This window comes from Trichoplusia ni, chromosome 8 (assembly GCF_003590095.1).
Source record: "Trichoplusia ni isolate ovarian cell line Hi5 chromosome 8, tn1, whole genome shotgun sequence".
NCBI classification, from domain to species: Eukaryota; Metazoa; Arthropoda; class Insecta; order Lepidoptera; family Noctuidae; genus Trichoplusia; species Trichoplusia ni.
Window position 1 is genome coordinate 15,020,822 of NC_039485.1, and position 122,189 is coordinate 15,143,010.

The 122,189-nt window shown below is 36.7% G+C and overlaps 10 protein-coding genes and 2 long non-coding RNA genes across 16 annotated transcripts; 5 read left to right on the forward strand and 7 right to left on the reverse strand.

Annotated features, from left to right (window-relative positions):
* Positions 1-751: 751 nt before the first annotated feature.
* On the forward strand, positions 752-9,399 carry LOC113496367 (protein naked cuticle homolog). Its single transcript, XM_026875553.1, has 5 exons — positions 752-1,865; positions 5,618-5,841; positions 6,938-7,048; positions 7,135-7,598; positions 8,010-9,399. Exons 1-5 carry the CDS (start codon positions 1,751-1,753, stop codon positions 8,380-8,382), a joined length of 1,287 nt encoding a protein of 428 aa, XP_026731354.1. The 5' UTR covers positions 752-1,750; the 3' UTR covers positions 8,383-9,399.
* LOC113496369 lies at positions 5,556-6,952 on the reverse strand. Its single transcript, XR_003400805.1, has 2 exons — positions 6,584-6,952; positions 5,556-5,824 (listed from the first exon to the last, which is right to left on the reverse strand). It is a non-coding gene; the product is annotated as an uncharacterized LOC113496369 (long non-coding RNA).
* On the reverse strand, positions 8,290-11,253 carry LOC113496368 (metallophosphoesterase 1-like). Of its 3 annotated transcripts, XM_026875554.1 has the most exons (8): positions 11,102-11,253; positions 10,804-10,993; positions 10,495-10,636; positions 10,204-10,370; positions 10,005-10,087; positions 9,628-9,921; positions 9,410-9,551; positions 8,290-8,353 (listed from the first exon to the last, which is right to left on the reverse strand). In XM_026875554.1, exons 1-7 carry the CDS (start codon positions 11,198-11,200, stop codon positions 9,417-9,419), a joined length of 1,110 nt encoding a protein of 369 aa, XP_026731355.1. In that variant the 5' UTR covers positions 11,201-11,253; the 3' UTR covers positions 8,290-8,353; positions 9,410-9,416. The 3 variants fall into 3 exon arrangements, with proteins under 3 accessions (XP_026731355.1, XP_026731356.1, XP_026731357.1); XM_026875555.1 differs by lacking the exon at positions 8,290-8,353 and having other exon boundaries at positions 9,349-9,551; XM_026875556.1 differs by lacking the exon at positions 8,290-8,353 and having other exon boundaries at positions 9,485-9,564.
* Positions 11,254-11,582: 329 nt separating this feature from the next.
* On the reverse strand, positions 11,583-19,456 carry LOC113496366 (ras GTPase-activating-like protein IQGAP1). Its single transcript, XM_026875552.1, has 14 exons — positions 19,262-19,456; positions 18,915-19,168; positions 18,375-18,452; positions 18,143-18,287; positions 16,973-18,055; positions 15,985-16,820; positions 15,037-15,899; positions 14,650-14,875; positions 14,360-14,524; positions 14,075-14,254; positions 13,728-13,868; positions 13,497-13,650; positions 13,029-13,422; positions 11,583-12,948 (listed from the first exon to the last, which is right to left on the reverse strand). The coding sequence occupies exons 1-14, from the start codon at positions 19,305-19,307 to the stop codon at positions 12,588-12,590; spliced, it is 4,926 nt and encodes a 1,641-aa protein (XP_026731353.1). The 5' UTR covers positions 19,308-19,456; the 3' UTR covers positions 11,583-12,587.
* A 1,375-nt stretch (positions 19,457-20,831) lies between these two features.
* On the forward strand, positions 20,832-21,731 carry LOC113496515. The gene is made up of 2 exons (XM_026875753.1): positions 20,832-21,110; positions 21,438-21,731. The coding sequence occupies exons 1-2, from the start codon at positions 20,848-20,850 to the stop codon at positions 21,682-21,684; spliced, it is 510 nt and encodes a 169-aa protein (XP_026731554.1). The 5' UTR covers positions 20,832-20,847; the 3' UTR covers positions 21,685-21,731.
* A 1,228-nt stretch (positions 21,732-22,959) lies between these two features.
* LOC113496512 (GPI ethanolamine phosphate transferase 1) lies at positions 22,960-29,985 on the forward strand. Its single transcript, XM_026875751.1, has 14 exons — positions 22,960-23,399; positions 23,670-23,884; positions 24,855-24,975; positions 25,056-25,511; positions 25,883-26,013; positions 26,220-26,419; positions 26,618-27,116; positions 27,193-27,356; positions 27,556-27,743; positions 27,956-28,182; positions 28,559-28,752; positions 28,838-28,942; positions 29,444-29,635; positions 29,736-29,985. The coding sequence occupies exons 1-14, from the start codon at positions 23,071-23,073 to the stop codon at positions 29,979-29,981; spliced, it is 3,267 nt and encodes a 1,088-aa protein (XP_026731552.1). The 5' UTR covers positions 22,960-23,070; the 3' UTR covers positions 29,982-29,985.
* LOC113496514 (CD2 antigen cytoplasmic tail-binding protein 2 homolog) lies at positions 29,973-31,502 on the reverse strand. Its single transcript, XM_026875752.1, has 3 exons — positions 31,192-31,502; positions 30,600-30,912; positions 29,973-30,518 (listed from the first exon to the last, which is right to left on the reverse strand). The coding sequence occupies exons 1-3, from the start codon at positions 31,372-31,374 to the stop codon at positions 30,025-30,027; spliced, it is 990 nt and encodes a 329-aa protein (XP_026731553.1). The 5' UTR covers positions 31,375-31,502; the 3' UTR covers positions 29,973-30,024.
* Positions 31,503-32,031: 529 nt separating this feature from the next.
* Positions 32,032-33,798, reverse strand: LOC113496628 (methyltransferase-like 26). 2 transcript variants are annotated; one of them, XM_026875905.1, is made up of 2 exons: positions 33,397-33,798; positions 32,032-32,750 (listed from the first exon to the last, which is right to left on the reverse strand). In XM_026875905.1, exons 1-2 carry the CDS (start codon positions 33,435-33,437, stop codon positions 32,108-32,110), a joined length of 684 nt encoding a protein of 227 aa, XP_026731706.1. In that variant the 5' UTR covers positions 33,438-33,798; the 3' UTR covers positions 32,032-32,107. The 2 variants fall into 2 exon arrangements, with proteins under 2 accessions (XP_026731706.1, XP_026731707.1); XM_026875906.1 differs by lacking the exon at positions 33,397-33,798 and adding an exon at positions 32,994-33,345.
* A 293-nt stretch (positions 33,799-34,091) lies between these two features.
* On the forward strand, positions 34,092-35,676 carry LOC113496627 (protein ALP1-like). The gene is made up of 2 exons (XM_026875904.1): positions 34,092-34,661; positions 34,785-35,676. The coding sequence occupies exons 1-2, from the start codon at positions 34,365-34,367 to the stop codon at positions 35,658-35,660; spliced, it is 1,173 nt and encodes a 390-aa protein (XP_026731705.1). The 5' UTR covers positions 34,092-34,364; the 3' UTR covers positions 35,661-35,676.
* Positions 35,677-41,798: 6,122 nt separating this feature from the next.
* On the reverse strand, positions 41,799-102,205 carry LOC113496405 (semaphorin-1A-like). 2 transcript variants are annotated; one of them, XM_026875599.1, is made up of 12 exons: positions 102,154-102,205; positions 77,643-77,684; positions 50,105-50,248; positions 49,248-49,344; positions 48,935-48,986; positions 46,490-46,742; positions 46,187-46,380; positions 45,937-46,078; positions 45,120-45,801; positions 44,550-44,875; positions 44,256-44,445; positions 41,799-43,824 (listed from the first exon to the last, which is right to left on the reverse strand). In XM_026875599.1, exons 3-12 carry the CDS (start codon positions 50,193-50,195, stop codon positions 43,611-43,613), a joined length of 2,241 nt encoding a protein of 746 aa, XP_026731400.1. In that variant the 5' UTR covers positions 50,196-50,248; positions 77,643-77,684; positions 102,154-102,205; the 3' UTR covers positions 41,799-43,610. The 2 variants fall into 2 exon arrangements, with proteins under 2 accessions (XP_026731400.1, XP_026731398.1); XM_026875597.1 differs by lacking the exons at positions 77,643-77,684; positions 102,154-102,205 and adding an exon at positions 56,890-57,191.
* LOC113496409 lies at positions 50,255-57,486 on the forward strand. The gene is made up of 2 exons (XR_003400810.1): positions 50,255-56,358; positions 57,131-57,486. It is a non-coding gene; the product is annotated as an uncharacterized LOC113496409 (long non-coding RNA).
* Positions 94,606-98,426, reverse strand: LOC113496404. Its single transcript, XM_026875596.1, has 2 exons — positions 97,434-98,426; positions 94,606-94,647 (listed from the first exon to the last, which is right to left on the reverse strand). The coding sequence occupies exons 1-2, from the start codon at positions 98,230-98,232 to the stop codon at positions 94,634-94,636; spliced, it is 813 nt and encodes a 270-aa protein (XP_026731397.1). The 5' UTR covers positions 98,233-98,426; the 3' UTR covers positions 94,606-94,633.
* Positions 102,206-122,189: the final 19,984 nt, after the last annotated feature.

Below are 122,189 nucleotides of genomic sequence, written 5' to 3' on the forward strand. Positions count from 1 at the left end.
GATAGATCATAACAAATGTTCGAAATAAAATAATAATTCATGATCAGAAGATAAATGGGCTATGAGAGAACTCACCGAACTCAATTAATAGATGATGAGAAAAGCGTGGTACTAACATTTATGTGTAGTTAATTAAAAAGTAGGTGTAATACCTACCTAGTGTTACTAATATTATAATCTTGAAAGTTTGTATGTATGGAAAGATGTATGGATGTTTGTTCTTCTTTCACGCAAAACCCATTGAACGGAATGAGACAAAACGTGGGACATACCTAGATGTTTATAACTAGGATTAACACATAGGATACTTAGGATAGTTTTTATGCCGATTTTATGTTCCCGTGGCATTATTTACAATTCGTTGCGGGCGGGCCTGCGGGCTACAACTAGTATCATACATAAGAAATGTAAACCCTGAAACTAGAATGTTCTTAAGTTGCTTTTGACTTAATTTAATATGAGCAGTAATCTAATATATAAAATTCCCGTGTCACGATGTTAGTTACCGTACTCCTCCGAAACCGTTCGAGCGATTTTTATGAAATTTTGTATACAAATTGGGTAGATCTGAGAATAGAACAACATCTATTTTTCATAACCCTAAGTGATAAGGGTTGCTCACACTAAAAAAAAATATTTTGTTTTTTGGACGAAATTGTGTTTTAATTTTTTTTATTATGTGGCATTAAAATACATACAACTAGAAAAAAAAAATATTCGGCAAAATAACGTTTGCTGGGTCAGCTAGTATACATATAATATTACGGTTACCATATTATTTAACTACTGTCTACGTCTACATCTACAATTCCACATCTCAATTCTCACCACTTAATTACTTTTGAGTCGACTTAAAAAAGGAGGAGGTTCTCAATTCTGCTGATATCTGTTCTTTTCTTATCGCTTAATGAAATTACAGTTCTTTTATACTTGGTTACTTTGCTAAGCACCAATAATATTCAAAAGCGAGTAGGTACTTAATGTTAAATACGGTAATTGTTAATTATGCTCCTTGCGTACTTAACTTTGATATTTTTAAGTTAAGCTTAGGTAAATAGAGACCTACCAAACCTTGCAAATGTCTGTTTCTATTTTTATTTTGCATTTTATTTCACACCTTTAGGAATAAATTGTACCAACTGCCGATAAAAAATACTACCAGTTTCTATGAAATCTTAGGTGATTTTTTTAAGTTATATGAACTTAATTCAGATTCATAGTAGATATACTTACTATAAACTGAGAGTAGGCAATGAATAGGTAACTTTCAAATGTGAAAACCAAAATTGTTACCTGGGTAGTACCAAGAACGAATCCTTTGCAAAAGCTTTTACGGTATACAAGCACACTAGAAACATGATTGGGCTGAGCCGCCGAACAACGTCTTGTCCGTCACGCATATGGTTGTATTTTGTACGCTAGCAGGCGGTATTTGTTTCGCGAGTGTGACACAGCAGCCGCCGCCGCCAGTGCCGCCACACAGCGTCGCACTATCCCGCGCCCTCCCTACTCCCTTCATCCATCAGTCAGTCACTCTACAGCACGCGCGGGGGACGGTCGCTCGTTTTCTCGCTTCGCCCAACATTCACGCGGACAACTGGGTCAAAGGCTTCGTGCTCAGATTGAATCCTTATACGTCCAGGATAGTGAACGATATCAGTGCAAGTGAAATAGAATTAAAGTTAGTGATATTATTAAATAAACTTGCGGCTCTTTTGAAGTGTACGGGATGCGTGCGTGAGCGCAGCGCATGACGTGCTACGAAACGTTGAGAGCTCCGGCACCCGCCGCGGACGCCCCCATGGCGCACCACTTCGTCAAGTGGTGGCGCAACAAGTTTAGAAATGGATACAAGAAATTTAGCAGTAAGTTGTCATAACTATGATGTTTCAGACTCCATACCTCACGTTCTAATACTTATGTAGCGTTTGCCAACTGATTATGTGTGCGTAGTTAGTTTATAGTGTACCTGCTAGTATTTTGTAAAGTAAAACAGACTTACAAGTCGATATTATAATGACATTTTAACTCGGGTTTTTGTTTAAGATCATGTAAGTGGGTTATAAGCGATCAAACCGTGTAAAAACAACACAAATAATGTGTGATACGAATAGCTAACTTCCTATTATGAAAACCGGTCAAGGGCGAGTTGAAATAGAGCAAGAAGGGTTCCATACTTTTTTGTTTACATTAACAATAACGTCGTCTATCGTTACATAATATGTTAAATAATGGATCTTTTGTAAAGAGTTGACTGAAGGTAATAGAAACAATGCACGAGTTATGTTTATGTGCAGTCACAGAGGTCATATACATGGAAATGTTGGGGTATTTGATGTCTCAAATTATATTCATTAACAATATAAGTTAACACTTAAATACAGGTTAGGTAGGTAAATACGTACCAGCGCTTTATTAGGAAATAAATACCTAGCAACGGGTCAGTAAGAACCGTCAAAGGTTGTCGGCAGTCAGCAAAAAATATGATCAGTAGGTAGTGTGAGTACGGCGGTGTTGGTAAAGCCGTGGAAGTTTTGTTCAGGTATTAGGTATTTATAGTTTAGGTACCTACTACTTAAATATATATTTTATTTCTAATAGACGTTTTTAAGTAGCAATAACTATAATGAATACCTACAGATAACTATCTATCAAACTTTCATACCTATTTAGACAAATGTTCGTCGTACATATTTACTAGACTAAAATAATAGTCACATTAAATAAATACTAAAATATTAAATAATACATCAATGAGTTATTTACGTCCATGTTGTATATATACCTAATGTAAAGGTTAAATACCTACCTATCGTACTTATGGATTTTACGATCTCGCACGATGTTATCGAAAGTCGGTGAGATCAAACGCGGCACGGCGCGCGGCGACGACCCGCCGACCGGGCGATTTGTTCGCGGCATGCATTAAATTAATATAAAAAAAAGGTAAATCAAATAATAGGACTCGTCTTCCGCTCTCTAGCACGGCCCACGTACTCACAGCCACGTTGCTAATAGTTTGTGTATAAAAACTAATATCGTATCATGTTGAAAGTATAGAAAATAGTGATTCTTGCACTGTTCACATCTACCTACCTCTCTGTATTTTCTACAAATATCACATAGTATTCTCACATTCTTACCTATCCTAATAACTCTGCTACAGCGATTTGTTTGATATTGAATATACAATAATAGTTTGTATTTGTTTGATACTAGCAGCGAATCTACCCGTGAACAAAATTAATAAATCCTTCATGATCTCGTAAACAAACAAAAAAAACTTTCAACTTCCACGATATATGCGCACCTTTTGAACTGATACTACATCAAAGCAAACAAATAAAAATAGCGCTTTGATCTTCTCCTGTTTAGTTACCAAATAGTGTGAGCTGAATACTTCATTTAGAAGACGTCTTTCATTTTAATAATCCCCCGCTGTATGTTCAAAGATCTAAACTAAAAGTTAATTTGTTAATAAAGAGTTGAGTGTAAACTGTAAACCATGTGTAAACTAGTTGGCTCATTTAAAAACTTCAAAGTGAATACAGCACAGCAGAGAGTAACTATTATTGTACTGCAACAGATATAATGGTACTGCTCGTACTAATTAAAACATTTAAATGTACTACTTATTATTCCTGTCACTCCTTTGATTTGTATTTATTTTAGACGAAAAAAAAATAACCATTCTCTTATGTAATTACTAGCGGAGCATCATTAATTGAGAGTAATGAAACAAATAATGAAAGTGTCAAAACGGTTATTGTAAATAAGCCTCATGGAAATGTAATAAGTTTGTAACTAAATTTATTAATCAGACATTTACAATTTATAAATTAGTTCCACTACCATTTTTTTAACAATGAATTCGAAATTATGCGATAGTATTAAGTTTTATTAAGTTCAGAAAGAGTAAAGCGCACGAAAAAAGTCTGCGATTTTCTATACGCCTGCTTGATATCCATGGATCTATGATAAAATAACACGGAGTTGAAAGTAAAAAAAAAAACAAATATACCGTTTCATAAGTTCTAAACAGTTCCGCTTTTAATTTTTGTCTTCATCTGATGACAGAATGATTTTGGGCAAAATGTACCTAATCATATTTTCTTCATATTTGGCCAGACACCAAAGTTTTAAAAATAGTGGGCTCTTCGAAATATAAACAACAAAAATGTATAATTTTGTCTTTATTACTTATACATTTTAGAATTGTCTTTCTTGCTATTATTAACCTCGTCTTTACGAAATTTTTCAAACGAAATCCTTTAAAAAAGGATGATAATTTAAATCTGTAAGAGATAATTTCATTGGCCCAAGGGCGAACATTGTAAGATAAATTTCCGCGGAATCGAAAGCTATTATTTAATTGGAGTAATGATGTTACCATCTGGATAATAACATACTGGAATACAATCCGGGACGCCAACAAATAATATCGACTATCTGCACTATCTTATGCTTTTATTTATATGGGCTAAAACTGAAACCGTTTTAGTGTACGAATAAGTATGTTCTTCTGTGAATTATATCCAACCCATAATTATTATCTATAAAAAATCTTGCAGTTAATAAATTTGCTAAATACATAGTTTATATTATGGCGTTTAAACCTCAAAGTTAGTCCGCTAATTGTACGCTTATGCAATTGGCAACAGGTTTAATAAAAAATAACTAAACTATCTTGATTATTATAAGTCAATAAATACCTTCAGTGCGGTTAGTATAAGAAAAAATCTTCAAGCTAACCAAAGGTTTGTTAGCTCGATAAAAGAAACGCCGCCTCTTTTGAGATAAATAACATTAGCGGCAGATGTGCGGTGCTACGGTGGATCCCAAACGATCTAAAGGCCGACCCACTCACAGGGCCTTCCAGGAAACGACTCAGCGCTCCCCGTAACCTTGTGTCGTTTGCTTCTCTCCGTAGTCGGTCCGCATCACACAAACTTTTTGAGTTCCGCCGACAAACTGTAGGATATTATTCTTTCTTTTTTTGGCATTGTATTACTCGCATTGTATTTCATTGCCAATGATTACAATGGTTAAAATAGCATGAAATGCGTGTTCGAAATAATACAAATTTTCAATTATTCTAAGGTTTCTACCTGTCGCTGGGTGGACCAAGCCACTGGCTATTGCACGTTGTTTATTATTCGTTACAAGTATTTTTATTTTGGAGTCGACGGACGTTGAGTGCCTTAATTTTTTTGTTTCTTTATTTGATCTATTAAATTGAGCACTGCGCAATTGTTTAGTTTACAACTGAGAAGTTGTATTTTTAGTTATTTGAGCGGGCAATTGTTAAGTAAAGCAGCTTCGGTCATCAGATAAATGTTAATCGTCATTATTAAATTATAATTAATGTTTTATTCGTTTCAAAAGGTAATATAAAACGAAATGAATGATATAACTATTCCTTTAATTTCCCCTCAATGTTATTTTTTTTATAATGATAACTTTACTCTACAAAGTTTTTTCGACTTGGGAAGAGGAGGTTGAGGTTTTCGGGTAGACGCTCACAATTGTCTAAGTCTCAAATAAGCAAACGCACGTTTAACACGGTCTTTGCCAGTGAAATAACCTTTTTATTTATTCACAAAATCTTGTTTTCCAGTTGGCACTGAGAGTGAGCGGACGGACACCGAGGAGTTGGTCGGACGAGCTGCCTCCCAGTGTTCAGCACCGCCCGACTTGTTACCAAGCGAGGCCCGAGCGTTACTGCGGCCGAGCACTCCACCAGCGCCACCACCGCGGACACATGAGCCCCCTCACAGACTACCATCACCACCCACCCCGGCGGCGGAAAACAATGATGATAAACCTAGATTAAGATTTGAGGTAATCAATCTTACAATACATTGAACACGTTATTAGTACACACAGCACGAATTGACGGAAGTCTATGTGTACAACACATCACTTTCCTAATATAGAATCTCTGCGACTGCTTTGTTGCCGTCTACTCATACATCTAAAAAATATACGCGTATTCAACTATTAGCATAATTTATTATAAAAAGTAGAAAAGTCTGAATATTACCAAAACTATAATGCCGAAATAATTTTACTCCAATTTTCATATGACTAAACGATAGTGGGAATTAGAAAGTGGCGATTAGTAGGTACCCAAGTCCTAACCAAGTCGTGACTAAAGATTTAATCAAATTCATGTCTCTATAATCTACATATCATGAATTCCTAGAGAATTCAAAATGCCGAGGCATTTTCTTTTTTGTTTTATTGTACTCAATATTACAAATGATTCTTTGAAGTTTAAACAAACTATGTACATAATTTACAATTTGATAAGTCATTACTATAACCTTATGTAACATCTATAAATAGGTAATTATTATTAACAATGCTGGACCTGTTTCTGACCTTGACAAACTTTTGCTTATTTTTATATGTAAGAAATTATCGGTTTATTCTAAACGCCAAAGAGTTAGCTTTTTAATTTAAAATATCCTGAAATTAATCAAGTCAAACCTTACTGTAAAACAAACAGCTCCTATTTAAAACATGATAACATGTTGTTTACAAATATAAAGGTATAAAGCGAGTGACTGGCTTTGCATACCTTAGGTATATATCTGGGTGATTTTAAAGGCATTGCTAGTTTCCTTTTAAAGCGTGAGATAAGGAGGACGCCCGCCTCTCCGTCCGCCACGCGCGTTATGTCCGGCGCCAATGGGTTATCTACTACAAAATAACCTTTCGACCGTAATCCAATAAGGAAACGGTATAAGGAACACTGATTACACTGAATACAAACTAGCTATCGCATAGATATCCTATTGTGAGCGGCCTGAAAGGGAGACGCCAATCACATCGAGCAATGACTTATTGAAAATGAAATCATTTACGTCTTCTGAGACAAACTATTTATGTTTTATGGACATGATTAGTAACTTATTGATGTTTTACTTTATAGGAACTAACGTGTGATGTCGAACTGCAGCACCCAGAGCCTTCTAAGCAACAACCGCTACAGTTCTCTTTTACACTTTACGATCTGGATGGACACGGTCGAATGACCAAGGACGTAAGTATTTGAATATTTTTAAATAAATTAAAATACTCTACACCTTCTTATATGAAGATTTTTTAACTATGCGCTATTCTTCACAGGATATAGCTGGCATCGTGTCAACAATATATGAATCTATAGGGAAATCTGTGACAGTGCCACACTATGGATCAAAAACAATTCAAGTAAGGTTAACAGTAGTACCAGAAGGCGGTAGTAGTAGAAACCACAGAGAAAGGCGAGAGGCACGAAGACGCCGGCGTAGAGAATGTTCATCAAATGCTAATACCGCCCCACCTAATTGTAATGATCTTAGTGAGGATGAGCAACGGGACAGACTGTCACCTGATGATGACGTGTCTTCAAAATCCTCGTGCTCGGGCGATAGAAGGCCAGCTCAAAGGCAAAATACCTTTGCTCAATCTCGAACACACCGCCAACCACGCAAAGAACATCGTGAACGTAAACATACCAAAAAGCGATCTGGAAGCCTACAGAGACGTGAATTACTAGAAATCATCCAAGCCAACATGGAGAAAAACCATCTGAGCTTTCAAGCTTCGAGGTATGTAAACTTTACTTGTACTTTACATAGTACTGTCATTATATTTGCCTCTCCCGCGGCTCTGCTCGTGTGTCATTCCAGCACCTTAGCTGTCGTTTTGCCAAAATTAATCAATTTAAGTATTATTTTGATACTTAAGTAATCTTAAAAAATACCGTTACCGAAATCGGTGTTGAAGATGATGAGATAATGATGAATCTTAAAAAGTAGTCATTCGTTCCGTACCTTTAACGAAAAACACGGAAGCCTGAAAACAAATAAACTCCTAAGATATTAAATGATGAAAAGCCAATTTAAGGCGTTAATGTCAAGGGCGTTGAGTATTGAAATTACTTGATCAAGGGGATAGGAACCCTATTTAAATCTGAGATTGATTTATATGATTCTTAATTATCATTTATCTTGTTACAGAAAGCCCTGCGAAACTGCTGGCAACGATGACGAAGTAATTAACAAATATCATAAACTCAGAAATAGATCTTACACGGTCAGTGATAAACCGATGAATGCATTCCAAAAAAAGAAATCTGAGAATTCGGGTAACGGATACTTGGATCTAGCAAGTGGCGGTGACTCGCACTTATGTAGGTACGACCGTTACCTGCACGCGGTGATATGTTCGTCAGCGCGGCATGCGAATACTGGGTACCATCAGAAGCAGTCGCAGGCGCCGCGGCCGCCGCGCGCGCCGCACGCCCACCACGGGCGCTCTCGGTCGCACGACTTACCCGCACAAGTCCACTCCACGCAACAACCTAGAGTATTACAAATTATATTCTTATAGAACTTAAGAAGGGGCATAGCCACTAACGGTTTTGTCCTTTTTTCTTGTTGACTGTTTGTGCGTGTCTTTGTGTTATGATTGTAATTAATTTGTTGAGTTACCAAGAATCATTCTGATAGCAACTTTATTGTTTAGCAAAGGGTGAAATTAAATTTTCAGAACAGTTGAAACACTATACCTTTATAACTTGTTCTATAGAATACAAAAGAATGTTCTAGCAATATCTCAGTGTTACAGATCTGCGATAAGAATGATTAATTTTATTTTTCAACTAGTGAACCTAATATGGTCACAGTCGCCAGGAAATTGACGATTATGGTGTTAGTACTTATGCGAGCAGTTTTGTTTCATATGTCACACTAATATTATTAGCTTGTTAAGTGACATGCACACGGCCTTAAAGTTCCATTTGTGAAAGTGCCTTTACTTGGTAACAATGATGTTAGTGAATCTGAGGTGGCAAGTTCAAGATGTAATGTATACTGATAGGTGATAATGCTCAGTAGACTATGTACCTTTAATTACAAGACTCAAATAAGAGTTTCATAGACTGATTTTAGTTTTAAGTGTTAGGTACTTCAGATATCATAGTTTATAAACGTTGTTATGTGGAACACTCATGTACATTAACAAAAAAAAAACAATACAAAAGGAAAAAATAAACTACAGCAATCATAAGATATTCCCAGTACCCTCTAACAAAGTTAAAATTCAACGAAGCCCCATCTCATTACCAATATCAGTATTTGTTATTTTAAGTTTATGAATGGAAGAATCTCTATGTTTTATCTACCTCTATTTTGCTTTCATAATATATTTATAACTTATTGTGGATGGCTTAATTGTAATGTTAATTTAAAATAAGCAGGTAGGTTTTGTGATAATTTTATAAGTAAAAAATTGTATGTAATGAATTCCAACTGAAAATTGATGATCAGTTGTCAATGTACAATGTGTACAAAGTGCTCTATCTTGTCAAAAATATTTATTGTCAAATATAATCATGAGAAATTACAATGTTTATTACTTGGTCCTCATCTTCCGAAGCGTTTTGGTCGAATACTGAACCAAAGCACCACAACAATCATTATCACAGCTGTTACTGCTATAGTCGTCTCCTTAGGCAGTCCACACTTGTTTACTGAATAACTACTGGGTGTTATTGTCACCTAAAATTATATTCTATATTTAGTGATGAAGTACAACACATATAACAATTTCGTCAGATTGGTGGTATTTACTTACCAACATATACTTCGGGTCGGGTCTATTTCTCCATGAGAAAGAAGGAACTGAATATTCATAAAAATTAAGTGGAAGACTTGAAGATTCTGAAGTCCGATATTCATGATGCTGTAAACAACCATGATGCGTATGACCACCAAATACTACTCTTGGCTTGAGCCTTGAAACAAGATAATCAGTGGCTTCTTTCGATAAGGCGTCTATTTTTAACCGAAACGGCTTATTTCGTATTGACAATGGAGGTGCATCTGGCTCAGTACATGTTTCATCAGATTTTCTGTACAATGGAAAATGCTGAAAAAATAAAATAGTTTGAAAAAGAATAATAAATTAATATTTTATTACAATTATACATATTGACAACTCGAATGACTTACCTGCATAAGTATGGGCCTGCTGTATCTAACTTTCTTGATACCTTCATAGCAAAAGTCAGGATTTTCCGAACATTTTAATACACCTGGAAAGAACATTTTAAACACATAATACTGTAAAATTCGTCACTCCCACTGGAAACCTCTTCCAGGGATGTATCTTCAACATATCTAGTAGTTCTAGAATAAAATATACAATTACCACCAACTTTAATAATTTCATTTCTAGCCTTGGTGCATAAACTGCAGGAGTCTCCTTCCATGGCCATAGAATTAATCATAACAAAATGGCTATCTTTCAATGTTATAAACTGGACAGCCGTTGAATTCAGTTGTTTAGTGAACCTTCTATCCGAACCCATCCTTATGCTAAAAAGGAAAATAATAATGTATTTTTTAGTATTCTGCAAACCAATACTAGATGTGTTCAGCTAAACTCAAATAGAAACAAATATGTTCATTTGTAAAAAAAATGTGTATAAAAAATACTTACTTATTATGAAACCCAATATCATGGTTTCCGGCTACAACGTACATCAGTGTTTCATCAGGTATGGGAAACAATCTGTGGAAGCGATCCACATAATCTTTGAATTGGATGTCATTACTCCACTCTCCTTCATCAAAGAGATCCCCTGAAACCGATAATAAATAATAAAACAAACTACATTCAGGTAAAGATCAAGGTAGGTCCCGAACAAATATTGTAACTTTCTCTCTGCACATTTCATTCACTTATTGATATTGACTTCCAAATTTAGTATCCACTTTATAAAACAACGAAATAATAAATTAAACTCACCTAATACAAATACAACATCAGGCTTGTGTATCATCATAATAGCTTCAAATGCTTGATGCATTTGCCACTCTCGTCTCCATTTGTCAAGCCAGTGACCTTTTCTTGGTCCAAGTAAATGGGTGTCAGCCAAGATAAATGCTTTGAGCACTTCACTATCATTGTGTGGTTGTTCAATAGTTGGCCAAGAACACTGTAAATATGCTGTTAGTAGAAATTGGTACAATAAAAAGGAACAAAAAAATCCAGAAACAACTTATGTGGATATAACCAAAAATTATACGAAAATATTAAAAATTACCTGTCCGGCCACAACATAATAGACGAGAAACTCACAATAAATAAATGTAAACAATAAACCCAAAACAAATATCAACAACTTCTTCGTAACTCTACGCATCGTGTTAACTGTTTACTATCATATTAATAATGAACTAGAAACATGAAAATATAGTCTACCTTAGTGCCATTTTATCTTATCAATAGCCGCAGTACGTAACTTATAGATTTGGCTGACCGTTACGTTACCTACTTCACCCACTGCACTAACTAAAGCAAGACGTAATCTGTCAAATCGAATAAAACCTACATTTTAATGAATGCACTCGAAACTATGATACGCTTCTTTTTTATCTGTACGCGGTGGTTGCCGTGTGAGGGTGAGCCATAGGGCACACCGCACAGGGTACTTTTATATGTCTACTGAACCACTGGACTCCACGCTCCAAGGCCAGGTACACAGAATGTAATGATTGTTTAACTTGAAATAAAAACAAAATTAATTTATGTTAGCCTCGTTTATTATAGAAAAATTTACAAATACTGGAATTGATTCATAATTATTTACAATTGTATGTCATAAGCAGAAAATAGAGAGCTAAAAGCTTAAAAACTTATAAAATGTTGCAATAATTAGTATGGTTCAATCATCAAATTATCACAGTTTACTGGTATAATACGACAGAGGTTAAAACACATTATGCTGTTATTAATTTCATTAAAATCACAATAAAAAAACCGTTGTTGTGACACTTTGCCCACCCCTGTAAAATGATTGTGATTATATAGGCGGCGTCTTTGTACTTTATGGGTAATCAAATAAATAATAGTAGAATATTTGGTATCATAATACTTCATCAATTTTTGAACTTTTGGTAGGTAGTTACTTAAAATAAATTGAATTCATAACGATTTAGGTGTTAACAGGTTATTCACGAACATTCATTCGGACTTGCATAACTAAGTAAGTAAGCATACTAGTCTAAGAAGCCCTTGTAGTGACCTGAGATGAGAGATGAGAAAAAATAATCGTAATAAATTGTTAACACATAAAAAACTTAAATTACAGTAAATACTAAAAGATTATATACATTAAGTAGAATTCTCAGCCCGCGAAAATTATTTATTCATACGTAGTTTTTCAATTTTGAGAGCTGAGCTCCAAATTGCAACAGAATTTAGAAGGTTTGCATTAGCTCACCCTAAAAGATTAATGAATTCGGAAAGTTAGTTCGATAAAGTTGAACTTACAGAACCACAGCAGTGATAACGAGAAAATGGTCATTTTCTTAATCTGTCCAATTTCGTAACAGTTTTTGTTATAACTTCATAAGGTATAGGTAAGTAGTAGTAATTTTAAGCTCGTAAATAATACAAACTAAATTAATTTTAAATGAAGCGTGTATAAGAACTAGGCAAAAAAATAATAATTCATAGACAAAAAAGACTATTCAGCACTTAACAGTAAGTATTATAATGCTAACATAAAATTAAACACAGTTTAGAACTTAAGACTTACCATAGAACTTACTATTCAATAAAAATATTAATAGGTTTACATTAATTTTAGCCTTTCCAAACATATCCATAACTGCACATCCTTCATATTGTTTTTGTAATAAGTCTTGGATGTCTACTTCAATAGTTTCCATCTCAACACCCATGAATTTACCTCTTATTGTAAAAACGCCATTGTGGTCTGTCGGTGTGATGTCAAATTGTACATTTTTGAATTGAGAATGTGACAATCCATCTATTTCGAGAAGAACTCCTCTCTCCATCAATTTAGCGCCAGAATACTTCACAGTCAGTTTAGACTTCAATTTCTGCATATCTTTTCCAGATCGTCTTAAGCATGCGTGAACACTTCTGCAAAAGAAATATCATTTCAATATTTGCAGAAAAAAATGCAATATGAGTGTTGTTATTTCTATTACTCAATTACTTACTTTTTTCCAGTGTGAAGATTAGCAAGACATGACTTTATGTATTGATCATAAGATTTACACTTCTCTTCATAGTACTTGGTTTTTTCTTGAAGACTTTGCTTCGTGCGCGTGAGTGTAGCCAAAGCTCGCCTTTGGGCTTGTCTGTATTTTCCCTTATTGCACAAATCTAGAGCTATTGAAGTCACTAATGCTTGGTAGCCGTCTTCTCGGGTCACATATCCCTCATCTTCAAGCATTTGTAGGTTTTTGCGCAACTTTGCTATATGCTCTCGTAATGTCATTACTTCGTCTTGCCGGGCCTGACCCGAATAAATACGTCTTTGTATTCTTTCAGCGTACTGCTCTTGTTGCGCTTTAGTTGTACCAATACATAGAGCCTCCAAAAGATGTTCACCTAAAAAATTACATGTTGACTTTAGAATTCGTTATGAAGAGGCATAATTTATTTCTTCAAGTAAAGGAACTAACCGTTTAAAAATGGTATAATAGAGACACATAACTCCTTAGTTTTAATAAACAATTTGTTTAAGTCTGTCATGTCGTCAGATGGCGCCTGGAACTTGTTTGTGAGCGCCAAGCACACCTCTAGCCTCGCATTCTCTTCAGTAGTGTCTCCTATTTGCTAAAAATAAAAGTACATTGAAATGCCAGAGGTCTTTGTTATAAATAAAAGACAGGTTTTTTTTGTTTTGAACTTACTGTATCAACATCTCTGGATGCAAGTTGTGCAACTGAAGGCACATCTCCTAGGTCGTCCAACAATTCGTTGAGTCTATCTCGAGGATCAGGGGCTATTATGTCTTGATATTCTATGAGCAGTGCATGAGTATCCACTATTTCCTATGAAATACCAATTTTATAACACACAGTACACACACATACTTTCAAATGTAAAAGCGCTCCTTTATTTGACGTCGGCATCGCGAGGTTCAGCTCGTATCCGACTTTTGCTCATTTGTGTGTATACACGGGCGCGGAACCTCACGATACCAACTTACTTTGTTAAGTATTTTTTCTATTATTTATACTTGTTTTATAATGAATACCTGAACAGTTATATAAATGTGTGGGTGGTGAAGCATCGTGGCCTCAGTGTACTCATCAACAGCGAAATACTCCTCGAGAGTAGGACCTCGACAACACCGCCGGAATAGTTCCTTCATTTTCTCGTGGCATTCGACAATAAATGGATTTAGGCAACGCAAATGACTAGATTCTTCACCAAACTAAAACAGATAAATCAATTGATAACAACAGCCATTTTGCAAAAGTCTATCAACAAATTTTAAAATTGTTTTAAACTGCTTTGTCCTGAAAATATATTGACTTACCCCTTTCTTAGCAGCAGAGAAATGAAGAATTTTCGCGACCGAAGCCAGGTTCTTGCGCTGATCCGTCGTGAGTCCAGTGCCATTCGGTAAATTGATAATGTGGAAAGCATCTGGAGCTACTATGGCAGCATTTAGAAACTGGTAGTATACAAGATTCCCTATAACCTGAAAAAAAAAACAAAATTCAGCTTTTTTATATGAACATAATGCAGGGTGGAGACAATTTTCAGTTTTATTGTAGATTCAGTCATTTCAGGTTCATGGTATTTGTAAAAAGCAAAATATCGTACTTTTAAAATATCCTTCTCAGGTGTGTAGGGGAATTTCGATGTAAGGGCTCTATGTAAAACCCGAGCCATGTAAGTAATACAGAATGGTAACAGTTCAGTTGAGCCTATAATTTGATCTAGGAACATGGTCACAATCGTCTTGAGCTGAGACAGAGCCTTTTCCAACCGTGTTTTTACTTCAGGATATGTTAGAGCTTCTTCTTGAGTTACTGTATAAGGCAGTTTCCTGAAACAATGCAAACATACATATGATGTCACCAGTTGTACTTAAAATTGCGTTTCTAGGATCTAAGTTTGCCATGATACAGATGTTACAGATGAACTACACAAGGGAAATTAGAAATAAAATAATTGTTAATTGACAATAATTACAAAGAGTTTACTTACGATATTTGTCCCGTTTTCATTTCAGTTTCGTTTCTCCATGCTTTATAAATTTCTACAGGACCTGTTTCTATGTTCAGATCCCTATCTTGCAACATTTTGTTAACAAGAGGGCCAATTATAGTTTGTAAGCTATTCAATCCTGACAATTGTCTAGAAAGGCTTACAGCCATTTTCAACACCAATGGCGTCGCTGCTATTATGTCAATGGGTTTCACAACTTTGCAACTTATTTCCTCTTCAAGAGTAAATCTAAATAATTTAAGCAGCAAATATTCGTCCCTCGCGTATGCACCAAAGTTGTATAAACTTAATACTACATTTTGTAGAAAGAAATTCGTTTTGTTTTGTGGTATACAAAACAAGAGCTTTGATAAGTAAGTTGGATTAGTTTGTAACTCGTAAAACAGGTGTTGGTACCCATCTAGTAGTCTTTTACTTTCTTTGGTGAGTGACTTTAACCCTTTGACCGCTGTTGAAACAGTCAGTAAGGACCCTTTACCATCAGACCGTTTTTCTAAAACAAGCTTAGTCATAGAGTTATGTTTGACCAAATTGTTTAACTTTAAACCATGAGCAGCTACTTCTTGCAAAGCGATACGATTTTGTACTAGGAGTCCAATTTTGAGATCCATATTGTCCAAGAGTTTAGACAACTCTTGATTTTTTCTTATTGACTGGACAACTTCTGACTTTAGTGATTGTAATTCTATTTCTCGGTCATAATCCTCGGTCGAAAAGTCTAACATGGGTATGAATTTCTTTACAACTTTCAGTGGTGGATTGGATGAGTAAAACAAAGCGGTAAACGCTTCCCGTGCTCGGCGCCCTCTCCAAAGAGCTTGAATTTTAATAATTTTCTGCTCCTGAAAATAAATCAAATAAAGATTATAACTGCCGTTTGCACTTAATTCATAAGCAAAATAACTATTACACAAATAAATTCCCTACCTGAACTTTATACCATAACATCGGATTTTCCTTCCTCTCCCTTTTTAATTTTGCCTCTATCGCCTTCATCTTAATTAAAGTGCCATACTTCTTTTCAATAGAAACTTTCCTCCACCATGCTTGTATCTTCACTATATATCTTTCATTGTCTTTATAAAGCTTAAGTCGGTCCCTAATTGTTTTCCTAACTAAGTATCCCCTACTGTAAGCTTGAATTTTCACGATAGTTTTTTCGAAAATCATCTGCATGTATTTATTGACATGGTGCTTATTAGTTTTGTCAATAAGAACATTAATGTCCTTTCTAGTCAAGTAACGGGCGTAAGGAACAAAATCTTTAGGCGTGGACCAAGAGTATGTATATGATTCTACATCAATGTAAACAGTATTGCCTGCATTTGTATGGCACACAATCCAAGGACAAATATGATGACCTCTCTTTTTTAATGCTTTAGAGAACATTTGAAAATAGATATCTTTGCAGGAGCTTTCGATCATTCCTGAAGCAGACAGAGCAGGTTGCATTAGAGCTTCCCAAAACTCGTCTACATTATTTTTCATCACTGCTAAGTTTAACTGAACTAATGATTCAGTGAGTTCCTTCACACTATGAGATTCAGAATTGACTTCATTGATAGTTTCAACAATATCATCAAACCAAAGATTTTGAGATTCCTTATGAACTAATACTTTTTTAAGCATACGTAAATAAAGATGACTTTCTTCCTTATGTAATGGTGCAGACAATTTTAAGGATGAGTGTTTTAACAAGATCATCAGAGTATCTGCATCTTCTTCGGTAACTGCCTTATTGATATGCTCTATTACTGTCACCACTGTAATTAAAAAGATAATTGTATGTTAATGTTTACCGATTCCTAAAATACAAAACTATCTATTTCGTTTAAAATCTCAATCAGTGAGACTTTTTTGATGAAACTTGCAACAAGAGCAACTAAGATATTAAAAGGAAGGGGAATATACTCACATTCATCATTATCATCATCTTTTATGTTGACCATGTCTATTGAGTCTCTAATGTCGTCAAGGGTTAGTAATGAGCAGGCACATTGCTCTCTTATTTTCACTTGTAAAGCAGTAGCCAAAGCAGACAAGTAACGGCGGCGACAATGAGGTCGTAATCCTTCGAGATGCAATTGTTTCGAGTTGAGACGGTTCCATACAGCGGCGTCATCACCACGGTCAACCGCTTCAGATATGGATGCAATAGCTAATAGATAGGAAACAGATGATGCAATCTCACTCTCATTTAAATTCTTCTCCAATTCATATTTTTCCAACTTCATCTCTTCGTACAGAAGTGGTACAGCATACTTCTCAACTTTGAAGTTCAATTCTAAATTTGGGTTATTTAAAGCCTCATATAAATCTTCTGGAGTTCCCTCATCTAAAGCTCTGTTCACATCATTTATTGCAGTCTTATGATCTGTATGTTCAAGTGACTTCCGATTACCTTCATTAATAATGTTTTGGAATATTTTATGCCAATTTGTGACACTCTCTACATCAACATCTTTATTGCAGTCAATAATTTCTTTGACAACATCACAGTAGAAGTCAAGATTTTTGGGATTATAATTTTTTGTTATCACCCAATCTTCATTGAAAATTTTATCCAAGGTGTTGATATCACCATTCTGTGAGGCGGAGCATATCTTTTTCCAAGAATATTTGTAATTTACTGCTGTAATGTGTCCCTGTATTTCTACAAGGGTAAGCAGTTCGTCATATTCATCCGGGACATAGCTATCATTAAGAGAGTGGTTCTGAGCAGTTTGCACCTTGTCATGCTTTGCAGCTTTCAATACTTTTCTGTACTCATCTATTAGCCTGTTCTGCACATGTTTTAGTTTTAAATGGGGGTTGAGTAAAGCTGAAGTTATTGATTTATCTTTGTCCAGTAAGTTGTTCAGCTCTACAATACATTTGTGTAAGGCCGCACTATCATCACTACTATTGTTTTTTGATAATAGGCCCCCAATCTTTTGAAACATTGGTAGTGGATGTTCACATTTTTGTAAATCTTTTGAAACTGAATCTAGTTCTTCATCTAATAAAAAGAGAGATAAATATTAATAGGGGATACATGATACAATTATCAATAAATGGGTAAAATAAAATTTAAAACAAATTTTACCTGTGAAAATAGCTTTCCCGAAAACATCATGTATAAGGGGAGCTTTTCCTAGTTTAAACAAATGTGAACTCAGTGCATGGATGCAGTATATGACTCTTGGCATATTTTTTTTATCATAAATATCAGTTGTTTCAGGTTGAAAAGTCTGAAAAATGTATAATAAGAAATTCATAACATAAGGAGAAGGAAGAAGGTCTTACTTCAAATATTAATAATATTAAAATAAACCTACCACTGGCAGCTCAGTCTGTTTAAGAACTTGTAAAAATTTATTGATGTTGTCAGTGTGTTTAAATTGCAGACCCATAAACTGAAACAAAAAGTTAATAAGGTCATTAAAATATATTATTTAACAACCGATAAAAAATCATTTCATATTCTTGAATCTATTCATGAAATTGGAAGAAAGTGGAAAACATAGATTGTATATCCTCAAAAATAGCATAGCAATAGCAAAAGCTGCATATACTACATAGTAGGTAATAACATTAGTAAATGATAAATTTGTCATATCTAATTACAACACAAAAAAAAAGATCTCATTATTTAATTAAGTATTTGTATGATTCAGATGTGGTTATTTGTTCTGCAAGAGCCGTTACACATGTTTTAATTATATGTCTTCAGTATAATTTCTTTAGACAATATTTTCAACTCATGCAGTAAATAAATGCCTTAAGTTTAGTTATGCATGCAATTCATTCTGGTGCCACAATCTAGTCTTTTAAATGTCTTTATTTAAAGTATGTGAATATTATTCAGCGAATTTTACCTTGTACCGTTTTTGATCTATGTCATAAATTTTATTGATAGGAAGTAAATCAGGGGAAATAAAATTCCCAAGTTTCGCCAAGTAGACGCCGTTACGCAAACATTCCTCAAACTCAGTTGCTGGGGGCAATTTTTCTCTTAAACATGCTTCCAGCCAAGTCTTAGCTTCTTCTAACCGACAAAGGTACTCATAAGCAATAGTTCTTTGTCTTATCGTGTCCATTTCCTGTCCAGTCTTGCGGATATCTGAATCACCTAGCAAAAGAAATAAACAGTTATTTTATAGTTTGGCTTATGAAACAATATTGAAAAACAAGTATTGGTTTGAACTTTTAAAGTTGCACTTACAGTCGTCGATTTTTCCAATTCGTATTTCATCTGTGTCTTTCCCCATGGTTGTAAATATTTCAGAGTTGGGAAAAAAATCATTTAAACAACTCAGCTAATCTAAATTTATAGCTGATATTATATTAACATAAGTTTTTTTAAATTTATTACCACAATATTACTGATAAGACACTTGTAAATACAACACAACTTTCGGTTAAATTTTTCTTTGATTTGAAGTGCGAGACGTTAAATCATAGACAACAAAAAAAAACCATAGCCATAATATGAGTGTGCCATGAAATAAAAAATGGTTTTAGTATTACGCTTCCGCAACTCAAGATACTTCAGAGCATTTCGTAATGAAAAAGTCGCGCTGGAGAACGTATGGAGAAGCCTATGTCCAGCAAAAGGCTGAGATGATGATAAATGAAAAAGAGTATGAGAATTACGAATGTCTTCATTAGGCGCCTTTCTATTTCGAAAGCAACTAACATTTTTATCCTAACCATAATCGCATAATCTGTCATGTTAATTGCGTAAATAAACTAATTGAAAGAAACTCAATAAACAAAATTGTTGCGGGTAGAATTTTCAGCCAATATGAAAATGCCTATAAATAAAGATTAAGATAAATAATTATTTTTATAAATATCGCGATAGTACTAAGCAGATATTTGTAATTATTCATAATAATTATTATTACCAGTCTGGGAATGTCTTCTTCCATTTGTATCTCTCATGAGTCTAGGGCCGCCTCGCAGGCGTTTTCTTTGTGTCAGAGTGGGATTTTTCCCATTTTGTTAGTTGGCAAACGAGTAACGTGCTTAGCCAAATTCTAATTCAACATAGCAGCTTTCCGAGTAAAGTCCAAAATTTTGGTTGTGAAACGCATCATTGTACATCTTATTCTGTCTCCGTACCTTTACTCTTTGGCAAACCTCGAGTGCCGGACCTATACTGACTAGTCAAAGTACATATCTGTTTGCCATACATACGTGAGGATTGGGAGAGACGAAGTTTTCATCGTGTAAGATCTATAATAGAAAAAAAAAAATCTCCAGGCATTTTCAGTGCGTCTGGCAATCTCCAGGCATTCCGCATTCATAATAAATTTGGCACTGTTCGTCTTCTCTTAAGCATTTTGTCAACACAGTCATGGGCAATTAATTTTATTGCCAGTAAGTATTCCACGTCGCGCTTACTGAATTTCCAAGTATTGTGTTGCAAAATGCTAAGGAAAATATGAATAGCGCTAATTTAATCCAATTTACATTACTTAAACGGCTATTGTAAATATCGGGATTGGGGCCCTGCATATCTTTCTGGCTTCTTGCGACACTAGCCGCCGCCGCGCCGGGAGCAAAACGTGGCAAACAATATACATAATTATACGAATCCCATTCGCTTACTTGAATGTCTCGAACAGAGTTTTTATTTTATTAAATCCTTCATAAAAAAAGGTTCATAAAAAGAACATTCCTATTTTGAATTAAGAATCAAGTCAAACTATACTTAGTTCTGTCTACTGACAGCTTACAGACGCATTAAACTCGGTTGACATAATTAATAAACTATAATAAAATCTTCCCCTTTATTATCGAAAAATGTCGAGAATTACAGGAGATGACGATAATGATCAAGCGGAATTAGAACCGAAACCTCGACCTGATCCAAAGGCATCTGAACTTCCAATCTTACCTGAAGTTGAAATAAAGCCGTCACCACCGCCTATCTCACTTTGTAAATGTTTATTGGGGAGTGAGTCGCAAGAAGAGGTTATTGTTTCAGAGCGAAAGAATCTAATTTTGTCAACTGTCTCCAGAACTGAGAACTATTTACGTGAGCGACGTATTCCTGAGCTTTTAAGGTTTTTGCTAACAAAAATATTAGCGTATAAAGGGAAGAACCCAGTTGCGTATTCTGAGCAACTCATAGATCATTGTATGTTATATCGTGCGGGTTTTGGAAAAGCACCAGTTTTGTATGAGGACAGGTGACTTTACTTATAATATAACATAATTATTTAATAATAAATCTGCATTGATCGTAAGAGGTATTAATGCATTAAGACGGAGCTTGTATCTTGTGTGGTTGAAGCTTCAATTTCATGTTTACATCGCTTCTAGTATGAATGATGAATGTAAAATGTTGCAGAGTTACAAAGGTATCGATTAAAAATAATTTCGTTGTTCAGGCATTTGGAAGCAGTGGTCAAAAGCTTTGATCCTGGACAGCGAGGGTGGCTTTCTGCGGGACAAGTCCGCAGAGCATTTATTACACTGGGTCTGACTCCAGTAGACGATTTAGACGACAGGATTCCCACTGATGTAGTTTTAGAAATGTTAAAATATACTCAAGAGAATGAACTATATGACTTATTGATTGCTGGAATGGCTTTTCAAAAGCGTATCCCAGGTTCATCTTCATTCACCGCTTTTTAGTTCAGTGAAATTTTTCTTTATTTATAATTTTTCTTAGCGTTTTAAAAGTATTCGTATTTTCAATTAAATTAGTTGATTTAATTTGTATGTTGTACTTATTAAAAAACCAAGATTTTATTGCACCGTGTTTTTATTGCACTTATTATCTCCCATAATAATAAATATTCCCAAGTTAGTTTCATCTCCACAAATTAACAATACTTTTGTAGCTACCTCGCGCCGTCGATGTCTGTTCTTTAATAGTACAGGGGTGGACATCCTCTGGTGGATACCCCGTCACATTTTAAGTTCTCTACAAGGTATTTGCATTTTGGACCTCTGTCCCCGTGTAGTCCTTTAAAAAAGGATCGGATCTTATCGTTAGATAACTTCATGGGAGGACCTGAGGACTACGGGTTTGAAATTTGGCTTAAATGTTATTTATAATGAAATTTAAGCACAGCGGTTTTTGTGGATTTGATTTTAAGGGTCAAGGCTATATTTTGTCCTTGGATTTCCATGGAAACTTGAATCACCGCGCACCGGTAACTGAAGTCCACACGGACTTAGTCGCGGGCAACAGCTAGTAGATTATATGGTTTTTTGCATGAAACAGCAAAAAACATCCAAACAAACTTTTACGTTTATAAATCTTAGGTACTAGCTGTTGCCCGCGACATCGTCCGCGTGGTTAGAAGATATTAGGAGTTTTTGACTCGGATTAGTTTTTAGAGTCCACGCAACTTCTGTCCATATTTGTAAAATTGTAAGATTTTCACCACTGCTCGGGTCCTATTAATTATGGTGTGATTATTGGGTTTATATCCTCCTCAATGAATAAACTATCTTACAATAAAATAGATAGTGAAATGAAAATGAATGAAATGGTACGGTCACCTGACGCTCTGCTGGTACCACCTTCATAATATATACTTTCATAGTACTTATCTACTGTAGATGCATCTACAGTAAAATACTGTATTGTATTTGAAAAAAATATGTAGAAAGTTCCCTCATTCATTTTCATCGATTTTCCCATGGCAATATGATTTTACCAGGAATTAAACGTGGCCTATGTTTTAATCCAGGGTGTCAGATAACTCCTGAAGTAACAAACATAAACACACACACACAAAACTTCTTCCTTTATAATATTAGTGGGATGGGATAGTGGGATTACGATAGAATCATATAAGGACGATAGAAGGAAGGTAGCAAGAATATATGAATTGAATACAAACTGCTTGTTAAATAAAAAACAATTTGAATGTTGCGCTTAAGCGATGACAGCTACAAAAGTCAAAATCATATTTCTTTTTATAAGAGGCGTTACTTTTATACAACTGACATTTTATTATAAATTTATTATTTTATATTCTTTACAAAAAAAACTAATACTACTTTGCAATGGATGACTTTGACAAAGTGTTTCTGTGCCAATCAAGTAACTCACAAGGTCCCACAGTAGAACCAATTTCAATTTGCAAATGCCTATTTCCGGAATCTGCAGAAGAATCTCTAATTAACTCGGAACGTAAAAATAAGCTTCTTTCTAGAGTCGCTAACACAGAAACTTACTTACGTGAGCGGCGTATCCCAGAGCTTATAAGATTTATTTTGACAAAGATATTAGCTAACAGATCAAAACATCCTCTAGATTTCGCCTGGAAATTGTTGGACGACTGCATGTTGTACCGTGCGGGCATTGGGCAGGCACCAGTGCTATATGAAGAAAGGTACATCATCTTTATATTTTATTGAAACTATCGCCTATCACTTTAATGAAAACTTAGATACTCACCTCTATATACCTACTGTAAAAGGGGTAAAGGGATTAGACTATTAATACAATCAGCTGAATGTTACTATTATGATAATTTATTTTACCTTATTTAGGATTATTCTTTCTCTAAACCGACTTAAAAAAATCCTAACTTGTTCGCACGTAAATAAACTAGTACTACTAATAAATGGACCATACAATTCCTTATCTATCTTTTTCGCAGACACTTGCAAGCAATTGTGAAAAGCTTTGATCCTGGTCATAGAGGTTGGCTAAGCGTTGGACAGGTCCGTAGAGTGTACTGTATGTTAGGTATCACTCCAGAAGAGGAGATACTTGAAAAGACGCCTACTGACCAGTTCCTCGATTCTTTACGAAGGGTGCAGGAGCAAGAACTGTTTGATTTATTGACAGCTGGAGGAAATGGAACGTACAATGGTGATGTTGCTAAATCGTCTCCTTCATAAACAAATTTTCATTTGTTGACCTACACAGCCTACACTTATTCAAAGGTTTAATTGTTCTAGAGAGGTTTTTTTTTAATTTAGACTATTTTATTTTTATTTTTGTTTATAGATAAAGAATATTTTAATATAATATATTTAATTTGATAATTGATTATTTTATTTCGTAAGTCTGAATACCCATCAGATGTAATTATGTTGTTGGCCACCCTCAATGTCCACCTGCCCATGTAAAGAATGGCGCTTGTGGTAAAACATTACAAAAGATAAAGGATTAAGGGTAAAAGCTCTTAGTTCTGTGGTGTCTTCTGCCTATTCGCCTGTGGTATTTTCACATTCTATGTCATGTTCACAAAGCTATAATTAAGTAGTTTAGGTAGTATCCGCAAAGGTTGTATCCTTATTTTTGAGTGAAAAGCAGAAATTTTTGCCTAGAGTACACAGTTTACACGTAGTTCAAAATCCTGTAAATAAAAAAGGTAGTTTAATTTGGCCATAGAGCGGTCTCATCGGTGGTTTTGTCTGCGGCCATGGCGGCCATGAACTCAAAGCCATAAAAAAGAAAATTGTAATGAGTTGACACTTTGACAGTTGACAGTGGAACTTGTTGTCTTTTTCTCGATTCTCGTTCCTACTTCACACAATATGACATTTTGCCGGCTGCTGGAATTTATAAATTCTGTTTTTTAGTATTTAACAGTGTGATTGAACTAAAAAGTGAGAGAAACTAATTTGGCTATGTAAATATATATCGATTTGTAATTGTTTGTGTAATTTAAGATTTTCTTGTATGTTAATGAACAAAATATTTAATTAATCTCTTATGATAAAGCGAATTATTTTAAACTTGCGTCTCTAATAATAAGGGATGTTCGTCTTCGGGATTTTAATTCATGTTACTTTTCTGTTTTCCATCTTTGATATATATTTTAAATCGCCGATAGTAAGGAATGTAGATCCTTATCAGCCACAACATGATCAATTGGCTGACCGCCTAGTCCTATTTGTAGTTGATGGACTACGTGCCGAGTCTTTTGTAAACTACACTACAATGCCTTATCTGAGGTTAGTATTTTTTTTTAATTTTTGAAAGTATAATGAAGTTATTTAATCATTTTTATTCTATCATAAATAAATGTTTCCAGGTCTGTAGCTAATTCTGTAGGCAGATGGGGAATAAGCCAAACCCAGGTGCCTACTGAATCACGACCTGGACATGTTGCTGTGATAGCAGGATTTTATGAAGATCCTTCTGCCATAGCTAAAGGCTGGAAAGAAAACCCTGTTGATTTTGATTCAGTTTTTAATCAAACATCCTATACTTGGTGCTGGGGTACCTACGACATTGTGAATATATTTACCAAGGCAAATGTTGATGATCACATTATTGTACATGATTTTGACCCATATGACCAAAGTTTTAGCACTGATAAAAATACTACATTCCTTGATGCATGGGTCTTTGACAATGTTAAACAGTTTTTTGATAAAGCCAATCATGATGACAATATTAAGAAGAAGCTATTTGGAAATAAAATTGTGTTCTTCTTACATCTATTGGGAACTGATACTGCAGGGCACACTCATAAACCAAGAACACTGTAAGTAACAAAGTAAAAATTATTATCATGTTAGCGTTTTCTTAACTCTGTTGACATTGATTTCCAGTCTAACTGGTTGCATTTACGTGTACCAGTGTTTTTCAAGGCTTGACTGCCAATCTGACCTGCTCAACCCAGTTTCCTGGACAACACCATATCACTTAGTATGACTGGTTATCAGACTTTCTTGCTTCTATCTGCCCATAACTACTGTTAAAGATGTATAAATAGGGATACAATAGGGACGCACAATTTCACTTGCCTTTCAAAATATGTTGGAAGTTATTATGACTTAGATGGTCCTTCTACCAGGGACCACCCATATGAAGCATATTAATCTGTGATCTATCAATTTGAAATGTCTTCCTCAGGAATTTCTTAACAACATTGAGTCATGTTGATCAAGGTATACAAGAAATGGAAAAGATTATAAGAGATTTCTATGGTGATGATGGCAGGACAACATTTCTTATGACATCAGACCATGGGATGACTGACTGGGGTAAGCTTAGTAGAAGATGGTTGCAATGGCCTTTACTAAGGCTGTAGACACAAAGTCACAGGCTGGTATTTGTAAGAAAGTAAATAAAAATACCAAGATATTAATAACCCACTACTGGTCTTTTTCCATTTGGTCACTTATCAGCAATTAGTTGACTAGATAAGTCAGAAAAATGCTTGTAAATAACTCACTTCCTTTATTCACAGGATCACATGGTGCAGGTGATGATCATGAAACAAAAACACCCTATGTTATCTGGGGCTCTGGTGTCAATAATCCGGGGGAATTCAAATTAGACCCTGAAACAAAAGGCATGTCCATGGAAAATAGACTTGATATCAATCAAGTAGATTTAGCACCACTTATGTCTACTGTACTTTCTATTCCTGTACCTGTTAATTCTAAAGTAAGTTTTAGTCGGCTTCAGAAATGGTTTTGGATTTAGTTTGTTTAAACATGAACTTGTTTCACATATAACTAGCTCATGGTAGCTGGTATGCATAGATGCAGTTGTAGAATAACAATTAAAATCTGCATGAAGTCCATAGATGTTAAAGAGAATTACCATATTATCATTATTAACAAAGACTTGCAACTATTTCAGGGAAAACTCACCAGTGAATTATTAAATATGACATTGTCTAACAAAGCTAAAGCTATATATAGCAACAGCCGACAATTAGCATCACAATACAATAAGAAAAGACTTGATGTGGAAGAAAATGCCATCAGCTATCTACATAAACCTTACACACCATTAAGCAAAGCTAAATACGAAGAATTTATCAAATTCACAGAGAAATTACTTTATGAAGAAGAGTATGAAAAGTTAATTATGATGAGTGAAGAAATTATAAATCTCAGTATTTCTGGACTGCAATACTATCACAATTATTATCAACAACAACTGCTTATTCTAGTCACTTTAGCATTTTTGGGATGGATAGCATGCCTATTCAAAGTATTATCAGAACAAAAACTATTCACGGCCCCTGGAACATCCTTGAAGAGTTTTGATCTACCAAAGTCTGCACTATTTAGATTTAATTTTATGAATATTATGTTCAGTTGTTTGTGCTTAATTGCAGTCTATTTAATACATGGTATGAATTTAAACTCACATTATAAAGTTGGTTGCATTGGTACTTAAGGATAATTAATTGTACAAATGTATTTCAGCACAACATTTACCAGTCCAATACCACTTATACTCTTTGATGCCTATATTTTTGTGGTGGTATGCCCTGTCATCCAGCAATGGATACAAACAATTTCAAAAGCACAGGAACATTTTTGTGTTGTTGCTACAGATCTTACTTTATACTTTGGGATCTTTAGCCTTAGTAAGTATATTATGAATTATTCACCTAAATAATAATGATAAGAAATTATGTTGGCAAAAACTGAAATAAGTAACCTGTCTGCTATTCAAAATAATATTAGAATACAATATAAAAAAATAGAATTAATTACTTTAAAAAAATAACAAGCAAACTTTGGTACTGATTTATGTTAATGTATGTCACATTCTATTTATTCCAGGGCCTATCATTTACATATAGATGGATGTTGAGTGTCCCACTTTTAGGCATGGGACTATGGCCATTCATGTCTTCAGCTAGACGCCAATTAACAAAGCCTGTACTTATTATGTGGCCTATTAGCTGTTTGTTACTGAGTATTTTTTCATTCATGCCTGTTGTTGGTAAAAGCGTGTATATTGAACAAGTGTAAGTATAATCCATATCGATCTTAACAATTATTTATTATAAAATCTGTTGCCATTGTTAGAAGTCCCTATGTAGTGTTTTACATCATCGCAATTTAACTTTGGCAACAGATCTGCTAGAAGAATTCATAGTTGATACTATACAAGTATAATTGTGTTTATAAATTGATTAATATTTTTCATTTCAATTCAAAAATATTTTATTCTTTCCAGTATTACTGCAGGAGTTATTTGGTTGCTGGCAATTATTTTCTACATCCAAAAAATAGTACTGCCATTGTTTCATAGCAAAAACGAAACTAAACGAGAAGTTGTATTAACGGCTATACAAGCAATTTTGCTTGTTTTATCGCTACAAAATATTTATGTGCAGTCTAAGAGGTTTGAAGAAGGGACTGCAGTATCACATTTCTATCAAACCTTATCATGGTTTACAGCAGGTGAATTAAACTTTATTTTCTTGTTAACCCTTTAGTGTTCGCGCAAGTGCTAGTGTCCTCCTCAGATATGTGCCCGATGAGATGGGGGAAAGGCGCCATTGCTAATTCACACACGACGTCGTAAATTGTCTTTTGTCTGTCTCCCCCGTCCTGCCGCTCCTATACCCCGCGCAATATACCTACTAACAATCTCTCATGGCTGCAATTAATAGTTAGAAGAAGAAGGGTTTCACCTTCTTGTACTATACATATGATAATTCAAAGTATCAATTAATTACGTACAAGATTATGTACCTGAAACATTTGCCGTGAGTCATTGTAACGCCATCTGGTGTTTACAATTGTCAACAATATTAAGTTCAAATTTTGTTTTCAGGAACTTCTTTGGTGCTACCTCTAACGTTCTCACAAAGACTTGTGTTACGCCTAATAGCAATACACACTTCTCTACTAAATATCTACCTTCTGTTATCTGTTTCCCATGAAGGACTCTTCATAGTTACCTTGATATTCAATTTATTGTGCTGGATATATATCGAATTTAGATTACTTCACGTCAGAACTTTCAAGGTGACTCTAATCTCTCTAATTTTTTTTTTTGATATCAGTAAGTTTCATTAGTTTATAGTATTGTATTCTTTTCCTATTTTTGCAGCTTATTGAAGCAAGCTTTGAAAAAGATGATAATCAAGGCAGAAAGTCGGTCATAACAACCGAAAGAGAATTAACCAGTCAAGATTTTAGAAGAGCCTTCTTTTTTGTATCCTTTTAGATTACCTCTAATTCATTTATAGTAACGATATTACTTTCATAGCACGTTCATACCAAATGACTGCACGGGTGGGGTACCCGTGCAGTCATTTGGTATGGGTATGTTCTTGGTATAGGTCACCACGCTAAACCCACTTTGCGCGTATCGTGGACTTGATCCTCCCCTAGAATAAGCATTTGTGTGATCCACGAGTGCTTGTTCTGAGTTTGGGTGTTGCTTTCTTGAATGTCTGTGAAACCCCGGGTTTTAGGATTAAATTACATTAGAAAAAAATGTAGATAGCCCCCCATTGTGAGCAAGTGTTACAGTAGAGCGTATTCATACGTTCATATTATTCACACCCTCACCTTACCACGCATAATGATAAAGTGTAGTGTCGTGCTCACAGTGAGCTGATTATACATCTATTACGAACGCAGCCTAAGAGTGCTGATTCTTAATGTTTATGTGTGTTCTACTTACAATATTAATCCCTAACTCCTATATCAGGTGCTGTATATAATTTTAGCCTTCTTTGGAACTGGTAACATAGCATCACTGAACTCATTTGAAGTGAGATGGGTGACGTGTTTCATCACATCATTCCAGCCATTTGTGATAACTGCACTTGTATTACTGAAAACTATAGCTCCGTTTTTGAGCGTTGCTTGTAGTTTTAGAGCAGTTCAATATTTGACTAAGGTAATTTGGTTATGTACTTGTAAAACATCTAAAGAGACTTTAATTTTCACACTAGAGTGGTTCTAATGCTGAATGAACTCAATATGTTTTATTGTTTCAGGCACCAACAGGTTACCTTATAATTATTGTCCTTATATATTCAAATATTATGGGGATACAGCTTTTATACAATGTGAAAAACATTGGTAGCTGGCTGGAAATTGGGACGTCCATATCACAATTTGTGATTGTTCAAGTCATTACATTATTTATCGTTATTATTAATCAAATAGCTAAGTTATTGACTGATATCAGTATTCATAATTTTGCAGATAAGTTATTTAAAAGTCGAAAAAAATATGTTTAAAACAGAACTTTGTTTTATTTCATATTCTATAACCCCTTAAAATCTACAAATATAATTCAAAGTCTATTCTATTAGATGTGTAGAACTGGCTGTCTTCACCATGCTTCCTGACCCAGACCCCAGTTTTGAAGTGGCCTTCTGATGACCATTTGTGCATTTGTTCAGTTGAGTGTGGTCCTGATATGTCCTCATCATTCTGATTCCACTTAAACTCCCATTTCACAACCGGTTGTTCTTCTTCTTTGTCTTCACTGGTTTCACCACCTTCAGGTTTAGTATTCTCCAGAACATTCTTCTCTTTCTGGTCAAAATCATCAGCATACATATCCAAGTCTGCATCTTCCTTTTTGTTTTCCTGTTTATTAACAAAAGCATTGATCTTTTCATATGTTTCTTGGTAAATATCCATGTTACCCAATTTGGTTAATATTTGGTTCGCAAGTTCTGTTACTCTGGTAACAATTTTACTGTTCTCATCAACAATGCCAGCTTTTTTCCGCTTCCAGCGCTCGGCACTTGATATTTTTGAGCTTGCACCTGCAAATAAAATTAAAAAGTTTAGACTTTGGGCATATTATGTTATTTGTTAGCATATAATTTTAGAAATTGCTAACTTACCAAGCCGTTGTAGGGTTTTAGCAATAGTTTCTCTTGGTTTCATATGTTGCAAGATTTCCTTGTAGTTGTCCAGCAATACAAACTTTTCTTCTGGCTCCTCATCTTCACTGCTAGACTCATCACCAAGACCTTTATTTTCATTATCTTTGTGGATTTTATATTTATCCTCAGGTCTCCCCTTAACTTTGACCCAGTCAATGTTATCAAGCCAACCGTCTTTGATTTCTTTTTCTTTCTTCCAATGATAATGGCCCTGATTATCGAAGTGGCCTTCTTCAAGTTCCTCTTTCATGTTGAATGGGGTAATCGTAATCTGTAAATTTAAATTTATTGTAATTTGAAATTTTCCTGTATCTGTGAAGAATATAAATAATTTGCAAATGAGCAGCAATTATTTGCCTCCATTCAAGCCTGAAAGACCTTGACCATATATATTCTTTTATAAAATCACCACTGCTCTTAGTTTTATGGAGACTTATTTACCACTTTCAATTAATTTAGGTGGTTTCACTGTTTAAATTAGTACAACTGGCGGTTATAAACTAAGTAGTAGCCTCGTGGTGCAAGAATAAAAAAAGTTATAAGTACTCACTTCACCTTCCATTCCACCCTCGCCGTCCTCTTCGCCTTCAATATCATCAGCATGAAGAACGTTAGTCTTCTCTTCCTCAGCACCACTGTCCTCTTCATCAGAATCCAATGAGTGTTTTTTACCTTCCGTCTTTCGCATTTGGGTTTCCATTTCAAAAGCTTCTGAAGCCGGACGTTTAGCCATCTTGTAAGTATTGAGTAACTCAATTATTTTTATTGGAATATAATGCAAGTACCGTGATTTGATTATTGATTTATTTTCCAAACTCAAACTGATACACAAAAATACAACCTGACATTTAATTTGATTTGACAGTGACAGCCAATAAAAAGCAACTGATGCTTGGCAATGGCTTTGGCTTAAGTGAATTACGGTTCATAATGTAAAAGTTATCTATAAAATACTGTCCCAGCAAACGTTGTTTTGTTATAAAAATAAGTACCAATACCATTTTATATTCCTAATAATATTATGAATGCGAAAGTAACCCTGTCTGTCTGTTACGCTTTCACGTCTAAACCACTGAACCGATTTTAATGAAATTTGGTACAGAGATAGCTGTTATCCCGGACTTTTGAAGAATTCTCTTAGAAACGCGACATAACCGCCTCGACGCGGGCGAAAAGCTAGTATTGAATATACATAATAAATATTCATAAGACTATTAGCTGACTGGACTTAACAAAATAAATCATCGTTTCCTAGATACAGGTATGGTAATAATATGTAAGATCAAAGAATATGTTAACACGCAAAGCCTTAGTAGGTACTACCCAGCAGATTGTGTAATACTTAATATCTGTTTGTATGTTGTGGTAAGAGTCATGAAAAAAAAACTACTTTTTTTACATTAATATTTTTTTACTTCATTTTGTATAATGAATACATTAAGGTAGTATCATGCAGATCTGAAAAATCAATTCTTTTTCCATATTAAAGTCTTGTTATTTGCAGGCATTTCTACAGTGTCCATAAGCATCAAGTTATTTTTTTCACCTAATTTAATAAGTTCTGTTATGTCTCTAATTCCCCATTCAGCATTTCTTGCTTTAAGCGAAGCATGAAACTGTACATTACTTTCAGGAGTTATTTGACCATCTTTACTATATGGGCCATATGTTATCATTAGAGCATCAGGCTTTAAATAATTTCCTGCATTTTCGAATAAACCAACAGTGCATGCATACGGACTAATATGAATCATATTGGCATTATACATGTAGTCAACACTATTTTCCTCAAACCCATAGGTAGACAAATTATTACATATGTCGATAAGCATTGGTGGCAGTATATTCTTTGTCTTGCAATGATTGGCATAATAGCTTATGCTTCCAATCAAACTATCATCCACTTCTGTTGGTTGAAACTTGACTCCTGGAAAATTAGGAGCAAAATGTGCTACATGCTGTCCAGAACCTGATGCTATTTCTAAAAACAATGGACTTTCTTCATCTTGAATACTATCAACATCACAGATAATGAACCTTTTTAAAACCTGCAAAATTGGATCTTGGTTTCTTGAAGCAGCAGGATATATTAGTTTTTCTCCTTTATAGCTGAAATAAAAAGATAATTTATAAACACAATGATAACATTAGTTAGTATTGGCAGTTTGAAAACTTTGCATGTTCCAATTTGTTTTACACTGTTCTTCTAACCAGGTTTTCAGGTTAGTTATAAATCTTTGTTATTAAAAGTTTTCAGCTTAATCTGGACTTTGGAATTATGATGTCACATTTTCAAAAAAACAACCTTTATATTATGCATACAACAATATAGTACTGTACATAAGTACCTACTATATTAGCATGAGTGAAAATATAGATAAGGAACAATAACGGATTCAGTTTTATCTTGAAATTTGGCACAGATACTTTAAATTGCATAGACATTTTGAAATAAAAGCATTAAAGATGTGATGTGAGATGTTTAAAATTATTTTATAACATCCCAAGGGGTAAACTAAGAAAAGTGGCAGTTGGCCATAACAATTAGATTACATAGTTATAGAAGGCCAGCCACCTGAGCTACCTGTGACAAAAGTTAACCACTTAAAGTTACTTGCACTTTACTTTGCTAAAAACACCAAAGAAATAAATGTTGAGTGAAATTAGTTCTACAAACTGGTATCATAAATTCTTAAACTTCATGTTTTTCTTTTAACATAAAATTGCAAGTTTCATAAAATTAAATATCACTTACCTTTCCTCCCCAGTAAAGAACATTGCGACATCATTAGCCATTGAAATTGGCTTAATTAGGTGTCTCTTACGAATTAATTGTTTAAGAAGAATTTTGATTGATTTGTATAAGTCGACTGATATATGTACTCTTTACACTGTTAAGGGCCTACTACCTAGTTATAAGCAGGCTTTTCAGTGTTAAATTTGCGACTATACTTTGCCGAATTGTGCTTTGGCTGTTACCAAATTAACTTATGATTTCAACTTTTTGCCTTTTTAAAATTAGCAGCTTCTTGACTTAAAGTATAAATTTATGCATTTTCGGTAATGGGTCTCCTGTTGTATAATTGTCTGTATAAAGACCAGGTTGCCGCAACAAACAAAATCGATTAAAATACGAATCAATGTACCGGCCGACTTCAAGGTGCAAGTCAGCTGTTCCTCTGTTCCTCAATGTCATTGACAGTGACTGTTTCATTTTACTGCTCATCTCCATTTCAGAAGATCAGAGATAGGTAACTAGTGGAACGGATAATCGAGCGAATTTTATTTATTTCCCTTATTTCCTGAAATATGAATCTTATGAAGACTATTCCAAATAGGCTTTGCTCAGAGGGAAAATAAAATGAGGTTTAAGAAACTTCATGATTTGTCTAAAAATATCGAAAGTACCTGATTCAATAATTATTGAGTCGCTTAAATATATATTTTTCAATTACTAGAATGTAACTCGTTGTTATCATAGCCATAATGCGTGTAAACTATAAAAACAAAGGGCTGGGCGCCACTATTAGCCTGGCACTGTCAAAATATTGTCAGTTTGACAAGGATACTCACAACTTTTATGTAAATAAAAACAAAATAGATTTTATGCTTTCTAATATTATTTTTCTACAAGATAATAAAAGAACTTGGGTAAATTAAGTCTTGTAACTGTTAACAAGCCCAGCTAAGTTAAGTTCAAAGGATTGCAATTGTGTATAAACAATGAATAACTTTCAAAAAGAATTCATGATGAGTATGTTCTTAGATAATGACAATGTCTGTACAATAAATCGATTAGTGGTTGCAGTAGCTAACATAGTTAACGAAAACAATGAGAATATTAATACGTTTTATAAGTCACTACCGAAAGAGTTTCATCAAACGTCTCAGACAGGAGACAATCGATGCTCTCTAACGCCTATTACTCGCCGAATTAAAGGATTCTATGAGAATACAGTTCGTAACTATACTGATGAAGATTACATAGTAAAGTTTAAAATGAGAAAAAGCACTGTTCAGGTAATATTTTTTTTATTACTTGCCATTAGTGTCTCATTGCATGACAAAGGCTGTTTTTTCGAAAAATAAATATTATAATATACTTGTAAGTTGTAATGCAATTTTTTATATGTTTACTTTCAGGCTCTGATAAAATTCTTGAAGAACTATGTGAAACCTGGTATCATATCCCTTGATAAGAAAGTTCATGTATTTCTTTGGCTACTGGTGAGTGACTGCTCCTATAATGACGTAGGTAACTTGTTTGGTATGCACAAATCCTCTGTAAGCTATATATTTCATGAAATTGCAACTCATCTCAAAGAACAGAGATATAATTTTGTAACATGGCCTTCAGTAGAGGAACAGCATATAACAAGAATAAAAGTAAACAGTAGATTTAAATTCCCCAACTGTGTAGGATTTATTGATGCTTGCCGTTTCAAAGTGGGTTCGAAAAGAAATAAAAAAGATAAACCAGACATTGTTCTGTTGCAAGCGGTCTGTGATGAGTCTCTTATGTTTATTGATATTCATGTTAGTGAAGTTGGAAAGACCAAGAAAAACAGAGTGTTTAAGGAAAGTCCTTTAGCACAAGAGTTAAAGAACTTTGTGGAGTTTGAGAATCATATTTTGGGTGATTCTGACTATAAGTTGAGAAAAAACCTTATCACCCCATTCACCAGTGAAGAATTACTGACAAGCGAGGAGATGAAGTTTAATGAAATTCATTGGAAGACTAGGAGCTACATCGGTCATGCCTTTGAAATAATGAAGGAAAGGTTTCGGAAGTTAAATCATATTGATATAGTGAAGCCTGAATCTGTCCAGTTAATTATATATAGTGCATGTATCCTGCACAATTTTATATTGATGCATGAAGGGTGTTCAGAAGTTAAGGAGGAGGCTGTAACTTGTGAAGATCCTGTGACAATCAATACTAGTATTGTTCAAAATGCCATTGAGAAAAGACAGTTTTTATGTAATTATATTAATTATATTGATAAAGAAGATCCATAATGAAGTTTGTGTAAGTCAGTTATAATAACGAATTTGCAATCTTGTTGCAAAAGTGTTTAAGAGTGAACAATTGCTTCCTTCCGGACCTCGGTGACGAGCACACGTGCTATAAATTTAAGTCTTTAAAAATATTTAACGAATTTTAATTCATAAAATTCCGCGCGAAAAATAGGAGTGCATAAACTCAAAGAAGCAACAACGAAGTCCCACGAGCGTCATCGCCTGCGCATAACCCTCTCGGCGTGAAGTGGTGCTATCTCACTCCCACATGTCTCCGCCCCCCGGCGAAAGACAAAAGGTACACACACCACCATCTTTTACCGGCGATAATTAGCCCCTCCCTGAACGTGACGTCGTCGCTTCATTGTAATCCTGCATGACATGCGCGCCTAGTACTTTAAAGGTGAGAGCATTGTATCAACCAAATAAAATTCTTCTACGGCAATCTACCCACACCTAACGGAACTCCAATAGTACTGACAGTATTCAACTAGTCAAGCCAAATTATTATACTAAAATTTGATAAAGTAATATTAGTAACATTCCTTTAACTGCATGCCTGGTATCCAAAGCCTAAAATGCCTTTAAGACGTACGCCTCCAGCATCGCCGGTACCGACCATATCCAGTGAAGTGCCTGATAATATAATGCGAGCAACCAGTGGCATAAGCGACCAAGATACTAATAATATCATCGCGGAGCTTCCCAACCTTGGCCCTGAGCGTAAAAAGAGGAAAGTGACGAATAAAGCTACCGATAAGAACAATGAGATGATCTCTATGTCTGCCTTTAATGTTTTTTCTAAAGAACAAGAGAAACGTTTCGACGATCTTGTCGAAAAAATAAATAATATTATTTTACAGAACTGCGAACTGAAAGAGAGTGTACAATTAATGTCGAACAAACACGACGAGTTATTAAACCGTATCTCTGAATTAGAATGCGAAAAGAAAGAAGACAAAAAGCGAATCCAATTACTGCAGGATAGAGTAGAAAATTTGGAGCGGAGATCTCGAGCATGTGGCATTGAATTAAGGAATGTACCCAGGTCAAGCGGGGAAACAAAGGAAACCCTTAGTAAGTTGGTCGTAGATGTTGGAAAAGCGCTGAACGTGAACATTGAAAGCTCAAATATAAGGGAAATTTTCAGGGTTAAGTCGAAAGATAACTCTAATCCCATCATAATAGAATTGGATACAGTACTTCGCAAGCATAATGTCATCAAGGGTGTCAAGGAGTTCAACAAAAATAGAAACAAAAATGATAAATTGAACACCACACATATTGGGTTGCAGACACCTGCTCAACCAATCTATATTTCAGAGTCATTAACGAGTAATGCCCAGAAACTTTACGCCCAAGCCAGAGATTTCTGTAAAAACTACGGTTATAAATTTTGTTGGACCTCACATGGTATTGTCTACCTTCGTCATAAAATAGACAGTCCGCAAATCCGCGTCAATTCTGAAACCGATTTAGACAAGTTAAGAAGTACCACAATCTGACTATTTGTATACAACATTGTGTTAAATCATCATTTAATAGTTTGCGAAAAATGTTATTATATTTATTATGATTTCCATAATTATTTAATGCATGATATTATTCGAAGTTCAATATTGATTCAAAAAAATGTTTACAATTATGTTTTTAAAACTAACCCTAAAGCCAAACACACAAAACAAACACACCGCACATACACACACACCATTCCTACCTTTAAACCGCCTTTCTTTGAACTAAAAAATACAAATTATAATATTATGAAGATGCCAATACACAACGCAGGACCTACTCACCCAAAGCAACACACCGTGGAGACCCCATTTAAGCGAGTGATAATAATCTGCAATAAAAATTCGATAGTATAAGCCAAAACGTTGCATCGATCGATGCTATCACTGTCGCGGAGTGCAGCAACTGTGACCTGGACGATTGTATCCCACCCGAATTGGTCATGAATAAGCAACTTAAATTAATAAACCAAAATATACGCAGTATTAATAAGAACATACATGAATTTGAAGTACTACTTGCTAGAACACGAGTTGAGTGGGACATTCTCGTCTTAACAGAATGCTGGCTTCGGGGAGTTCCCAATTTGCCTTCGCTACCGGGCTACGACAGTCACGCAACAAAGAATAACAGGTCACAGAACGAGGGTGTTGTGGTATATACCAATAAAAACCTGGTTGTATCTATAGAAGAACCTCTCATAACAGATTCAAATTGTCTGCTCATAAAATTAAACCAAGCCACAGTCATTTTGGCTATATATCGTTCTCCAGCTTCCAAAGATATAACTTCATTTTTAAGCTCTCTAAACGAAATCCTGTCAAAAATACAGCATGCGAGTAACATAATTATAACAGGAGATCTGAATATTAACATAACCGACGATTCTCAAGACCCTAACAAAAACAATTACTTAAACCTAATGGCGTCTTTCGGTCTATTACCCGCCTTTACTATACCTACCCGCGGAAATAACTGTCTGGATCACATTATATTAAAGTCTAAACTACCAGCTAAGGCACTAGTTGCGCACTCAGCCCTCACCGATCACGAAACTGTCATCTTATATCTTTCTAAATCTACCCCAAAAATCACAACTCCTAACTTTACCACCCGAGTAGATTACGAGAACATAGCGGTAGACCTCTCTAAATTAGACCTCTCACAAATATATTGGCTATCTGATCCTAATCTAGCCGCAGATTTCCTCGTAGGTTCCATTAAACGGGTAATAGACTCTAACACCAAAATAATTAAAATAGCCAAACGTAAAAAAATCCTAAAGCCGTGGATAACTCCTGGACTTCTTCGCTGTCTTAAGCATAGAGATAATATGCATAAAAAACTAAAGAAATCTCCCAATAATCATACTCTGGCAATAATATATTCGCGGTACAGAAATTTCTGCAGCAAAATTCTAAAAAAAATAAAATGCCAATATTACAAGAATGAACTGAATAGTGCTGGTAAGAATACAAAGACTCTGTGGCAGACAATAAATAAAATAACCTCTAGGACCACTGCCAGAACTAGTGCATCTAGTCTCCTTACATGTGCATCATCACCCAATGAGGCAGTTGATGCGATAAATAGTGTTTTTGTTAATACTGGTAGAATACTTGCGGAAAAAAATTTACCCACGCGTCATACGTTACAGAACATTACAGTAACCAACAGACATTCCTTGGTGCTCCTACCAACTGACGAAGAGGAGGTATCGAGAGTACTAATGTCCTTGCGTAGTAACTGCGCGGTTGGGTGGGACAATATATCTGCGGCTGTACTAAAACATAACAAAAACGTTATTGTACCTCCCCTAACACATGTCTGCAATCTGTCCCTGGCTTCTGGTATTTTCCCCAAATCTTTTAAAAAAGCTATTATACACCCTATCTTTAAGGCGGGGAATAGAGACCAAATTACAAATTACAGGCCCATTGCTGTTTTGCCTTCACTATCCAAAGTATTAGAGCGAATAATGAACTTTCGTCTAACAGACTACGTCGAAAAAAATAACATTCTTGCGACTTCTCAATATGGTTTTAGGGCAGGCAGGTCAACAGCTGACGCAGTTCATGACCTAACGGACCATATTATTAGAAGGATGGACAAGGGAGATAAAGTCATAGGTATCTTTCTAGACTTAGCGAAAGCCTTTGACACGGTCTCTATTCCCATCCTTATCGAGAAGATGGAACATATAGGGATAAGGGGAATTCAACTAAAATTGTTCTCTGACTATTTGAGTGATCGCGCACAGAGCGTTAAGGTAGATACTTACATAAGTAAAGAACTCTACACTACGTACGGAGTTCCACAAGGAAGCGTCATAGCTCCGACGTTATTCCTAATCTACATTAATGACCTGTGCGCGCTCAACCTCCTTAGGGGTAAAATCTTTACTTTTGCGGACGACACGGCTCTTGTGTTTCACTCTCCGTCATGGACAGAAGTGTTTGACTTCGCCCAGCGAGGATTTAATGAGGTATCCGAGTGGCTGCGTAGTAATTCACTGACATTAAATTCTGCAAAGACCAAATATATGCCATTTTCGTGCCGCAATGCTGGCCCTTCCACAACTCCCCTTTCCATTATAGCCCATGCGTGCCCTAACCCCCATGTCGCAAAATGCGAGTGTACTACTCTAGAGCAAACCCTATCAACCAAATATCTTGGAGTAACTCTGGACCCTTCCCTTAGTTTTAACCTGCACATCGAATCCCTTACTGCTAGAATCCGCAAACTGATTTTTGTCTTCAAGAACTTAAGAGAAGTGGCGGACGAAAGTCTCAGAAAAACGGTTTACTTCAGTCTCTGTCAATCCCTACTTACCTATTGCATTACTACCTGGGGCGGTACCTACAAAACCTCTTTAATGCAGTTGGAGCGTGCACAGCGAGTGATACTCAAGGTATCATCGTTTTTAGAAATCTGCTTTCCCACAGAGGAGCTCTATAAGAAGTATAAAGTTTTAACTGTTCGCCAACTTTTTATCCTACATACGGTTTTAAAGCAACACTCGCTCCTTACCTATACTCAGTCCTCTGGCGTACAGAAAAGACACTTCAATCCCGCGGACCGAGGAAACGCTCATTTTCGCAACCGTTTTGCCAATCGCTTTTTCTGCTTCATCGGAGCATACCTCTACAATAACATAAACAGAAACCTCAATATATTCCCGCTTACGAAACAAGCATGCAAAAAAACTGTCACTGAGTGGCTTCTGTCTCTGAACTACGAAAAAACCGAAAAGTTATTAAAAATAGTAGAATAAAAAATAAAAAAAGGAAAATAAATAGGCATGTATATAACACACACACACACATACACACACACACACACAAAATTCACTAGAAAGCTAAACACACTCACAATTTAACACTGACATCACTAACATGCCATAGAATAGAATATAATTAAATAGCACAACAATCTGCTCTTGATTATTGCTTAAACAATTGTTTAATTGGCAAGGAGGCCTGGTGGCCAGAAATACAGGCTAACGCCTAGTTCAGGCACCAGTCTCCCACAATAAACTAATGTAATATATTTACAAGGCTAATCGTGTAACTGATGTTGTGGTGGGAAAATAAATATGTTTATTATTATTTATTATTATTATTGTTTCTATTGAAATAATACTATTTTAATTATAAATATTATTCAAAAGTTTAAGAAGACAAAATAAAATGTTTTCATTTTTAATCTTGTTATGTTTATTTGAAACTAGCTGTTTCACGCGGTTTCACCCGTGAAGTCCCCGGTCCTCCGGTAATTTTTCGGTTTTCTCTTTAAGAAATATTATCATCATTTTTTTTTGTCTTCTCCCCACTTTTTTTCCAAATTTCTCACCGTTTAAACCTTCCCTGGACTTCTACGAATATTTCAAGACTAAAAAAAGCCTTTTAGTGAGACTAACGAACAGAATTTCATTTTTATATAATCTATAGATGTTTGTCAATGTAAAAGCGTCTTCTATTGCAGCAAAGATTCAATGATCTTGATTTTCGATTCAATACTACCGACGATAAATAAATAGATAACTTTACTTTTTCTTTAGATATTTAAATAGAGGTAAACAATCTAGGTTTCTTTAGTTAAAACTAAAACGCAAAATTAATATAAAACAACAAAAATAACATTATTAAATCGAAGATAGGACTCGTGGTGCTACACAGGTGCTGCACACGTGCCAGAAATCCTATTACTTACACATGTAAAGTTATCTATCCATCTGTCCGTCCGCTACCAGGTTGTATCTCATGAACAGTGATAGATAGTTTAAATTTTACATTCATACCGCGAGTACCTCAGTGCCGCGAGTCCGACTAGCACTTGATCAAGAACTCCTCCTCTGTAAATTTCTTCCTACTTTGACTAATTTTTAGCTATTAATATCTCAATTAATTTGGCTTTCAATATCTTTGTTTCTAACTGTTGTCTAAATCATGGATTCCATAAACTTCATCTACCTGATGGGGAAATATATTTGTTACGGGTCTTCATGGAAGGGTCTCAGGTCTTTGGAAGGGTTTGGGACATTATACGATGTGTTTCAAGTATGCACCTGCACGCCCCAATCCTAAAGATAAATAAAATTTTAACAACAATAAAACCACAGTGTAATGTTTTAATACTTATATTTTCTCCTCTAGTACTGAAATGTATATAATTGCCAGCATTATGATATAAAAAATATAAATAAAACATATTTTTTGAGTGAGTTCTATTGATAGTGAGTTGATGACAAAATAACATTTGACATAACAGTATTCAAAATGGTATAAATTATACCTTCACACAATAAACCATCTCGAAAAGAAACATTTCTATTATACTCACTTTATTTATACGTACATAGATAAATCACTTAGTATATTCATACTCTCTACTGCTTATTTAGTTGTATGTACAGAAATAGATATATAGTATTTTAATCTTCGCTTAAATTAAGAGACTTTGATAGTTTCACGGTGGGAATACTAGCTCATTGTTTAAATGTCTGGTGGTAATTTCAGCCTAATAGGTATTTCAAACCATATCAATAATGTCATATATAATTTTGAAGTAAAGTCAATAATTTCGCATAAAATAAATTCTGCGTCCTAATACATATTTATAACAAGTCAAGCATACTTGATCTGGCATTGGTTATGTAATTGAAGAGAACAAATACTTCAGAATTATCCTATAAGTAGTTACAAATAAATATTTTTCTCTGTCAAAGTGTATCCTACATAACATTAGGCACTAAATTGGCAACCTACAAGGCACTATGCACTTAGCACAGCAATATATGCTATAATAATTATATTATGGTTTATATTGTAACAAAATTTATAGTTTTACCTTACTACAGCTCATAATACTATTCTGCAGATTTTTTAATAACTGGCATAATTATATTAAAATTTAACTAAATACAAAAATTGTTCTTCCTTGGCTCAGTAGCTGTAGAGGAACATTTTTAATATAAAGAACTATATAATAGGTAAACTGCAATATATTATGTTATTGCAAAGCCTAACTATTTATTCGAAAATCGAAATTCGTATGTTCTTTTTTACATTTGTAACAATTACTTACTGCAAAAATAAACGTGCCTAACGAAATTAAAATACATTGATATTCAGTCAACTGATATTTTATATTCAATAATATACATTTTGAATAAATGTTACTCTCAATGTGCGGTATAAAGAAATCTATATTGATGATAATGAATAAGGGCAATACATGTATTGATTTATGTTGTGCCCATTTCATAAAATGATATCAGAGTTCTTTATTTTTTCACATGCTAGTAACACAATTCTCATTTCGCTAAAATCATGACTTGACCATGTCAAATCACTATACATTGAGCCCAATGGCTGCAGATAGTAACAATATAACGCTATATACACATTTAATTATATTTACATTAGCTGCACCTTTTTATAGTACTTAGGATTATGGAATGTGACAAAAACTGTTTCTAACTAATGCTAAAGCCGAATATTTACAATCGGTAATGAGTTCTATCAGTCTGATTTATTGTTGTCCTTAATTTATGTGCCAGATGTTTATGTTTACATATAATCAACATCATTTCATGATTTCACAGTAAAACAACAATTATAAATTCAGTGCTAATAGATATATTATACTCGATAACTACCTACACTCCGTAAATGTTTCCAGTCGTTTCCAGTTATTTAAATGCAATATTCACTGTTTGCTTGTAACAACAACGTTAATTATTATTAATGTCCATTAGACTGTACACAGGTAGGAGACCGAACATTTTATATACACTATTCTAAGTCAACACTGAGTCGATCACATATCAAACACTGTCTCTGTCGAAAGTTTTCAAGACTTGGCACACGCGATACTGTATAATCGTCTCAATCACTTCTCAATGGATCCATACATGGTTTGTTGAGGTAACTTTCAAATATAAGTCTTTTTGACCTTCTGTAATGTGCCGCACTTGAGATCCTTGTCTAACGATTCGGTAGAGTTTCGCAAGTCAAGCGTGCGCTCTTTACCAAGTTCCAGGTGCAAGTTGTCCTGCTTCGGACACACATTTGCCACCATGTTCACGTTTTTCGATCGAGGCATGTATGCCGTGTTAGCGTTTAAAGGGGTTTCCAATGGGCTTAATCTGAAAAGAAAGCTTAATTAGCCACTTTGTTAAGTTCATAAGCTAGTTGCATTCACCTACAGAAAGAACCGTTATTGTACAGTGTTGCTAATGTGATTGTACCATTAGCATGTTGTTCATTAAGATCGATTTGTATGTATAATTATTTTACATGTGTAGTGCAGAAACAAGTCATTGTGTCTAAGCATGTCAGATCTGTACAAGGTACGTAAAAATAATTATAAAACTAGTGCAAGGGCTTTGATGTGACAAATTTTCAGCGAGCATTTGATTACAACTATGACTCACTTCTGGAAATCATAAAAACTCGCCTGTAAAGGAAAACTCCATTGTCAATGCTTTCTGATTATAAATTATCGAAACCAACTCGAATTAATGAGTCATTCACTAAAATTGTATGCAAATCCAAAATGTATTTGAGAATACGTTACCTGTTTAAATGATTATGTTGTTCATTGAACGGCGAGGTGTCGGTAAAAAATGGGTGGCGAAATCGTCGTGAGAAAAGATATCCAATGACGAATCCCACCATGAGTGTGACGAGACAGGACGCTACCACGGCAGTGAGCAATGCCTGTGCACTGTATATGTTGCCGTCAGCAGCTTCTACCGTCAGCAAGTCTGAGGAAAAACAACATATTAATAACATATCAAGCGACACTTACGTTTAAAACGAGTTATTGTGATAAGACACTTTACATTTTATAGTCATGTGGTGTATTTACCTGTCTCATGTTTGTTATTGTTAGTGCTCTTCTCCTCAGATAAAACATTCGTTTCAACAACTTCTATTAGTATCTCGTTCTGGATGTCATCAGTTTTCTGTCGGATTTCAGATTCTGACTGCGTTGGCTTCTTTGTGCCCGGATTTCTATTGCTATGTCGGTCACCCGGCAAGAGAGCTGGCAACTTATTACATATATCAGTCTTTCCATATTCTACGTTCTGTAGAAATCTTTCAGGGTTAGGGAACTGTCTGTTTCCTACCCAAGAGCAAACTTGCTGCTTTGAATCCCATGCACAGTGGGGATCTTGCAAAATGACACATTCTCTGAAAAAAGAAGGAGAGTTTTTGTTAATAATTGTATTATAGACAGTGGAATTTGCAAGCTATATTTATCTGTCAATCTAGTCTTATTATAAAATATCTTATACATACTTATGTTGGCTAGTCAATACTACATTACTCAAATAACTTTAAACTGATATCATAATAGTGACGCAACGTTGTTCATTTGTTCCATGGGAGGAATCCCACGGCTTGTTTAAAAAATGAAAGAAAAATTTTATAATACCTGCACGATTGCACGCTTCCACAATGTGATAATGTGACTGCTCTTATAATATCTCCGGACGCGACTATTAATTTTTCCGTAGTAAGAGCGACATGCATCTGTTTGATGGGCACGCCTTGAGGTAATACTTGAACTTCCGATATGACAGCAGTCCTGACAGGGTTCCTGCTGTACTCGTCGACACTGGCATCAAAGTCGCCCTCGTTAGCGGCTACATTTACTGCTTTTATAACTCTTCCGTCGTCAGTACCGATGTACATGACGTCGTACTTGTTTCCGTTCATTGCTTGAACTTGAGGATGTACCGCGATAGCAGAGAATCTATACTGCAGACTAACTCTAATAAGGACTGGTCGCGCCAGGAAAGACGGGACAGCTTTGTCCATGAGAGGATGTGTTTTTATAAAGTTGACGGCTGAATCGGATAAAGTTCTACTATCTTCGACGCAAGATCCTGGCCTGTTTTCAGGCAGTTTTTCTTTCTCTAATGGCAGCCAGTTAGAATTCATGCTTTCTTGACCTTTGAATGATCCTTCAAAAGCGTCAATTATATCTCTCATGGCAAATGCACATACGGCAGAACCACCTATAGCATTTTGAGGAGTTGTAAATACTGCGTATATTATATCGTTTTTGCTGTTACTTTTTCCATACATTCCGTTTATTAGTTCAGTTGTAGCCTCTGAAATAAGTATAACAATAAGTGAAAATCAGCGAAAGAAATATAATATTGCTAGAATAGATTAAATTTTCAGGGACAAAGTGAAGCCGTAGCATCAGCCATAAATTGAAAACGGAATTGAATTATTTCACTTACGGATTTCGTCGAAATAAAATGGATATTCTCCAGGCATCGAACAGTTAAGGCGAGTTTTCAAAAATGAAGTCCATCGATCGCTAAATGTATGAGGGCCTCCTTTGTCATTTAAGCAAATCCTGGCAACTCTTGAATATACAGCCTGAAATTGTATTTGATATAAGTAAACGATATATTCGACAAAATAAAATTTGAACTGTGGTTTTTTAAAGTAGAACGAAGTTTTTAAATAAAATTAACAATAACTAACCTTTCCACAGTTCATAAACTCAACGGCGGTTTCTCGGTAGAAAAAGTAAACATGACTGGTAGAGGCCACAGCTCCCACGAAAGAAGGATCGTTTAACAAACGGAGATCCGAACGTTCTGTTCGGACTGGTTCTCGATAAATCAACGGATCAGTACCGGAAAAGTCCGCAGCTGTTGCTGTATATAATTGACCATCTGTAAATAAACCAGAACATATTAAAATCGATGTATTTCTCCTTAAATTGGTCTTCAGGGACCTTGTTTTAGGTTAAAGAATTAAAACGTAATTAGAGAATTAACATACCAACAAAAATCGCCGTGGAATTATGTTGAGGATCATAAGGACATCGGCCCGAGCCGTCGATTTCTTCCAAGTGATGGTTCGGTGGGTGCCTCGCGTACCGTCGGCATAACGGTTTAAATGCATTGGTGCCGCAAACTAGGAGCCGCCCGTGCGACCGCGCCGCCACTCTTGGGTAGTTCTGGCATTCGTCGGCAGACTTCCCCTTTAATTGACATAGTTCTCTGTGCGCGTCAGTAGACTGCCATTCTAACCTCTGTGGACAAATTAGAAATTGCATATTAGAGTGCATGGTCTTTTCTCTGTGATGAAACTACAGCCTACTTGAATGGAGTAATTCTTTTTGATATAAATGTTATTCAAATGACTCCACAAATCTCATCATAATTTGAAACGAATACTGATATGTGTTTTTGTTCGAGTTTCCTAGTATATTACGCACATGGTCATTTACTATTAGCCGATTCGTAAACAGAAATTAAAGTGCAACCTAGATTGCAAAAGTGGACGTCTTTATCATTTAAGCGTACAGTTATCACAACGTTATACTGTGATAGCTGTTCCGATATCGTTATTACTATAAAATCGTTTATGATTGCGTATTGAAATTACACGAGGATTATTTTTAGAACACAGGCAAAATAACACGTATTTCTTTTTTGGGTTATTTAAAAATACAAGACAAACAAATACCATTTTCAAGCGTTAAAGAAAAAAGTAACCGTATGTGATTAGTATTCCAGTAAGGTGGAGTGACCGGCCAGCGCCGTTGCGCCTCTAGTCTGAATAATTCAACGCATCACTGAGCCGGCCAACTCTAATATATTACGAGTAATTTAAAACACCAAGCTTGACATTGAATTTGAACCTTTGTATACAAGGGAATTATTATTAAACAATCGTATGAATACCTATAGCACTGAGGAGTTAAATTTAAATAGTCATACCGCTGGATGCCGTGTTGGGTTGTCTTTACGACTGTACCTATGTAAGGTAAATATTATTGGACGGGTTGTAAATCTCCCTAAGCTGTACATTAAACCTCTTTTCTATTGCTGCTTGTATAACCAATGGTTTTATGGATTCTGCCAAGTGTTACGTTGTTTACCGTTTAAACGTAACTGCTTGTTATATTTTTTGTTAAATAAGGTTTTTAATCAGTAATTTAAATTATAATGTCCTGATGTAAATCATTGTATGAGCGTTTAATGAACTTGATTTTGATTTATCTTAGTAAGGCCATTGAACGAATGTTTGACTTGCTGCCATAAAACATAAATTTATGTGTATAGGTAAACACAGAGCTGTTTTTCACGAGTGAAACGTGAGTAATTTTTGGCAGTGAGCCAGACAATCTCTTGCCCTACGTCCATACGTCCATTTTGCTTCGTATTTTTACGCGCCGTGTGGTGCCATCAATCCGAGCCTCAAATATATTACACACTTACGACTTTTGTATAAAGCGTAGCTATATAAAATCAAAATGTTGTTCAAAACTACACAAGCCTTACTTCAAACGAATATGTTGTATGATTCATGATTACGAGACATTTTTTTCTATAGTCTGTTTTTTTAAGAATTCTCAGTAAATGCGCCGTCTGAAGGGCTACGTGAACAAGTGTTTAATATTTGCTAAAAGCGATCCATAAATTGTACATTATTTTTATAAGTGCACATTATATGTAATGATAATAAAATAATGAGAACAAGTTAAATATGTAAAGATTATGAAATACAATTGATGAGCCGTGTAATTGTTGGCCCGACGTACTTTTACAAACATACTATGCAAGCAAGAATGTGTAGCGTGCAAGTAAAGTTACGTAATCTCATGATTCACTGTTATAGCAATTGACTCGGAAAGCATTTGCCTTTTAAAATGTTGGTGCGACGATGGTATACATATAACGGTAAATAAAATCTTATACGATTTAGAAAATAAACAGCCAGCGCGCGAAATGGGTCGTAACGTAACTAAGAATAAACAGTGAGTGCAGTAGAATACATACGTACGTAGGTACGTACTACAGTTGTTTGCGCAAGATTAGATACGAAAACCTGTAGTGGAGTGCGATACCTATTAAGGTTTTCTTTACTGGTTTGTTCGACGACAGGCGTCTGCTACTACATTCGGATCAACTCAGCCAAATTTATGGCGATATCAATCTGGACTATCTGGTTACTGTTCTGGCGATATCCCTTATCTGGAGTCCCATATTTTGGGCAAATACAAGATAGCAGTTCCATCGGAAAATCATTTTGGTTCAAAATCAGTTATTAGAGTTCTTTGTCATAATCAGCAGTATGAGGAAAAAATATAGTCTACATTGTCGCTAGCTAGCTGTCGATAATTATGTAAATCATTCTTAGATAAACCTATAATCACATAATAATTTCATAAGTAGTTTCCTGTGAAACCAGTTTAATAATAAATAGTGTAATAATTACCTGTTCCACATTTTCCGACAGATCGTAGAGGCTGAGATTGTAGACTGTGTTTCTGTAAATGTACAAAATCATATTATTTTTCGTATCGAAGTAAAATATTAGATTGGTATAACTAGGTACCTAATATTATGAATAATGGAACAGGTTTGCTCTGAGAATGGTAGCACCTGATTAAATAATACTTTGTATTTCGTAATATGCCTTCTTTGGAATTGGCTGATCGGAATGCATTTGCATAATTGGTACAATCAGGACGACGTGAATGGAGTTGTATTGTAGATAGTACTATTGTTCAATAGTAATATTAGCTTACCTGCCACCGACTATGATTGAGAAGTCATCTTTGTCTAATATACGGAAGTGGTCCGGCGCTGTTGAATTTCCAATGAACTGCTCTGAAGTCTCATCACCTGAAGCAAAGGAATACAAGTAAGTAAACTACATATATAAATAATGTATTTCTTATCTGCTTAAACGCGGTGATTTTTGGCTGATGAATTATCTTATTTTTGTTAGGTATTTGAATTACTAAAACCTACATATTTGGTTACATATTCTCAAGGCTTCCTAATCGAGGATATTATTTTTATAGATTTTATAATTATTCAACGAGTTTAGCAGAAACTTGCGTGGGTGGTTGTCTGTAGGCGAGTGCATTATTCAGACAGATACAGAGCTCAGCAGAGATTAAAAAGATACAAAACATTGCCATTGAATATTTAAACATTGATGCAAGGATGAGGTGCTTTAATTCCCGCTTAACACGCTTGCTATGCCCATAGATATGTACTCAACAAAGATATTAAATTCTAATGCAATTTATGTAGTAATAGATATTTTTTTAACGCTTTTGTTGTCGTTTCGTATGTGCATAGTAAAGATTTTTTGCAGAGATCAAACGAACAATGTTCCCATTGTACAGCGATTAAACAACAATTAACGTTTCCGATTTCATAACAATCTGTTGGGAAATTCTCACATATCTCTGTAATGCACCGAAATCCCAAGAAGTTTCTTGCACCTGCCATGTATCCCAAGAAATAAGGTATTTCATTTGCCGATTTTAAAAAAAGAACACCAGACTTATTTGAACTCGGTACCAGTACATTTAGAGGTTTTATATCTTTTAATTAATTATTAAACTTGTTAACGTGATAGTAGATAACTTACCATATTTGATATGTATGCGTGCGTTGGCATCCGGCATCCAGGCTTGAGCCGTGGACGCTAGAAGCACAAGGACCGCGCGCGCGACGGCCATCTTAGTTTAATATCTCCTTTCTATGCGCGCCATCTTCCATTACTTCTTACTCTCTGTAACAAAAAATATAACAACATTTAGAAAAGGACAGGAATACATTGACAACAATTTAGCATTCAAAGGTTTTCTCCACGTAACTTTTTTACCGCATTCGTTTAATTGGACTTCAAACAAGTTTTACCATTCGACCATAAAATTCTCAAAGATAATAACCCAAATGCATCAAACATTTAGGTTATTCGGATTCTAGTTCAATATTTAATAGTCTAACTAAATAGAAAATGAAAATTATTTTGATTTCCCGTTAGTTCACGTTGTTACGAATTTAGTTTCGCCTCTCAATCTTTAACAACTATGCTATTCCAACAGTAGAAACAACAGTTAAACAATGGACATGTTTAAATGTGACTCACGGGACAAAGAAAATGGGGTAACAACCCTGTGCCAAACTTTGGTACATATTCTAACATTTACGTAGTATTTTTGGGCCATTAGTTTGAGTACCTAAATGTGAAGCAAGATAGCCCCTTATGGTGTAATATTTCTGTAGAAAGTGCACCGAAATGACAAATGTTGTCAATATTTTCATTGTCATGACTGTAGTTAGACCGCAACGGGTTTTTAAAGTTACTCTCGTTTGTAGAAGTATTATTTTTCTCTCCAAAAAACATTGCTATTAGAGACTGAATATTTAAAATGATAAATGTTAATGAGAGCGTGTGATGTCGTTTAAGACATGCATGTCTAGTGGCTGGTCTGGTTCTCGGTCACACGGGACGGTCGTTTGACGCACGCAGCATGCATCCGCACACGCACTCATTGCTCAGGATTCGCATACATTTTTTTCATTATTTTTGTAACTATCCTTGCCGATCGTGAGAAACAGAACTCGATCGTCTCGTCCTGTTCGTGATCTTAGCAGCGTTTACTCGTTTCGATATCTTATTTTTAATCTGCTTTTTATACCTTGCTCGATACAGTTTATTGAAGACGGTTCATTTTTTTAATACACAGGCATTACAGTAAATTGTCGTCGTAAACCGGATACTTCTGATCTATCTGATAAATATTTAATTGGTTTTCTTGACAGTGTTTTTATCGTGGGCGACCAAATGCGGTTTATGTACATTGTAAAATATGTCTGACCGTATTTCTAACCTTTGCTGCGTTCGTTCAGTAAATTAGACACAGTTGTTGAAACGATAATGCGAGTGAAACTTCACATGTTGAAATGATTGCAGGTAAAATTCCTTTAAAGTTATTGAACTAAACCCGGTAGGTACCAATGTTTATGTTATGGGCTCACTACCGTCTAAACATAACTAACATAATGTAATATTTATATAAATATTATTTTCTGAAGTCGTGTGAGTAATGGAAGTTTAGTCTTGGTATAATAAGGCTGCGTCAAAAATTGATTAACGAAAATCATACTATAAGCGAATGTCATAAGGTTCGCGTTGTGTAACAAACAATACATTGTAATTGAAAAGGGTTGAGCATTGACGTAACATGTTGGCTGGCTGCACGCGCACTTGCACAGATGTGCCGTAATGGCACGGAGGACTGAGTGCGCGGAGGGCGACGCATACATTTGATATTTTCATGAGCCTGTTTTGCCACAACGTTGCTGTTTTGGGAGCAACTGTTCACTGATGTATGCTATTTAAACTGGTTTGCGTGAATTCTGCCCTAACGATATATTGCAGTTCGAAAATACAATTTATGGGTGCCGTGTGTACCGGAACAATTACTATGCAAACATTGAGCGATTACCAGCCGATAGGGAGGCCAAATGTAATTAAGTTTTGTATTAAACTGTAGAGTCACGAGTTACCATGTATTATCTAAACAAATAAATGATTTGCGCCAGCAGCTGGCATCGAAATATCAAAGAAATAAATAATGACATCGCACCGTCTAACTTCGAATACGAAATAAGAAAGATATAAAAATGTAAAGGAGGTGTTCGAATGAATATTTTATAGAACGTGTTAGCCACAGTAGTTGGTGCTTGTTGTCACATTGCAGGCAGCACACGTAGTCACGGTCAGTACAAGTCTAATGTCTTGTGTGTGTCAATGTTAGTAACAACATTACTTTTTTGTGTAAAATCTACGTCTATGTTGTACGGATACTTTTACTATAGATTTTATGAGTTATACTACAACAAGCATCATTGGATCTTTTACGTATTTAATAAATACTCTTTCAGCAGATGCAAGCTCAATATATTGTAAATAAGATAAGGCTGCAGTGGCGCAAACCCGTTTGACACTTGAGCCTTAATGTGGAGACAGATGCAGCGACGTGACGAAACCCCACACGATCTCACGCGGATCAGGAAGCTGCGGTTATTTTCCGTCAACCGCAATAAATAACAATCCAAAAGAACGCGGGGTTTAACGTACGCCTTGAAGGACTATGTTAAGACGATAAAAGACAGCTTCTCGCCATTTTTCCATATCAGCACGCAATTTATTGCCCCTTGTGGCGGTGTCACGCTTGTAATGTGTCTTTGAACAATGTAGGATATCAGTGCTACAATAAAGAGGTACGTGCCACGAATACAGACGACTTGCCTGATAAATATTACGTTTTAATTTGTATCCGTTCATAAGAAGTTTGATGCTATAATGAGCAGAAATTATAATTTCTAATTTACAACCATAAAAACGATATGCAGTGTTTAATTGACAGTGGTGTTAGATGTAATTTTACGCTTATTAGGCAAGCGGGTGGCTTAGAAAAGACTACAGTAGTCTAGACTGTATGTGCCGTTATTTTAATTAATAGCAATTAAAGAACTTTTTGTTGATGATGACTTATGAAGCTCCGTGTGGTCCACTCTCGTAAAATGATAGAGCTATTCCCCGTTTCGTGATATTTCCCGACTTGTTCTAATTCCTGTATATTTCTGTTATCCCGGGCTCAGCTCGTTACAGATAAGCCTGGGTGTTATGCAGTTTGCTCGGATATGTGTAGCTAACGTACGTGCACACTGCATAATGAGCACACTTAGCGTCACTGTAAACGTTAACCATTCATATACCTATATTTTGTAGGTCGCCTGTATTTACGTATGTCACGTTTAGTGGGACGACTAACGCGACTTGTGCGATACACAGGTGTTAATTGAGTCATTTCAACACAAAGTTGTATGCTGAAAATTAGTAGGTAGTCACATAATCTTGAGCCTTAAATAATTATTAAATTTACAATGAAGAGTCCACGTTTTTGTGTGATTTAGAGTAACATAAGAAGCTATCTATATTCATTCTGTACTGATATTAACTTTCTAAGGCAGTAATCTGTGAACGATCTTCAAGGTTCATGGGAATGAACTTAGCCGCAAACAATTGAAAATCTTGTAAATGCTGTAGAGCTTTTATTCACTAAATCAAATAGATTAATCATTATAAAGTACTATTCATTTGTGCTCTACTAAAAAAATATATGTTTTAGTTAATATCTAATAATTGTTTCTTCATAGATAAATACTTGTTTGCGAACTACACATATTTTGATAAATACAACTTGCTAGCGTAGCGATAAGGAAGCGATAAGACCCGACATAAAACGTAATTTTATTACTAATTACAATTTTGACACGAATCTATACAATATACTCACTTCATTTGACTGGTCATACAAGAAATGTAGAGACGAAACTAGTCCCGTCGCAAGGTATGCGACGCATCATTGTAGTGTATGTTCCTATTGTTCGCTTTTTCATATAGAATTAAGAGTCTACAATGTCTACATATCATAAAGAGTTGCATACCTTGCGTACGCAGGCTCAGTTTGTCGCTACTTTATTGTAATTCACCCGAGCGTATAACATAATAATGTTCAAGACATCACTGTTCAGCTGCAAAGAAACATTGCTATCTAAGTTATCCTTTACAAGTCAAAGGTTTTTAAATATCATAACACGAGGACTTCGGTCTTCGTTTTTATTGTAAACAACATTGATATTACCTACAATACAAATCACGGACAGGAAATAAGAACGTGAGGATATGACACATTGTATAATTAAATTAATCATTGTTAGTCACTTAGTACTTATATAACAATGTCCATCTTTTATTATTTGGTTTATCATGGATTATTATTAATGAAGTTGTAAATATAGCAGTACAATGCCGCATTATTTTGTGAATAATTAGGATTTAAGCAACACAGCTCGACGGCTAACGAACTATTCATGAATTTACTAATAGTACTTTTTTGAATACCTAATTCTAGTCTAATGTACGATTTTGACACAACATTCAGCTCTATATTTCCCTTGTATGTGCAGACGGGTAGAGTAGGTAAGCTGTTAGTTTATCGGACATTTATTTTTAGATAAGTTCACTGTCCCAGCCCGCGTCAGGTATAAGAACGAAATGGCTTCCTTAATGTCACCAGCAGACTACGATGGCCACTTGTTTCCATCCTACTTATAAGAAAATGGAATGAACTTCCCTCTGTTCATAACGAAAAACTATTTAATAGAATGTTTTTCTCAAAGAGGAAAGCACTCTAGTACTCTACATCATTATAAGTTTTGCGTTACTCACAGTTTTAAAATATTTTGCTTTGTTATGACCTGGTTATTCCCGTGGGTTTGTGAATTGATAAAGGTAGGCATGTAGGATATTTTCTGTAATGTGTTTATGTGAGTACCTACACTGAGTGTATCCACATATTTTAACCATGACTGTTTCACCGATGAGTATTCCTTCCCACAAGCATTTAATTGAGTACTTATAGTTATTATTAATGATTTCGCATTATATAAGTATTGTAATAGGATTGGAAAACATATTAAGAGTAAGTACGAGTGATTATTTCCTGTTTTACTATATTACTTATAAGTCATTACTAATTTGCTTTACTATCTCTATTGCAGGTTTTATTCCATTCTTACCAAAAATTAAACAAAATTAAATGTTGTTATTTTACTATTTTATTATTTTATTTTATTATTTGATGCAAATAACTGCTCCGTTTGTTTATTTGAAATTGGTTATATAATCTGGACAAAGCCTTAATAGGACTCTTTGAATTAAAGTTATTTGCTTTATTATTATTTATTAAACCTATTTGCGTAATTGGCGGTTAATAAATATTATTGCAAATGTAATTGGATAACTGAATTATTTATTATACAGTGTCAATACCAAAATTTGGCGCTATTCGAAAATGTAGCCCAAATTAAGTAATAAATGAACTTTAATAAAACTGGATGTTAATTCGATATTGCAGCAAATAATGTAGAATTTTGACAAAACCGTTGGAGCGGGTTAAATAGGATCATGTAAATTAAATTATCAGTTTTGGGATGGCAGAACACCCTTTTAATTAGTAGGATTATTGGTGGAGCTTAAATTTGATTGGTTTATTTATTAAAAAAATAAATGTGTCATTCTATGCATATTCTACTTGAAACGTTTAACATTTTGGAAGTAGTTCTGTGAGTAGGCCTTGTGCGTTGCATTGACCCATTGGCCCTAGTTACAACTAGTTAACATTTAGTGTGCCCCGACTCAACGCATCTGGTATTTTCGTTGACTATCTTGTCTGTGACACATGGCGCACACTAACTCAGGATGTTGATAATGATTTTCATTCATAACTATTGTTAAGTAAAGTAATTGTTTTGTCTATTTATAAGTTGAGCGTCGTAGGATCTTACGCTACAATGAATCAGTACAACATAATTAGATAGGTCAATGACATTCCTTTCGGAGGCATGTTCTAGAAGCATATTCTGTGTTTTTTTTTATAAATTCATCGTGTTTGTAACGTAGTTTTAGTAGACTTTTGTATCACATTCAATCGGTTATAGTGCCCTAAAAAGAGTATGTATGTAAAATGGCTACTAATTAATAAAATTTAAAACTCTGTGGTCGCAAGTGGGATGTGTCAGTGTAGGTGGATGACATAATTCAATTAGAAACTAGTTCAAGTGAACAAATTAGTACAGAACAACATTAGTAATGCTACGTAATTAAAATTTTCGGCGATGTGGCGATGACTAATATGTAGAAGAATCTATTCTTGTTTCCTATTTTTTTATGAGATATTTACTTTACAACTCCCTAGTTCTTATGCTCTTAATCTTGAGGATAAAACAATGACGGATGAAAAGGTAGAACAATGCTTGTTGCAGGTAACTAGATAGTTGCTTTCTTTGTAAAGGCTAAGATAGTGAAAACTGCTTATCGACTTACTCATACACTTAGATATCGTGTTATCATTATGGTCAATAAACTGGGAACAGCAATGTTCTGGTCAAAATTTTGATATTTTAACAAAAAAGCATTGAGCAACAATTTAATATCGCCTAATTAACATTATTAAGTAAGTTAAGTAATAATGTGCTTAGTTTTGAATAAGGAGACTGTCATGGCTTGTCTTTTAAACGAGTACAGTGAGTTACAAAGGGGGACACAACAGTCCGCTTTCAAGTCTACAATTTACACCGTTGGCGTTGAGTGTCTAGTTGGGTCGTAGAGTCGTTGGCGGAGCGGGCCCGCTCGCTCGCTAGTCGCTTGCCCTGTGTCAACAAAGCGCGCTCTCTCCTTCACTCCCCTATCCTATGGGTTTTGTTTGCGCCGCCTCCGCAACGCTCTCAGGCGCGGCCCGAGGCCCATGCCCGCTACTTTTAACTACAACCATTGTTACACAAGTGGACACTCACCAATTTTGATTATTCCTGATATTGTAATCCAAATTTGTTTTGCGTCCAAGTCACAGGTCATCGCATTGTAAAGATAGTAAAATTCAAACACTGTTTTTATAAGCACTAACACTCATTCATAAATCAGTCTGACATAAAGTCAGATAAACCACAACGAACACCAAAAATCACAAGGCAGCACTAGTGATCACAAAGGTAGCAACCGGTTTGTAGGAGAGTGTAACTGGTGGTGTGTTTACAGTGGGCGCGTTCACGAAGCCAGCGCGTAGAGTATCGCAGTCGCGTGCTCTCGCGGCGCATTCAGCAGGGGCACTGGCGCGACAGAGGCGCCCCACTATCTCGCGCCAGAACTTGCCCGACAGGCTTCTCTACTTCTTTTTCGAACGTGCGCGTGCGCCGCGCCGATGCCACGTTTCGTCCCGATACGTTGCCAGTTCTACAGTATTTTTTTTGTTTTGTGTTGACGCTTCTAAATGAGGGGCCATAAAATAGAAACGTGGTTTGACGAATAAAAAATTAGGAGGGTAATATTAGTTAGTTACCGATTCTTCTCTACACTTTTTAAGCTACTTGAATAAAGTCACTGTTATAATGCAATCGTACATGTGTTACTTTATTACAAAGTTTCGAAGTAACTGACTAGTTTGCCGCCGGTGTGCAATGAAATTTTATTGAAATAAGTTTACACACAATTTGTTTAATGTTCTAAGTGAAATCGGCATTATTAATCACTTTAATAAACGTTACTATGTCATGGTAGAGTCATTGGAATATTCATTAATATTTAGTGTAGTTTGATAAAACTTCATTTGCAGTATTTGCTATTATTATTTCTGCGATTTAAAGCCCACGAAGGGACAGGCACATGTGGCAGTCTCAGTTTATTATGCTGCGTTCACCCCTCGCTGAGCGCCAGGTAGAGACCGTCGAGCGGTTGAAAAAATAACCGAGGAACAGTCGCCCTATTCTGTTACGTAAAACTTTTGTCTCAATATTTATGATTTGCTGTGACAACTGTTACTAAGCCAGAATTCTATAATTAAATATACCTACCTGTTTTTAATGTTTGATGTTATTCACATTACAGCTAAAAATAAGCAGTATGTAGATATGTTATTTTCGCCCAGAATAGACTTTTATAGAGCATTGTTAAATCGAATTATGTGAATATTGTATAAGTCAGACATTTATATTTAATTAAATAACACGAGATTAAAAATAACACGTTTCTAACTTGAAGTACAAATGAAAGATTCTTCTGGCTCGTAGGGCTTTTAAATTGACAGAATTTGTCTAAATAAAAGGAAAAAGTGCGTTGCAACATTTATTATAGAGGCTAGCTTCTATTTATAACCGGTAATTCACAAAGATGGCTACGGTTTCAAACTGGAGATGTTGAGAAGCCATTGAAGCATAGCCACACAACATCGTACGTATTGTGGGAATATTTGTACGTGTCAGGTGCTACCTGGGTCTGTACCTGCGGTAATGCCATTATACAGCCACAACCTCCTGTCAAATTTACACTGTGGTAATACCATCCTTACTACTATACATCCGTACAATTTTTAGCGTTGTAGAGCAGACATTATATAGTAAAATTAGGATTGTTGCTTATGAAAATTTCTCTAGAACCGATTATTGAAGCCAATGGCATAAGGTTTATGCCTCAAAAATCCACTCACCCATTTTAACAGTAGGAGCATTACTATAATAGAGCCAATATAGATAGAGCAATCGATACTGCCCTATGGCTACGTAACGTCCGACTTTCTCTTGAATAACATATTACGGCAGATAAGCTAGAAGAGGTCCAAGATCTCTGATAGGTAGAGCAGGTAGTGGAGAGGCGCTGCGGTGCGGCCGCGTGGCCCCGTACGCCGCGGTGGGTTATCGCGGACATTTGTCACAAGCAAAACCATTCAACATTATGATAAAATGGTCCCAACTTGCGAAACACAACCAACTTCTAAACACATTCCTTTAGAATAATCCTGAGGACGCCAAACATTTTTGAATACGCAAAATTAATGTAAGGACATTTAGCGGTGTATTTTGGCTCCAAATTTCCTTATCAGATCGAAACGGTTTACGATCTCGACGGCGCCTATTTGCATATCAGTGTCGGTGGTGTGGGTGAGTAGTGCGGAGTACGCTGCAAGCCGGGAACAATATATTTCAGCAAAAGACGACGCGCTATCTCTACCTATTGTACAGACCGAGAAAGGCAACTGGCATTATGCCACAACCAGACAAAAAAATCTGAAATCTCAAAGTACGAAGAACGTTAGGATTTTATAGTCGTATTGTCTTACTAGTCGAGACCTTCCCCGTAATCGTTGTGACAGAGAATTCTCAATATGGCTACTTACACTTAATCCAAGTATCAATATATTTATTTACCCTAGATTGGCTGATAGAGTGCGAGTGAAGAACAGATTGCGTCCGTTACAAGTGCAGAATGTAAGTACAAAATAAACACTTCAAAACTTGTGCAGTTTGCAATATCCTCGATAAGGCGAAAATAGTTATCTCCGGCATTCAGTGAGCCAAGAAGGGTAGCGCGGGCGATATCTGTTAGATGGAGCTTCGCTAACGACATCGCCCGACATCTCACTCGCCGAGGAAACCGCCACATCTTTTCTACATTGAACGCTCAGATAAGCGTAGAACGCCATTTGTCATTACCATATCCTGTCTATTCGCTCGCTCTGCTCTTATTAATAATGAGTTCACGACGAGCTACGAGAAAGAAAAATTCTACGTGATTGAATGCAGTCATGTATTTGGAAGTTGGGCGTGTAATCCGTTTGGGTTTTCTAAATTCATCTTGAGCACGTCGACTGATAAAATTAGACTGGGACTGCGTGTGTTCATCTTTTATTATATGCTTATAACAATATAAGTTGCGTGGCCGGAGAGTTATACTGGTATGGTAATGACTGTTGTGTAATTTGTTACAAAGACATTCGAATTCCATAGCGACGAAGTCCACGGGCACAATGATTAAGATAAGCCTGTTCCACTTGTTATAACGATTTTAGAGAGATTTATGGTAACTTTTGCAACAGATTTGTATTAAAATCTAAACCTTAACAAGAAATCTTAAAAATTCGCAGTAACGTTTACCGAAACATTCATAAATGGTCCATCATTTATGAATTGACAATAAGAGGTAATTTTCGATGCTATTTCAAAACTATTTTCCGAGTAGAGTAAAATAGTCCGTCATTTAACAAAATCATAATGGAACCACAACAAAGACGTCGGGTTTACCGCTTACTACACACGTATCTAAAGAATTTAAATTCCGGCTTACACATAAAGCTCAGGCTTGATGTATTACAGGTGACATAAAACGCTCCGCGGATGCGCGCTGACGGTCTAATTCCAAACAAATGCAAATTGGGTGGCGCTGGTATAGTGGACATCCGCTGAATACCCGCGTATTGTGCTCGGTGCGCTAATGGCCGCGTAATTGGCACGAGGTTAATCGCGGCCACACGACCGCTCTACCTGCCATGTCCTCTTTAATCTTTCGATAGCGAGACCTCTATTATTTACATATCAATGTGTTAACCTTTCATCTGTGAACTGTCTCTCATTTATTATTATCTGAGTAGATTTCAAAGATTTTTAGCATTCTTTTTTTTCTACTTTAAACTCTACATTTTCGGTTGTCTATCTACCTAACTAAGATCTGAGGATTATATCACGGATTGGTGGAGGATTGGATAATGAGCGTAGGATAAGTGAGTTGGTGTCAGCTGCGTGTCCTTGTTCGGTCGGGCGGTTGGCCGGCCACTCTCCGCAGGAAGTGGCTCATTGTGTCGCGCTGACCCGCCCGTGGCCGGCCGGCCCGCTCCCGGCGCTGCGCCACAAGCGACCGGCCACCGGCCTGCGGTGACATACCTCCATATCAAACGATAACATTACACCCACTTGAATCTGTGCGAGAACAACTCGACCCACATTGTGAAACAATAATTCAATTAACATTATAAACCAACTTGTAATTAAATTGTACATTATTGTGGACCCTGACTGAAATAAAGGTATTCTATTCCATTTCCTCAACAAATTAGCGAGGTATTCATTACTCCACTTCCTTTGTATTTCGTAACATTTCTAAAACGTGACACTTTAAAGTCGGAACAAGCAAAACGTTTTTAGAGAACAACGGATATATTGCAAAAAGTGCAACCGCTGCAGTGCCGAGTCCAGTCCGACGAATTAGTATTACGAGTAAAACAACGATGAATATACTGGAACTGACATTATTGTCTCTGCATTCAGCCACAATGTGAAAACAGCTTTTGTAGAGTCTGTCCATAGTGTTTCTAGTTATGTAAATAACTTTAACAACAACTAATGCCTAAAGTTTGAGTGGGGTTAGACATTAACAGATGTTAGAATGCCTTGAAATATTATTTCTAGACAATGTTACATTGTACACATAAGTAGTTTTGAAATCTTACAATTAATATTATTATTATCTATGTTTCAGTACATAATTTATGAGAAAATATCAATACTTGCTGTTATTAGGGTCAAGAGTAGTTATCAATTGCTTTGATTTCCTACAGTTGTATGGACAGTGTTCAGCATTACATCATCAATCAATACATTAACAGCCAACTGACGCCGTTGTTGGTTTGTATTAGACATTACATCAACGGTCAGAGGAATAAATAATCTGCGAGGATGTTAATTATTGGTTAATTTCCCTGGTCTTAGCCAGGGGTCGCAGCTTTGTAATTGGTATCACGCGCAAAATTTAGTAACATGAAACCAGCTTTGCCTGGAGCTATATTTAGCATCACAAAGGGTTTAGATGTAAAAGAAAGGGTGTGTGCGGCTAGGACTAGTGGTCCGGATGTGCGCAAGACTCCGTAATTACGCGGCGTGACGTCACGGTCGGCTAGCCGACTCCCACGCGAAACACCGCCCTCTTATCATTACAATTAAATCGCACTGACATGCTCTGCTCGACCCCTGACACCACGCAGCCGACTCTCTCAATTAAAAATGTAGAGTAACTGATGCACGGACTCGTGTGCGTAAATTTTACATACGATAGACGTTTTACACTACCAACAGCCGTAGTTCCCGATGCCACCCAAGTAAAAAACCACATAAAATGATAAATATAACAACATTCAATATTCTCGATTATTCACGGCTCAACGATATTTAATCTCGTAACGTTATTACAGATGGTCGATTAGTGCTTAAATCATAATCAACCAGATAGGGAAGCAAAAACCAAGCTCGCTTCACTTCCGCGTATATCCGCGGCACAATCGTATCTTGTGTTTACTGCCGACAACACAGGAACAGAATGCGTATAATTAATCTCAAGTATTGAGTGTGAGAAAATAAAGCTAAATGAGTCGGTAGCGTCGGCACTCGTGAGATCGTACGACGACAAAAGTTGCCGGGGCACAGCGAAGCTAAATGCGATTCCCACAATTGGCAATATATATTTGTTGGGAATTGCTTTGTGTCAACGATAAAAACATAGTGTTAGTTACTAATCAGTTAGGATAAGAATGAGGTGTAAGGACAATGGGCAATTTTGCTCGCGTGTTCCCAACGTACAATGGGGCACAGCGCATATGCAGCCGACAAGATTTCACACGATATGCAATGCTACGTAGTTTGGAGGCCCAGGGTTGTTTTACTATTGTTTGGCTCTTTATGAATTTTTCTTTTTTTTTGTTTTAAGCATGTATTTACCGAGCTTTAAGAAACACATGCCTGTATTATACAGTATGCATGACCTTTTTATTTTTAGAGTGCAAAGTCTAATAAAGCCAAAAATGTAATAAATATTTATCAGAGTTGCCGATCATATTCCCTTTGTTTTAAGTTTCGTTTTTTTTCATTTATAATAAAATTTTCTGCTTCATATTCTTTCTTTTTATGCCGTAGGGCATGGACGAATAACAGTGGATTCAAGTGTCCCGTGTATCGTAACGGTTTCTATATCGAGTTTCATCAAATTTGCTGACCGTTTAGTCAACACAAAATGTCCGACATATATTGTATCCGTGTCGTGGTGGCCTAACGGTTCTATGCATGGATAGAAGTGAGAGAGCGAGTTGCAGGTTCGATGCCAATGCAGGTAAAGTAGTAAGTTTTGTATACGGTGAAGAAAAACATGGTGAGGAAACCAGTATGCCAAATATTGGAATCTGAAATCACCAACCCCCAGTAAGCTAGCGTGGTGACCAAGACAGTAGAGGCATATGTTTATGAGCAGGAATTGTGTATTTTGTATCCACTCTGATATCTATGTTCGAGGCAACTATTATTATTACGCACAAGTTAGTCTTTCATTGGTCAAAGGACAGAAATTCCGTGATGTCTAACTAAGTAGAATTTACGTGTACTTTACGCATACTTTACAAAGGACTTAGGTTTAGATTTCAAAAGGAAAGTCCATAGCGTAAAGTTATTGACAAACAATAAACAATGTCGTTCGGGAAAACAAATTTGGTCTTACGTACTTCTGTACCGTCGTCTCAGAATAAGGAAAATACGATAAACACTTTGCTTATTGAAAAACAAGATTTATGCAACAGTTGCCCAGCCGTTAAGAATAGTCAATAGTGTGTGAAGAGCTTGCGCAACAACATATACATACGTAGAGTAGGTACGTTTATGTGTACCATTTAACACGGTGCTAACAACTACAAAAAAGGTATAAACTTCGTTGATATTCTAGCGGTGTAAAGTATGGATTTTTAACACTGTATTGCAGCTACTCATAAAAGTAACAATATTAACTTACGTACATATTACGTTAATTAGTAGTAAAGAGTATTTAATATCCTGCTCTACATTTTAAAGGTCAGGAGAACATTTTAAATTGCGGAGAATTATTTCTTGAAAAGAGTAAAAAATATGTAATAAGTTTTGAATAAAAACCGACATGAAATACGTTATACCAAAGGAAAGATGAAAGCAAAGAGGAGAAATCCATTGGGCAAGCTGTTTACTAAACTGAAGTATGCAAAAATAATGCGCGTAACAAGCCTTTACCCCGCATCAACGTCATACATAACTGTTGTAAACATTTATTAGGTGCGCTACAGTTTTGAGTGAAAAATTTCGTTCACAACAACGTAGTTACGAGTAACAACGGACCAACTTTGGGTCGTTTAACAAAAATAGACACCGTTTGTCATGTAGTGGTGCAATGTTTTACATCCTGCCCGTCCTCTTGTCCTTTTTGTAGTCCGTCGTTTCGCACGTTTTGTGTTTGCGCATAGTGGGCACCGGACGTCCGCGCGCGGACATTGCGAGATGCCACAGATACAGCAATGAGCATTAATTATACCGCTTATTTGTTATTCATATACTCTACTTACCTCATCGTCCATTTTATTCTCACGCTTCTTTAATATAATAATAACTTTGCCAGTACCAGTATCAAATGACTACGCCGTGTAAACTGTCAACTTAAGTGTAACATAAGTATGTGGCGACTTGTTGGCTTAAAACTTATATACTTAAATAATTAAGTAATTTTATATTTGAAAAAATACTTACAGTTTGCGGTTGCGTACCAATGTACTCGTATATTTGACAGTAGATTGACGTCAAGTAACCAGCGGCTATTTTAAACTCTTGAAACAACGCGAGGTTATTTTGCAATTTAGTCGGTTACATTCATCAGCATGTTAGTTCACATGGTCACAGCACTCGCAGCAAACAACTCAATGACCGTCCTTACTTTTATACAATTGACATTTTTGTTGAGTACCCAACCTACCTACCAAATATGTACATGCAAGCATGTAAATGGCAAATATTCTTTTTAGGACAAAACGATAAGTAATGCATTATAAATAACATATAGGTAGGTATAGAGATATAATAGGCGTATTTTCAGCAACCGAACATCAGTCATATTATTATGTAATTAGAATCGATCAGACGACAAAAAAGTTTAAATATAGGGTCGTAAATCTGTTGTTCTTATAACTGCATTATATAAGAGCCTGAGAAAGCGCCTACAATAGTGATTTTCACTCGGTTCGCTTCGTCTGCTTTGAGTAGTACCTACCTACATTATTCGCATTTATTATTTAACAAGACAATATCACGCTACTCCGGATTTAACGAGAGCTCTTTCTCTTGTTCTGCAATGAGAATTAATCACACTAAGTAAGTTTAAAAAATAGAAAGCGTTATGCGAATTACTGACTGTATTTTAGTTCGTGAAATGACTTTACAATGGTAGCGAAGTGATGAAGTAATTAGGTGTTGTGTGTAGGAATATGATTATGGTAAATATTCAAAGCAATGGTCTGGAAAATATTGTCAGCATCAGGCTATAGCCACATCATAAACAAGCGAGCAATGTGCAAGGGAGAAAGCACTCTGCACAATGTAGCGCGTCATCTCTTTCTTACATCTGCAACAGAATTTCTTCAAGTGGTGTTAGCAAGCCCCTAGGTACCTCATAATTGGTTGGTTACGTGCCACTCAATCTAAAACCAGCGTTGGCAACACTGCATCTAATAAACTTTTATTTCTTTTTAATATTTGAAAGTGGTAACCTACAGTAAGCCTACTTGACGCAATACTGTTTAGCAAGATTATTTTTAGATAAGTTTGACTTGAATTCGTCTTAATGTTCTAGATTTATCTTAACGAGAATTATTGGCATTGTCTTTAAGTTTATTAAAGTTTACTCGTGATTTGAACTTGTAATCGGGATTAATGGCTTTAGACTCAGTAATTATTCTATTGGGAGTAATTTCGTGTGAATCCTTAGTTAGTCAAGTTAAATTTCTGATTGTCAAATAAAGGGTACTTATTTTTTGCTTTTAAGTGTCCATTGAAACAATAGGCTGTGTTCTGACTGTTTAAGCTATGATTCATTTAAAAAGGGACTAGTAGGACAGGATATTTATTTCTTGCAATAAAATAATAACTCTAGTTCTTCATAACAAGAGCCCTGTTATAACTATATTATAGACGGAGTCTATGTTTGATAATATAATATTATAGTTAGATACTTTGATAACATAACGCGTAGGCAGGATATGTAGCGAAAACATGCTTTTATGATGTTACGGTAAAGTTTACTGGTATTCTGATAAAAATAAAACTGAATTTTTGCGGGAGCTACTTTTAATGAAAAAATATTGTTTTCATTTGGGCATATTGAAACTATTTAGCTACGTTTTTTCTTTAAATAAGTTTTATTAAAAGAATGTGAAAACAAAGAACCCACGTGTTATTTTGAAGGCCAATTTACAAAGAAGCGGTAGGTTATGTCTCGTGATGTCTTAGATACTTGTACTTGTACCGCATATAACCTTAATTGTATGATTGGCCACGAGTCGTCCGTACTGATGCCGATGTCTCCGATCCCTTACCCACTTAGTACCACAAGTACCAGAAGGCTTACTTCATACAGCATTGAGTTCTCTTTCAATTGAGATCGAGTTGATACTGTGATACCAGATACTAGCTCTTCCGATCGAAAGCTAAAGATGATAACTCTGGATCGCTACTCGATCGTCACTTGTTTCGAATATACAATTTTAGGATCGACTTAAAATCAAAAACAGAACCCAACCAGCTTCTGCCTCTGGTTATAGATGTTAATCCTACCAAGAAAGTTAAAGTCAATATTTGTTTTTCTTTATTCATTGCTTAGAGTGACCTCCATTAGAAAAAGTATTTGCTTTTCCTGCACGCAATGGATATATTTACGTTTTAATTTTAGGAGAATCACGTTAGCTAGATATAGAGGCAGACATAGGTGTACAATGTTTCGATTTGTGTTACTAGAATCATTGCCTAACACTGTTGTTTTACATGTTGAACACGTAGACGCAAATAGATATCCTTCAGCTAAAATTGTGAGAAATATTAGTCACTAGCCGAAAATTGTGGATATTCAGAGATCTGATCAATACCTAACTTTAAAACCAGAATGTTAAAAAACGAACAGGAAAACTCTAAAACAAAATATTCCATCAATAGGAACTTGAGGCTCATCTCGTGATTTATTTGTTTCGTGATTGTCGTATACAAATATTCTCGGAACAATACCATAAAACACGTCTGCTTAGCTCCGAGTTAAGTTCTGCACTCAAACAGATAAGTTATTTGCATAAGCAAATTCGGCGAACAACGCGACGCCGCCCGGTCATTATTTAATGAGGTTCACCTAACATGACAACACGACAACATAGCGACGTAAATTACACATAATTATGCTTACACGCATCGACGCGCGTGTTTTGAGCGGACTCGCATTGTGCTACTCGTGTCCCTATGTTTTGATGTTCAACACGTACCGTTTGATTACTCCCTAAAGGCTATCATAGAACATCCACTCATCCGTGTTCCTGCTCACTCGTACTAAGTAAAGCGTTGCACTTGTTCGCAGAATATCTAAATTGAGCCGATGTAGCTGCATCTAACGTTTCCTTATAACACTAACGCTAGTGGGCGCGCACACGCTAGTTTATGCTTCCCGAGACCAAAATAATTCACAATCGACGGCGTCCGTTATTGAACAGTGAGTATTGGTAGCGGCATGCGTTATATTATGACGGCGCGGCGGCGAAGCAACGAGCAGTCATTTAAAAATATCAGCTTTACATCACCATGTTTTGTTTCCGGTATGTTTTTCACAAATGAGAATTCAGTCGCTGTAAAATTCATAATAAAAGCGATGGCATTTCTGTAAACATTGGCATTGACGTCATAATGACCCGGGTCGTAATACTGGTAATGTTATTCAAAACATTTGAAAGTTATTTTGTGAAATAGTTGTAGGAACGCGCGGTATGGCGATGGCGGTGGAATCCGCGAGGTTCCTGTGCGGGATTTACAGCGGCTCGGAGTCATCTCAAACGGCCGCGTCGGCCGCGTCGCGCCCACGGAAGTGCCGACCGGTCGCGGGCATTCCTAAAAATCCTCCGTGAGATCTGACTCTAACACAGCGTGCATAAATGTGTGTCAGTACATGATACGGTTAGTCTCATTCAAGCTCGCTCATCTTTATGAGCGTGTCCTCGAATGTTAAAACGTATAGTTCCGAACGGATACTACGATTAAATCGATTACATATTTATCGAGCGTGTAGGTATATGCAGCAGCCATTTGTGTCCATTAAAAAGACAGAGTTTAATAAAGTAAGATTCCATTGGATCTATATCTAATGTCTGGTGAGACTGCACACGTGCGCGCGTGATCAATTTATTGTTGCGTGACCTATTCGCCGCCATTGTTCCCTAACCGTGACATTCATAATTATTCGGAGCAAAATATCTGATTACCACATAGCACATACTGGGTTCCTTATATGTTCTAAGTTATCGCTGATCTTGATAATACAAGTTCTGCCGATTAAAGAAGATTTTTTGCATAGCATGAAACACGAACATATTTTTCAATTACTTAACTAGGCTCCATCAACCGTTAAATAGAATTTAATGCAGTTTTAATGTTTGGTGTGAAGCGGGAAGCCGATTAGCTTGAACCTTAACACACAGACCGTTGCGTGTTGCTTACATTGCGCGATACATAAATTGATGTTTACAAAGACAATGGAATAACCACCGGCATTAAATAGGCAAAAAGCTCTTCAATTTAAAGCCAATTTTTATGTAGGACAAAGATTACTTAACTCTGATTATAGTTTAATAGCGGGTTTAAATCTTAAGCAAACATGTCTTATCTGCTTTTGTTGAGTTTAAGGCTAAGACATAATTTTGCAAATATTTGAAGTTGAAATTGCCTATTGTGTAACTCTATCCAAGACGAAATAGACTGGGAGATGTGTTAACTGTAGTTACGTTTTAAATTATTTTGACCTATTGTCTAATATACACAAATAAGGTTCTATGTTGTTAGGTAGGTTGTTAGGTATGAATTGGGTCGTACATCTCTACGTATTATCTTAATATCTAAAGTTAACTTTATTTATATCTGGACAGGTGAAAATTGAATTCGGAGTCGGAAATGCGGAATTGGGCTTAACCTACTTTGAGAGTGAATCAGGTTTTTATTCCGCATGTGCAGATATTGGCAGCCGCGGTCGGCAGCGGTGTTCTAAATTAACCCTCACGCGTTTCACGAAACTTAAAAAATATGTAAACATAATAAGGTTATCGCGAAAAAGAAGATTCTCACGTACAATCCGTTGATGTGCGTGTCTGATCGAACGATTTACGAGTGAGAATGGTTATATATGCGACAAGTAGGTGTCACAATAGATATAGAAGTGACATAATCATAACGAGGGAACTAAAATTGTCTGGAATTCGTTCACGTTGTTATTGAATGAGAGCGACGGTAGCATCGCGCCGACTGGCGGCACAAATTGTTGATTACAAAAGAGCAGCAATTGAGACGTCAGAGACGCAGGAAGCGAACAGATTGAAACTTATGTCTGCATTGCAACTCGGCCAATCACTACTCATCTAGTTTATAAGTAGATTGTTTAAGAACCGCCTCGTTATAAATAACTACACATACAATATGATGTAGCGGAGCGTTACGAAAAATGTACCAGATAATATTTGATTCAACAATCATATCTAACATAATCATATCTTGGGAGAAAGTTACTTGTGTTTAAGTTGTAAGGACGGATAATTTCCGGCGGGCTATTGTTTTAAGACTTACATGCGCTATTGTTTCTTTGGTACTCACACGTTTGCAAAGTACTTACTGGGCAGATACATAATCGTCAATCAGGTTCAGTCTCATGTTGTCCCTGTCATGTTCAAATATAAAATGGTGACAGACAGACTTTAAATGAAGTTTCCATGTTAAGGCTTAGGTGTAAACTCTTATTTATATAATGGCGTGAAGCAACACGCATGTTCTAAGGTCTTGTGAGAATTATTTCATAGGAAATTGGAAAGTTGGTGCGGTGGTTGGTTAGGACGGCAGGAGAAAGTGCGGTCGAAGGTCGTGGCTCCGGCCCGCGGGCGGTGACACCAGACAAACGGATGAGAACGGGATGACACACTCTTGCACCGACCTTTGCATTTGTTTTTATCTAATGCCGCGTCACCATTACCAATCGGACTCATTACTCATCAATTTTGCCTGCGTATTCATTCATATGAACAATGAATAACTTTCTTCTAATTTAAAATATGTTACCGGAGAAAATTCCAACACATTTGGGTATTGTGATCCATAAATCTTAACAAACTACTGGACTTTACCAAAGACTTCCTGATTTAATAGTGTCTGTATTAATTATCGGTACTTAACGTATTTTATGATATCAAAGGTCTTCCATAAATATAAGGACCGGCCACCCTTGTTCGGCTAAATCGTGATAGGCACAATTAACCGTATAATAACGACCGAATAAACGCGCTGACCGTATACCCGACAGTCCCTTTACTTGCCATTAGTGAATAACACCTTCATAATTTATTTCGTCTATCAAGCACAAGCGAATACCGTAAAACTGACTATTAACATCAACAATGCGAAAACAAAACGAAAAGCAACTTGCAATAAATATTCATGAGGACCGCACATGCATTAAGTTTATCCTCTTTGATTGCCACTGTCAATGCAACTATTCTAAAACTGTTCAATATTTGTCGAATATGTAATGGAAAATCCATTTACGGAGCGGATGCGACTGCTGGAGACGGGATTATTTTATGCGCTGTGCAAGTTGCTACCGATGTATTTCATTAGCGAGGCGCAACGTGGCACAAATTGGTCGACGCAGTCGCCAACGACCGGACGAATCTCATTAACGGGCCAGATTGATAGCCCTGGAAAACACTTTAAATTATTTTACGCTACATTAATATTGAATATCGCACCATCTGCAATATATAGCACAAGGTTCATAATTACTCTTCTAAGGGTTCGTAATTGAGTTACTAACACCATAGTTGGATGTGCCTGTTGGAAAGAGGTTACACCACGCTTTGTAAAGTGGGAAAATAAATAAATCACAGATTAAATTGCTATTGACTCGCAATTGTTCAAACTTCACTTAAAGTTTGGTGACATTCAATAAAATTCCATTGGAAGATTTTTCCAAAGCCCTCATACAGGTAACACCTATAGATGCACACAGTCATCATCTTATAATGTCATGTAAAGTCTGAAAGATTCAAGAGGGTTTAGGATTTAAGCTGCTCTTAGCATACATTATTACTATATTGGTAAGGCATAATAAAAATAATGCAGCCCGCAGCCCGGCCTAATCTAAACGATCAATACACGCTTATATTTTCATCTAGCTATTAGCATCTATGATGACGTTAAATTTCATAATAAATTTATAGCATGATTATATTATGATAGTTATCATAAAAACTTTATAGCGCCAGAAGCTTATAAAATACATCGCGCGAAATACATTTTTACTACAATATTTTACATTTTCAACTCCCACCGTTTTAGGAGTAACAACCCGATACGATAACATCACAAGTCTTTGAAACTGGTGACTCGAATGCAAGAGCAGTCCATAGTCACGTATTCGTGTGTAATTTGTACGTAATGCTTGAATGTAAGCCGACGCAACATGGCGTAGCCCAAGGGGCCGCGGCGACATTGTGGGCTCCTGATAGTACATCAGATATATCCGAACTTAATTTAAATAGATAGGTAACGGTTTGTTGCGCAATGGGACATCGACCCGCACTCCGACTAAAGTCCATTTGATCACTTATGCATCAAACGCGTTCCGACACTCCCCCTCCCGCAGCCGACACCATAACAACCTCATACCACCATACAGCCAGACTTAATAACGTTTTAATAGCCCCAGTCAAGTTTAAAAACGTTCCAAATTTAATAGGCGGCCTGTGCCACACAGCCGAGCTGTATATCAATCACTTCTTGCTTTGATTTACATTTTTTGTCATTAACACAAAAATATAGCCTTTGATACATCAAAAAGAGAATACTTGTGGATGTTTTATTATCTGGATGAATGGTTTTATAAACGAAAATAAAATACAGGCATGATTTGTAGAGCTGAGTTAATTACCTCTCTTGACGCACGGCCCAAAAGTAAATAGGAAAAAGAAATTGCAAAAACTCAATAAACTTGTAACTAATGAATCGGTTGATGAGGTTTTTATCTAAGAGCTTCTAAGTGTCCACAAGGCACGTAGCCGAAGAAAAAAATGTTGCGTGAAAAATTACTTCCACAATCGAAATCTACGTTCTTTGTAAGGGCTGTACGGCATTATGGGAATTCCTACAGAATAAGGACTTACTTCTGTAAGGTTAATTGATGACTTACGGTTTGTGAATGCGTGCAAGAATGCTGCCCTTGCAGATTTAATATTGTTAGTGGGGCAATAAATTGTTTATCCTCGTTTGTCAGATTGAGGTACTTTTACACCATAAAAGCTCCGCATCACAATTATAACCGCCCTAGAAAATTAGATTACCACACCAAATATTTTTGTAGGATAATGAAATACTGCGTGATGTCTACAAATTAATAAGCTAATGAGGATTTCGTTGATGCAATATATTCGAAGAAGCGCACATTCAAATGATTCACACCTTTGATGTTTACGTCCAATACGAAATGTCAAGGATCTCTCCACGTTCTATGTTATCCAACCTCAACCTCAATACTTATATCAACGTTTTTATTATTCAGGTACTTTGAGGGAATTAGACGTGGCATGAGATCCATATAATGTTTTCGTTATTTCTGGCTTTGAAGCGAGCGTGGAGCGTGTCTGGTGCGACTTCCCTCCGCTCCGGACGAGCGCGCAGGATCGTCCGTTGACTTAGTATCCTGACAGAATTGAACTTTGTGTGGGGTCAATTGCATTAAACTTACATGCACTTCGGTAAATTCCATGTTCGCTATTCTTCCTATTTATTTAAGTACATTAGTGGGATGCGCGCCGTGGATAGGCGAGGTTTATAAATAAAATACATTAGCACGCTGCTACAGTTAAATTTAAATGTTTAGTTTAAACCACCCACATAGTGCAGATCGACAGATCAACGCTGCGGAGTAGAGCGTACCTTCGTGGTAGCTTTTCACGCACGTAGCCGCAAATGGGTTCGGAAATTTGGGATATTCTTGAGGTCACGAGCCGCACGACCACTATTCTATTCATAAACGCATATAAAAAGTAATTCATCATGCAGTATATACAGTTTTGAGATAGGCAATAAGGTACAAAAAGTTTATTTAGAAAACTTAACACTTAAACTTTAACACGTTACTTCTGCGTATTTATTATTTGAGTATTTATTTAAGTATAACTTAACCTTGTTAACTGTAATTGACTTTTTTTGATGGATTTAAAGGACAAAGCTAGTCGAAAAAATCCAAAGAAGCGTCACGTTGTAAGAAAAGTCATCAATCAAGCTCCACAAAAAGAAGGAATCCGCATCGGGACACAAAGTCTCGACAAAACTTTATAAAAAATGAAACATTTTTTCTTCACCGTTGACACAACCAATTGAAATATAACTGAGATGTTACGACTAAAGAAATAAATTGGAGATTGTATACAAAAGAAAAAGAAATGATCAGCTTATGTCTGAATAATAATCATTTTACATTTTATTTAGACAATCATAAACTCGAAATAAGAAAACATTTTCTGTATTATTAATGCCAGCGACTTAGTAGGATGAATATTAAAATTCTATACAGAATTCTAAACATTAAGAAGTACCTGTTCTTCTACTGAGTATATCGCAACATATAATGCCAACTGTACGACAACTTCTGCATTGTGAAACTTAATCGAAGGCAATAACACCACTCCTTACTACATCTAAATAAGTATTTACGTTATAAGTTCATTAATTAGTCTATGAAACGAACGCGTGAAGGTGATGTAATTATTGGCAGCAAGCATGGAAGTATTAGTGTCGTATTTATCATACACATAGCCGGCGACGTGACAGTTCGCAATACGACCTGCATTTGTGCCATTGCACGTGAGAAATGTGATCAGAATACATAATAATAACACACACATACAACGGTTCACTGCAGCAATTTAGATAAGTGGTAGGTATGTAGCCTTAACGGACGGCGGTGGATAAATGAACTGCCACGGTCGAACATGTATTATCACATCTTTTCCCTCAGGGTTGAACAGAGAACTGTACACAGAATATCGTTCATATTGACACGGTTCGAATAACAAAAATATTTTCAGTTTCAATAATCAAACCTTTTTGTACGATTGTTGTTGCTTCTTTGCCGTTTTTGAAATGTATCACTTGGGATCTAATTAGTGTAGAGCAGTTAGCGTTTCCCCTACAAAAATCTGTTCAATTAAGTTGTGAGTATGAAGGTTACAGAATACAACATCTATGCATCATTCATTACCCAGAAAAAAATCACAAAAATAATCCATTAAATTAATGATAGGCCGAGAGAAGTGGGGTCCGTGACGCGGGTATCCGCCTGTCCCGCGGGGCGCGCTCCATTTGTTATCCTACGCCGCGCCCGCTCCCGCTGCCGCCTCTGCGCCCGCGGAGTACTGAACGCTGAGCTGCTGTCACACTCCACGTCACTTGAACGACTCTTTGTCATTGGTTATCAGAAATGTCGTGATCGGTCAACTGATTATCATTTATAAGGGGGTCATATTAGAGATTTTTCCTAAATTTCAGAAGGGCATATTGACCCATAAGACGTGATCACGAAATAGATCTCTGCGTTCAAAATGATGAAGTTTTGAGATAGTATTTTTGATCTCAACTTTATCTAAAATTCAGAGCGTCAAAGAAGCGCAAAGTGTGTTCATCAAACGTAAACAAGCCGGTCTATTTTCGTTTACCTAATCTCCGGTACGTCGGCTTAACCCTTTGTAGGGCTGTCAACTGATCGTGATGGTTTTCCACATCTATTTACATTTGCGATGCAGCGTCTTATGTAAAACATCCTATCTGTTCAATCTATAAACTACGAAGATGCCCAAGGCTGTGTGAGTGGTTTTGAGCTTTGAACTTTATTAAAAGACCTTAAGTATATTGAAGATTTTAATTGGTCGAAATATGCATTTTTATTGTGACTACAAATGACTTATTTAATTTGAAATGTGTTAATTATCATCTCAGATGCCGAAATATTTATTGCTTTTCAAAAAAATAACTTAATTGTTACATTTTCATAAATGTTCCGAATTTAAACTTTTGTTAGATTGTTTTCCCTATTACAACTTTACTGTTTGGCCAGCAGTCTTTCTATACAGTTTTCAAAGGTACTATAATTTTTTTTTTTTTTATGAACGTATACAAAATGTTTCCAGCCCTATTCCGATATCAGAGCGCAAGTGCCCGCGGCACTGTTTCGGACGTGAATGGAGAGCCGGCTTGCGCCTAGATCGCGAATGAAGACGCTCCCATACGCTCGTACTTCGCAACACTACCATTTTTGCATAATACCTGCTTTATTGCAGCCACGTTGAATGTCAAATGGTACGCCCGATCCCACCGGTGTATGATTTAAACACATTTATTTGTAATAGACAGGCTAGCGGTTCCGCCTTCGATACAAGTCGCAGTGAATATATTATAAATACAAATCTTCGTAAAATATATTATAGTTTGTATTTTATTTAGGGACTATCGTGTTATATTGGTTGTTTATAATGTGGAATATAGGGAAATAGGAATTGTTTTGATTTCGAATCTTAAACACAATACATTGTAATATCGCTTTTGTAATTACGTTTCCGTCTTTGTGTAAGTCAATATTATGACTTAGCAGCAGTTTTGGGCCTTCCGAGAAACCTCAAGTATCTAGAGATTTGTGTTTACACGAAGGGATGGCGGAAAGACAAACAATGGACTACACAAATAAACCTAATGTAAATGTTACAAATAATACAGATTGTGTAACGAAACGAAGAGAATCAACAGAGTCGTTTATTTGTATATGATTTTTGTACGCGTGAGATTTGCATAGGCATGAGTGGACTTATCAATGTTCTTTATACTTGTATTTAATTTTCATACTTTAGCCTGCGAAATATCTGATAAGGAATAAAATTTAGTAGTACAAAAATTGAGAAGGTAAGTACCCTTATAGCTTTTTACATTTGATACTAACCTACTATACAACAATTACGCTTATGTAGTGAATTTGTACCTTTATTCTGACATTTATAATGAGTTTTGTTAACTAAAAGAAAATAACGTAACATAACTTCTCGGTTTTTACCTAATTATTATACAATTTCTACAGCGCTAATTTGTTTACATTATAATTAAGGCTTTGAAACTTAAGCAGTAAATTAGTTGTTAGTACGTATACCTAGCGACTGACGAACTGCACTTCGTCACGAAACATTTCATTTAAAACATTTTTAACGACGTGACGTGTTTGCAATGACAATATGATTCTTAACGACAGTTTTAAACTTAAATGAGTTGCATGCAGCCGGGCCGGTCTGTCGCGACACCTAACCTTTACTGTCGCGTATTAATAAAGTCCTGCTAGATGCTATCGCTACCGGCCGTATCTTTCTGGCATTTATGAATTGTAATTTAATCCTATATGTCTCCATCTCTGATCATATCAACCACTAACGACATGCTATAGTCAAATATATGGGAATCGCTTAAAATGCTCACAAACCAAATTCGTCTTATAGATTGTATCGGATAAAACAATAGTCTGGCGCAAATTATCGAGAAACAATCGAGGGGTGATGTGGTGGTGACTCACACCGAGGTACTGACTCACGGGCGGCGCTAACAGATATTCTGGGAATAGCAAATAGCCTTGACAATCGCGAGCAGATTGTTCACTCGCTCGTGAAAGCTTCTAAACATCGCCGGTAAGAAATACGAATAAATATACCTAGTCCTACTTTGAAGCAACCCTTATGTTGTTCAGACATGACACTGATACTTATGCAAATAAACGAGAAATTGTTTAGGTCCCAATACAGGTTACAGTTAGGCTCTTTTACATTATACACAAACAACTTTAGTAGAATGTAAGTAGGTCAGGTTAAATACTGGCGATCTGAATATTATCTTATTCAAGTTGTCGTTTAAACACAATGAGTTATGTTAACAAACATCTTTTAGGTCTGCGATCGATTACATTGGTCACTCTAATAAATCTAACAGGATATCTTATATCGAGAGACATAAATTTCGTCCATTGTTCGTGTGTCACGGCCAATCTCAGAGTAACTACTGAAATTTAGCGAATAGCGGGTCACATTCGGGATCTGTATCGCTTCCGAAGGATCGAATGCGTCAGTTGTTTGATTCCATCGAATAAAGATAAATTGGTCTGTGAGTGCGGCCTGGAGGGGTGTGGGGGTATATGAGGGTGTAGGGGCACGGGGGCACAGGGGCACGGGGCTAATTGGCTGTCAGCTATGAGTCCGGTTGTACACGGTCCTCAGTGCGCGCTGAGTGGCACAGACGGCTCACTGATGCCCCGGGCCCGTCCTCGTGGTGCCGCCGACACAAACAATGACGCTTGATTGGATCGGTTAGGGAATTAGGCTTATCTCCTACATTTATAATGACGTACTAGTGACGTCACACCATGAGTTTGCTACATGATAATCAGATTAGCACGGTAAGTAAGTTTTGGTGCCCGTTTCACCGAGCTAAGTTAGCACCTACTGTTTAGTACGTGCTGATAATTAGTGGTGCCAATCATTAATATTCGTAATATTTTCTCCTATATTGTAAGTCTGTATATTCCTGTAACAAGTTTTTACATTACAAGTGTCGACGAAGATACGAAAATGAAATAAACTTACATTAATTGAGTATTAGTGCTGCGGCCATTGCGGGTTTTATACCTGAATAACAAACAAAAATCCGATTAGCGGATATTCAGCTAAAAACGGTTAATAGCATCTATTTCTATTATTACGCAATGCAAACGGTTGTTTCCCAGTTTTTCCAACAAATTAAGCAGATCGGCGCCATTTAAATTTGTTTATAACGTATTTATTTAATCGTTTTACCAAATGTCTTAACGGATGAAGTAGTTTATTTAATACAAGTACGGATTATTACTAGTAAATGATTAAATTAATAATAAAGAGAAAAAGAAGAAGTTTATAATTCCTTCTAGAACAACTTCAAGGCAAACTTAAAGTTCAAATAACGAACATACAAATTAGCTACGACTCTTATAAGTAAGACACATGTTGAATGGAAGAAAACCATGTCGCGATGAAGTTCGAATGCAATATTATGATGCACTAACCCGAGGTTAGCCGAGTGAAGCCGAAGCGAGCCGAGTGGTGGCTGTCGCCAGGTGGAGCCTTCATTAGCATTAAAAACTTATTAACGGGACAGTCCGGCTTTTATACGCTTACCAAAACCCGTATTTGACCAATAAACTTGAACTCAAATGCAACTAACGAGTTTCAAACCCGTGGAGTTTGATTAGACTTTGTAGGAACAAAATATTGACGGAATAATAAAATGCCCATCACTCAATAGTTGCTCATTGAACTGTTTGTGTTTCATTGTTGTTTTTGTTAAGTTTCCTAACTGTTAAGTATGACTATTCAAGGTTCACTGCGTCCATTTGCCAAGGTTTAGTTAACGAATCACATTGAACGACAAAAAATTACTTCTTCGTTCTAAGCTTTGCATGACTGACCAAGGCGGTTGAATAAGTAAATTTATTAAAATTGTTTATAATATTAATATGCAGGGAAAAGAAAAGGTCAGCAATAAACTTGGGTTTGCTATTGTCAGCATCAAAATCGTAATTCCTTGTTTATGCGCTCCTACTAACAGGAACGCTGTTAGCCATTTATAAAGCGGAAAAAACGCAATTTCGCATTCACGACCGCAGCAAAACAGAGGCTCACATAAATCTGCAGAGACATACAAAGCGAGGAGCGTCCGGACAAAGTAATGAACTAATTACATTAGTCTCAGGATGGTCGCAGGAGATGCGGCTGAAATGGCTAAACCGACCGACTATTAGCGGCGTAATGTCGAGAATAATGATGATTGCGCGCTAACAATGCCTTCAAAAAGCATCAACACAGCTGATATAAAAACAAAGCGATTAACAAAAAGGTTTGACGGGGATTGACACAGCTTTTGAAAGCTTTAACATAAATCAACGAATCAACATGTGCCCGTAACCAAAATAACTCGATGTTTACAATAATTTGGTAAAGTGTTGAAATACCTATACGAAATACAACTTAATCTTCCGTAATTAGTGGAGCCGCACGTGATGGTATAGTGACGGGTGAATTATTGAGCCCATATTGAAACAATCATCAAAATTGATTGCAATCATTTAACCATTCGGTTATTAACAAAAACTATTTATGTAAATCTTTTTCTGTTTTAGGAATCTTTGAATTAATGTTTAAATATGATGTCACTGGCGATTATGAAATTAAATCGACAAGAATGGAGAAAATTTTGTAGTTGCGTTAATTAAAGAATTATGATAGTATTTGTTGATGTTATAACGGTTAAATTTATGTTTGCCAGTATGGTTGATTGAACGTGGAACGCTGTCGCCGCCGCAAGACGCGGAAGCTGGGCCGTCCGTTAGGCCCGGAGCAGGAATAGACGTTCCTGTGGCCGCGCCTGTGTTAGACCGCACGCCGCGCACCGCCACCACCACGCCTGTCAAAGTCTTCAAACGCAATGTACTCGCAAATACACCGTACAACCGCATCGAAACTCCTAGTACAATATTCCAGTACCCAAATTGTATCAGCAATTCCATACATCTGTAAACCAATTTTTGCAATCGTCGGCTTTAAATAACAGGTATTTCGGAAAGTTGTTGATTAAAAATATTAATGAATTAGTGTGTTGGCAAAGTACCGTTATGTTATGTGATATGCAATTCCCAGAGTGACGACTATATGAGCGGGTAGCTTTATTATATAAGATAATAATGTTGATATTGCATATTACAGCGGCCTGTGGGGAGTTCAGTGTACAGGAATGACCATACAGACATACGAACTACGCGGAATTATTATGTAGGTTTATTAAAAGTATAAATAGTGGTTTTAATTAAGATACATCGATATTCCTTAATCTGCTTCATATGTTTGAAGGTTAATGTCTTCTTTATCCTGTAATTAATAGCTTTTAAATATCTTAGACTTTGTACGTAATTACACTTCCATATCAATCTCATGTTATTTATAGTTGTAGTGTAAATTAATTAAGGAAGCTTAAAATCTGGTTTCATTCGCACCATTGGTAAAGAAATTCGTATTCAAAACGAGACCCGTTTTATTATTCACAGTGACCTGGCAAATATCAATTATAGGTTTGTTAATGTTTTTGCCAAACCCCATAACATTTTTTGCATGTCCTTCAAAAATAATTTAGGAACAGACTGGAATAATAATGTTGAATAAATTATGTTTAATGGCGAGTGGGTTTGTTTTTTTAACGGAGAGCGGTCGTTGTTGCGTCGAATGTTCTTTTTTTGTACGTAATCAATTTTAGATTTGGAGTGTAGTCGTGACCCGAACGCGTGAGCGTCGGAGGCTTCCGCGCAATCCGAATCAAACCGAACCAACTCCGAATAAACGGAAAATGAAGTTGTAAACAGGAATGTTGTTACATTACATCAATATTTAATGTACAAATGATTGTGTTCTTTTCTGGAGATCCTGAAGTTACTTATGTAGATTAAGCTTATTCAAATATTGATTACATCACGGGTCATCACGTTAATATTAGAAGTTAGAAATACAAAATGCACTAACAAAAGCCTGCTATCTAATAGCTTACTATCTGATCATTCATCTCTTCTATTATTAAAACTACATGAAGTCCATAAAATGAAGAAGGTTGGTTAAAAATTTAATCATTTCTGTAATAGAAACTTCAAGTTTACATAAACTTCCTCTGTGCAACTCTCTTTACAACTTAGTAGTTGAAGAGTGTTTTAATAAAGTAATTATTATTCATCCACAGTTAACTAAGCGAAAAACCTTGCTCACTTTTTAGCACTTAATACACGAAACGTTTCTAGATTGTAATTTGCATACAAAGAAAGGGAGTACAAAACCGAGACGGCGCTATTTATAACAAAAACGTTTCAAAAGCGGAGAAGAAAATTTCAGAAAGAATATCTTGTCGGGTAAAGTCCCGGACAAATTGTCGCCGTGGCTTTTGCGGACTGCGGAGGATCTGCGAGGATTGTTATTGATGTGAGGAGCGGCGGGAAGCACGCCGCGACCACTATCTGATAGTCTTCATTATGGGCGATCATGCGTACGGGATACACAGCGCTGGAAGCGGAAAAATCGTGAAATATTGCCGCGGACGTCAGACTTAACGCGTATGAATTGCCGCAAATCCTCGCGTATTACATTTTTATCCCGAAATATCTTTAGAACGTAGCGGTTGGGCGCTGAATCAATGTGCAAATATTTCCTGTTGATATTTGAATTCCTAGCTTTAGTTGTTTTACCGTTATGTACCTTTGGTACATTGGTCTCCTGATAAATGATGAATGAATGAGAGTGAATGATCTGTAAAAGAATCTGTGCTGGTGAAATCACAACGGTCTTTAGTAGCGTTTTATTTTCAGACTGAGCTTTTAAGAACAAATAGGTATTAAAAGGACACAACAAGTTTTACAGCAAGTACTAAAGAACGACCACCTAAATGAAGCATAGCTAAAATATTGCACTTCTGTAAGAATCTTGAAATTCACATCGTGTATTTAACCTTATGTGTGTGATAGTCAACTGTGCCTCTCGTGAGCTCTGTTGCGTGGCTAACGATAATGTTCAGTTCATACAATATATTAAAGTTATGACCTATTATGTGAAAAGTAGGACGAGTGTAATGTCTCCTCGTTGATGGTGATACTAAATACAGTAAATACATATTTACGAAATGTTTCATAAATATTTAATGCGAAAATCTTTGATATCATAATTCAAGTTGGCGTTTTTAAATTCAGTAAATTTTGAAATCATCTTTGGTAGGTTATGAAGGCTTAAACAGAATAAGTGTGTATCAAAAACTTACATTAAAATTATTTCCTATTTAAACACATTTCGGAACAAGAGTAGGAAACAATACTTTAATTTATGTCATTTCCCTAACTGATTCCTGTTGAAATTAAATAAATAACGCCTCTATCTTATATGATTGGCAAATTAACCAGACCTAAAGAGTTCTAGCAGTTCTCTCTACCGTAATTAACACCCCATAGTGTAGACCCAAAACAATAATGACTGTATATACATTGATAGCATCTCCTATCCTATCTTTTCTTTTTGCACTTAACGCGATCTGCAACATTTTCCTCAGTCGAGCCGTAAAACATTTAGCTTCTTTGTTCATTTTGTATCCGAGTTTTAGAAACATTTATTCAGCCATGATAATAAATTACTTGTTTTTTTGTACCACGTTATTTGTTACGATCAAATCCCAGTCGGTACGTTTTTTCACGATATGTACCTAACTTAATAAATTGTCTAAACGAAGCCTGAATACCTTACAAGCGGAATGATTAATCTACTTTCTGTTTGTCATAATATTAAGGAGATTAATATATTTTTGGAAATGATATGAAACCATTTAAATGTTATTGAAGTACGGTGAATGAGTTTTAATGAGTTACGAGAAAGAATTAATCAAGGGTGGATGGAAACAGCTCAGGGGGTTATTAAAACAGCATAGAGATATACTTGCATTTGTGGGACGGAGATGTCGCTCTACGAATTGAAAGATGCCGTCTCATTCCAGTCCACACCTGCAACAGGCTTTCCTCAAGAGCTAGTGGTAGGTTAGGTTAGGTACCTAGGTTGCATGTTACCATGTGTAGCTAGGTACACGGTATGTTTGTGAAATGCTCCACACGCGTCCACCGTGCACTTGGTGTTTACTCTAAAGCTTTCAGCTATTTGAAAAATTACAGGTTGTTTTTATATTGTTAATCAAATATAGAGTAGAAAGAAAGCGTTTACTTATTTAGATTTATGTTGCTATTTGTAATACTAATCGGTTGTTTCATTTTAAGTTCTTCAATTGACAGTTGGATGCTTTTGATTTGTAGCCATAAATGATTAAATCGATCAAAACTGTACCTGAATAAACGCCCTAATGTTCACAAAAATTGATATTTAGAGCTCGTATAAATAACGTACAAAAATTAAATACACGTTAAATAATAAACTCGAGCATTTTTTCGTCCGTTACATCGGTTCACGAATAAAATTGGTTTCATTTCGGTCTATGCACGAGATTGATACAGCTGGAATAGATTTATTGAAGCAGATTTTATTATTGTTGCGTAGATTTGTTTTATGTGTGATAAAATGTTTAGTGGTCTAGAATATTGAAAATATTCTATACTGTGGTTTTGGAAAATAATCTGGAAGAAGCTTTGTCTATAGTTAGAGGAACATGTGTTGTGTAGTTGTTACATTTGTTTTGAGCACTCATAGCTAAAAGTTGCACAACTGTATGGCATTGAATGTTATATTTAAATGTTTAGTTATCCTATTATTGTATAAGAAGAGTTCCACAAATTCACTACACACTTCGTATGTAAACAATGTTAACAAAGTAGTATGTTTCGCGTTATTATTGCCAGCGAAAGAACAAGCGAATTACACACACGAAGAGCGTCTGTTATTCGTGGCTCAGGGCAATGCAAACAGAGGAAAATCAGGAAGGTAAGTTTATTCTGTCCCAATCCGCAGGAACTATTCTCGGCAGAATGTAATCCATATTCAATTCATAATCGGAATACATTATAGTGTGCGGCGCGGGGCGCGTACAGAGCACGAGTGCGGCCGGCGCGGCGCAACGAGCCGCATTCTTCGTTCGACAAACGAGCGGCTGTGGGCCCTCAATTATTCCGCCAGCATTGTCCCGGAATGTCTAATTTGCTCACGTAATTTTGGTCGGAATTTGTCCCCAGCCGACGGATGCTCGGAACTATTTTTATTGCTTGTTTCCTATTTTCTGTAGTCCATCGGGAACAATATAACTTGAAGCTCGCGAACTCTAACCAACTTGTCTCCGAACAAGTGTATTGTGAATTGCACGTCGCCGGCTCCTTGCACGCGTCCGTGACGACGTTAAATATGTTTTCTTTAACTTTGTTGTTTCGGTCCCGTGAGAAACATTTCTCTTACCTATGTAGAGTTGTACATTCTGTTAATCGCAACCTATTGTGCTGCAAGTTATTGTGGGGGAGGTCTTTATTCTCGAAGAATACCTGTATGACTACCAACTGTACGGCATTGATTCATTGCACATTCTTACCGAATGTAGAGCAACTAGAACCGAGTCCAACCAAATATTGTTATCTTGGTCGTTAGTGGTGTAGAGTTACATAACTGACACAACTATGTAACAGGCAATATTTGTGTTAAAGGTTTCTCTATTTTCGCGGCTCACAAACTAATAAGTATTGAAGGACAACGTTATTGTGACTGAGCTGTAAATTCGTGTGAACTCAGCAGAAACAAATTCGCTTCCAGACCAAAAGCTAACAAATAAAGTTTATACTTTATAGGGTCATAGAGTATGCAATAAAAGTGTGAGGTGCAGCGCTCGCAGTGATGGATGGGATTGAAAACGTTAGCTATAGGCATCATGTTAACAGTAGGTATAGAGATAAGTGATTTTGGAATGATGCCAGGACGTGGCCCGTGGAGCCCCACTCCATTTGCTCTTTACATAACTCAGTATTCAAGGGATCATTAATCTTCCTAGTTCCACGCCAGGCCGAGTTTAATTTTAATAAACGGCTTTAGCCATACTACGGTATTAATTTACATGCCTTAATGAATGGAACTTGTTATTTGAATTGTTACGATTTTAATTGTGGTACTGAGCAATCAAAAATGTATTAGCAAACGGCGTCGTGGCGCAATGGAAGTATTCTAATTTAAATATAGCGTTGCTGAGAGATTCAACCATGGTAAGCATACTCTAGAAGTGTAGAACATTAAAACTTAAAGTTTTTATTTCTGGACAATTACAACTAAGTAAACTCGTATTACGAACGTTTTCGGTCTGCCTCTACATGCCGTCTCAAAATTTGTCACGACCGACTTAAGGTTGTATAATAATCGTAAATGAGACTATAACTCAAGATTTCTCTTGAGTTATAGTTATAGCACTAGGCTCGTAATTTTGTTAGTAGTCGCTGATGTGGCACGTAATACAAGATTTTAGAAGCGTCCGTCGCCCTTAGGGAACGGCCCTGAATGTTCGAATCCGTCCTTCATCAGACCCGAGCTAGGTATTTTATAGCTCCGGGTCAAAATCGTACTAGAGCACAGGTGTGTGATTTTGTTACGTTAGACATTGGAACTTCGCCGAAAACCATCTCTATATTTTTCTCCGTAAGTACCTCCGTACTCTTATTACTACAGCACGTATTATCGGATTCAAGAGTTCTCGTATATGAAAAATGAAAACATCGACCGGAATAAATGAAATATATTTATTCTGTACACCTAAAACAAAATTAGTGAAAAGTTAACTAAAACGAGGGGAAATCTGTGTACCTAAATAATGAATTACTTTTGTTCACATTTTCGGGCAAACGTTACCTGCGTGAATTGTATTTACGCCGCACAATAATCCCAAAACATTTGGAACAGCAAGCGAGCGGAGCGAGTTGTTCGTTTCAGGCGCAGCCATCAAATGCGTGATTTACCCGCCTTCTGGGAAATACCTTGAAGCGGGCGGCGCTGTCGATGCGGGTGTAATACCTTAATTCGACTAATCTCGTTTTCCACTCGAGCCCTGCGGTCGGGTGGGCTTCGCGCCCTGATCCTCACTCAAACGCGTCTCACTAACGTCTTACTCGAACTGCTGTCAAGTCTGGCTTTTTACTAATGCTCTTATTTGAGGCATGTTTTATGATTACGGATACCGAGAAAAGATTTCTGGTGAAACTCGTGCGGTTTCACTTCTAATTTAAATAAAAAGTATTTTTATGTAGTTGCTTTATGTTTCATGAATAGCTAATTCCTAAAATGAGTGGCTACCGTATTTTGGACATTCGAGAATTTAAAAATCTGGTGCAACATTTACAGAAGCGAGGCAGTTATCGTGGCTGTGTGCGGACAGCTTTTTTATCGTAAGTTTACATCGACATGCAAATCTCCATCACGACACTCGCCTGCCGTAGGTACTTCTAAAAGTAGTTTCAAGAAAAACTGACTTACTAAGTAAGCAGTGTAGGTAATATTCCATGTTTCTGCAAAAACTAGGTAACGAGTTAGCTTGTGCAATGAATAAATTGTATCTGAAGATTTTTATCTTGCAAAGTAGCTTTTCACGTATTCTCTCCGGAATTTAAAACCAGGTAGACAAGTATGACCTTATCTGTTCGGCCAATGACTAACAAAGAGCAATTAGGAGGATTGAAGGTTCTATGGTTTGAGAAATACTGTTTTCGAAAGTAGCGCAGACTATGTTGTACTTTCTCTGGCGCCGTCCGTAGTTTCGACCCCTTATAAGGAACAGGTAGGCGAAGTCCATAGAACAACGGGATAAGTTATATTTTAATGATTCTCATTATGTACAAGGGCAAACAACGTGGTCTTACCTATAACATATACATGAAAAAGTGGGTCTGTAAACGGAGCGCATATAAGGCATGTTGAAATGCTGAAGTCTCGAAGCTTGTATTTTTATCGATACCATATTGACAATGTGCCTGCTTCGATTTTTCTACGACTCTTACTAAGAGCAAAATGGACGTTGGTATCGTTTGCTGCATCCTGTTTTATATCCGTGGTTACGAGTTAACGTCTGCCCATTTCTCACTTTAACCATTTCAACAGGACACTTTTATTTGTTGTTCCTTGAAAGCTTGATTTAACAATTCGCAGTGTTGCCAGAAATTCACAGCGGATCAGATTAATAGCTCGTGAAAATTTTCCTCTCGAAAACTTTATATCGTTCAATTACTTTTTTATTAGGCCAGCTGGTTAGTGTCAGAACTCGGTTTTAATATGTGCAGTGAAAAGTATATTTAGGTACGTCAATAATTGCTGAAATGAATTTATTAAAACATATTCGACCTACTATTTGAGTAACCTACATTCGGTACTTGAAATCGTCTGTATCAATATCTGGAAATAGACTTCAATAATACAGATTTTTCGAACAAATATAGTGTGTAAGGAAACTCGTTTAGAGAGGTTATCTCTAGCAGAAAATTGCTTTGCATCTCCAAGGAAATATCACGGACAGGAAAACGCTTCCGTTAGTTGTGAGGCACTTGAAATACACCTCCCAAAAGTTGTGAAAATACTTTTGGAATGCCGTCAAACAATGTAACATAATTTTATTACATTAGCCTATATATTTGCATCTGGTTGGAAAGATATTAGATACTGTTTTTACATATAACCTATCTGATCTAATTAACTTAAAATAGAGAAGGACATTTGGGTCTTTTGATCCGTACTGTTGAGGGTATCTATTCATTTTCGTAATTGAATCGTAAGGCAACGTGATATCATATACAGTGTAATTAAATCAAAAAGCGGGCGAGCCTGAGTGGGGTCCTGACGAGTCCATAAACGGGATACAGACAGGCCAATTTGGTGCGTGCGGGGAACGTGCAGGGGTGCAAGTCACGCGACGGACAGCCCCAACCACTGCATATTAATACTCGGAATTACATTACCGACCATCGTATCATTTCTACTAATCACGAAAAGGCTCTGATGAGATACCTACTTCTAAAAATTTTTCGACATACGTATGTAGGTTTTTAATTAAGTGTGTTCTTGTATTTTTCGACCTTTTTTGGTATATCCAAAGCTTCAATTCAAAACCAATAAGTCGAACGGCAAACCCGTCGTAATCGAATAAAACAGTTTCCGTTTTTCAATATGATTATAAAACCCTTATATTAAATTTAAGATGAGTCATTAGCACTTCATATCAAATAAAACATAGCCCATTAAAACGTGCTTTCTATTGGTCGTGTACATCAATTAGGGGGTAAAACGTGAGTAAAATGAAAGGGGAGTGCAGGACGGAGGACGGAGAGCCCAGTGAGTCAGCCGCGGCGGCCAGACGGCGCCAGGCCCCGCCACGCACTGTCTTAGCCTACCCCACACTTTAAAATAGTACTACCGCAATAACATACGAGAATTATTATTTACCCAAGGAAACTATTTAGCATACAAAGGGTCTAGCTTAAATCCATATCAACTATATTGTTTAGATATACCTACGATTCAAATTACAGGCCCAATTTAAAACTGCTATCTAAGCCTGGGTCTGAGTTATGGAAACCTCTTCGGTAGGATAGGCACAAAACCAATAACGACAGTTTAAATTGTTTAAGCCATACGGACCAACTACGATTTAAAATATTTTATTTCACTTTGAGTTTGAAACAACAGGGCAGACGGGGTCGGGAGCCGGCTGTGACCGCACTTCGGGATAATGTTACAGAATACAGCGCAAGGCATCTCGTGGTTTGGCACTAGACGCAAGACGCAGGCTGTCATACCGGCGCAGCTCGCTACGACCACTGGGAGCTGACCCGCATGTCTTATTGTAACTGCTAGATAATACTGATGTCTCCAAGGATCTTACTGTATATTTCTACTAAAAAAATATTTTTATATCTCTGCAAATGTAGTCGATGTATTTCGTGTTCAAACAAGTAAACCCTGCTTGCGATCGGGACTAGACGGAGACAGAGCGGCAGACGCACGTTCGGTACATGCAGGTCTTTTTATAGACGAGGCGCCGCAAATAAAATCGAATCAGACGCACGGCGCGACGCGCGGCGGGTCGCGGCGGAACGTCGCTACATGACGCGTCTGAGCGCTCGGCGACCGCGCTACGTGTGTGTAGCGGGTAAACAATAAACTCTAGCTTATACATGTTTACAACTCCAAGTCAAGTCGGCAGCTTCGACCGCATGGCAAAGTTGTGTTTGTTCAAGCACTGCGCTCGTATCGTTCAAGCTTTCACTCGGTTCGATGCCCCGCCATCCAGTCCAAACTAACAGTGAGAAATAGTCGTAACAGTAGTTACACTACTTCGAAAGACTCCAGTGATGTATCGCACTTATTTACACTTCTGACATAGTTCTTAGCTTCTAATATAAACAGAACATATGGTTTGTTAAATTTATGTTATTCGATTGTGCGTCTTGGCAGATAATATTACGGAACTAGATTAACGATAATTATTTGCCGTAAAACACGAATAACTCATTGAACTTCAACAACTGGCATGAGTTTGGAGTAAATAAAGAGAAATATAAAATATGGCCAGTTAGTCAGATATCTGTCGACAATGTAAGAATTAACCGTGGTCTCTAAATATAGGGTTATAAAGAGCGCAGTCAGGCGTCGCTGTCTCCGGCAGGATTTATCGCGCGAGACATTCGCAGCGCGCTGCCGCTTGCTGCTTGCTGCTCCATTTACATTCTACTTGTGTCCGCATGAATCCTGTACTCCACTGGTTAACAAACTCCCCACGACAGCACACAAAAGAACACTTCGAGCCCTTGAATTGATTATTCTTGTGACCGTAGGTTAATGACATGCACGCACGGTATGTTTTGTTTGCCTTAACAGGCCGTTTAGTTTCAATTTTGTGCTTTTGAAGTGAAAGCTATAAGTGGAAATGGAACCATACATGTAAAAATATACGAGTGCTTGAACAAGACGATTGTCGTTTCGTTATCATCCGCAGGAAAAGTGTAGCTTTAATAAGGCGGGACGACCTCCGGCGCCTAATGTAGCCGGAGCCATTACTCGGTTTACCCCTAATGGATATTTACTCTTACAGCAAACATAAAAAGTCACATCTTACAGACAAGTCGATAGTGTGAGGTTTACTGCCGTCCGCGGGGTATATTTAACTCAAACCACATATGAGTGGCAGTATCTTCATGTTTTATCGACTTACGACGTAAAACCCTTTTCGAGGCACTTATTATAACTTTCGGTCACTTATTACATCAGAATTATCTCAAATGTCGTTTCACAGGGTCTTGAATGTGAAGGAAAAGTTTTGATGGGTAATAAAATCTACCTAAAATTTATGGATACTAACACGGTTACGCGATAACAAATTTGGTATGAGTTTAAATGAACAAGACGTTGCCGAGACATTTATGGCGAAATGTTTCTCGGTACCTAGTTACTTGCTGAGCGGTTTTGCTTTTGTTTTCGGTATAAAAGTTAAATGCCAAAGAGACGACGTAGAAGTTCGCATTAAAATACGTCGGTGGCTAAATAGTAGGTATGGCTGGTGTTGTTTTAGCGAGTTCTAAATCAGTGGCGGCGGTGGGCGGGCGCGCGGGCCGAGGGCGGCCGCGCCCGACGAACATTTTTGTCGCCCTTGAAATTCGTAACTGCATTCTGTAAAGTTATTCCCGTTCGCTCAATACATTTGTTATGTTGCAAGTTAAAAACTGATCAGTTGTTCTTAAATGCAAAAATAAATCTTTTTTGTACAAAAACCCCATATTTAAAAATTAATATGATCGCATGAATAATAATGGTCGGTTCAAAACCATACTCTGTGAAATTTACAATTAAGTTACCTAATAAGTTCAAGATAATAGTTTTGACATAAAGACACAAAATAATGTGCTTTGAAGAACAGAAAGAAAAATGTTCTACTTTTCTATTCATATTAAAGGTATAATTTCAAATAGGTTTCATATAATAATTCACTTTACTACATGTTTGCTTTCGTTCCACTTGAGTTCGATATGAAACGGTGCTCGCCTTTTTGCAATCCATAACTGCCAGGAGTGGGTACTTACTCAGTAGGTACTAGGTTCACGTACCTGTACATATAATGGGTACAATAAACTGATTAAACTAAGCATGTAGTTATGGTCTTATTATTTTCGTTTGTAGATCTATAGTTCGATGCCGATGATCGAAGTAAACAAAAATGAAATTTGGAATTCAAAACTAATGTACTCAACATCGACGGCTACCAAGTTGTGCTTTCGAATGTCAAAATTACTAAAAAGCAACTGGATTTGCCTTTATTCCTTTTTAACTCCTTAATCGCTTAGTTGTGGACAGCGCAAATCATCGGACCTCTTCTTCTTCTGCGTCAATAATACTAGAACAAAATATATGTCAAAGATACGATTTTCATCGACGGAAGTCAAAGTTAAAACAATTAAATCCTTTCATAAACTTTCGCCGTAATGTATTTACTGTGGTCAGTTTTCACTTCATTACAGTACATTCACAAACCACTGAATAGTTCGGTCCTTAGTTTTGCCGGGATCTAGAAATCACAAGAGATCTAGTTGCGGTTAATTACGAGGACACAGTTGTGGCAGGGCCCCGGTAACGGTCAGGGCGCCCCAGCCCCGGTTGCCGGCAACCGCCGCCCCTAATCGCACCGACTAATTGCGCGTTTAGAAAAACCCCGTAATGATCCCGTATTACGTAAGGCTGCCCATGTAACGGTATAGTAACTGCTGCTATTAACATTCCCCGACTACTCCTAATGTCAGTTGACATCTCGCAGCTCAGCAAGTAGTTTTTGCTCTATAATTTACTTACAGTTATTAAAACGGAATAACAGCGTTGTTAGCGGTGATAGGTTAATATTCATGAGCATTTCGTTCAGGTGCCACAGGAACTTTGCCTTAGACTTTTATAGGTACACTTTTTGGTTTGTTCTTGAATACTAAATTTGGTTCTTAGCCTCGGATTGCAAAACATTTTCAATACTTATGTATTTTGTATCTGAAAGTTGTTTTTTTTTAACCTAGAACCTAATATGAGTCTTGTTACCAGTGGTTGTCATCAAAGGCCGACTAATGGGATTATTCGAAGATGAGCATAATCCTGTCGTCAAAACTGTATTGTTGTTACAAATCCTACAACGAGATTTATACATAAAAATACCTTTTGAGCTAAATTATAATATGGTTCTCAAATGCGTGTGCTTCAAATAATTGAAGATTTCAATATTTGTCAACAGACATGGAAAATATGCAATTTTGTTGTATTTTTAAATTTTCTATTAAAAAAGAAGTTATATAATATCTGCACATATTTATAAAAATGCTTAGCTATTTGGTTGTAATTCAAATGAAGATTCTAGCAACTCTGTAGACTCTTTTAAGGCATGCATGCAATAAATAACTAACAAAAGTAATATAATGTAGACGCAGTGTCTGCACTACTCACAGTGTTCTTCCCGGGAGGTTATACGAATACTGTAGCATTAACAAGTTCACATTTCTCTAAATCAACACGACTTCCTGAGAACATAAATTGTTTTAAACAACTTGAAAATGACCACAGATCTTATACCGTGTTACACCTACCTATTAAATCTTAACAAATTAGTAACGTTTCATACATTTTGTAATCATACATTTTTAGATAAAATAAAAATTAAGTTTAATTAGCATGATAATGCAATATGATTTGGTCGAGATCAGAAAACGGGACAGGACAGACAAACAGTCGGATAGACGTGAGACCCTAATAGTAGGGTCCAGTTTTACAATTTGGGTAACTAACCCTAGAAACGTATTTTTTTTTTATATATACTTACCAGAAATATTGTCTTCAAGATGGGTATGTCTCTTCCAAAGCAAAGTGGCAAAATAGCTTGACCTATTACACTACATTCATGTGCTAGTAGTTACAACTTTAGACATTTGTACAAGCATCTGCCTTTTATTGAATTTTAAATAGCAGAAGTCAGGTGAGCCCAGTTCCAGCGTGTTAATACTGGAAAGGTCATTGGAGTTCAGTGGTCTGGCGATAAGTCTGCAGGTGCCAGCCAGCTGCGCTTGATAATTAGACACCATTGTACCATACATTCATACGTAAATAGTTATGAATTGTGAACGCTGCTGATAAAAGTATTTATTCTGTGAAGTGACATTTGTTTTGTCATACAAGTGTTACACATACATATATTATGACGAGATGTTGCCCGCGTGCTCACCCGCTGCGAATCGAAAATAAACCTACTGGAACATAAAATTGGGATAGAAATTATGCTATGGTCTAATCCTGATTGTAAACTATCTGTGTACGAAGTTTGTCTAAATCCGTACAGTGGTTTTTGCGTAAAAGAGGAGGATGTATATATCCGTACGTCCATACGTACGAACCTTCGCGTTTATTCTGTTAGTAGGATTAGTAAGATTTGACGTATTGTGTTTTATGAGTTTTGGTCTAAAGTGCAGACAACTTGTACTTTTCGAACGATAATTGTATTTTGTAGTTCTAAAAGTGCTACTTGGTTGCTCAATTTAAATACATAGTTTTTAAATAAAACTTTTGACTTTTGTACACAAAATACAGTTTAGCTACTTGTCTGATCATTGTTAACATATAGATCGGTTTTTAAGCTGAAGTTTCAGATCGTAAAATAAGAAAACAAGATTATGAGTAGCACTGACAACTGTGAATGCAATCAAATAAAATACATAAAAAGGTTATCCTCCCTAATCACAATCAGAATATTAATTCCGCGGCCTACGTAACATCTTAAAATAATATTTTAGTTGCGGAAGCGAAACAATGCTATTCACAGTATAGAGCGGCATCTCTCTTCCACACCTGCAAAAATATTACATTAGGAGCTAGCAGGCCCTCTGGTTTTGTCGTTAAATTGGCAGGTGTGAGCAAAATGATTCGAGGTAAACAACATTTCAATTAAATAACAAAATGGAAACTGAACTTGTTCATTTAGCATAATCTTGAACTTATTTAAGTAAGTACAGATATTAAAGCGTTTATTGAATATTTAATTGAGGATGAACATTGTAATTACAGGAAATCAATTCAATTATCTGCGTATAAAGATCAAGCAACAAATGACGTCCATTGTAAGTGGATTAGATTTGCAAAAAGATAACAATGCTCAGATTGTCGTCCAATTCAGGGTCGTAAGTGATTGCAAGTAACCTGTAGTATTGTTGTTATGTATAAAGGTCGTAGGTACAAGTTAAACAATCGCAGGTTAGCAACGCACTGGTTTATTCACATACGGTTTGACAGATGACAGTTCGTATGACAGTTCAGAGGGCGGGAAAGGACGCGGTCACAGATACTTAACATCCCTCCCTCTATTACAAAAAGTACTTAAACTCTAAACTTAAATTAAGCAATACTAAAAATACTTCCTATAACTAATCACGGGGCGTTTTCGTAGCGATCTATTTGTCGTAATTACTTGGCTATCATGTTGTGTCTCCTGGGTGTCGGTTTCCGCTTCGTGGAACTCATCCTCGGAGTCTACAGGTCTTTCTCTTGTTTCAACAACTGCATCATTCGCTACAATTCGCTGCTCGTTCTCTGCAATCTGAGGGGAGCAATTCTCGGACTCGTCTTCCCTCACTAACAAAGAGGTACCTCCTTCGTACAATTCTGCTCTCCTCCCTCTGGCTGAGCTACCCGGAGAGAAGTTTGGTAAGTCGAGCTCGGGCTGCGGTACAGCTGTTCCTGAAGAAGCTGACGAAGGCGACGGCGGCGGCAGCGGTGTTGGAGGCGGCGACGGCGGCGGAGATGAAGATAGCCCAGACGACCCAGGTAAGTTCAACAACGCTTCTTGTTCATTATTGTTACGTGTTCCTTTATAAAGCCTCAGCTGATTTATGTGTCTTTTGTAACTTTCTGAGTTTTTAAGGTCTTTTACTAAATACAAAACTTTACCTATTCTTTTCAATATGATGCCCTTACACCATGTATAACTTGCTTTGTTAACGAATCTTTTATATAATACAATATCACTTATTTCAAAATTCTTTTCTTTATTTTTCCCTTGTTGTTTAGTTTGCATACACTGTTGATTTTTTACGTGATCGGATACAGACGGTGACGAGGGAGCCGATGACTTCGGATTGATTAAGTCTAAACGCGACCTTAACTTGTGACCAAAAACCAACTGAGCAGGGGATAACCCAGTAGTAGTGTGAACTGAATTACGGTAATCCATCAGATATTTTAGCAATCTTACCGATGAGTCTTTCGCGTTATGGCTCGACATAAGATATGATTTTATTCCTTTTTTTACTACTTTGACAAAACTTTCGGCTTGGCCGTTACTCGGTGGGTGATACACCGGTGAAGTCATGTGAGAAATTCCATTAGTCGCGCAAAATAGTTCAAATTCACGTGAACAGAAAGCTGTGCCATTATCACTCACTATTGTTTTCGGAACTCCAAATCGTGACATAAACTCGCATAGCTTTACTATGACTGCAGCCGTAGACGTAGCCGTATTCATATTGAATACCTCCACCCACTTGGTATGCGCGTCAACCGCTACTAAATACACACAACCTTTTATCGGACCAAGAAAGTCTATATGAATTCTGTGAAAAGGACATGGTGGAAATTCCCAATGGACCAGCGGGGCTCGCGGTGGCGAAGGTCGCAGCTGAATACATACTTCGCATGAAGATATCATTGTTTCTACAGCTTGATCGATTCCCGGAAACCAAAATCTAGATCTAGCTTCGGCCTTTGTTTTAACTATCCCTAAATGTGAAGCATGTAACTCTTTAAGAATTATTTGATATAAGCTAGTAGGTATAACCACCTTGTGACCTCTCATTACGCACCCATTCTCAAAAGATAACTGTGTTCTACACATGTGATACGGCTTTAACCTTAAGTCGTTTACTTTCGGCGGCCATCCATTCGAAATAAAGTCTATCACTTGCCTTAACACTACGTCACCCCTTGTTTCCTCGCGCAATTTCTCTAATGTCACGGGCATGCTTCCATCTACAACAAAACATACATAAGTCGCGCGGTCATATGCAACCTCGCAGTCGCAACACTTACATTCCTCGGTGCACGCACACGCATGCATCGCTCGCGGCAGGCTCGCGCGGGACAAATAGTCCGCACTATTATCAGCGCTGCGCACGTATTCTATTTTATAGTTATAACTACTTAAGAACAACGCGTAACGTTGCAATCTATTTGCTGACATCTCTGGAATTCCCCTATCAGCCCCAAAAATAGATAAAAGGGGCTTGTGATCCGTTCGTAAAATGAATGGTTCAGATCTGCCATACAAATATTGATGAAATCGTCGCACTCCGTAAATAATGGCGGTTGCTTCCTTTTGTATTTGCGCGTAACGCTTTTCCGCCGAATTTAAGGTACGCGACACAAATGAAATCGGTCTTTCGACACCGTCTAAGCCTACTTGTGAGAGGACTGCTCCCAACCCACTCGGAGAAGCGTCAACCGTTAATATTATCCGGGCGTTCGGGTCGAAATGTGCGAGGACTTGCTCTGATGTCATTACTTGTTTTATTGTTTTAAACGCCTTATCATGATTATCAGTCCATCCCCACTTAGAGCCCTTTTTTAATAAATCGTATAAAGGACTGAGAATAGTGGACGCATTTGGTACAAAGTTCCTGTAGTAGTTGATCAGTCCCAAGAAAGATTGTAACTGATTAATATTTGAGGGGACTGGTGCTTCTAACATGGCCTTAATTTTTTCAGGAGCTTTTTTTAACCCGTCCTTAGTAATAATATAACCTAAATAACTGACTTTGTCCTGGAAAAAACTACATTTTTCTTTTTGTAATGTCAATCCCGCGTCCTCTAAACGCTTTAAAACGGAGTTCAATTTTTGTACATGTTCCTGCTTGTCACGACCCGTTATCAAAATATCATCAAGTAGACACAACACTCCATCCAACCCAGATAGCAAGCTCTCGATCGCGCGTTGGAAAATGGACGGCGCGCTGGCTAACCCGAATACTAGACGCGTAAATCTATATAATCCACGGTTCGTATTTATACACGTCAAGTTTTTAGAATCGTTATGTAAAACGAATTGGTTATAAGCCATTGATAAATCGAGCTTACTAAACTGCTGGCCTCCATGGATTTTTGAAAATAACTCGCTAGTCGTGGGGAGTGGATATTGTTCTATTAATAATTGTTTATTTATACTTATAGAGTAATCTGCGCACAATCTGACTGTCCCATTCCGTTTTAAAACCGGAACTATCGGTGAAGCATATTCCGAATATTCTACAGGTTCAAGAATACCTAAATCGACCAATCTATTGATTTCTTTCTCGACCTTATCTCGTAAAGCAAATGCTACCGGGCGTGCCTTACAGAAAACCGGCTTAGCGTCTTTTTTTAACAATAATTTGATTTCGTATTTATTAAAAGTTCCTAATTTATCTGAAAATAACCTCGGATATTGCATTTGTAAATCCTTGATGGGCACATCTGAATCGGTGCAGTAATTAACCGGAATCAAATGTAAGCTGAACAAAGATATAAAATCTCTACCAAGTAGCGGGGGGCCTCCGTCACGAATTACGTAAATAACCAAATAGTGTGTTTGGTCCGCGTAGCTTATCGGTAACCGCATTGTACCTACACACACTATTTTGCCCCCGTTGTACGTCCTCAGCTGTTTACCAGTATTTGATAATGGCACATCTTTGAAATAACTTTTGTAAAAGCATTCCGACACTACAGTTACTGTAGATCCACTATCAACTTCGAATTTAAATGGAACATTTTTAATAAAAACAGTTTCTACCATGGGTTCTCCCCTGAATGAACGGATATAATAGACCTTACCGTCATCGTCATCCTCACCCTCGTCACCGCCATCCACCTGTACGTAATTCACTTTAGTGCACATTTTACGCAAGTGGCCTTTTACGTGACACTTTTTACACACATAATTTGCGAACCTACAGTCTGCCGATTTGTGATTCGTATAACCACACACGCCACATTTCACTTTCGCTACACTACCACTTTTTCCAACATTTGCAATCTTGAAAAGCTGGTCCGGCGTAGACGGCGCGACTGCGCTAGCCGCGGCGCCTGCGCTGGCCACGGCGGCAGCGCGCGCGCAGCTCAGGTTCTCTGCCATCTCCACGACCTTGGCCAAGGTGAGATCGGTGAGGTCCTTCGTGTACAGCTTCTCTTTTTCACGTCCTGGCTGCAACCCCATGATAAACTTGTCACGGAGCGCCTCTTCCACGTTGAGAAAGTTGCACTTTGCCGTAAGGCCTCGTAGTCTCGCTGCCCACTGCGAGTGAGTTTCGCCTGCTTGTTGAGTGGCCGCGTAAAAGTTGTGACGCTCGCCAAACCCCACGCTTTTCGGGGTAAAATGGTCGTCCAGTCGTGTTAACAAGTCTTCGTAGGGCACATCTACCACATCTTTTGGGAGTACCAAATCCGTTACCAATTTGTAGGTACCCTCTGTGAGTGCGCTGAGGAGGATGGCTTTCCTCTTATCGCCTGTCGGATCAGAATTCTTGTTGATATCATTGGCCAAAAAATATTGAGCAATGCGACCTTTGTACGTTTTCCACGTCTGCGTATTGTGGTCAAAACTATGTAAAATCCCGAATTGAACACTAGACATTTTGATTATTTGCAATTGTAGGTAATCTCGTCGCCACTGTTATGTATAAAGGTCGTAGGTACAAGTTAAACAATCGCAGGTTAGCAACGCACTGGTTTATTCACATACGGTTTGACAGATGACAGTTCGTATGACAGTTCAGAGGGCGGGAAAGGACGCGGTCACAGATACTTAACAATTGTAGAATCGTTTTTTATTTTACATTTGTAGTTTTTTGCATTTGCTTTAAGTATTAGTTTGAGCTCCATTCTAGTATTAGCAACTTCAAAAGATGTTTTCGAAATCACAATACCCACGCATTGTGACTTCAGATGATTAATCAATTTGTACCTTATTGGTCTATCTTTCACTTACCCAATAATATACAGTTCTGATATTCGTGTGGGATTAACAGCAAGTGCTGAAATACTTGAGCAAGCCAACGGTTGACGGTCAAAACTTTCCTCTTAACAATTTATATTTACGCATAATTGTTTACTGTCTACTATTAATCATAGCATCATCACAACATTAGTATTTCCTCATGTTCCGTGCGGTACGTTATTTGCAGAATAATTTATGGTACAGGGGACCTACCGCCACGCCTTTAACTAATATTATTGGAATTGTGGGAGTGAGACAGCGCTCTACATTGCCTAGTGTTTTGTCTCTTTTCCACACTTGCAATAATGTTTCTATTAAAAGTTGGTGGTGGTTCCTCTGTATTCGTCGAGGGTCATCAATCATTGTGAACGTACCGAGGAACAGCCGGATTGCTCCCACAAAGTATATGCTGCTAAGAAAAGTATTACGTAGGTACCTACAACCCATGCTAATCTCCGATTTATGGGCGTGCTATTAGGTCCACTTATATTTAAAACGGGCCCCATCGATTGCCTACAAAATGCAGCAACGTCTTTAACAAAAATTGTCAACAATCAACGATATTTGTTTCATTTTTTAATAAACTTATAAATAAGAACACCTTGGATGTCTTTTGAGGGATCGTAGCTACGAGTAGACTGTCTTAAGCAGTTTCAAGGCCGAAAAACCTTATTGTTAAAGCAGGAAATCTTCCAAAGAGGCTAATCCTTTTAACATGGCAGCTTATTTATTGCTTTAGTCCGAAGGATTGCCAGACATTTACGTTGTAGGGTTTCCCCGTGCGAATAATTTGGCTGCCAACCTCGTCGCGTGCTAACTTATGATTGAGGGCTTCGCCTGAAACTTGTCGCTCTCTAATATTCATAACGTTCAAGAATCACTCATGTTAACCTTTGTGACGTGAATTACTTCATGTAGGTACATTGCGGTTAAAAAAACTGGTCAAGACAAAACAATCTGCAAAAAATATGATGTCCGTGATTGCCTAACCTCTCTAACCTCTATTTTTATGTGTTATTTGTTTTATTAGCTGTGACACCAATACAAGTGAGAGTTAACTGTGTAGCTTATACGTTTCATGAGATACAGCCTTGTGTCAGACAGACAGACAGTGGCGGTGAAGCCTAAAAATTGCCCTAAAAGTTATAGCAGAAAACTAGTAATCCTTGGAAAGTGACGTTTCTTAGAACTGAAGCAAAAAATACACAATTTATTAGACACTTTTATGCGTGCAATAAATAAAAAAAAAACTTTAAATCACAGTAATAGGTGACCGAGCAATTCAATATATAATTCTTGGAACTCAAAGTTGACGTGGTCTTGTTCATTTATCCTCAATCATTAAATCATCTCAGCTAACAGCCTGGTCACGACATTAAGATCAATATTGAATATGGAACAGTTGAAAGGTTTACATTTCTAGATATGTTAAGTCTAATCTTAACATAATAGGTCTTTTACCAGAAGTAAGGTTCGGTTTCTTGGTGTTTTATTATCTAATCCCAACTTTTCTTGGTAAGTATTAAGTGTGCCATTTCTTACGTATCCGGATTGAAGAAGTTACATCTGTTGAGCATAACAATACAAATGCTAAGCCCAACATTTGACACGACCTCGAGATTTGATTTCTCACTTAAAATCGTTACATGACACGACACCATTTCACAATTCGACCTGGAATACATTATTAATCAGACTGCAATAATTTTACGCATAAATCGCTAGTTAAAGCTTATCAATAATGCATAAGATGTTAACTATACGAAGCCTTTAAATTGCGTCGTCGGCTTGTCTGCCAGAAATTCTGATAGTAATTGATTTTCCTTAACTTTACCTTATAACATTTTCTTAGGTAATGATGTCAGCTGTTCGCCTTGAATCTACATTCCACTCCGTTCCGCAGTGCACGTGGAAACCTGTGTAATTATACATTTGTTGCAATTCAACGTATGCGTCAATCAACTTTAATAGTGACCGCGAGACCACGCTCCTGGTCTATTAATTTCGTAAAATGTTATTCGTTCCATTGTTGTTGCTAAACTAATAGCAGAAGTTGCAACATTCGAATTGTAACATTTCCGGGTTTCAATTTGAAATTGCTTTTTATGCCGAATCAAAATCGATTTCTAATCGGTGATTGTTAATGGTAGGTTCAGTGTGGTTGGAACGAGTTGAAGATTAATTCTAAAAACTTTTTAATGTATACAGTTTTTTCACGCTACTTTTGCTAGGTCACTTGGCACAGTTCTCTGTAAACATCACATCATTAACTCGAGTGGAGCGAGTTTCTTAGAGCAGACAACATGTAATCTGTTAAACAATAGAGCGAGTGAGTGACGTATCACTCTCCGGCATCATAATACACGTTCAATTCACAGAATTATTGTCACTCATCTAAGACAAAAAAATAAGCCTTGGGTAGTCTAAGTACGGTGAATAGGTAATATTTTTTATGTTAGCTATCAAAAGAATAACGAAGTAAACCGTATGTAATGGACGGGCTTATCATGTTCTAGTTAGAACGCTTAAGTGGTCATATAAAATGGATCAAGGAGGTGTTATTTTTTGGACGGACTTAGATAATACGGAGGAGCGTGGGCGAGTCCTTGTGCCCCACGGATTACCTCCCGCGGTCTTATGAATGAACAGGTCGCTACGCCCACTGATACCGCTCGTAATTTATCGGCGATGCTTATCAAGATCACCTCATTTATGTAACATTAGTTTAGATAACATATTAGTTATTTTATTCATTGATACTATCTGATATTTCTAGTATTTGTACCACAATTTGCATCAGAATGCTGTACTCACAGAATATTTAAATAGAGGTGTAGATACTTAATAATGCATTCGAGCTTTATTCAAATATCTATAAGTATAAATATTAATGAAAGGAAGAACGACGCCCATGAATTTGCAAAGCCACAAGTTTCTGATTTAGTAAAAAGTTTGAAGATTCATTCCTTGATTTGGTTTTTATTGTCATTCGAATTAACGATCTGGTATTTCTTCAGCATTGTGTCATTACTGAAGTGATGAAACATATAAAGCTTAACCTACATAATATGTAAATATATTAAAATTGAAAAACAGGAAATTCTGTGTGGTTTACAACAGTATCGAAACAATTTTTTACAATGTTTGTTTGCTTATACGTGATGAACTCATTAACAGTTTATCCAATTCAATTTCAGTTTTCTCTCATGTATCGTGACAAATTTCAGTTAATATTTTATGTTTGTTCCATGTCAATCGGTTCAAATTAAGAGAATAACAAACAAAATGTTAAGAAATTGAAATTATAGTTTTAAATTTATATTATCGTAATGTTTGTATGCCAAAACAGGCGATATGTGAGGATCTTGCAATATAATAACACCTAAATGTACCACATTTCTTGCAAATAAAATGATTGATTGAACAACAATAAATAAGAAAGTTACTTTTCTAAATATTAAAACAATTACCAATAGAAACGATAACAAACACTAAAATTTCCTCAATCTCGCAATATAATGAAATTCAGGCGCAAATAAGAATTACAGTAATACTTACCCATTATTCGTGAATACAGAATTAGTGTTATAGTATTTACTGGCCGATATCGCACCAGTTGAACTGCAACAAATGAGAAAATCAGAATTATTATAGGCTGTGTACTTGTTAATTAGTTTGACCAAGAACCTATTAGCGTGGGCACCATTAAACAATCGAGTATCGTGACTGCCGCATTATAATAATGACTGTTACGTATTGGTAGCGCTCTGTCATTCCTGCCTACGGATTTAAGGTAGTAAATATTGAGGTAAGTACAAGAAGTTCATGGATTTTTGGGGTTAAGTAGCCAAAAAGGTTAAACGGGATTTACTTAAAAACTAAAACTTCGGTTTTTGTTTGTCGCTTTGTTAAGCTGTCGTTTTTATCTCAATACACTTATACTGCAGTAAGAGAGTTGTAGTCGAACAAAGAGGTAAACATTTGAAGTAAAATATGTTTTTTTGCCATTTCTTCAGATAATGTTGTCGAAAATTGCAAAGATGTTGCAATTTTCGCTGACAATGTGTTCCTGATGCCTCTATTCTATAATAAAAAAAACTTATAATAAAGATCAATCAGCAGTCGGTACAGTTGTTAATTTTTTTAATGACCAATATTTTTCCTCTCTTTTTTCTTGTAGCCTACGGGCCATAAGTATTGCGAGTCCGACTCGCACTTGGCCGTTTTTAAAGGATCGCCCCACTAAAGTCGTCCATCAGCTTTTTAAACGATCTAAGTATAATATTATTATGTCCACATAACGGCAGGAGAGTAATAAAGAAGCTTATAGAATACATGACGCAGTAAAAAGTATTTTATGGGGCAGTCTGCTAACAGCAGATATCTTTTAAATTTGAGGTTGCAAGCCAAAGATATTTTATAAGTCTCTTCTGTTTATTATTTCAGACTTTGCCAAAGCTTCAATAGTGTTTTGGTTACAATATGGCCGCTATCTGTCAACCAGCATTGATGCGTCAACCATATCGAAATCTAAGAACGCCGTGATAAATCAAGGAACACGCTTTACAAGAATACTTAAAAACTATATTATGCAATTGTTTACGCAATATTTAAATTCGTGGATTGAGGTCACGAAGTGTCATAATGCTCATAATGCTGTATTTTATGTAAAGGTTTAGTTCGATAGTTCGCTAATCGTGGGCGCTAATAGAATATGTCGTGGGGTCATCGATGATCTCCGAGTTGTGTAATGGTATGCCAAAACTGATTTAGGTAACAGACCGGCTGCCGCGCCTTTTTTCCAACTCAACTTAGAAGTGCGCGGTCTTAGTATCTCTTCATACGTATTTTTTTCTTCTTTAATAGTTACTCAGCTTAGTAGTATGTAAGTAGGTGCTTGTCTGTGTGGACGCGGTCTTGGTGGGTCTTTTTGTATATTTCTTTAGGGATCCAAAAAGTATTTATCTCCAGGTTGAGTACCTACTAGCCATTTGAGTTCTAAACTTATTATAATTATTGCGTCAAATCTATAACTTATACCATAATTAATTATCCAAATCCAAAATCTAAACGAATGAATATTTCCAAACAAAAATAATACAAACGATGTTATCCATTAGTCAAAATCCCCATTTAGGCCTCAAGTAATTAAAAGTATTTTTTGTTGGCTCTGTAATAGCTGCACAGGCACACTCAATCATTACTTTTTAATTTGTAAACATGTTTCATACCGCTAGCTTGCTTTGCTAATTGTTTCCAACATTGAACTTCCAGGAACCGACATTAGGTAGTGGTAATTGCAGGGATTTACAGTTTCGGTCTAGACTGGCCTTAAATAATTTACAAGCCACTTACTCTTTGCTTCAGCTGATGTGATTTGAAAAGAATTGGCTTTAAAAATACACCTTGAACTTTTTACCTGACTATGTACAAAATAGGTTTAATATTATAAAGGTTTGCAAATAATTGAGCAAGCAATAACATAATTGTCATGTGCACTTGCACAATCCACAAAGCTTAAATGACAACGCATAAACTTGTCAGTATTATCAGGGTTGCGTAAGAATTGTTGTTGTAACTGAGACCAGTAAAAGGTGTACAAGAAAGTCCACCCACGGACCAAAACAGCAATACCTTGTTAAGCAACTGTCGTTTTCATCTCAATACACGTCGTAATCAAATTTAACGGTTATTGGAGCCGATGAAAAAGTTAGCAGCGTTGAATTGTGACGAACTGCTCGACCGTAATGCGTACCTGGCGATTATTATATCAAATAGTTTAGCTGACGTAATTACGTGATATGGACGAACGACTGAACTGACAAGTTTTCTATTAGTCAACGTAAACCAACCTCAGCTGCCTCAAGAAATAGAACCAAAGTACATTACTAAATAAAATATTGTTACCGTTGAAGTAAAGTGCAGTACAGTCTGTACATTTGTATAATCATAAGTTACTTGTAAATGATGTTGTAGCGCATGATACCGCTAGAACGGCGATGCGATAAGCTCGCTTTACTACTTTATGTAGGTGATACAAAAGACAAGTGCTTGTACCACTTAAACGAACCTAGTTCTGTTCAAATATAAGCGATACGTATGAGAGACGTTGCGAATATACGTAGGTACCCACGTTAGCCCATTTGATGCTCAATTTCGAACCCTGACGGCTCAATTACAGAATAAATACTCGATTAGTTGAAATGAAGAACCTCTTCAGAGCTATTGACACCTCGTTCGCTCCACTTGCGTCGACTATTATAAGGCTACGTATCCATTGTGAACAGATATCGCCCTCCATTAGTAAATAATATATCTTTTTGGTTTATTTACAATTGCTTAAATCAAAATCAGGCATCGTATATAGCGTTTTGATGTAAATGTAGTAAGATATGTATTCAATAGGATTACAATTTCTTAAGTGGGATACGCTTGTGTGCTCTACAATCAGGGCCAATGCCAGAGGTTGGCATTTATACTTTATAGGTATATATCAGAGAAAATGTTGAGATCTTTGAAAAGTACGAGTAATGATCGCCTTGGGATGTAGTCTAATGGCGGTCTTAATCGCTATCCGCGGGAAAATCGAGGTGTAATTAACATTAATCATAGAGATGCGGGCTCTGAGGACTAATCGTGAACATCACTCCTTGCCGACGTCGGCCGGTCCGGTCGTGCGTACTGATGTACGGTGGAGCTCCGGTTATGAATGACGTTGTGACAAAAGAAACACGCTGCAGTTGACGCTGACAAATAACCCTGCGCTCTTTAGCAGAGACTGGATGGTGCGCTTGTCTTTTGTCTTCACGAGTAATTAACCGACATCGTCCCTCAAGATAACATGAGCCATAACAAGGCTTTGACGATCGTCCGTAAATCACCCTGTTATTATATGACTTGACAAAAAAGAACAGATAAAAGTTATCGCGCTGTAACTTCGGAAGTATTAGTTGCGAAGTACGATAATTTTTATATTGTTTCCGTAGTTTTTAGTCCGATTGAGTAGGCTGACATCGCGTGTCGGAAACCGCGCGCCGTGCCTGGCTCTGCCGGTGTCCCGGCGCGCCCGCCGTCGCCGCTGTCATGTCTCTGGTCACGCCAGCCCGCCACCGCCGCTACTGCGCCGCTATGCGGAAGGTGTGTGCCAGACTAATACTACGCTAAAAATGCTATGACGATTCATAATCTGTGATTACATTAACATTAAAATTCAGGCGCATAAATATATTTATGAGTTCTGCCTCCTTACATTTTAGTTGAACTAAAACTTGGATACATTTATAAGAACGCGTCCGGCCCATAAAGTAAACACGAATAGGAAAAGGTGTTCCATATTGTCTGACATATCTGGTTACGCTACTTCCTTTTAGGTGCATCGTGTCTAAACAACAGCTCCGTCTAACTGTAGTGTAGTGGCAACTGTAGGAGGCAGCTGCATGATGCCGGCTCTCGTAAATCAGCGTTTGCGCATCAGCCAATGGCGAGCCCGCTGCTAACATGCCGTCACTCGCACCTGCCGCTAAAAGGAAGCTCTAATGAAGTCCCTCGCATCTTGACTTGAATCTCTGATAATGCTACAGAAACATAATATTTTTATGGTTTTCCGAGTCAAAGACTTGCATAAATTCCGGTTTTCAATGTAATGATGTTAGCAGATTTGGGCAGGCATGATTCGAATCAAAAATAGAACAGATTTTAGGAGTACCATTTACGTGGTCGTAATACAATCATCGATTCCATTACCCCTACATATTGTTTCAGTGTGATGGATAATTCAAAATCCAAACAGTGAGCTCGGAATTTATACGTATTTCTATTAATGGAGTTTGCCAGTGCCTCTCAATGAATTTAATAATTTACTTACTCGCTTCGTATAAATTGAATGTAAGAAGCGATCCACGGGGGCGTATGTGCGGTACGCCGCCCCTCCAGTCTCGTGAACGATTAAAATTCAAAGCCTGTAGAAATGTAATTACTTCTCAGTCTGGTCAGAGTTCCGCCGACTTTTATTCGGAGTAATTAAGTTTAATGCTGGTTTTACATCTCAACTTGAGTGTTGAATCGTCTTTCGGACGAGTTGGATGATCAATCTACTGTTCTCTTTGCCTATCATCATTAAAACTGTATAATAACTCATCTTAAGAATTATTATTACTTATAAAGCATCGTCGGTGGTTCGTAGTTCCGTATATAAGTTGGCTATCTCGCTGCAATCGCGGTATTGTTCATCCCACCTTGTTGCTCAGGTGTTTTCGCCGCACAATCAGCAGTAAAAAGGAACGAAGCTTTCATAGAAGACATTCAGTACTGTTTTTATGTTTATAATAGCTTGTTTCAAATTATGTTAGCTGGTTAATCTTGAGGGCTTTGGATTATTTCCTCCTTTTCATTGACATAATAAAGTACACTGGCACAATGAACTTATCTCATGTTTATTACAAAAGGATTTTCAGAATTATGTTACTTTGTTGTCTGGCGATAGCTATTCGTGTGGTGTGTGAATATCGTACTTTATGTTACTCATAAACAAGAATTATGTTTGTGTAAATTATTTTTCCTTTAAGGCTAGATATTGTGTATCTTCATTTAGCGCCCCGGCAGATTTTGAAAAGGTACATATTTGATAAACTTTTTTTTATTAGAAATTATGATGTTATAAATGTTTTCATTTCTGTAGTCTGTAATATTTTCAAACAAGACGTACGAAGACGAAGACAAGGGCCAGAGACTAGTGACGATAAGCTATTTTAGTTTCATCACCGATCTGGGTAAAAATTAATTGGCGTTGTGCCATACCATAGAATTGAAATATACGTTTTATATATATATTTTCTTTCCGGAATTCGCTATTTTAAAGATAAAATGATTTATTATTTTTATTGAAAAGTGGTTTTCCAAGCTAAAGGAAATTAAAAAAACCGGCCAAGTGCGAGTCGGACTCGCGCACCGAGGGTTCCGTACAAACCTGCAAGGTTTACAAAGTTCGTTCATTACGACAATCGAGTCATATAAATATATATGACTCGATTGTAAAACGTTGCTTCATGCCAAATTTCAAGATTCTAGGTCGACTGGAAGTACCCTTTAGGTTTTGATTCCCTTGCGAGTACTCGCGCGTTTCAAAATATGCAGCTTAAATTGCTGTTTCTTTTGATTGCGTTGACATAGAAGTTTGATTTTGTTACAGCTTAAAGGTATTATAGACCTAAGTATTTGGTATGAATTTCAATTTAATACCTCTACGCGTTTATGAGGAAATAGGTAGTAAGTTTAAAATTATTAAAAAAAAAATATTATGTGATGTAACTAAAAAATTATGGTTTTTGTAATTTTTCCTTTATGTATGGTATAAGACGTTGCTTCGTACCAAATTTCAAGATTCTGAGTTCACGGGAAGCACCCTGTAGGTTTTGATTCCCTTGCAAGTGTCGAAAATTTGCGGCATAAACGGCTGTATCTTTTGATTGCGTTGCCTTAGAAGTTTGATTTTTTCACAGCTTCAAGGGACAGTAGACCTGAGTAATTGATATAAATTTCAGCTTCATACCTCCACGCGTTCCCGAGAAAAAGGGTCTTGACAGACGGACGGACGGACGGACGGACAGACGGACGGACAGACGGACAACAAAGTGATCCTATAAGGGTTCCGTTTTTTCCTTTTGAGGTACGGAACCCTAAAAAGCACTCAACAAACTTAACACAGTATATTACCTTAGTTAGGAACATCATTCAGATTTATTTTCATCTTCAGTTCATATTTTGATTTCAGCCGGTTCCCTCGAACCACAGACGAAATCGCTCATTCAAATTCTTTCGCATATTAGTAGGATATCATAACATTTATTAGCAAGTTCATGCTTTAACGTATTTTCAGCGAAAACGTCTGTTATTCTAACTCTTGCCAGGTGTAGTTGGTGTGCTTATACGTTCTTAGCTCCAAGCATTATTTATACTAACTATTCACGTTTAAAATGGAATAACAAATACAATGTGCGAACAAAGTTTAAATGGAATTTTCTAGGAAACTTCAAACGATAAAACGGATTCTTGTAACTGAAGCACTCTTGAAAGATACAAGCCGTGTTGGTAATTACATAAGGCTTAAAACAACAGCTCTCGTATTTACTCGTTAGCGCTATTTTCACGAACATAGATTTCAGTTTAAACTCATAATATGTAAGTAATGTTATATTGTTTTAACCTTGAGGTTCTTTGCATGGATTTGTATTCACGAGGTGCAGCTTCGATGCTAAGAAAGGCAAACAAAAATGCGACTTTATAAGTATTATACGTACTTTTATGATAATTCTTCAACACCACTGACAAACGACGGTGAAAAATACTGTGAGGAAACTTGGATTCCAAATATTAGAATCTTTAATCGCTAACACGCCGTGTGCTAACGTAATGACCAACGTTCAAATCATTCCTCTATAGGAAGAGGTCCAGAAGTAGGGCATTTATAAGCTTGTACGCTTTATAATTATGTAATAGTAGTGCCAACGAAAGGAAAATGATACGAGCTGCATATGTAATGGATATTATAAACGTGTAGGTATTCAGTAATCGATTGATCCATGCCATTAAGCCACAATGAAGTTATTCGTATGAATCAGTCTATTGAACTGAGTACTGATTCAGTATTGACGCATACCATGAGTGCTTTATCGCCGAGTAATAGCAAGTCGCCAGTCGCTATTGCCACCCTTGCTCGTTGAACATCGCGGCTATTCAATCATAATAATAATATTCGACAACGATCAGCGCCATATAGTGTCGAACTTAGCAAAGCCTGTAAGTTCCAGATATCTGAGAAATATACTTAGAATTGTCTAAATATATACACATTACTTATACATAAATTTCACCCAGACTCAGAAATGATCGTGCTCATCACAAAAACTAGTTAAGTGTTTATGTCTGAATTCATGGTTGTACTAGTTTTAAGCAAATATTTGTATGCCAAGTGAGGCGAAACATAGTGAGTCTTTTTTTATTTATTAAGAGCTTTTATATTTGTTACCTATGTTTAAACAAATAAATTTATTCTAAAACATTTGTCATGTGTGGGGATCGAACTCACAACCTGTGTTATACCAGTCGGTCTCACTTGATACTAGACCAACAAGCCAGTCAATTGAATTGAAACTGTATCGCGCTTCGGTCACTGAGGATATAAAATGGCTCTAGTATATGTGCACAAGCAAGCATTAGTAAATCACTTGATATCGATACTTGATAATGGTTAATGTGCCTGCAATAGGCACCACAGGTAAGATGGTGAATTATATCCATCTATACAACAGTCTCACCGCAATTTACACTCTATCACGACCATGATAAAGATCAAAATTTTATGCATAAATTTTCTGACGGCGGCGGCGTCAGTAATGTTACAGAATATTTTTATACACAGTATCTGCTGTTTGCTTTATGATTGTCAACGATAAATGCAGTGCAAGTAAAGTATGGATTTATATTGTGACGCTTAAAATTGTAATAATCGTATTTAAGCCGAGGTTTCGCAGTCCTATCTAAAATAAATATCTACTTTTACATTATTTCATTACTTTAGCTATCTTCGATGTTTGTGCTACCGACTACGGATTTGACAGACTAAGACCCATTGGATACCTTGTACATAGTACATTTACCTTAATAAGACCTACTAAAAATGCCGTATGGTCGAGTGACATATCATTTAAATTTGAACGAATTGCTCGAATGTATAAAATGTTATGTTAAGTCATGATGACTTTGCGAAAACCTTCAAGCCATTTCTAATATCCTCAACGCTTGCAGATATAGGTATCACTTGTTTACGAAGAGATAAAATTTCAACATATTTAGTAAATAAAATTATGTCAAAACCAGGGACCGGACAACCCCACTTTAGAGTTAAGCCGTTTGACAGGGTAACCCGTACACGGGGTAACTCATATCGCAGTGTTACCTTTTGTTCGAGTTACATCCTCGAAACCCAGCGAAATGGTTAACACCTTCATTATGGTAACCACGTGAAGGGGTTAACCCCTTCAATAACTTAACCCTTTGAAGTGGTTACCTTCACGAAAGGCTTTTATTCGTGTTACCCTGAATTACCCACTAAACTTGAGCTGCATACTTGCACCCTAGCGGCCCCTCATTGCTTTACTAAGACTACAGCTGATTTTCTTCTATCGCCGACGCGTCGCGCCGCGACTCGCGCCTCTCGGACAAACTACCTACGCGCGAAACGTCATGTAGGTAACTAGCTGTTGCCCGCGACTTCGTCCGCGTGGTTAGAAGATATAAGTTAGGAATTTTTGAACGAAAGCCCTCGAAGATTAATATTTTTCCCCGTATTTGCCACATTTTCCGTTAAATCTTCGCTCCTATTAGTTGCAGCGTAATTTTATATACCTAGCCTAAAACCTTCCTCGATTATTGGTCTATTGAACACAAAATGAGATCAAATTTTTTAGATTAAATTATTTATAATAATTTAAAAAAAACGTCGAATACAAGTTTTTTTTCATTTTTTGCATTTTCTGAGAAGATTTGACGGGTCAATTTTCGATTGAAAATTAGAGTGTTTTTTTATATTAATTCAAAATAAGGTGAAAAAATAAATATTTTTAATAAAATAAATTACAGCGTATTTGGGACACAAAAAAGTAAGTTTTCACCAAATTTCGTTACAAAAATAAATTTTTGTAAAAGATAAAAATAAAAAACCACAATCTTGGGTTTTTAGATTTTTCACATAAATTTTGAGGTTATGTGAAAAAAATGTAAACACAAAAGTTTTAGATCTTTTTCTTTTAGAACTTTGCCATTTGACTTTTTTCGATACGAATTTTAGTTTTGCCGGAAATCGATAAAAACCGTTTTTTACTCTTCAAACGTCACTCCCACCCCCTTCCCGACCTCAGATCACCCGTAAATTATTTTTCCTTTCATTTTTATAATATTCCCCTCCTTTTCTAATGGGTTTCATCCTACTTTTTTTTTTTTGGTTTTAGAAATTATCGACCCTGGTCTACAAGTATAGACACGAAAAATATATATCACAACGTTTGAAAAGTGCGACAAGCAAAATTAAACTGTAAGATCATATCCACAATGATTTTTATTCCATGTTTACAAGTTGCTCGGTAAATGCAGCAATGGCGCCGCTGGGCGGTAAGATGTCACGTGCGCTCGTGGTTATACTATTTTCAAACTAATGTCTATGATAAAGAGTGCATATTGCATTGTCTTAGGTTGGAGTGGGTTACCCTGTTACAGTGTTACAGGGTAGTAAAGGGTAACCTGTTCGGAACAGGGTTACAGTAATCCGTTCGAAGGTGTAACATATGTCATAGGGTTTTTTCTTGAAGCGCTTAAAAAAACCCCTTCAAAAACCCTTTCAATGAGTATCCGGCCGGTCCCTGGTCAAAACCCATGGACACCCGCTGCAAGAGTCACAAGTGCATAGCCGGTCTTTTAAAAAAGAATGCGCTCTTTTTTGAAGGTTTGAAGGTTGTATTGGTATGGAGTTATTTATACAAACTTTTCTCGTAAAAACCTCTATGTATAAATATGTTTCAGAAACCAAAGACTAGAAAAAAAACCTGAGCTGTAACCTGTAACATACCATTCGCAAGAACGTTACATAATAAAGAGGTTCTCAAGTGTATAACCACCACTAAAATTAATATAAAGAAGTAGTAGTCCAATAAATACGTCACACACAACGCATATAGGATTAAAATAATACAATAGCAATCAATCATCATCGTAAGTACAAATAACTTAATGAAACTTTAATAATGTTTTGTCCCTTTTAAATTACCTGACCTCGCCCAAGGACCAAATTAACAATAAATAATGTATTACATCTAATTTATAGCCAAGATTAAAAAAAAACATATTGATCATGATTACAGAGTTATGACGAAGCAAACAATTTAATACAATATAAATATTTGCGATAAATATCTTAAGTGATTTACGTTGTTTGCGAAGCATTTACAGTTAATTAACTATTGATACTAATTAACGAGTAAATATAATGGTACAATAAACAATGTTAGTGGAACTTAAAATGGCGACTGTTTAAATCTGCTTTGATCAGTTAGGTGGATGTAATAATGTCATGTATGGCCGTGGTCCCATTTAAACGCTGAAGATAGCTTACGCCAATTAGCGTTACGCTGTTCGCTACGTCTTGGTCCTTCTAGATACGGGTTTTACTTATAGTATACTCTGGTTATCTATCCAGTTTCACTTCTGTTTTTGGGAATGAATATCTTAATGCGAAAAAAAACAAAAATCAGTCTAGGATAAAAAAAACCTACCAGTATAACCAAGGGGTATCGTGTAGCCTAGGTAACTGGGTTGAGGAAGTCAGATAGGCAGTCGCTCCTTTTAAAACACTGGTACTCAGCTGAAACCGGTTAGACTGGAAGCCGACCCCAACATAGTTGGGAAAAGGCTAGGCCGATGATAGTCTAGTATAAAAAAATGGATTGAAGACAAAATTTTAATTCCCATTTTTTTGGCAATGGACTGGTATCTGGTACCCTTTCCTGAAGAAAAGGTATTCAATTACCAGGACAGAAGAAATGAAACATTTTAACGGACTATGAGACGATAAGAGATTGCTTCTTTCAATAACGCTAGAGCATAATGTGTAGCAAGCAGCATCCGATTCCAGCCGCCGTCAGAACATATGTGTCATCATCACCACGTTCTCATCGCAAGACATCTTTCAACAGGCTTTGACGAGACGCGGCGTAAAGCGTGTTGTAAACGGCAAAAACATGGTACCACGGCCTAAGGGGAACTCAGCGACCAATTAAATGCTACCTTCACTACTCTTGCCAAATTATCCCATATCCTGTAAGGGTATTGATGTTTCGTAAGCACCTCTAATTGGTTTCTTAGAAATTTACGTTTGTAATTGTATAATAGGCAGAGATCAATAGAAAAACATGCAAAATTTAACGTAGGTTGACTTGCGTTTATAGAAAAAATTATATTGTCAAGTTTTTATAAGCTTTTGGCTCGGGCTGGTACAGGAACTACAGGAATATGATAGGTTAGTGAAAAGCTTTATTTCATACTACCAATTCGGGAAAATCTCTTCAGCGGTTGGCCATAATGTGGTTACAAATTTTGTAGATTTGCGTGTAGGTATTTCTACGTAATATATAAAGTGAAACCTAAATTCAACTGAAATAATATGAGGGTTCATACTGTTCTATTCTAGACTCAATATTTTCATTAAAAATAATGTATATTAACAATTGCTTCTGTATGACTAAAAACACTCATCAATGTCGTGAAAATAATATTGCATACCGAGTTTTTTCTTTTTGTCATTATTCTGCAATATTTTACTCATAGCAATACTGTGAAGTGACTTACTGACTAGTTTATTATGTCACATAGGTATATGTTAAGTAAATTCTCGACATGAGATTAATAGCTGTCAGAAGACCGCTTGGCGACTCATGCGCAGGTGTGTCTCTCGTTGCATAACACGCGCATTCCGAAGGCTTAGGGTGTCCATTTGTCATACAATTTTTCATCATCCAATTCCAACAGAAATATTTGATTAATTATGTAAAATATACAAAATATATTGCTTTTAAATTGCGTATGATTTTTTTGTGAGTATTCATTTGATTAAGAATCAGCTTTGGTTTAAGTTGCATTTATCTTTTTGATCGTTTCCTTGGATCTCTTTGGTGAGCTGATGGATATCTTAGTTTTAGTTTATAGCATGATGTTGAAAAGCAAATTCACCAGCATTTAGATTACTCTTAAGGTTATAAGAGTATCTGTAACTCAGAAATTGTTGCATTCAGTTAATCGGTTCCTTACATTTCTATGCCAATATTATAAAGAGTAGGGTAATTAAAGGATTAAATAAACCGACTTTGAAAATTCATAAGATTCTAATTATCCCCAAAATAACCACCAAATATTGATTTCAAGTCACTCGTACTAAAAATAGTTTGAATCTAATGTCACATGGTATCTGGCGTGGGATGTACTTATTAACATAAAACAGTTTTAATTGATAAGATATGACAGTTAAAAGTCTCTCGAGTATACGATCGTGTATTGTTCTTATCAATCGTTCACATAATAATGATAAGTTTAGCATACCATGCATATGCAGCTTATTATTATACCGTCCTGGCGACATACAGGCCTTGATTTTTATGAAACAAGTGGCAAGTAAACGTTGTTTTATGTTTTCACATAATTAATATAAAGGTTATAAAGGTGACAAACTTGAGCGCGCCTTGTAATGTAACGTTCATGCGAATGCTCAACCCTTTGTTCGGCGAGTAAGCATCTGCCTGTTTTATTTTGTTTTTAGAGTACCGCAAAGGTTAAAACCCGAATTGTATCTCACGAACTGAGAACGAATAAGTAAACAGTTGAATCTTCATGTATGACGTCTTTTGCTAGCCGCTACATATAAAAAAATACAGATCGATGTTAAGCAACGATTATTACGGCCATACATTTGTTGGAGGGTGACAAAAATTATCAGTTATCGAATCGATTTGTGATTTAAGCTATAATGCGATTTGCGCTTGACCGGTTGTTTGTCGAATCAAAAATCGCGCATCACCCGTGCTCATGCAAACGCCCGATAAAAAGTTCAGTTCGCAAAACCGTGATGCACTAGAGCATTCAGCGCACGATTATATTACAAGTAAACCCTCAAGTGTATCATCACATTAACACTACGCTTATTTACGTAGGTGAAATATCATTACCTATTACACGCACATTAATGACAACCAGTGGGCAGAAGAGTATGTACCTATTGACATTTGCTCATTACGATTTATTCAAGTGTAGTCTTGTCACAGTACTAGGTTGTTACATCTACATAAGTGTGTGTCGTTGAAGATGTAGCCTTGAGTCTACAGACAGCCTGGCCCCATCCGGGCGATGACATGCGCTGATATAGATATGCCTAAAATAAACATGCACTATGTTCGCACAAATTATAGTTACATGTTCCAGAGATACGGATGGCTCGCTCATACTGAAATTGGTTTTTAGAGAGTCGTCTATTACAGCTACTAATGCTGGGCTGTCTGTCCATTTGTCCGCATTTCCGTCTATCCCCAAGGCTGTATCACATCACATGAACTTTTGCTTCTAGACAGTAGAAATGTTAAAAAATGATGTAGGTATTTGTGTCACCTCTGTAACTTTTTTGTTCTTTATTATTAACTATGTATTTGTTATAGTAAAAATAAAAATCGTGGTTAAGTTACAATTGTTTTATCTATGTTCAAAAATTAAACAGAAACATTTTTTTTTGCCGATGAATTCGCACTTGACCGGTTTTTATTTTATATAACGAGAATTATCAGTTTTTGTACACACTGACCTTCTACAAGTACGTCCCCCGATCATTCAAATTACTAATTTATATCTAGTACATAAAAACAAATGAGAAAATTACCATTTGCATACATTTACAAAACCCAAGATTTTTTCTGAACAGTTTTTCTCGAAGTTTATGAAACTAGACACTTTTTCGGTTAATCGTATCGAATCGATCTTAAGGAAAACCGACGCTGGCACAGGCCCGGCTCGACGCTAATCGATTGCCAATATCGAATTATAAGTTGCTTGCACTGTGTAATGTTATATGTCACGCTTAATATTGGATCATTTTGCAATTTATTTTTACTGCATACTTTACATTTAGATAAAGGATATAAGAATATTTTTCGACATTATTTGTCTAGCGAAGTACAAAATACACAACGTAATTAGTACCTTTCATTGCATTTGCAATTTCTTATCGTGTTTGTAATAGTTGTTCTGGCAAATTATAGCAAATGGCCACCTACGCGCGAACTAATCGCTTGACTAAACATCGGACTGAAAGCTGTAGTTTGTTATCCTAAGTTTAACACCTCCAAAGTCGTCGCTATCCAAGCATAAGGTGTTACTTTTGGTCCGTACGAACACAAATGAATTATTTACTCAGCTAAGTTGAGTGGAAAGAACTCCTCACTTATCCGACTCTGTTGTTAGAAGTTACAATGTAGGGATACATATTTATATAACAAAGCTTTCGAATAACAATATTAGAGTTCTGCTAGACTGGTTATGTTGCGTGGAAACTGAAGTACTACGGTTTATTTACAAGTTGAATGAAAATATGGTGCCCTTAATAAAATTATATTATGAGTGTTTCTAGTAGCGTATAAGTAGAAAAACTATGTCGACTACCGACCGATATATGAAATTAAAAGTAGATTAGCAGCGTCAAAGTTTTCTTCTGATTGTGGAGCTTCATATCAAAGAGTTACTAAACAAGGAAAACTGATAAGCAGGGAACGAAGAAATGGCAGAGCTAAATGTACAAGGGGATTAATAACATGTTTCAATTCAGTAGCGGTTGCACAATGGGGCACATGAGCCACGGGCGTCGGCCACCCGAGCGGAGCTAACTAATTGCTAAATCTGTGTACTATATGAAAATTAATTTTGAACTTAAGATGTAGAGCACGAAGTTTCAAGGTTAACGTTGATTAATCGTGGTTTTACTCCCGGCTTCAGTCCACACAACACGCAACACGAGCCGAGATGAATAATCAAGGGTGCTTCGTAATAATAGATAAAACCTTGTCATGTTCGTGATTATACAGACATTATTATAAATGGACGTTGTTTGTGTGCGCTTGAGTAATCGCACGAAGAACGTAATTAATGTTAAAAAAATATATCTGTACATCTTCAAATAATACAAGAAACCTTTTTAAATAATCACCATCTAAAAACGTTCATGCAAGGAACGTGCTTCATAAAAGAATCAATCTTTTTTGATACGAACTCCCCTGACTCTATAAATCCTCTTTAGAAGCTAAAAAAGGTTTCATCACCTGGAAATCGAATCTTAGACTCGGTGCCAGTTGTGTTTATGGCCCATCAGACAGTCATAAAAATAACTCTAAAATAGCTTCGTAAATACTCTCCGGAGTCGTGACTTACGAGTATTTTATTTACCAATCACAGAGCCCACACGAGATTAAAGAATGGAGCTCATTATTGTAATACTCCACTCAGTCTTACTACATAAGGATTTATTTCTTTGTAGTTTTCGCCGTCAGAGCCATTATGGAATCAATACTAGTTCAATCTGAGTCCACTGTTCCTACATTTTACTTTCTCCGAGCGGTATGTAAATAGAGCTTGTTCTCTTACTGTTGTTTGTGTCGCACGATATTGTTTTCGAAATAGATGCTTAATAACAGTTACGTTCGATGCCCCGGAAACAATATAAATATATTAGAAAGGCTCTCTCGTGTTATCATAGTCCACATAGTTTTGAAGTTTTGAAACGTACACCGAATAAAAATATGTTTTTACAACTAGCGGATACACTAACTCGTCCAAATAATATACGGAGGTTGTAACAATGGTGTGATGATATTAAAACACTTGCTGGCCGGACAATGTGGCTCGGATGACACCTCGCCTAACCCACCCTTTGTAACAATAGCCTCGTTAACTACAACAATAACTGTTCACCTGCGCCCCTGCTCTGCCCGCCAGTTATAATCGATGAAAAAATAAATCAGAACCCTTTCATATCGATACCTTCGGCCGCCAGTTTATTTGTGGACTATTCTGTTCGACGTGCGACATTTAGCGTTGTCACAATCGGCCTATTAAGTCTGTCGGCCGTGTCTCTGTGTGTGTAGTTTAAGCTCGCTACATAAACTAGCATGTTGCAGACTCGTTGTATAAACATCAAGTTTTATTGCTTGGCTGTGTTCCACGCACGAACGTTAAACCCGGCTGAGCCCTGAAGCTGTTATTATTTACATGATGGTGGGCTGTAAGGGTTAGAGTGGTCATTGGTCGCGGGGAGTGCAACAGGGAGGCACAGGAGTGTCTAGTGTCTCGCTCGTGACATCAGTATGCTGCGCGCGCGCCGTCCCTTTCCCCTCTTCCTCACCATGTACCCCTTTCGTCCCCGGCCCCAGTAGGCTTTCACGCTTAATGCACTCCCTCCAAGGATAACGTTACTACTAACTCCAAGTTAGTAAGTACGCATGCATTATGAATAAACTTTCCCTTCATTACTGACTCTGCGTGTTACTTGTAGAGACATTTCGTCTTAACTTGGCCATTGAATACGTACATTGTTTGATTTAAAAAGATATTTGGAAACATGAGCTACGACATCCTCTTATATTGATAACAGATTAGTCAAAACGGATTTGTTACCTAAACATATCCTCTGAACTAACTACATTGGTGTGCTGACATCTTTTGCTACCAAAAAGTACGTCACTCAGATTGTAAAATTCAATGGAAAAGTCCTCATTTTCACGAAAACTGAACTCTGACATGGTTCAGTAACGAGATACATATTTCATAACCTTAAAATATTTATAGTTTCGCTTTACAATTTTACACCATTCTGTTTTAGCGCCGCATTTATTGCGGTACCAACTTATTTAATATTTACGCAAACAGATATGAAACCTCGATAGTAAGTTACACAAGAACTATTTATAAGTGTTTTGTAGGATTTATCAAGTTAAGTGCATCAAAGATTGTTCGCGAGATGAAGCAATAGCGCTAGGGATGTTCCTAACCAGTGCGCCCATTCTTCATGCTCAGAGTCTCCCGATACCAACTAATGGACGTCTGCCAAACACGACAGACCACTCACTAAAATGTTATGTTGCCAAAATATTTTACAAATACTGCGTTACGACAAATTCATTTTTATCGTTAACGTATTTTGCACTCGATTTCATTCAGAATTGCTCAATGGTAAGGTTTTTTAATACTAATAAAAACGATTTGTAAGTCTTATCGCAATCTGTATGCTACTTGATATTAATCTACGAATAGATACATATTTGAATAAAATTCCGCTTTACAGTAGCGATTTATTTACATAATCATAGATAATGGTTACCGATCGCGATGGGCCAAAAATACAACAGCGTATTCTTAATGTGTTAAGTTTAAATGGTGCATATGTATTCAGTGTTCGCCTGTAGCTATTGTTTTCAAACGAATTACTATCCAGAACATTAAATTAAATACTCATTCGTAGGCAGCGGGGGTGTCGCTGGCGGCTGCTGATTTGGATGCGCGCGAGGAGGCCAGCGCCGCCAGCGCGCCGCAGCGGGCCGCGTGTGCGCCGACTCACAATGCGCAATTATATTTAGCTGCTATTGCAATTATCGCGTATTAACAGAAACTGTGTCATGGCGGCGCGCCGGCAGCTTTGCGACACGGGACACTCCGAACACCTACAGCGTTATCTATCCGCTTTAAGCTGTAATCAGCTTTCAAAGCGCCACAGTCGCATTCGTCTGCGATATCTGTGCCTATATAAATTACGTAGCCGCGACACTGACTGAATAATAAATCAGGGCTCAGCTTAAACGCGGCCGCACTCTAATCTCTGCTCATGTTCTCTATTTCGGATCACCGAATGTTGATAATAGGCGTTCCGATACGTTATTAGTGCGCTATGTTCATAGTGCTTGTCAAAACTTGGAACCGAAGTTCCCCCGCGCTGGCAACGTATTGAGCTCGAGTGCACTGAGTGCAGCATGCTTCACTAACTTGCTCTTTGATACTGATTAAACATTATATTTAATAATCATCACAACACTTACTTTATCTACCAGGAATTTATTTTATCAACCCTCATACTTAAAGAAAATTAAGAAATAGCTGCTGCTTTTACATTAAAATTGTTTTGCATTTTTTAAACCATAATCATTTGAGTCTCAAGAGGTTTCTCAACAAGGAAGGTTTATGTTGCTACTATGTTAACGACTAAATGCTATCAGTATTTAAGTTACATCTAATCTAACATAAATTTCTACTTAAAGACAGCCTTAATAATAAACTTAAGTCGTACAAGACATGCAAAATGTGGTCATAGTTGTGAGCAGAATCTGATAGCAATCTACATGTATAGTGCAGCATACATCAGCACAATACGAGGCAGGGAGTTAGATAATATAGGCTGTTGTTGTACCTAGCTACGTGTAAAATGTAAACAGCGGGATGTACCGCTATCGGCCCACCTCCAACCAGTTTAATGAAGAGATTTGGCACGACTGCGACTGCACGAGCTTTAACGGTGTCTCTTCAGCTAGATAAACCCGTTTATTATTACACACTATATAAACACAGTTTTGTGTAAACGTCGTCATTATTATTCAGTCGCCCAATTTGTATTTGAATGCTAACACGCAGGTGGCTAAGTCTTGATGTAAAACTCCGACAATATAACTTGAATATTTCGTTTTATCTAACGCTATATGTATATTAGATGTCAGTCAAGATCGGTCATAATAACGGTGCTGTATAAAAACATAACGTAGAAATGCATCAGCTTCGGGAGCAAGAACCGGGCGAGCGTCGATCACGACTCGAAACAAATACTTAGGCGGTACCGTTTTGTCATGCGGCGGACGACGCAGATTGCCGGCGCGCGGCGTGCGGCGGGCGGCAGCGCTGCCGAGCCCGCACACATTTCGTGTACCTATCTACACTCGCTCCACACAATGGGTACGGCGACAATGGCGCACCGACCGCCGTCACCGCTACTCCCAATATTCCTCATTTGCATACTCCTCCTGTCGATGTACGTCTATTCTACTCCGACATGTCTCTTTGAGCCGTATCATATCCGCACGTAAAGCCTGCCTTATACACTCAACTAGAGCACTCTCAATTACTTTCAGATGAACTTGATTTAGTTTTCAGTTGAGTCTGCTCTATATGGAACGAGTATCTGCTACATGTGCTCTTGAAGAAAGGATAAAGTAGTACCTACACATCGTTTTGTATTATAAATATGCGAGTATTTTTATAGTAAAAATCTAAAGGGTTTTACAATTTAGCTGAAAAAGGCTGAACGTGTAAAAGTAAAGCCATCCTTTAGACTCGATAACATTTAAGTAATAGGATCCAGTTTAGTAGAGTCGGCGAGAAGAGCATGTAACTTTAAAACCTTACAAACTGAACTTAAGAGAAGGTAGGCGATTCCGATGTCGCTTTGTAAAAAGAAATGTGCGGGGAGACAATTACAAAAACGACAAAAACGCTGGAAGCAATCCAGCGGGCATGCTCTTAATTGGATGAGACCACTTCCTCTAAACGACATCTCGCTCTGTGCGCCGCGCCGCACCGCCCGCGCGCTCGCGACTAGTGCCGCTACTCCACAGCTTTTCACATTCAACTAACAAGGCTTATCTCAATTGTATTCACTTTTTACTTTTAAAACTAAAATAAATCAATTCGTCAATTCAGCATTTGAATGTTTATTTCAAGTACCCTTTACGTACTTATGTGTTCATTGAGAGAACCTGGTGGACTGAACATGTACTCCAGCGGTTAAACCCGAATATACATTCGTACAATTCACATTCAACTGTCAAAGCTGCCTGTTAACTCATTTATTTTCCAATCAGGTAGACAAATATTATAATACAAACCGTTCACGTATTACGATAATACCGATATAATCTCCGAATGCTATTTTCATAGCGTAATCATGTCACGTGACGTGGTCCATTGTTCTAGTCGATACTACA

Excerpts from the sequence above, each read along its gene's own strand:
- LOC113496367 (XM_026875553.1), top strand. The coding sequence starts at position 1,751 with ATGACGTGCTACGAAACGTTGAGAGCTCCGGCACCCGCCGCGGACGCC. Across the intron at positions 1,866-5,617 it reads TGGATACAAGAAATTTAGCA|TTGGCACTGAGAGTGAGCGG; the intron begins GTAAGTTGTCAT and ends CTTGTTTTCCAG. Across the intron at positions 7,599-8,009 it reads CTGAGCTTTCAAGCTTCGAG|AAAGCCCTGCGAAACTGCTG; the intron begins GTATGTAAACTT and ends ATCTTGTTACAG.
- LOC113496368 (XM_026875554.1), bottom strand. The coding sequence starts at position 11,200 with ATGCGTAGAGTTACGAAGAAGTTGTTGATATTTGTTTTGGGTTTATTG. Across the intron at positions 10,088-10,203 it reads TGAAATTATTAAAGTTGGTG|GTGTATTAAAATGTTCGGAA; the intron begins GTAATTGTATAT and ends TGTTCTTTCCAG. Across the intron at positions 9,922-10,004 it reads GCAGGCCCATACTTATGCAG|CATTTTCCATTGTACAGAAA; the intron begins GTAAGTCATTCG and ends TTATTTTTTCAG.
- LOC113496366 (XM_026875552.1), bottom strand. The coding sequence starts at position 19,307 with ATGGGGAAAGACACAGATGAAATACGAATTGGAAAAATCGACGACT. Across the intron at positions 18,453-18,914 it reads TAGATCAAAAACGGTACAAG|TTTATGGGTCTGCAATTTAA; the intron begins GTAAAATTCGCT and ends TTTTTGTTTCAG. Across the intron at positions 13,423-13,496 it reads TATTATACCATTTTTAAACG|GTGAACATCTTTTGGAGGCT; the intron begins GTTAGTTCCTTT and ends GTAATTTTTTAG.
- LOC113496515 (XM_026875753.1), top strand. The coding sequence starts at position 20,848 with ATGTCGAGAATTACAGGAGATGACGATAATGATCAAGCGGAATTAGAA. Across the intron at positions 21,111-21,437 it reads CGTATTCCTGAGCTTTTAAG|GCATTTGGAAGCAGTGGTCA; the intron begins GTTTTTGCTAAC and ends TTCGTTGTTCAG.
- LOC113496512 (XM_026875751.1), top strand. The coding sequence starts at position 23,071 with ATGGATGACTTTGACAAAGTGTTTCTGTGCCAATCAAGTAACTCACAA. Across the intron at positions 26,014-26,219 it reads CCATGGGATGACTGACTGGG|GATCACATGGTGCAGGTGAT; the intron begins GTAAGCTTAGTA and ends CTTTATTCACAG. Across the intron at positions 27,744-27,955 it reads AGCGTGTATATTGAACAAGT|TATTACTGCAGGAGTTATTT; the intron begins GTAAGTATAATC and ends TATTCTTTCCAG.
- LOC113496514 (XM_026875752.1), bottom strand. The coding sequence starts at position 31,374 with ATGGCTAAACGTCCGGCTTCAGAAGCTTTTGAAATGGAAACCCAAATG. Across the intron at positions 30,913-31,191 it reads AGGGTGGAATGGAAGGTGAA|ATTACGATTACCCCATTCAA; the intron begins GTGAGTACTTAT and ends TTAAATTTACAG. Across the intron at positions 30,519-30,599 it reads TAAAACCCTACAACGGCTTG|GTGCAAGCTCAAAAATATCA; the intron begins GTAAGTTAGCAA and ends TTTTATTTGCAG.
- LOC113496628 (XM_026875905.1), bottom strand. The coding sequence starts at position 33,437 with ATGGCTAATGATGTCGCAATGTTCTTTACTGGGGAGGAAAG. Across the intron at positions 32,751-33,396 it reads TTCTTTACTGGGGAGGAAAG|CTATAAAGGAGAAAAACTAA; the intron begins GTAAGTGATATT and ends TTTTTATTTCAG.
- LOC113496627 (XM_026875904.1), top strand. The coding sequence starts at position 34,365 with ATGAATAACTTTCAAAAAGAATTCATGATGAGTATGTTCTTAGATAAT. Across the intron at positions 34,662-34,784 it reads TGAGAAAAAGCACTGTTCAG|GCTCTGATAAAATTCTTGAA; the intron begins GTAATATTTTTT and ends GTTTACTTTCAG.
- LOC113496405 (XM_026875599.1), bottom strand. The coding sequence starts at position 50,195 with ATGGCCGTCGCGCGCGCGGTCCTTGTGCTTCTAGCGTCCACGGCTCAA. Across the intron at positions 46,743-48,934 it reads TGTCGGAAAATGTGGAACAG|AGGTTAGAATGGCAGTCTAC; the intron begins GTAATTATTACA and ends ATTTGTCCACAG. Across the intron at positions 44,446-44,549 it reads CAATAACAAACATGAGACAG|ACTTGCTGACGGTAGAAGCT; the intron begins GTAAATACACCA and ends GTTTTTCCTCAG.
- LOC113496404 (XM_026875596.1), bottom strand. The coding sequence starts at position 98,232 with ATGTCTAGTGTTCAATTCGGGATTTTACATAGTTTTGACCACAATACG.